This window comes from Rhipicephalus microplus, chromosome 1, assembly GCF_043290135.1.
Source record: "Rhipicephalus microplus isolate Deutch F79 chromosome 1, USDA_Rmic, whole genome shotgun sequence".
Taxonomy (NCBI): Eukaryota; Metazoa; Arthropoda; class Arachnida; order Ixodida; family Ixodidae; genus Rhipicephalus; species Rhipicephalus microplus.
In genome coordinates this window covers 81589869-81734047 of record NC_134700.1, presented here as the reverse complement: position 1 = coordinate 81734047, position 144179 = coordinate 81589869, and the positions used below count along the sequence as shown (strand labels likewise).

At 44.8% G+C, this 144179-nt stretch overlaps 3 protein-coding genes and 1 long non-coding RNA gene across 8 annotated transcripts in view; 1 reads left to right on the top strand and 3 right to left on the bottom strand.

Annotated features, from left to right (window-relative positions):
* Positions 1–1831: 1831 nt before the first annotated feature.
* LOC142768380 (uncharacterized) lies at positions 1832–5435 on the top strand. Its single transcript, XM_075870353.1, has 3 exons — positions 1832–1910; positions 2859–3005; positions 4635–5435. The coding sequence occupies exons 1-3, from the start codon at positions 1899–1901 to the stop codon at positions 5217–5219; spliced, it is 744 nt and encodes a 247-aa protein (XP_075726468.1). The 5' UTR covers positions 1832–1898; the 3' UTR covers positions 5220–5435.
* A 32338-nt stretch (positions 5436–37773) lies between these two features.
* On the bottom strand, positions 37774–136383 carry LOC119178631 (uncharacterized). Of its 2 annotated transcripts, XM_075870342.1 has the most exons (11): positions 136274–136383; positions 134977–135087; positions 106463–106564; positions 103926–104063; positions 92635–92851; positions 90476–90629; positions 87184–87308; positions 59048–59177; positions 55769–55942; positions 52109–52222; positions 37774–38057 (listed from the first exon to the last, which is right to left on the bottom strand). In XM_075870342.1, the coding sequence occupies exons 1-11, from the start codon at positions 136353–136355 to the stop codon at positions 37914–37916; spliced, it is 1491 nt and encodes a 496-aa protein (XP_075726457.1). In that variant the 5' UTR covers positions 136356–136383; the 3' UTR covers positions 37774–37913. The 2 variants fall into 2 exon arrangements, with proteins under 2 accessions (XP_075726457.1, XP_075726461.1); XM_075870346.1 differs by lacking the exon at positions 55769–55942.
* LOC142784172 (uncharacterized) lies at positions 43922–50113 on the bottom strand. Of its 4 annotated transcripts, none has more exons than XM_075882758.1 (7): positions 50021–50113; positions 48664–49098; positions 48149–48208; positions 48018–48077; positions 47850–47954; positions 47681–47794; positions 43922–47384 (listed from the first exon to the last, which is right to left on the bottom strand). In XM_075882758.1, the coding sequence occupies exons 2-7, from the start codon at positions 48824–48826 to the stop codon at positions 46363–46365; spliced, it is 1524 nt and encodes a 507-aa protein (XP_075738873.1). In that variant the 5' UTR covers positions 48827–49098; positions 50021–50113; the 3' UTR covers positions 43922–46362. The 4 variants fall into 4 exon arrangements, 3 of the variants coding, with proteins under 3 accessions (XP_075738873.1, XP_075738877.1, XP_075738889.1); XM_075882762.1 differs by lacking the exon at positions 50021–50113 and having other exon boundaries at positions 48664–48839; positions 48969–49777; XR_012888635.1 differs by lacking the exons at positions 48149–48208; positions 50021–50113 and having other exon boundaries at positions 48664–49949.
* A 7444-nt stretch (positions 136384–143827) lies between the features above and the next one.
* The window catches only part of LOC142768367 (uncharacterized), an 11593-nt gene continuing 11241 nt past the window's right edge, over positions 143828–144179 (bottom strand). The window contains exon 3 of the long non-coding RNA XR_012885264.1: positions 143828–143846. This is a non-coding gene — a long non-coding RNA (uncharacterized LOC142768367). The remainder of the gene's footprint in view (positions 143847–144179) is intronic.

Genomic DNA, 144179 nt, shown 5'->3' with positions numbered 1-144179 from the left:
CTAGTCATGAAAAAAAATGAGCAGTGCCTTAGGTTGGCTATTCTAGGCTATACTTAGTTGGAGGTACAGATGGACGGCCGGAGGAATATGTACGAACGAACCACGAACAGATGAATGAACCATGGACGGAAAGAGAAAGGACACATGGACAAACCATGGACAAATGGACACACAAAGCACAGGCGTACAGATGACCACATACGTAGGGACGGATGAACGAACCACGGATGCACAGGTGGATGGACTAGCGAGTGAGTGCTAAGACACAAGTATATAGCACCAGCCCTCGTGTTGCGCATCACTTCAGGAGCTCCCAGGCCTTTGGCGTGCCACCTTTAAGCTGTTGTAACGTCACTGCTTCTTGCACTTGCACAGAACTGCTAACAGAAGGTCATGCAAAACTGCTCACACAGGGCAATTTTAACTTACGCTACAAAAACATATGCGACTGTTCAACTCGTATCTGTGCGAACAACATATGTAAGTATATATACATTGCGTCCATTTTCCAATGTTACGCTCGATCGAAAACGCTTACGACGCACTCACCTTTCCTCAGCACGCTTTGCATAACGTCGAGCCCAAAAGTGCGTGGGATCTACCAATTTTTTTTATGTTGCACAGGAATTGCCTGTACGGTTTTTTCGTCACGCTCGGTCACCATTTTGTTTTTGAGACATTGCGGCTGGCATCGTAGCCGAATCAATGCTGTGTTGCTGAAATTATCTCTCTTACAGGCTTCGTTAAAAGGGGAGTGATACGCAAGATTTGCGCTTTGACGAGCTTTTTTTTTTGGACAACTGGCGGTAGGTAGTGCAGCTATAGTAAGATTTTTGCGGTAATGGCAACCTAATAATCAGTCGTCTCGTCAGCAAAACGTGCAAAATAAGCCCCATCTATTACGGTGTTACAACTACTCTCCAGAAGGACTGTGCAACCGCGATACAGGGGAACTATTACCACCTATATTGATGCCATCTGCATTCTCCTTCGTTTAAGCAACATAAACGTTCGCATAAGTATTTAAATAGGAAAAAGAGAGCAAACTATGGCTTGCTTCTCAATTTCAGATACTAAATCACCTAAATTTTTAAATTATCAAGGTCAATTCTACAAACCCACACTACCTAAACTAAGGACGCATGCGAGCTAAGGCAAGTTTGACTATTGTTACAATAAAATCGTATAAAAAGCGTGGCCTAGTCACAATTATGATGCTGTTGAGCAAGGAAAATTGTGTGCGTTCAAGGCTGTGTAAGCACCTGAGCAACTGAACGTTCGTATTCAACTTTTATTATATGCTTCGTTTGAGAATTCGTAATAATAACTGTTTACCCTCTCCCTCTACGATGTGTGCAGTTCTCAAGGAACTGAAAACCAATGAATGAAGTGCTCATCGTAACGTTTCTAACTTGTTCGTTAGCATCACAATCATCTGTTATCGTCACAAATTGATTGTTAGCTTCACAAATGAACTTACGTGTTCGCTGCAGTGTACTTGAAAATGATTAGAAAACGCGGAAACATAAAAAAAAAAGAAACGTGCCTGCCAACCTTCTAAGTGGCAGCCGGGTGAAATACCATCACCCTCGACGTGCGTGCCGACATTAGTTCTAGAATGGACGCACTTGTTACGTGAAACGAGTGCCCAAGGTGTCACCCTGTCCGACAGCTATGTGTTGTAAGATGAGAGAGAAAAGAGAGGGTTCTGCAAAAAGCAGCAAAATGAAGTTGCAACTGTATGTCGTGTATACGCAAGATCCAGAAGACAGCCAACCGCTGCAGTATAAAAGAGAGCTGCCAAGGAGATGCTGCCACAAGACATCCTTCATCGCATAAACGTCGATGAACAGCAACTCTTGGTGTATTATTCCTTCAGGGTCTCGGAAAAAGTTGATATGTCAACAACGGTGAGAATTGTATTGATGCTAATGATTTTTTTGGGGAGCTTCTTTAGATAAACTGTACTATTTTGAAGAAATATCTAGTTTAATGCATTCTAACTGCATAATATAGTGTGTAACTGCACTCACAGTAACAATTACAAGCTTTGATACATATGAGGCCATCAATTACGAGAAAAGTAAAACATTTACTGCGAAAGAAAGTGCAAGTGGTGCCGACTGAGCATCCTAATTTCACTGCAGCTATGCTACATCTCTATAGTATGATGACCTCCGATATGCATTGTTCCCGGCTTGCATGGGCTTTGTATCAACGCGTATTAAATTCAGTGCTAAGAATTCCGCGGTAACTCAAGAAGTCATAGTGTAACACGAGATATTCACTTCCACAAAGACATAAAGGCTGCTAACAAGTCGACATAACTTAATGCTGACATATTCGAGAAAAAAAGCCACGAAGAGTGAAGAAACACTGTGAGAAAAAAAATAATGCCGAAAGAACTGATAGATATTCATAATCAATTATCACAAATTCAGAATATAAATACGACGCACGCTGAAGACTTCACGTTCTCAATGGCAAAACGACTTGAATTTTTCATACATAGACCCACACAAACACATGAAACCTGCTGTCAAGGCGATGAGGCAATCCGGAGCTGTAACCAAAACAGTGCAATTCACAGTGTAGGGGGCACTTCGAGAGCGGCTAATATAAGAAGCAGTCTTCAGTGCCTCAGATGCTGCAGCTCATTAGAGACATACCTTGCTTTTTAAATGAACCACTTATTTTAGTTTTAATACTACGTACTATAAGCATGCAACTCACTGTGCAGGGACAATGCAGATGTGTTTTTAAGCTATGTACGCAGCACACGGAGGAAATTCCACACTGAAAGTGTACTTATTGTAGTCGCCCTACCTCAATAACCAAAACTTTTTGCGGCATTTCAGGTGCAACTGCTGCTTGTCTACTTTGTGGTTCAAACCCAAGGACAACTCTACCACCAGCAGCCCGCACAAGCCGAATACCCTGGCGCCGGCTCCGCTGGCTACGCTGCTGCAGGGAGACCTTACCAAGGATACGATTATTTCACCTCTGTAGGTACCGCGTACGCTTTTAATTTCTTTTTAATCTCGCACACTTTTAAGAGCTGCTGCGGCGGCTGCATTTTTGATGGAGTAGAAAATTGTGTAGGCCCATGTGCTCAGATTTCGGCGCACGTTAAAGAACCCCAGGTGGTCGATATTTCTGGAGCCCTTTACTACGGCGTCTCTCATAATCATGGTTTTGGGACGTTAAAACTCACATATCAATCAATCATCAACACTTGCAAGGGCTACAGTTAAGGCTGATCATTGGTCATGACAGCAGTGGCAAGTAATCTCTTGCCAGGGCAGTAGTGACTATCCAAAACTTTTAACAAACTCGCTCACGTATCAATCGAGACAGCTGTTCTTTCTATTCACAAATAACGTTAATATAACGCGCTTCGAAAATATGCTTGAACCAACATTGAGCCCTTTTGGTAAACTCGAGTCCTGGTAAATATGTAGATATATGTGAAAATTGATGGCTCGGATATATCGTATACGTTTGCTATGTGTAGCTCAGAAGAATTTCAGCTCTCAATGAAATTTCTCTTACTTTCCGCTACAAGCTGTGACGAATAAGAAAGAATCCTTTATTGATACGGTGAAGACGAAGATCATAATAGCTTTCACACTGTTGTTGTTCGTTTGCCACCATCTTGTAACAATGCGTTGGTTATTTTATATCTAAGACACTTTCTAACTGAAAACAATGTGTCACATCAGGCGCTTTTATTGTAACTACCAGTACAAATGCGCACATAAACGCACTTTCTTGCCAATTACCATAGAGGAATTTGAAAGCATGCTATGACTGTTGCGCGCCGAACGCGTTCTTTCAAATATCAGCAAAATATTTCATTCAATTTGAGAACGATGCCTTACATTACCAAAAGTAGTGGCTGGCCGCTAAATGCCACCAACGCTAAGTGACGGTGTTGCTGAGCAGAAAAAAAGAACAAACTGCAAAAGATTCCTCTTTCACCTTTCTTTTATTGTTACCGAAAAATATAACTCTCGCAACAATGTCAACAACAGTGTCACGCTTCAGATATTTGAATCAAACGTGACAATCGCGCACAGACTTTCATGAACAAACATGCAGATAATTCCCAAGTTACAAAAATTGGCCGTACTCTGTGGTACAGAATTTATCAAGCAATAATGGGCTTGGCACATTCACTCACGCGCTTGAGAACGACGTACACTAAGTTTGGCAGAGTCCTGTAACGCTCCGATATGTGCTTTTTCATTTTCGCTTTACAGCTGTAGGTATTCGCAGTCTTCCTGTACAGTGCAATGTTCACGTGGCCACACTTCTCCAAAGAGGCCGGAAGAATGAAATTGGTTGCCAGGCTACTTCTCGTTTTCAATACGAAAATGAGATTACGTCCTTTTCTGTATTTGCGCACTATTATTGTGACTATTTTGTTTTGGTCATATGCACTTTGGGAAAAGAATGCAGGTGAACAGCTTCTGTCTTATGTCTTGCAGTCATGGCATCTTTCGCGATTGCTTCTCGCATCGATAAGGCATATTGCGGTGCTGTAAATATTCCTAATTCTATGCCAGAGTGATTTGGTTCTGTATGTAGGTTACGGAACAAACTTCAAAAGACCTTCTACCCATTTTTTTCAGCCACCTCAGCCATACAGTTTCGGCTACGGTAACGTGGACGAGTACGGTAACCGACAGTTCCGCAGTGAGCAAGGCCACTTGAACAATGCCAAGATGGGCTCATATGGCTACCAAGACGTCAATGGCCTCTACCGCCGAGTCAACTACGTGGCAGATGCGAACGGCTTCCGTGCCACCGTGGACACCAACGAGCCGGGCACCACCCCTGGTGCCAGCGCCGACGCTGTCTTCAACGCCGCCTCAGTCGTTCCACCAGTTGCCACACGTGCTGCACTCGGAGGAGCGCGGGTCCCTTATGCCACTGGGGCTTCTGCCCCTTACTATGCTGGTGGCTATCGCAGCTACGGAAGATACGGAAACAACGCTTACGTAGGCGTTGCTAAAGCTTCCGAATATGCTTCTTACGGACGTACCGGATATGGTGCTCATGATCCAGCATTTGGCGGGCAAGCTCACGGTGGTAGCTCTCTTTACGGGTTTGGCACAGCTGGTTTCAATGTAGGCTACGCGCCTGGTGCCTATGGCACACCTACTGGGTACCATAGTTTCCCTTCCGCTCATCACGGCTACCACCGCCGTGCTTAAGAGTGCGTGTGCAAAAGCATGAATGAAACGATGAAGACAGTCTTTTAATAAACGGTAATAAGGAAGAACAAATAGCGTCCCTTACACATGTGAAAAAACAACACAGCAAATACATGTTATGCATCAATCCGAACGACAATTTTCTGTGTAAGAAACTGTGATAATCCCAAGCAACGTGTTATCTAATTTTTAATAAATGCAAGACATGGGCACGACTCTATTGCTGTTTAAAAGATGATATTCCAGTCACTCATTGAGCGACTAAGGCAGAACTTGACCTCAATGGAACCTAAATTCCAACTAATGCCGAGGTTACAGCAGCGCGACCTCCGACTAAGTTCAAGGGAGTAAACAAAGCACTTCCGGCATGCGCGTTGTTGCTCTAGTGAAGAGGGTGGCCGATACGCCCCGTCTAAAACAAAAATGCATTGTTAGTTGTGATTGGTAAAAAAAAAAGACAATGACGGTGTGCTTCCTGGTGCTTGACTTTCCGAACCAGCTGTGCCCGCGAAGTCAGCCTATCAACTTATGACTTGTGGTGACCCGTAGAGGTGTAGCGCCACAATTGGGCCACGTGTGAACAGTACGTGGCGAGAAGCTTGATCACTGGCGACGTGCCGAATCAGCTGCAGATGGAAGACAGCGGGCCGAAGCGTCAGACGCCGGCAATCTAGGTTTGGACCACAGAACACTGCTGTCCACGCTGCTGCCGTCCAACCTTCAGCTCGGTCGGCGTCGTCCGCCCGAGGGCTACATGCCTGGGCGTGGCCTGGCCTACTGTTCTGCACCTTGCCGAGGGCATCGCGGATCTCGGTGAGGCATCTTCGTGGTCAGCTCTTCGGCAACAGGGACAGCGTTACCTGGCTAATGATCGCGGTTGCGCCGAGCATTTCGTCGACAAAAGCTCTCCACTGAGCAGGCTGGCCATTCACTGCATGGAGCGTCGAGTCTCTATGTGGGTTGACAGCTCTGTAGTCCGACCCACACCGTTGAGAATCATCGTCACCACAGCGTCGGACTTTCAGACTTGGGTCATTCCATAGCGTATTTCTATCGCCTCCTGCCCTACTCCTAAGCGTTCAATATATCTTCCGGCGTACCGTGAGGTTCCAGAACTTTATTTATTAAATTCACGTGTATATTTAGATATGAATTATTTCTTGGTCGTATTTATGCTCTGCGGCGTCGGCGTACACACTGAAACTACGCGACTCAATTTTTTTCCTCTCTTACGCTCCCCCTACCTCGCTTCGCGACGCAGAAGCAGGGCGCAGGGAGTGGCGGCTAACTTACGTTCGCTCCCCTCCTCTCGTCGAGGCATTCCTCCCTGTGGCGTTTACACCGCCATAGCGCATGCGCGTTTCCTCTCTCTTCTCTCCTACGCCAACGCAGGAGACGTCTGCTAGCGAGTTTATTAAATGACTAAAAATCGACAGATCCCACGAACTGTGGGAATCGATATGCGAAGCACAAATGAGGAAGGTTGATATGTTTCGAACATATTTGGATGTGCCATTTACCTTCGTCGTCTATTCAGTATTGTGATCCCAAATTTATTATCATGTGAAATGATATATGGAGCTAGCGAAATGGCCGCGAGCACGCCATAAGCGTAGCATGTAGCCATGATATACATAACATGCATGTCATGATTATCATGTTTAGACGTGTGATATACCTTCGTCGTCTATTAAAATCACGTGATACAAATTTTTGTATATGTTGAGCTAGCGAAACGGCTTCGAGTGCGCTATGAGCGTAGCAAGTAGTGATGTTTTACAAGACATGCATGTCATGTCATACTAAACCAGTTTTCAAAACGTCATGTGAATGAAACCACCTCGGCCCCGCCACTGTGGTCTAGTGGCTATCGTACTCGGCGGCTGACCAGCAGTTCGCGGGATCGAACTCCGGCTGCGGAGGCTGCATATCCGATGGAGGCGAAGATGTACGCCCGCGTGCTCAAATTTGGGTGCACGTCAAAGCCTAGTTGGTCTGAATTTCCGGAGCCCTCCACTACGCCATCTCTCATAATCATATGGTGGTTTTGGGCCGTTAAACACAAGAAATCAACCAACGAAACCACCGCAAGAGTAGCAAGACGATGAAATGTAAATCATGACACTCATGATATACAAATCATAATTTTTACGTTATCTCTACTTAATTACACTCGTCATGCAGTCATGTTATGCCATACCAATTTTGATATCGATATCATTATAGAGGCGGTCGGGAGAGCTAAATGTCGTGGGTGGCTAGATAGATAAATACGCTCAAATTCACCGAAGTTCGCTAAAAAATGCTTCATATTTAAAACCGATTGCTTGCGTTGCTGCACAGCCGTTCAGAGGTAACACCAAATATATTGGTGCCGAATGTTGACTTCCAAGGTAGTTCTGGTGCGTTGTTGAACAATAACAGTTCGCACTAAAAATTCACTGCAGGTCCCTGTGTCCAAATTACAGCCTTCGTTTCTCATTGCCATTAGCCGTGTTCGGCATGTTCCATATGGAAACAACAGTCCATCACTGCGTGCTTTGCGCAAAGCACGCAGCCAGCGTCAATGTCACCACCAGTATAAGAGTTAGTGCCCGCTGCTTCGCATCTACTAATGGTTCGTTTTAGCGGCACATGACGTAATTGTTTTTCAATACCTTGGCATAGTATTCATGCTGATGTACTTCTGTGTGTAGCTGCTTCTCCGTGCTGTCGTAAATTTCGTGTGTTTTTACTTCGTGTGTTTTACGTAAACTTCGTGTGTTTTACACGAGTGGTAAGTTGTTTATTGTTTAGAACAATGCAGATACTTCCACTAAGACTAAAAACGTATGTACTGAGCACTTTGTCATTCTAATGTGACTTATGGAATGCAAGTCTGGGAAACTATGTCACAAAGAAATTACCGAAGGCTAATATTTATGCAAAATAATATACTGCATTGTTTTAACAAATACAGAGGAACCATACAAGACCAGCAAACTGCTTCATTACTCATGAAACATTCCAAGCTCAGCGTGGATCAAACATATTACTTTAAATCGCTCCAGGTAATTTAAAAGGACAAGTTATACGAGGAAAGATGTACCAAAACACTACACTACCATTTATCAGAACAAAAGAAGCGAGCACCCAAACAAGAACCAACTATGGACAACAAAGTGTTGCATACCACACACCTTACGGTACAATTGTATTACACATAATTAAAACTTGAAGGCTACCAAAGCAGCCTTTCAAAAACAAACAACTTGTTACTAACCACTAGCCCACATTATCAAAGCTAATAAGTGGAGTTTTGTGCCCCGACCAATTTTGAAATGATTCATCAATTCGTATTAGGTCTGCAGTATTATACAGTTTAATCTAGGTGCATCAGTATGCAGTTAGTGTTCCTCAGTGGTTGAATTCTTAAAGACGATAGTCTTTCTTGGTGACCTTCCACGCGGGAACTTTGGTCGGTCTGTCTGTCTGTCTGTCTGTCTGTCTGTCTGTCTGTCTGTCTGTCTGTCTGTCTGTCTGTCTGTCTGTCTGTCTGTCCACCTTTACCGCGAACCGGGTACTATAAACAGGACCAGCCAATACCCCGAACGACCGACCCCATCCGCAGCGCCCACCAATGTTGCTCAAGGATCAGCGTTCATACGTGTGCGATTGTCAATTTAAAAGCAATTATCGCGCATAGCTGAGGCACCATAACAACCCGTATATATTCTGCATGTTCGTCCTTCACTAGAAAAAGCATACGTAAGTAGTTCTAAGGACCATAGCGCTTATCACGCTGCGCTGACCATGCAGCGATTGCACGAAAATGCGAGTGTTTCCAACGCTTTGCTAAGATCACCTGGTCTTGGCCCCTTCCCGTCGCCTTGCGTTCTACACCTTATCACCTCTGAGATGGGCGCACACACCCGCCTCAGGGCCACGCGCTTTGTTTTAAAAAAAACTGCCAGATTGCGCTCAATTCTCACGTGTGACCTGACTTGATGCGCTCGTTCGCCTGCTCTGCACCCTCGAGGCTCTCTAACGCAGCGCCGAATACTATTCACCGATTTTCTTGCGCAGAACATCAAATAACTGTTTTGTTCACTTTCTCCACAAGCAAGAATATCGTCTTTCGATGACAATTGCAGATTATATACAGATACGGGGCTATTCTTTGAAAGTTTCACTCGCTTAGGTATCTTTACGTGAGTGAAGTCTCATTTTGCAAATGTGCCAGGTAAAATTTCATCTTTATTTCGGTGTATATTTTTGTATGTACACTTACAAGCTATTTGTAGTCAATTTATTTGTAAGCAATATACTTATTTTACCTGTTTTTTCTGCACTCATAGCGATCCTTAGCATAAACTATGGAAGGACAGGCATTTTTCAGGTTGATTGCCTTTAGCCCTTGCCCCTGCATTGAGCTCCGTAATGTGCCCATTGTAAATAAAGTACTCTTACTCTTACACCAATGTCAATCAGGAGCAGGAATATAACTGCATTTTTCTCTCTTCTGCCACAGTAGTATAGCCATACTACTCTTTTACGGGAAAGTTGCGTGTAAAGCATATGTCGCTTTACATTTACATATTGAAGTCGACAATGCATATAAATCAACCAAACTTTTTGCAACAGTAAAAGAGTGCTTTGAAGAGTAGCTCAGTATTTTGACTAACGAAAATTTCCTGCAGCCTTCGACACAGTTTTCAGTTCCGATAATTGGACCAATTGCATCATGAAATTTCGGGTGTGGTTTCTTGCATATTAGGGTTTTTCTAGAGAAAACAGTTTTGGGTGTGGTTTTTTGCGTCTTGAATTTCTACTAGAGAAAATTGCCTCATCCAGAACAAAACATTCGAAACAATACAACAATCAAGTACAAAAAAGATTTATGCAAGCATTTGTTTTTGTTCGGAGCATTTATGATTGGAATCGGTTGCCTGAAAACATAGTCGAAAGTGTCAATCTACAAAGTTATATGTATGCTTGCTCCCGTTTGTCCAGTTTGTCAGAATAACCGTATTGTATTGTATTGTATTTGTGGGCTTTAACGTCCTAAAACCACCATATGACTATGAGAGACGTCGTAGTGGAGGGCTCCGGAAATTTAGACCACCTAGGGTTTTTTAACGTGCGCCCAAATCTGAGCACACAGGCCTACATTTCCTCCTCCATCGGAAATGCAGCCGCCGCCGCCGGGATTCGATCCCGCGACCTGCGGGTCAGCAGCCGAGTACCTTAGCCACTAGACCACCGCAGCGCGGGCAGAATAATCGTGAACGATTTAAATTGTTTAAGCGGTTGTTCACCCTTCAATTGTCTTGTTGGTGGTAGCCCATTGCCTGAACATGTTCAATGTACTATATCACTTCAAATATTCTTTTTTTTACTTTTCTTTGGTTGCGTATACGGATGTACCCAAACTTGCTATATTGCATATATTGGTGAACTGGACGTAATGATTTCTAATACAATTTCGTGTTTTGTTTTCTTATACCTATATGTTGTGCAATTATTGAGTGCTCTGTTTTAAAATTGTTTTAGCATGTACTACGTATATACATGAGAGTTTTGTAACCACAACTTCTGTCTTGGCTCATGTGCTGACAGTATCAATAAAATAAATATATGAAAAACTTTGGGTATGACAACTGTGCGAAAACTTATCACTCTGTGTTTATTTTAAATGTTATGAATAATATCAGTCAAGTCATGTAGTTCCAGCTTTGGTTATTACCTCAACAAGTGCAGTAAACTATGCGGTGTAAACATACACTCAAAGTGGCGGCATAATCATGATAATTGTAATACGTTCGGTGGTGCTAGTACATAAATCTCGTGATTTGTAAATCTTGACGCTACTTCACTTTTTGCTTATTCGGGTCTTTAAAAAGTCATTCTTGCTGTTAAAGCTGTTCGAACAAAGTTGGTCCTATGATATTTTTTTGGCAGAGTATGACCAACAAATTCACTGTACGAACAATTCCTAGGACGTATAGTGCAATATATCAACAGAGTCACACCATTATTTTTATTTCAGAAAAAATTATATTTCACAGGCCCATTGCATGAACATAATTCTGCACAATATATTGCAGGTGAAGTACTTTTTGTTTCATGAACATGAATGTTTTTCCTAAAACATATAGCTGAGCAAGAAAATAATGAGCAGGTATGTCAGTAAAGTTTGTGTACTGCAGAAGCGTACCGTGCAATAGACTGCAATTATACACTCCGTGCGTATTTTTTTTGTTTACTATGCCTACTCATTCATAGGGAAACAAGAGACTCGAGTTCTATTTGCAGGGCTACAGTTTACCTGCACTTTGTCACTTTATAAGAGATAAGTAAATGAGAGTTTTCAATAATGCTTATTTGTACTTTTCATTCTAGAGAAAAAAGTTGATTTAGTATGTGTGCTTGCTTCCGTAATCGTACTTCTCAAAGTTGGTCCGTGTATTGAACTATATTGTACATGAAGTAGCCCACATATTAACCATGCTAACATCCGTGCTACGCCAGAAAGCCTTTTTTGATAATGTCAATGATGGCGTGAATAAAAGCGGCCAGTATAACGCCACTTGATGAGCCTCGCCAACGATGCATGTCACCAGTAGGCACAAAGTAGAAGACAAATACTGCATGGAAGGTTCGTAGAAAACGCTATGTATTTAAAAACAAAACAAGATATTTTTAAAATTAGTACTAGAGGCATATCTTTCCTAATTAACAACAATACTGCGATAACAAAACTATAACACAGATTGTTACAAAGTATGAAGACATAGAAACGTAATGAAAAGACTACACAGATTACTGAAAAAAGGTTGTGTGAATGGCACGATAAGACAAAGTATTTAGGCGGGTATAGGATGAGGTATTCAAGAACAATGATACGATGTAACTTAACACGAGACCATCCCTGCACTTTGGTAGTAAGAAACTAGTTTGTACTTTGGTACCATGGAATGAATGGCGAATCGTAAGTGGGACGATTTCAGAAAGACATGAATAATTTTTCCTCGTTCCTGTTTATAAAAGCATGCAAGCTGTAATCAAATAGTTTTTTACGGGTGCAACATGGTTTTGTTAGAATACATGCTCAGTGGCTGAATCACACCGCTCACGAAAATTGCGTGGAGAATTTTCTCCGGCAGTGGTTGCACTTTTATTAAGTTTGACAAATTATGTTGCCCAAAACGAACAAACAATAGCTAATTTGACAATAAAAGACCACATAATTTGAAGTAAGCTTGGGTTTGATGGCAAAATATATCTGTTAGACGAAGTGATTCTCCTGATTCTAGAGAGTGTTGAAGAAAGATTATTGACATGTGCATTTCATGACATTGGGCTGCTGAACTTCATTCCTAATGATTTCAACGTGTCCACATACTCAAATGCAGTGTCACCTAGATATTAGCAGGGACGTAAAACTACTTGTTTTCTTTTAAAAAGACAAAGCACTACTTTTGTTTTTATTTATTTTTTTACCTAATAGATGACCATGCAGCAAGAAATTAAAGTGCCTTGATCGCGATATCAGGTAAGTGATGTATATTATTCGAAGAAAAGTATAGGGTGGTGTCATTTGTGTTTAAAAAAATTGCGTAAGTGTTAATCTTAAGAATACCATTCATAAATATATTAAACAGTACTTGCGCCCGAGTTCGCAAGATGCAAGCCAGATATTTGGTTGCCAGCAATTATTAAACTTGTTTAAACTTGTTGAATTTCTCTCATGTGTGTTTCTGTTTAAAAGCGTGTTTCATTGCCTCCTTTTTTTGCTTTGGGTTTCTATAATATTATTTTCAAATAAGTTGTTGTGATAGTTAGTTCTCGCTACTATAGTTTTTCTGTTCAAGCGGATACAGAGTGATTTGTATTGTGCCAGCACGTCTGCGCTTCTTGTTTTGATAAGCATAGCAATCATGCCGTGTGTATTGCTGAAAAGAGGCAACAGAGCTTAGACTCTCGTGCTCGGCCAGTGCAAAGCAGAGGAGGAGGAAGTCGGATAAAGAACGGCTGGCCTACAGCGAGGGTGCAGTTTTTTCTGTTACAATGGCGCAGACGTCCAAAACGCTGCTTTAACGTGGACACTACTGGTGCTCGTGCATCGTCGGCGTTCCGGAGCTGCCACACAAGAAAGGGCCTGGGCCATGGAACCCATCTACCAACTACAAGCCAGACCACCAAGTACCATTCTGGGATGACTTCTCTGCCTCCTCGTCACGCCAAAACCAACCGGCACTGCAAGCGCCGTCCGAGGACGACGTACAAGCCTCCTCGGCGCCTCAACGTTCCTTTATCGGCGCCGTTACCCGCCGTGACAACGTCACACTCAATACTCCATCAGCACCTAGGCAGCCCAGGGGTGTTGTCCAAGCACTCTCGGTCAGTCACCGGCGCAGTGGGTACGCTATTCGAGGGTACTCTTCGGACGTCACCACTGGCTCCGCTGGCAGGTCACCCGAAAGTGCCGCCGAGCTTTCGTGCACTACCATGCGACTCCGCCTCGTGATCAGCACCTTAACAGTGTCGAGTTATGTGCTGTTCACTGCGACCTTGCCATTTTGTTTATTTTACACATTCCTGGCTGGGAAAGGAACCCAGGAAGAAGAAGAGCGTGAGAAGAGGGAGACGCGCGGACGCTCAAGCAAAAGCAGAGCGCTTCCGAGCGCAGCTCACTAAACAAGTATCTTTTGCCTTTTGCCTTAACGATGAAGTTCGGTTGGATAGTAGCGTCTGGGACGCCATAGTCCTAATATTTGGTGCCTAAGAATCGAAATAGAAAACCAGGAACCTACGGACGGCTACCAGTCCACTGCAGCGTCACGGACCGACTGAAGTCGAAGCGGACGTCGCGGCGAGCACAGAACACGAGGATAATAAATTAGGCAAATGCTCTCCTCGCTAACAACTCTTACTCTTATGACCACCTCCATCCCGTATATGAGATGCTGCATGCTAATAACGAAGGCCTTAAAAACTTGAAGAACGAGATCGAGCAGCATATACCTGACGAAGAGTTCGATCTCGAGTGTAACGCCATCTTACATTATGAGGACAGTGCTACGCGGATTCTCGCAGAGATTCTCAGCAAGAAAAATCGCATGCTAAGGAGCACGACTGGAACTCAAGAAGTAGTTGCCCAGACAGCCGCAGCACCATCAGAGGGAACTGGAGTTGAATTGCCTAAACTGACAATAGCTTCTTTCACTTGCGACCTATGCTAGTGGACTGAATTCAGGTAACAATTCGACCAATTCGTTCATAGTAGCGCTCCCATCACTGCAACAAAGAAGTTTCGTTACCTACGACTGTATCTGAAAGCAGACGCTGCATCAGTAATTGCGGCCCTTCTGACGACAGAAAGTTGCTACAACGACGCCAGCAGCATGCTACAGAAACGTTTTGGGGACAAGATGCGTCTAAAGTAAAAATATTTGCCAGGGTACGGAAGTTGAGCCCTGTTCATTCATCAACTGACACCAAAGCGCTACGTAGCTTGTATGACCAAGTTATCGTTATTATCCGAGGCCTAGAGACTTTGGGTGTGCGCAAGTTGCCATTTTTGTCTATGCTCTGCGACATCCTACTGCGTGGTCTTCCACGGAATATAGTCGTGCAGATCGTGTGACGTCCAGTTGGCACATAACTCAAGAGGTCAAATTATATCCTTGGGATTGGACCGTCTGCTCAACTTTCTGTGTATTGACCTGGAAAGCGTGGAGAAGAGTGATTTTACGGCTGCCAGAAGACGAGCACATGAAGAATCCCCGTGGCAAGTCAGACGACGTACTCTCGGCGTGATAAACCAACGTCATTTGTGCTTCACAGCAACTCGGTATGGTAAAAAAGGACAACTGCTTCTTCTGCTTGTCCAGTCATCTCGGATCGGAAGCATGCACAGCTGTCTTGTCACAGGCGCAGAAGAACAGAAAAAGAACTGTTTTTCAACGAAAAGAGTTGTTTCTGCTGCACCACCAAAGGGCATCAGGCACGAGACTGCGAAAATATTTCCTGCTCCAAATGCCGATCTCAACACGCTACAAGCATGTGCAATCCTGACAGGCGTTCGCGGAAGTCAGACTATGCTAACAAAGACGACAAAAAAAAACTACGACAGTCTTTCTATCACATTAAACAAGACCCTTGAAAGAAGGCTTTAGAGCTTGCGTTTTTCTTCAGACTTTCAGAGCATGGGCCATGAAGGACGACACCTTCCACTACATAAGAAGCGTTTTTGATGGTGGCAGTCAGAGGGCTTTCATAACTGCAGATTCGCCCAAGTATCTCAAACTGAAAACCATGGCAACAACTCGAATAGGCTTCAATAATTTCGCAAGTTCATAAAACCAAGAGGCGAAGATGCGTCGCTTTGTGGAACTACGACTGCGAATACAGTTTTCCGACACGGAAATAGGATTAACAGCAATAAAAATCTTAAGCATCTGCCAGGACATCGCAGAGACAGCAATGAACCTGTCCTTCGCCACGCCATTCAAGAAGCTGGAAAAGGATGTCGCCGATGAGCTGAAATACCCATCTATCATCACTAAGAGTGGCATCAGCGTACTGATGGAGTCCGATCAGATGTAGAAAGTTCTGAACGGCGAAGTTTTACTGTGCGAAGGCAAGGAATCATTGATCGCACTGAACTCCAAGCTTGAATGGACCTTCCAGGGAAGCACATCGCACTTGATATCTTGACCAACTACTTCACAAATGATGGTGTTTGTGCTAAATTGCCCAAGCTACCGATTTTGATGAGATTTTCTGCTCTTTTGGGGAACTTGAAAACATACGAACTACCGACAGGTCAAGCAAGCCACTTAAAATGTGCAACACCATGATGCATTTTTAGAAAAGCATTAGCTTTGTAAATTAAATATATGAAGCGGCCCTCCCTTGGAAGGATGATTTCGAGCTTGCAAGAAACAGGCAAGTCGCCATTACTCGACTGGACAAGCTTGTCAACCGTCTCTACTCCAGCAAACGACTGCTCGAAATTTATGACCGTAGCATAAGAGAATATTCGTGGCCAGGACACACTGAAGTAGTCAGTGATGTAGCTTCAGATGTGACGAAGGTGTATTACATGCCGCACAAAGACGTCGTCCGTTAACAAGTGCTGACGACGAAAATTAGAGTGGTTTTTGACGCTTTTTTACATGCTAAAGGTTGCAAGTTCCTTAATTACTGCCTTGAAAAAGGTGACAACTTGTACCAAGACTTCTTGGAAATTCTACTACGCTTCAGAACGCACCCAGTGGCATATATTGCCGACATACAAAAAAATTCCTTCAGATCATGATTCGGGAGGACGGAAAAGACGATTTCACTTTTCTTTGATTTGCAGATGGATGATTTATTCAAGGGCACGATTCAAGAGCGCTGGATGACATGAGTGCCTTTCGGAGCTACATGTAGCCCACTCTTGCTAACAGCTACTATTCTATACCACGTGAAAAGAGCATCGGCTGCCATAGCAGAAACAGCGAAAACTCCCGAGTCGTTTTACGTGGATGACTTAGTCACTGGTGCCGACATTAAAGGGGACGCCGCTAAACTTTGTCGAGAAGTGCAAACATTAATGATATCGGCCGGCATTACAATGCAAAAGTGGACAACAAATTCAGAAAACTTGACGCGAATGCTTGAACATCATGAAGAGTCTACTTGTAAAAAGATGGTCGTTCTTCAAGAAACATCAGTCAAGGACCTGGGTATTGTGTGGAATACTACAAAGGATGAATTCAGCTTTTCAAATCTACTCTGGATTTCGACAGCACAGACGGACACAAAAAAATTTGTCTGGCAGTCAGCATCAAGAATGATGGACCCGTTGGGATTTGTAGGACCACATATTATTGCCATACAGATAATATTCCGGAACCTGTGGATACGAGGAATTGCCTGGGACGAAGTACTACCCAATGACCTGCGAAAAGAATGGAATGATTGGTCATCCAGCTGCCACAACTGCAAGACGTTTTTGTTCCTCGCTATCTGGGTAGTGGAGCCAGGAAGCCCAATTAGCTTCAAGTACATGTTTTCTGTGATGCCAGTCTAGCGGCATACGGAGCAGCAATGTACGTAGTGCCATGTTCTGAGAAGCCGAAACTGATGATTGTGAAGTCACGAGTAGCAACCTTTAACGAGACAATGCTGCCACGATTGGAGCTCCTGGCTACCTTATTCGGCTCAAGAATTTCGGCATACGTGAAAAGTGGTTTGAGGAATGTTCAAGTTGACTACACGACGTGGACAGATTCCGCAATTTTGTTATCATAGATAAAAGGTGACGCCAAGAACTGTAAACTGTTCATAGCCATCAGAATCAATAAAGTTTGGTGTACAACAGATTAATCAATGTGAAGATACTGCGCTGGACTGGACAATCCAGCTGACCTACTGCCGCATGGTGTGACGCTTGAAAGACTGCTGTGCAGCTAAAATGGTGGCATGATCCTGAGTTGCTAGTTAGACCAATGTCTGAATGGACCCTACAGTTCAGTGAACTGGACAAAGAGGAAGCCACCCAAAGTGAAATTGCAACAGTCCACATCACCCTAGTGACACGCTTCTCAGTTACAATAATCGATACTCAACATTACAGCAGGCTTCAGCACCTACTAAGTATTCAGATTCACTGACCTATGCCGAACAAGAACGGATCGCACTGGCCCTTCCGTGGCAGAAATCCTGGACGCTGAACAGTATTAGATAAGATGTACACAAGAGCAAGCCTTCTTGCAGAGCTCACCGCTTTCACCAATGGGCAACGAGTCGAGTCTACATCTGGAATTGCTGAACTACGTTCTTACATAGACAAAGATGGAACTCTTCGGGTTAAAAGCCGTTTATCGCTCATGCATTTTATACAAAATTTCAAGCACCCAACCATAATGCCGTCAAACCACCGCTTTTTGACACTTTTGGCAACTAGAGCCCACCTTCAAGTCCTACATTGAGCAGTCAGAGATACGCTTAACCAGCTTCGGCAACACTACTGGATTTGTCGACCCCAAAATTTGGTAAAGAGAGTGCTGCATGGCTGTGGTATATGGAAGCGTTTCAATGTGGGAGCAGGAAGTGTCACCAACGAACCCGTCCAAAGTTGTAGAAGTCGACTTTGGGGGCCCTCTGTATGCGCGTACGGAGAAAGGGGACACCAAGTGCTACGTTGTACATTTCACGTGCGCCGTATCTGGAGCCGTGCATCTCAAGCTTGTCTCAGAAATGACATCCGAGGATTTCCTGCTGTGCCTTCGATGATTTACAGCTCGGAGAGAATTAGCTAGGATAATCTATTCGACAACGCACGAACCGTTCACAAGACATCAGCGGACGTAGGGCGTCTACACCGAATGATCACTAAAGAGGATTGACTGCTTTGGGGGGTTTAACGTCCCAAAACCACCGTATGAATATTAGAAACGCCGTATTGAAAGGCTCCGGAAATTTCGACCACCTGGGGTTCTTTACGTGCACCCAAATCCGAGTGAACGGGCCTAGAACAATTCCGCCTCCATCGAAAATGCAACCGCCGCAGCCAGGATTTCATCCCGTGACCTGTTGGTCAGCAGCTGAGTACCTTAGCCACTAGACCACCGCGGAGGGGGATCTCTAAACAGGACGTCACTGGTCACCTCAGCACCAACGGCATTTCGTAGAAGTTTATTGCACCAAATGCTTCTTGGCTGGGTGGGTGGTGGGAGTGCCTCGTACGATCAGTAAAGCTCCCTCTGCAAAAAATTATCGGCAACGCTCGTCTGAACTACAAATAACTATCGACAGTGCTGGCTGATGTCGAAGTAGTCGGGAACTATTGGCCTCTGACTTTCATCAAGATAGAAGCAGGGGAACCTTGCACTTTAACAGCAGCTGAACTACTCCTTGGACGAAGGTTAGCTTCTATACCACATGCGACCACTGACGAAGTCATCAGTAACCCAAGCGAGCAGACGCCATACGCAGACAAAACTACAGAAAGCTACTGATTGAAAGTTTTTTGAAGCGTCAGCAAAAAGAATACCTGTTGCAACTACGATCCCCACACTCTGCCGACACGAGATGAACTACTGCATTGAAGCAAGAGGACGCGTTCTCGTGCATGCGGACAACACGCCACGCCAGCTATGGAAGCTTGCAAGGGTCACGAAAGTGTACCACATTTCCTATGGTCTCATTTGTTCCTGCAAGCTCAAGTTGCAAGGCGGTTGCCTTGCGGTCAGGCTGATACAAAGACTGTACCCACTTGAGCTGTGTGTTCCACTTTCCGTGGCCGGGAATGTTGTTTATTTCGCACGTTCTGGGCTGGGACAGTGAACCGAAGAAGAAGAAGAGCGCCAGCAGAGGGAGACGCGGGACGCTAAAGTGGAAGCAGGGCGCTTCCGAGCGCTGCTCAATAAGCAAGTTTTTTTTTGCATTGTGCCTTAACGACAGATTTGAGCTGATAGCCGTGTCTGGAACGCCATTGTCAGGTCTGCCCGACATTTATGAGGCGTTGGCCACAGCCTCCTCCCGAGACCATAAACAGAGCTCACCAGAGAGTTGCAGAAAGCACCAGCGTACCCTCGTAGAGGTTTCCCTTCAACTTAACTGACTCGCATCGCTATTTTCTAGAGTTTCGCCTGCCGGGTCACCACCACCTGCCTTTTTCAACTCAATAGAGATACGTGGCTTCCAGGATGACGCCGAGAATTGGGTGGGGACCGTCAGCGCTCTTGTAGATCGTGAAGCCTAGACAGACGAAAAGAATCGCTGCGTGTCATAAACAACCTTCGGAATGCTGCCGCGGCGTGGCACAGGTTTGAAAGCGTGAGGCAGCATTCTTGGGCGGAATGGAGCACCAGGCTCATCAGTGCGTTTGGACGGATTGACTCCGCCCTCACTGCCACTGCCCATTCCAACCTTGCTGCTGCCGAAGATGGAGCTCTGGAGAAGCAAAGCATTAAGGCTGTTACTGCACAGTGCAGCTGATCATCGAAGGCTTCTTCACCGTGCATTCAAACAGACACTAGACTCAAAGAGTGCTGTGAAACGGCGCTGGCGTCCGACGCAAGATAAACAAGACAGGAAGCCGAGGCTTCATTTCTCCCACACAATTTGCTTCCGTGCGCCCCAATTTCATCTTCCCTGGCAGAGCTGGACGCGCCGGTTCTCCTCGTACTCGGCACGCTGTCCGGACGCTAGACGAAGCCGAGATCATGGTTTCGATGGCCATCTTGGGGATAAGGGGACACGCCAATGTGTGATGAAATGGTGGGCCTTTGGGAGGGGAAAAGAGCCACAGTGCTGGACTGCGGACCATCAGTGTCCTTCGGATGAACGGATCGACTGGATGAAGTGCTGCATGTCCAGCAGGCAGAAATTCAGCAAGAGGGCTTCACTAGACGGAGACGAGCACGGTGGGGTTGCGATGACGCTGTTTCCTTTGCCTTGTGACAGAGTTGCGATCGCGAAGAAACCTGCTGTTCCAAAACCATCGGGCATCGATGTAAACAGGGAGAGCGAGCGCCCCGTTCTTGGTTCCTGGTGTGAACACAACTGCAGGGGGGGGGGGGTAGATTTTACGGTTTTTCCACGCCTGCATAACGCTTCTGCTGGGTGTCCTGGTCACCTTTTCAGTGCTGACAATTATGTGGGTTCGGCCAAGAAAGACCACGAGAGCTTGCTTGCCTTGGTGGCTCCTCTAATGCTGTTTAGGCATCTTTCTCTGGGCATGGTCCATCCGCTGTTGCTTATGTGCCGAAGCCGTAGCTGGCCACCAGGAGCAGTTGTTGCGGCTCGTTTGCCGTTGATACATGGCCGAGACAAACCAGTGCGATTTGAGCAGGGCTGCCCACCAAACCTACTTACGGCAGGTCCGCCAGTCGTTGCCGAGTATAACGATAACAATATAAAGTGGCAACAGAGCTTTGGCTCTCGATCCCAGCCAACACGAATTAGTGGAAGACGAAGGTAGATAAATAACAGCCGGCCTGCAGCACAGAGGTTATCTCTTTCTCTCGTACCTCTTACACGCGTTTTTTTTTTGCAGATGCCTTATCAGCTATGCTTTCCCTATACACTGTGCACGAATTCACCAAAGCAATGGGGTTCTTGAATTGTTCGGGTCTTTCGGGAGATAAAGTGTGACGCCTCAGCCTTTGAATTGGCTTTTGAAGGAATTCGCTTTTCGAGAAACAGGAAAACTGACAAGTTATCACAAATATCTATTAATATGCGACCCCAAACGAGCACAGAATCACTGCTAGCAATATAAGGTCTAGCACCGAAGACCTATTAGCAGTGACTCGTGCGGGACTACTGGTCACATGGTGAAAATCAGTAACTTGAATAAGCAATGACACCTGTTGCTGTGATGCACTGAGAGTGCCCTCATATATTTTAAAGTGACAGCTATGCAAGAAGAAAAATGTTATCGATTGAAAAAAAATATTTATCGTTTAAGACATTTAAAAGTGAACATAGCTTTCCCTAAGGCGGGAGGTAAACTACAGAAAATGTTCGGCAGGCTGACGTAACAATGATCACTTCAATATTGGAGCTACAAAGGCAGTGTTCAGGTAATTGTTAACATAAATACTTGTTTTTCACCAGCAGAACAAGGCCTCCACCACACTTCGCAGTTCGGTTAACATAAAAAAATTGTAACAGAGCATGCGCATAACATCACTGTTGTGACAATATCATGTTTCGCTGAAGCTTATGATGTCAAACACGTGCTCAGATTTGGGTGCACGCTAAAGAACCCTAGGTGGTCTAAATTTCCGGAGCCATCGACAACGGCGTCCCTCATAATCAAATGGTGGTTTTGGGACGCTCAACCGCATATATAAATCGAAGGTAAATGACACGTCAAAACATTATAATCTTGACATCCGTGTGACGTAAAACATAGCTACGTGCTAAGCTCATAGCGTGCTCGCGGCCCTTTCCCTAGCTCTGCAGATCACGTCCCACGTTACTAATTTTGGTATACAAAATCTAGATGGGAGCTGACAGATAAAAACAATGTAGTAGGGTAATCAAGTTTCACAGTGGAAGTGCCTTAGACTGACACGACGACGTTTCGATACGAAAACCAATATTTTTCAAAAGCGCCGTGTCACCAGGGACACCGTGTCACCAACAGAGACACGCGCCTCCATCAGGAGATGACGTCACCACTAACCCTTTAAACACTAACACGCCAAAGATGACACGGCGCGTCTGAAAAATATGGGTCCCTCTATCAAAACGTCGGCCAGCCAGTCTGAGGCACTTGCACAGTTAACCCTGATTATCGCACAAATCTGATACTACGTGACGTCAACCGACGACGAAGCTAAATCCAAACATGATAATCACACAATGGAAGCCATGTGCGGCATAACTTAAGCTCGCCTTGTAACGTTATGCTAATATAGAGTGACCTATCCACTTTCGTCATTCGTGCTTCGCATATCATAGATTTCCATCGAACATGGGATCTGCAATTTTTTCAGCTTTTCTAGTAGGTGACGTCACGATGCTGATGGAGGTGATCACTGTCGTAGGCGTGTATGGCACAATCTGCCATTCGCTTGCGCAGGCGTTCTCGTCTGTGGCTTCTTGGCACGGTGTCAGCGACCTATGCGGCACAGATCAACAGAATGAAACAGTCCCTTTTTGAACTTGCCACCACCGACTGAACGGCATATCCAATAAGGATCTCTTTTTAAATGCGAAGCATTGAAGCATTTCTTAGCGAACTTCAGCGACTTTAAGTGTATCTATCTATCTATCTATCTATCTATCTATCTATCTATCTATCTATCTGTCTGTCTGTCTAGCCGCCTACGACTTTTAGTTCTCCTGGCCGTTTCAATAACGGTATCGATACCAAACTTGGTATGGCATAACATGACTATATGACGAGCATATTTGACCAGTCATAACATGAAAATCGTGAAAACTTTGTCATGAAAGTCATGATTTACATTTCATGGTTTTACTACTCTTGTGGTGGTTTATTTCACATGACGTGTTGCAAAACTGGCATGGTATTACATGATTGCATGGCGAACACAAGTGACAAACCCTAACATGAAAATAATGACATGCAAGTCATGTAGCAATATGACTATATGCCCCGCTTATGATGCGCTCTCGACCATTTCGCCAGCGTCACATATATCAAATTTGGTATTACGGTACTTGAATGGATGACGATGGTATCTGACTGGTGCAAAGATGATAAGCATGAGATGCGTGTCGTGTGAGAACATGACTGCATGCTGCAGTCAAGGCGCCAATACATTTCGACGTGATGCGTTGTGCGTGCTCGCCGGCGCCCCGCCGCGGTGGTCTAGTGGCTAAGGTACTCGGCTGCTGACCCGCAGGTCGCGGGTTCGAATCCCGGCTGTGGCGGCTGCATTTCCGATGGAGGCGGAAATGTTGTAGGTCCGTGTGCTCAGATTTGGGTGCACGTTAAAGAACCCCAGGTGGTCGAAATTTCCGGAGCCCTCCACTACGGCGTCTCTCACCATCATATGGTGGTTTGGGACATTAAACCCCACAAATCAATCAATCAATCAATCATCGTGCTCGCCGGCGTTAGTTTCGACGCGTCACGCCAGCGTTGCCACGCCAGGAACCGGTTCTGCCGTATACTCGAGGCAACACCACCTATACTACTGACAAGGCCCCTCCTGAGAGAGCGTGACGTCACGCTAGTTGCCCACCTGCACGCCGGCCGTCGTCGCCACTCGTTCTCGCTATATTTGCTGTGGGCACTTATTGAAAGACGGCGTTTCTTTTTTGTTCTTTTTTTTGTTTCTGCGCGGTCTGCGTTTGTTTACGCCTGCCTTTACACTTTAGTCATCAAACTGTAATAGTCAGAAATGCATTTGTAGAAGTGGTTTTATTTGGAGGAAAGGCTAAAAACATCCTACCTCATTTCTTGTTCAAGGTTTTGATTTTTCTGTCAGCTGCCTTTTTTGTGCGGTGCGTTTGGTGGTGTCAATTCGAAGTCTACAAAAATTTTCAGAGCGACATTTGTTGACACACGCACTACATGCCGCACGATAGTCTCAGAGGTATGGCCATTTTCACAAGTCCCTAGCTCAACATTTCCTAGCAGTGATATGGTAATGGAGCTGACAATGCCACGTTGGTTGTTCGACGCGAGGAACGCCTTTGCATTTTCTTCCTTGGTGAGCTTTTCGACAACAAGCGTTGTCACCAGCACCATGTGCACAGTACATGGCTGCGGAAACTTTAGGCTTCCTCTTGACAAGTAGTCAATCATTGTGTTACCTTCAACATCTATGTTCCTGCTCTCCAGGACGAATACGCTGCTGCAAAATGCGCATCACAGCTTCTTCAGAGCTGAATGAGCACAATATCCAGCGATATAAGCAACGACCTCCATGTCATGCATTGGGTTGGAAATTTCATCATTTGAGATGTGAACAGAGAAGTTATGTTGCGATATTTCTGTGCCACTTTCGCTGCTGATGTCTGGCTGCGGAAGCATCAGCACCATTCGCAGACGAATTTTCTTTATAAACGAGATCGTTTCGAGACAGCAGATTCTCGACGATTGAGATTCGTGCTTAAGTAGGACGGACATTTCGGAAACACCGATGGTATAGCATCTGACACTAGGCGCACCCTCTCGCTGTCGACTGTCGATGTCCGTTTCGACGCTGCGTCGAAATGTGACAGCTTTGTGATGAAGTCAGCCTCGAAGAAGTGGAGTTCACAGACCTGCGCCAAGCATAACAGTGACTTCATTACTTTCATACGAAACGGGCTAATGGGAACTTTGACACGAGCCTGAGTATTCCTGTTCTATTTTACCACACTGCCCTACCTGAAGCGCGACAAAACTACCATCACCACTCACGATACTCGCTCTGTTCAACAGTAACAGAGCCAGAACACCTGTAATGCGATAGAGCCGGTAAGACAACAAACTTCAGCAGTTTCTCACCTTAAAGTGTATGCTTGGTGTGAAATCCTTTTGCTGAATGGCTTTTATCCAAGACTTCTTTCGAGACTCATCCTTGGATAATGCGAAAACACGCGCTTTGGGACGACTGTCATACTTGCCGCGGCACCCGGGAACACAACAACGTCCCATGTCGCACTGATCGATGTGTAATTACATACTCACAAATGCAACACCACTAAAATAGAACACGTGGCAACGGAAGAACACTCAGAGCAGTGGGATGCAGCACCAAGCCTAACGCCGTCTAACCAGCGAAGCAGGTAGCGATAAAAGGAAAAACCTGTCGTGGCTTGTCCGCCGTTCGGGGTAAAAAAGAGCGCGTGGTCACCAAAACCACCACCTGAGCGACGCGTCCTCGGCCACTGGACAGTCGGACAACTAGCGTGACGTATGCCGTCTAGAGAGAGGGGTATGAACGGGCCTTGTGAATCGTCTAGGTGGTATTGCTCGAGGGCGCGTGCTGCGTTGCTTTGACGCATGCGCGTTTCACAGCCTCCAGCGTTCCTCCGTCTCGAAAAGAGGAAGACGCAGTGCTGTCATGGTAACACATTCGTGCCAAACGCAGCATGTCGCATTTAGCGCTGGTTGCAGTCGGGGCGCGCCGACGGACGCTGGTCGCGCCGGTCGCGCTCGGCACCAGACTATACAGTGCTCGCGTTTTGCTAACGTAGCGTCACTGTCAACATTACGTTGGAGTATATTGGACCCCTCGCGATTCCCTCGAGTCCATTTCGATATCTTCACATATAGAAAATTTGGTGTTAAGTGACGTCGATGGACGATGAAGGAATATGACTGGTGCAAACAAGATAATCATTAGACGCGTGCCATGTTGCCATGTAAGAACATGACAACAAACCACGCTCATAGCGTGCTTAAAGTCACTTCACTCGCTCTACATATACTAAATTTGGCATCACGTGACGTGAATAGATGACAAAGGTAAACGACACTTCCAAACATGTTAACTTGGACACTAAAGGCGTGTACGGCAATTCTTTACTTTCAGCTAGTAACGTTGTGGTGATTTGAAAGTGGCATATCAACCTTCTTCATTCGTGCTTCACATATCATCGATTTCCACTGCACGTGGGATCGGCCAATTTTTTTTTGCTTTAGTATTAGGTGACGTCACGATGCTGCTGGCAGTGACCACTGTCGTAGGCGTGTATGGCAAAATCTGTCATGCGCTTTTGCAGGCGTTGATTGATTTATATGTGGGGTTTAACGTCCCAGAACCGTCATATGATTATGAGAGACGCCGTAGTGGAGGGCTCCGGAAATTTCGACCACCTGGGGTTCTTTAACGTGCACCCAAATCTGAGCACACGGGCCTGCTTTTGCAGGCGTTCTCGTCCTGTGCTGCTTGGTACGGTGTCAGCAACCTATGCAAGACAAATTGATAGAATGTCAGAGCTGGTCGCTTGTTGAACGTATTGAACGTACCCCCGCCGACTGGACAGCATATCTCATGAAGGGCCCTTTTCCAGCTTTGGTATTTCACGGCTTACGAATCAGGCGCCGAGTGCCTTAGCCACTAGACTACCACAGTGGGGCGAAAGTAATAAGAAAAGGATAAACATGTATATAAAGCATCAATACCTATTCATTTTCTTTATGAATACACAAACATAATGCTTTTCCGAAATAGGTGGTTCATCAAAGTAACTTGTCTATCTCAATAAAACTTGTTGGGCAAGTTAGTCATTCGTCGTATTGTAAGATAGTTAGCACGAACCTAACTCTCGAAAACACTCACAGAAGCATTCACAAATCCACCCGAGTAATACACACGATCCAAGTTTTGGAATATAGCTGTAGTAAAAGACTGAATATATATATACTGTGGTGTCATTTTGTAAGAAGCAGATTTTCATGTTAGTACAAGCTGACAAGGAGGGTGGTTTTGTTGTTTACCTTAAAGTTTATACAATGAGAAGGCTTTAACACTGTTAAAAAATTTCTTACCTGTTTTAAAGAGCGCTGTGCACGTTAAATCAACATTCACCGTATTTTGTAGAAAAGTAGGTCTCCCTGCGCTAGCGAGGACCCTAGCAAGCAGCCAAAGCCTTAACTTGAACGTATTTATTCTAGGCGAAAACTCACAAGGTGCACATGCTTTTTAGAACCATAGTTAGTGAAAGTGTTTCATGGCAGGTGAACGTTAGTAATTCTATTAAAGCAAACTAAAAACGCTTTGCATTAATGATACTTTGCGCACCAAAAGCTCTTGTGTGATGTCGGTGATATTATTCGGACTAACCAGCAGATTTCCTATCGTTTTTCAGTAGATGTTGAAGAGTTCTTCAATTTTTTTCCTCTCGACAAGCTTTTGGTGTCGGTCTCAAGGTGCGTAAAAGAAAATAGTTACATGTTTTTTCAAGAATCAAGCCTGTTGAGATATTTTTAGCGATTTCAGAAGTTCATCTTTACGTCACTTTTATTAGTTTTGACGACAAGCCCTATCTGCCACGACAAGCAATCAGTATAGGATCCTGTGTCACCCCACTTTGGTGTTAGATAACTTCTTAAGTGGGGGGGGGGGGGGGAGGTGTTACCAATTTTAGATATGTTGATGACTTCTTCACTGGTTCGCACAAACAGGAACCGTTTACAACACCCCCCTCCCTCGATTACGTTTTACATACTCAAAAGGATGGTGCTACTTTGATAAGTATGTGTTAAGGATGCCTTCTATGAAGTTCAGCGTTCTTATTGTAGCCCTGTTCCTTATCTTTAAAAACTATGGGCACAGACTCTGTTTCACTAATGAGGTATGCACAGAGACCTGTCTACAGTTTTTAGACCTCAAGCTACTGTGGACCCGTAAAAACACGTTTGTTCGTATCACCACGCTCGTGTGAAAAAAAGCTAAAGAGAGCGCTGAGTGTCGTGTGTGCTATTCGGGTTGATGAGTGAGCGTTGGTGTGAGTGTTCGCCGGAGTCAAGTTTGCGCTATTTATCTTACAACACTTTTCTCTGCATCTACGCTGGATGTAAAAGTGAATAATTGGCAACTTTATCACAAAGCTTTTTTTATGTACTTTGCATTTTTTGTGAAAGGAGTAAAGTGCTAAAGTGCATTGAAATCGCTAAGCTTTCGTTATTCGAGCCCTGCATGCATTTTTTTGGATTATTATTTAGGAGACCACACGAGAAACACTTTTGGGTAAATAAGAGGCATCTGTGAAAGCAGGACGAAAAAATCACAGCACATCCACAGAGCGAATGGTGATAAGTGGGAGAAGCGTCCCTTATTCCATCCGTCCGTGTGTCTGTCCGTCCGTACATGTTTCCATGCGTCCGATCACGTTTGACAATGCAGACGGCGTGCGGGTAACACCCACGAGACGCTAGCTAAGGAAACCGAGCGTAGGCGGCTTCAATGCACCCGCTGCTCTGCTTCGTCCATGCCCCACCAACGATCCCCCTCGTACGGCGACGATCCAGAGATTGAGAGAAACACTCGTTCCCCGCGCACACAGGCAAAGTGCGCGTAGCAGCTAATTGGAGAGTTGTGGTACATTATAATCTAGTATATATTCCCTCAACTGCATTTTGTATGTACTTTTATTATACAGCACCATATATTATACTGTTGGGGAGATACTTCCTTTGTTTCTTTCTAGTCTCTTCTCCTCTCGGTTATGTGCGACAAGGTTAGATTAAGAGCAGCGTCACCCCTAAAAACCATTGTGACATGCCCATACCGATACCTTGCACTACTTTTTTTTGGCGTGATGAGAAAAGTTTTTTCTAATAAAATTATTGGTACTGTGAACTTTCATACAAGTAAATGAGACAAAATGAAATGTATTGAGCAGACATGCATTCTCAGTTTCTGGTGGTTCTTCTAAAGTGGTTGATTCGGAATGCAATGCTACTGTTGAAGGAAGAGCGCCTACAGTTATGTCTGCAGTTGTTTCTTAGATACCCCGGGGATCGTTGAACTGAAATTCTAGAAAGAAAATAAGCAATTATTTATTTACCTTTCTCTTTTGAACGCACCAGCATATGTAACTAAAAACTCTTGAAAATAAAAAAAAATAAAAAAATGACGGGTGCATTTGCCCAGAGTCGACAAATTCATTAAATAGCAGAATTGATTGAATTAATTAAACGGCAGATTTGGTGACACATAGATTCACATACAGACAAACACGCACACACAACAAATGCGGAATAATATACCACTCGAACAGACTGCACGCGTTGCTAAACTACACTTTGACATTCCGGTATATATAGGCACGACTTTTTGACCGGCCCTGTAGTACCGGTAAGAGAGCTCTTTTTTTTCATTGATTAACAACAAACGTTGAAGGTGCAACCGTAAACTTAAGGTGGCCTGCAGGGCGCTGAATGTCACACCGACCTTTTATTATAAATCTACCCGATCTTACCTTTTCTAGTATCCAGTAATTGCTAGGCACACCAGGCTTACGGCCCCACGCGTGTTAGCACTGCTGATGCACAAGTCCGTAAAATAAACCTAAGTACGCAAAAATTATGGTAGCTCAATGATTTTCATTGAGCGACTGTGCACAAACACAGTAGCAGCACGTATTCATCACAACGGGCGTAGAGGAGCGGTGCACGTCTGCACACAAGCTTCTTACCGACGGCGTATTAGGCCTTTTCGAGGAGCACGGCTATCCGATGAAACACAGCTGGTGATCAACAAAGCACATGGTTGGTCAAAAACATTTTAGGAATGAACCTTACCTTTTTTCGATGCGGCACATCATACACTACAAAGCCCTTATCAGATGACCAGCGTTCACAAGCCACCCTCCCAGAGCGCCCATTCTGCTGCTCATCAAACAACACAGCCTGACACCGAATCTTCCTCGCGGAAGCTCTGTCTCCCACCCGTGTGGTAGCTCTATATCTTTGACAAAATTAGGTTTGCCAAAATTATGTTCGTGCATTTCAACTGTTTTCTACGAAGCCACACTTCATAACTTTTTCACAAAGGAGTCATGCCATTTGCGTGACAAAAAACAATCTGGCCACCAAAATTGCTGCAGAATGCTAGCAAAAAGACAGTGTAGCTTCAAGGTTTTTACTGCGGTTTCTACGCCTTGTTATTGATTCGATTTGAAACTGCATGGCACAAGTAATTCCTTATCACTGCCATGTATTGCTTGCTCGTTTGTGTCCTTGAAAACGGTCGCTGTTTGTAAAATTATAGCAGCCAACGTCATGTTACATAGGTTCATTCTCACGTTGCATGTGACATGTTTTACCTCGTAGTCTTCTTGCCCAAATATCATTCATGAAGCCTATGGTTTTATATCTTGGTCTTTGCCTGTTTCGATCTTCTCTAGATACTTGAACGTTTACTGGAACGAAAAGGGAGTGGAAGGAAACATGTTTAAAAAAATATGCCCCGGTGTTGTTCTCATGTTCATCTCAGCACCAGATAGGGTATATACAAGACTTTGACGTAAGAAAAAAAATAGAGAAAGCAGCTGAAGATTGATCCGTGATTAGACCATTAAGCGTAAAAAGCAACGTGCTTGAGGAAAAGTAGTTCACCGTTCGGCGAGTTGGTGCTTTTACCGAGAAACCATCGGGAGCGCGCAAGTAAACGCAACACTCAGAAAGACGACTAGGGCAGGTTCTAATTTTCTTGGTTCTTGTGGTGGTGAGCTTGCTCAGGATGTTGATGTATAAAGGTGCGGATCTTCCTTGAATTCATTTCTTCCTTGAAGCCACTTGGTAGTTCACTCCTGTCTTCATCTGTTTCTGTGTGTAATGTATACATGCTCACTCACGATGGTTTCTAAGCTGCTTGAGTAATAACAAGAAAAAAAAAACAACCATGCTGAGAGCGCGTACGATCGTGAGCAGCGACTTTCCGAAATATTTTGATAACAAAAATTCAGCAACACATACATGCTGTCGTCGCACGATCACTCGAGGCTTCATGGTGGTGCACCATTTATTGGAAAAGAGGCTAACCTATGTATGAATATATGTTACATTGTTCAGCTGTCGACGCCAAGAAGCATCTCGAGAGTTTTGATGTGGGTTTGTTGGTAGCTCATTTTCAGTAAGTTTTGTTGTAGCGCAAGTAAATGACGGGAACAAATGATGGACCTATAAACCGACAATGTTCGAAAATAAACAGGTTTTCTCGAATAAACTATGTTGGAGGTTAGCTCTGCGTTGATCTATGTGTGCCTTTCTTTCTTCCTGTATTCTACATGTGCTACAACAAATCTCACTGAAGCTAAAAGCGTGTTTGGTAATACCGGATATTCTACCAAGAGACAGCCCCTGTAAATATTCATGTGATTTTTTTGTCCCAAATTATTATATGTACTTAGTAACACCCACTGTTTTAAAAGTATACTCACAGCGATTCCCAGAAGGGCTGCCACGTTGTGCCTTATAGTAGAGCGCCTAATGCCAAACTTACCAGGTTCGCATGGGTGTTATCCTAGTAGCAGACAAGAGCGACGCACCCTATCGAGGGTGACTCCGTAACTATTATCCCCTTGTAGGTGTCCTTTGTGTTGCGAGCTCCAAGCTCTGTTCTGCCTAGGAAACTGCGATGCCACAAGAAGTGCGTTCTATAGCCGAGTATTGCCTCATCAGGCTTCTTAACCTAACTTCCTAACTTCCGAGATTAGCACTACTTGACTGATCCAGTAAAATAACGTTCACGCGTTCAACATTACGGAGTTCACGTTTCCATAGCGCCTGTCTGGACCCAAAGATTCGAGAACTCGTCACTGCACCAAAGGTCTGGCCAATTCAGGGCTAGAACAGATGCTTCGCGGCCCTTGATAGCCGAGGGCCGAGGGTCAACTTGTGAACTGAAGCTTTGGCTGAACGCTGCACCAGGATGGTGAGTCGTTGTCTGTGAAACAAAGGCATTATCAGATATGGTCACCGGAGTGAGGCTACACATCAGTTTTCTTTATGCTGTAGTGGAGCATACGCACCAACGCGTATGCGCCTTCGGAAGACAACGAGAAGCCCGTGCTCTGATTGCGCGAGAACCTGTGCTGCCTTTGCCAGACTTGCTGTTCGCCCATTTTCCGTCGCGACCTCGTTGCGACTCCTCTGTTCTAATAAACATCATCGCATTTGGTGGAGGCTGCTGAGATCCCCAAGCAGACCTGGAGCTCCGCTCTCGCAAGTTGGCCGAAAGACTACCGTACAACATGACTGACGCAGTCGCCAACCAGCCCATCCCAGCACAGCCAGCACCATCGGCTGCTCCGTCGACCTGCCCCGGTGCTACCCGTCAGCGGGACCCACCAATCTTCAGCGGCAGTGGTGAGCAAGACGTCGAAGACTGGCTCTCCTTGTACGAACGCGTGAGTGCCAGCAACAAATGGGACAACGACTCCAAGCTTGCCTATGTCATCTTTTACTTGGCTGACGTCGCCAAGCTATGGTTCACCAACCGCGAAACCGCCATCGCCAGCTGGTCCACCTTCAAGACCCTCGTGACTGAAGCGTTCGGCCGACCAGAGGTCCGCAAGCTCCGCGCTGACCATCGTCTGCGCCACCGAGCCCAGCAACCTGGTGAGACCTTTATTAGCTATATTGAGGATGTGCTCGACCTCTGCAGGCGTGTTAACTCATCCATGCCTGAAGAAGAGAAAATTCGACATATTCTCAAAGGCATCGAGGATGGCGCATTCCAGATGTTGTTGGCGAAGAGCCCGACCACGGTGGCGGTCCTCGTAAGCCTGTGCCAGAGCTTCGATGAATTGCGTCGTCAGCGTTCCATCGCCCGACAGAGTGTTCCATCACCAGATTCGATCACGGCCGTCGCACTCGCCAATGGCAACGTTCACCAAGGAACTCTGTCGAACCAGATTAAAGACTTCATCAGGGAGGAAGTCGCCTGACAGCTTTCCCTGCTGCCGCATAGTGACGCGCCCACGACAAGCCTCCCTTCGAATATGCAGCAGGCCATACGCACTGAAATTTGCAATGCACTCCCTACAGTTCCGGCCTCTTACCCGTGCACTTCGGTGCCATCTGATCTCTCAACTGCTTGCTACGCACCAACTGCGCCGCCTTCACCTCTCAGCTACGCAGCTGTGGTCGCGCGGCCCCCACCGCATCCAGTCGCCTTATCGGCTCCACCTCCTCCGGCCTCGCCTCCAGTCTACAGGCCCCCACCTCGCTTTTTCCGTCCATCTAATGAGTGGCGCACCCGAGACAATCGTCCCATCTGCTTCACGTGTGGCATCGCTGGCCACATTGCACGCTTCTGCCGCCGCCGTCCCACGCCTGCGCACGCATACTTCGGCGCTCCTACCTACGCACCGCAGCAGACCACCACGTCTGCATATGAACAAAGGCACTCCGACTCGGATCGCCACCCATCGACTGCTCGTTTCCCATCACCTCGTCGCCGATCGCCATCGCCTATGCGTCGTCGACCACCTCTCGAGGAGGGAAACTAATCAGTGCAGTTCCGGAGGCAAGAACTGCAACTTGTGCGCAATTCCCAAGGCCTCCATTTTCGCCGCAAAATGTTGTTGATGTCGATGTTGAGGGAGTCGCCACATTAGCGTTAATTGATACCGGGGCCGCCGTTTCTGTGATGAACGCAAACTTTTGTAGGAAACTGAAGAAAGTGACCACATCTCTCAGTGGCTTGGTGCTGTCCACGGCTAGCGCGCAACGCATTCATCCCTCGGTTGTGTGTACGGCGCGCGTCGTCATCCGAGACGTTTTGTACGTCGTACAGTTTTTTGTTCTACCATCTTGCTCTCATGACCTTATCCTGGGTTGGGATTTCTTATCACGTCATGAAGCTATCATCGATTGTTCCCGTGCCGAAGTGTCCCTTGTGCCAACATGTGAATTTCCACCACCCGACCGCTCTCCTCTGCTCTGCAAAGTCATCGCTGATGACGACATCACCTTGCCTCCTGAAGCTTCGGTCCCTATTAGCCTTTCATGTCTGGCGCAACCTGACGGCACGGTGGTGTTTACGCCATCTCCGGTTTTTACTGAACGCAAGGGCATCGTTCTCCCATTTGCTGTTCTTACAAATGCGTCTGGTTTAACCGTAATGCTGGTCACCAACCACTGCAACTACCCTATTGGCTTACTTCGTGGTGAAACGTTAGGATATGTGCAACCTGTCGACCATATCGATGATATTATTCTTCCCGACGAAACGCCATGTAACATTGCTGCAATCACTCATGCGTCTGAGCCATCAAGTTCATCAGCCTTCGACAATGCTATTGACGCAGACCTTCCCCTCTCGCATCGCCGCCAACTTGTTGCTCTCCTTAACAAGTTTCATTCTTTTTTCGACTTTCAAGAACCTGCTTTGGGCCGCACCACGACTATCGCTCATACTATTGATACCGGCTCACATTCGCCTCTGCGACAGCGTCCTTACCGCGTTTCCGCCGAAGAGCGCCGCGTCATTACGGAGCAAGTAGATGACATGCTTAAACGTGGAGTCATACAGCCTTCTCAAAGCGCTTGGTCATCACCTGTGGTTCTGGTCAAGAAAAAAGATGGCACCGTACGATTTTGCGTGGACTATCGCCGCCTAAACAATATTACGAAAAAAGATGTCTACCCGCTACCACGAATAGACGATGCTCTTGACTGTTTACAAGGCGCCGAGTACTTTACATCTTTGGATCTGCGTTGTGGGTATTGGCAGGTGCCAATGGCTGAATGTGATCGCCCTAAAACAGCCTTTGTAACGCCGGATGGCCTATATGAGTTCAAAGTCATGCCATTTGGGCTCTGCAACGCGCCTGCCACATTTGAGCGCATGATCGACACCATCTTGCGTGCCCACAAGTGGAAAACCTGCTTATGTTACCTGGACGACATCGTAGTCTCTTCATCTGATTTCCCAACACATCTTGCTCGCCTCCACGAGATTCTGACGTGTCTAACTTCTGCAGGCCTACAACTTAACTCCAAGAAGTGCCACTTCGCAGCACGAAAACTAACCATCTTGGGACATGTCATCACCAGAGACGGTGTTCTTCCGGATCCCGATAAGCTTCGAGCTGTCGCTGACTTTCCGTTGCCCACATCTCTGAAAGCCCTAAGAAGTTTCATCGGTCTCTGCTCCTACTTTCGTCGCTTCGTGCGCAACTTCGCGTCCATCATCGCACCTCTCACGAGTCTGCTTTCCAACAGCAAAGGCATATCTGCATGGTCACCTGCATGTGACGACGCATTTCGCCAGCTCCGCCGCCTGCTGACCTCACCACCTATTCTTCGTCACTTCGACCCTGCTGCGGCCACAGAAATTCACACCGATGCAAGTGGCATCGGTCGTGGTGCAGTTTTGGCACAACGGAAAGGCACCCAAGCTGAATACGTAGTCGCCTATGCAAGTCGCGCTCTCAAGAAGGCTGAATTGAATTACTCCGTGACAGAGAAGGAGTGTTTGGCCATAATCTGGGCGTTGACGAAGTTTCGCCCGTACCTTTACGGCCGTCCTTTCGACGTGGTCACAGACCACCACGCTCTATGTTGGCTGTCCACCTTGAAAGACCCGTCCGGACGCCTGGGGCGTTGGGCACTTCGATTGCAAGAATACGACATCCGTGTCGTATATCGTTCCGGTCGCAAGCATGCGGATGCCGACGCACTTTCGCGATCGCCATTAACACCAGATGTGGCTTCTCTGTCTCCCCCTTTTACAACCTTGTCACCGCTCGACACGACTAACATGCTTTCGGAGCAGCGTAAAGACCAACACCTTGCCTTGTTAGTCGACTACCTTACCGATCCGTCTGCTGTCCCTTCCACGAGAGCGCTACGCCGGCAAGCAGCCCACTTTTCCTTACGAGACAACATTCTGTACCGCCGTAACTACATGCCTGGTGGTCGGAAGTGGCTCCTTGCTGTCCCAACTCATATGCGCTCTGACATCTGCATGAATTTCCATGCAGATCCCCAAAGTGCTCACGCAGGTGTCCTGAAAACCTACGAAAGGCTGCGCCAGCGCTATTACTGGCGAGGAATGTATCGCTTTGTGCAGAAATACGTTCAGTCTTGCACCACTTGCCAACAGAACAAGACACCTCCGCGGCACCTTACTGGCATGTTACAGCCGCTCCCGTGCCCGGCTCGCCCATTCGACCGCGTGGGTATAGACCTCTATGGCCCCCTCCCATATAGTATCTCTGGAAACCGGTGGATTATTGTCGGAGTCGATCATCTGACACGCTACGCTGAGACTGCAGCTCTACCGGCAGCGACCGCCCACGAAGTTGCACTCTTCATTCTCCGCAGCTTCATTCTACGCCATGGTGCTCCGCGGGAATTACTCAGTGATAGGGGTCGAGTGTTCCTATCAGAGGTAATCCAAGCTATCCTCGCTGAATGCAACATTATCCACCGTAAATCTACCGCATACCATCCACAGACAAATGGTCTTACTGAGCGGTTCAACCGCACACTTGGCGACATGCTGAGGATGTACACCTCCTCCGACCACACTAACTGGGACGCTGTCTTGCCTTTTGTTACCTTCGCTTACAACACCGCGACGCAAACGACTACCGGTTTTTCCCCGTTCTTTCTATTGTACGGCCGCGAACCTTCCCACCCACTCGACACTATACTACCGTATCGCCCTGATGCATCTGAGTGCTCCCCGCTTTCGGAAGTCACCAGATACGCTGAAGACTGCCGTCAGTTGGCTCGGTCTCTGACAAGTGAGGCTCAAGGCCTACAAAAGACTCGACACGACGACGCTCACCGCATAGCTCCTACATTTCGTGCTGGCTCCCTTGTGTGGCTTTGGGTGCCCCCGCACGTTCCTGGCCTGTCTTCTAAACTTCTGGCCCGGTACCATGGTCCCTACCGTGTCATTGACGTGACCTCCCCGGTGAATTACGTCATCGAGCCATTAACACAATCACCAGATTTGCGCCGTCGAGGACGCGAGACCGTACACGTCGACCGTCTCAAGCCCTACTACGACCCCCTCATTGTGCCTACTCCCTGAGTCGCCAGGATGGCTACCCTTCACCCCGGGGGTATTGTAGTGGAGCATACGCACCAACGCGTATGCGCCTTCGGAAGACAACGAGAAGCCCGTGCTCTGATTGCGCGAGAACCTGTGCTGCCTTTGCCAGACTTGCTGTTCGCCCATTTTCCGTCGCGACCTCGTTGCGACTCCTCTGTTCTAATAAACATCATCGCAATGCGATTTCTTCAACACGCCACTTTTTAAAAACTTTGGTGTGGAATCGCACGGCACCGGTGTTAGTACGATAAACATCTTCGTTGTGAAGCTAATTACTTACCTCTTTTTCGTGATGATTATGATTACAGTAAGCAATGCTGGCGTGTATCCAATCACTCTGCAAACATGCGCGCTTCGACTTCGTGTGCTGTAACAATACCATATCCGCTACACATAATTAGGAGTCAGTGTCAATAACAAGTTTTGTTCGTTAGAGAACCATTTCTTTCGTCTATTTCCCATTCACTCACATTGACTCACAAAGAGGTCTTCAAACTCACACCATCTTCTCGCCGTCATAACCCTGTTTATGCTAAGGAAGAAGATAGCCGTCAAAGAGTCATAAAAGCAAACGCAAGTGTGCAAAAACAGAAGTGCTTATTCTCCGACACCGACGCCTTTGAAGGTCCGCATAATAGGGAAGTACCGAAGAGAGCTCTGAACACCTGACCAGCACCACGGAGATGCAGTAACAGCGGCCTCCCTGGGCGTAACGTCGTCATCTTGACAGTGTTTCCTTCAAGGCTCTGAGTCGAGCAAAGCTTCCGTTGCCACAGTTGTCAGCCCAGTCATCCATTTCCACTCGATACGCCATTATGCCGCTGTTGTAGAACGGTAAGCTGGATCTCTTGCGACGGTTCATCTGCAATAAAAATGTGAAACACGTGAATTCCGAACAACATGTATGCTAGTGAGATAGGAGTTGTTCTGACTGAATCAAGTGATTCGCTTTATGTGCTATTTTAAGGTGAAGGCGAAATGAAAGCGACGCTGTAAAAGCAGTTCATTCAGTATACAGCTGGACCGCGTTGTGTGGTTGTACACGCCACGAATCCCTGTAGCGTAAAATATAGATTGCGTACAGCAACATTTGGGGGACGCTTGAGCTTCGCCTTCAAGAGAAGATTGCGACAGCTTAATCGGGGCTTATGTGCGCTTCGCATTGTGAACTTCAAGCCTTCTTCAGTTCTCGGTACTATCAGCATCAAATGAAACCCGAACATCGGCAAGCCTTCGCGACAACGTAGTGCGCGCCGTCCAGTTATCACCATTGATAGACGTCAGACTCGGGAGTTTTGTGGACACGCAGCGCCACCTGTCGATGCAGTTCTCAGTAGTGCAAAGCCTGACTCTACTGCACAGGTCGCTGCGCAACGAGGTGCAAATACAGCGCACTCAACAACGATTGCGCGAAATATCACACGCATTTACGCACTGAACAGTCAGAAACAGAGCTAAGAATTTTTTTTCCGCTAGTCGGACGCGTCACCGAATGGTCATGAAGTGCTTGCTTATTCAATAGCCTAAACGACGGTGAAAAGAAGAGCAAACGCAACAGCTCCGCCCTTTAGAAAAAAAAAGACCCCATTCTGCGTAACTGTTGCGTTGAGACTTGCCATTAACGTAAATGACTTCAGTTTCACCGATTTCTGCAGCTTTCGTGACGCAGAATGGCGAAAGCGCTAAATACAGGGCGTTGCGAACGTGTTGGGTAAGTGAACTACTCACGTTCTCGACAACCGTTCACTTAGGTGTGATAATGTAGGTCTCCTGTTACTATTTTGAGTAGCCCTGATGGACAACTGGTATCTTTTATTATGAAGCTTAACAGACGCTCTGACTGCGGTGCGTAACAAACAACAGCAGACAGGTGACGCCCGGCAGTGCGGGCGTCGCAAACCTCGCGACCACCGTTAATCTGAAGTTGTCGCCGCCACACAGTATTATGCACGTAGGGCTCTGAAGGTTTTAGGAGCCAGCTTTTACTACGGAAAGACGATCACAAGCTTCGTACAGGCAAATCGCAAAATGATCACGACCACAATGAGCGCTTTTTGTTTTTTTTTTCCCTTCGATCTCCGCGATTACCAGAGCTATCACGGAGGCATTGAATCTGCGTTTCGCTTTACACTGAGAAAGTAAAAACGCATGTATCGCAATTTACGTTATATATAAAAAGAAGACAACCTTCAACAAACCATTCGAGCATGCGTAATAAAACAGTTCAACGCACAAGAAGCGAGAAATCGATGAAGAATGCAACTGCAAAGCGATAATCACCAGGGCCATTCATACCAGATAAAGCAAGCTTCGTACCATTGATCGCAAATTAGATTGCTCGTGTATGTACTTTACGGTTTTTGTATCATGTGCATGCCCAAGTTAAACGCACTTAGACATTAAAGAACAGACGTCGAACTGCTTGCTAGAACTCGATGTCATGCGATGCTCGCTTGCGCTTGAATTGCCAGTTCCAGCACGCTGAAATAAATTAAACATCTTTTGCATTTGGCCCACGTTTCATTTTGATGAGCTGCATTTATTTCATGAAGCGAGCTTGTATTGAAAGAAGAATCTTGCCAGGTGCTTTATTTTCAGGATACCGTGCCTCAAGACCAATGAAAGAGGAGGGCCTATGCACGTTCGCTTGCGGACGGCTCTCTGTGCACTACCCATTTATGACTGGTGTGGCGATGGGGGCACTGGTGGCGGCGTTTTTCTCAGCGCCGTCTGGGCAGAGTGACGTTCATATGCGCGCACATACTTTTCAGCAGCTCTTCGCATATATGCATGCCTGTCCGTGGTGCGAGCTCGATGGCCGCACTATGCCATCGCGAATGCTTGCCGCTCTTCGGGTTTTATTTCACGCTGATAGGACATGCCTTAGCTATACTGTAAGGAAACGAGCGGCCGATTTAAATTATCAAATAATACATACTCTAAGCATAGTTAACTGCCAACTACGCCGCAATAATTCCTCCTGCGAATCAGCGAAACGGATGTCACACGTCCATACGAAAACACGTGAACCAACGAGGCTGTTCGCATTGTTGATGGTTCTGCTTCTTAATATATTTGAATATGTCTAAGCGCTTTGCAATGAATGGTCCTTTAAAGTACCCACTCGTTGCTTCTATATTATGTGACAGCTGTCGTGGCTCTACGTATCTGCTTCGCAATATTTGCGCATTACGGTGATTCCTTCTATTTTTCTTCTTCAAGCCAGTTTTAACAGAAAAAAATTCACTGATCAGTGGAAATAAGCGTTCATCCGTCCACCCGTCCTTGTGGCCGTTCGTCCGTGCATGCGTCTACGTGTCTGATCGCGTTCGAGAATGCATATGGTGCGTGGGTAACACCGACGAGACGCGAGCCAAGGATGCCGAGCGCAAGCGTCTTCAACGCGCCCACTGCTCTGCTTCGTTCGTGCCCGACATCTCGTTTTCTGTGTACCTATGCACAGCCCGTGCAGCAGCCCATCGAAGACTAGCGGTACAGCGTGATATAGAACATCCTCACTAAACTGCACTTTGTAAGTACTTCTATGAACTGCAATTTTTAATTACTTCTATGAGACAGCGCCGTCTAATATACTGGTCAGGAGATAATGCGTTCTTTTCTCTCTCGTATCTTCTTCTCTCAGTTCCGCGTGACGTATGACAAGGCAAGAAGAGTAGACTAACAAGAGCTTCGTCCCAAAAAATTGCCCGCAGCTTCCCTCGGGGGAACACTGAGGAGGATGCGGAGCATATAATTGGTTAACGGGGTGTTAAAGTGCGACTTACTTGGGTCGATGGCTAAATTTGTTAACGTGGTTGTGAAATGGGGTGTTAAATTGCGACTTACTTGGGTCGATGGCTAAATTGGTTAACGTGGTTGTAGGAGGGGGTGTTAAATGAGTGAACACGTACACACGTATGCGAAAGGGCGGCGCTGGTCGAAGGGACGTCGATCATTGTGTTTGTGGATTCGTTTGAATTCATTTCACCGCGACCTTGGATGTCGACGCGCCATACAAACCAACCGACGAGCGGCAACTGAGCGAGCGAGCGCCGACCTTGAGTATATATACAGCGCGACGGCGCATGCACTGTCAGCTGTTGAATGTTCTCGAAGCGCGACGGCGCATGCGCGTCCACTGGAGAATCAGGAGAATTGTAGAATGTTCTCGAAGGGGAGAAGCGCGCGCGGCACAGATGGTGGGTGACGGTGCATGCGCGCGTCAGCTGTCGAATGTTCGAGAAGGAGGAGAAGCGCAACGGCGCATGCGCGCGCGTCAGCTGCCGATGTTCTCGAAGCGCGACGGCGCATGCACGTGCGTCAGCTGTCGATGTTCTCGAAGCGTGACGGCGCATGCGCGCTACATTATACAGCTAGCGAATGTTCGTGAAGAGGAGAAGCGCACGCGGTGTGTAAAGGAGGAAGGGTGCACATATGGTGGAGGAGTGAAGCGCGCGCGGTGTGTAGAGGAGGAAGGGATGCACAGATGGTGGAAGAAGGAGGAGGAAGCTTGCGGACGGCGCCGCACTACAAGCCTCGAGTATTAGATGCTCCGCATCTAAAATTGTGTATGTGCGATAAACTGCTGCCACGGAGGCGGCCTGGGTTCAATCCTCATTTTGAAGCGAAATTCTTTCGATGTTTATTTTATTTGCACGCTTTTTGATTCCCCGATCACAGGTGAGACCATTACTTCACAACAAACTACGCCCACGCCCACACTGTGGAAACAAGCTCTACTGTTGTCGCTTTCAAAATTGATGAGCACTTGCGAAATTCTAAAGTCCATTTGGTGAACGCCTCTGCCCATTTGAGTTCGAATGAAATGGGATGTGCGCATCTCCCTTTTTGAATAATTGGACACGCTGGGAACAGCGACGCTACGCAAGCAAAGCGTTAGTGATGTTGAGTCCGACGCAAGGTGTGACCAACGCGACTGGCGTCTGCTGGTGCGTCTCGGTGGCCACTTGGCGCCTTGCGAGAGCACGGACGGACGAACTGGCAGACGTGAGCATGAGACATCAAAGGCTTCCGTCTCAAGAAGGCTGGTAAGTCCTTCTAATAACGCGATAGCGTTAGAGAGCTCGTGTCACAGAAATTCCACCGTCGGCATCGGCACCGTTTGTTATGAGCGAAAAATCATTCGTGAACGAAAAATCGAGAGAGAAGCAAATAAAAAGAAACTTTCGGTGCCATTTGGGATCAAACCTTGGCTTTTCGCGCAGCAAGCAAGTGTCCTACCACAAAGCCACGATGTTACTTGCAACTGCATAGAGAAAAAAATGGCAGCATATCCACGAGGTGAATGATGGAGAGCGGGGAGAAGCATCCTTCCGTCGATTCGTTCTTGCTTCCGTCGGTCTGTGTGACCATCCATGCGTCCATCCGCCCGTCCGTACGTGCGTCTGTTCGTACGTCCACACGTCCATCCATGCGTCCATCCCTGTGTTCGTCCATGCATCCGTGCCTGCGTCCGTCTATGCGTCCTTTCGTCCATGCAGCCATCCATGCGTCCGTCCATGCATCTGTCTGTGTGTCCGTTTGTCCATGTATTCAATACTCCAAGTAACAGCGTCTCGCATCTTTTCATCATATATTCCGCATATGCACCGCCATCCAGCGGACATTCCAAGGACTAAACGAGAGGTGGCACTCGCACCCTTTCTTACGGCTTGCGCTTCTTGTCTACTTCCCATCTTTAACCAGGTTGAGTTTGGTATTTACTACTTCACTGTATTCATGGCACTGTGGTCCGAAGCTCGCTAAACCTTTCTAAAACAAAGGAAGTTACGCCCAGCGAGTATAACGGAGCTACCCTTTCTTGTCAGATAGTGCTCAATGTACATGCCAACGACTGCTAAAGGGGAATGAGAGACAGGAGAATTCGGCTTTTAGATAACGCACACGCTGCAAAATTTTTATTGTTCAACAACGTACAAAAGAAATGTCTCACCGGCACCACCTTGGAGGTCAAAATGTAAGACTGGTTACACACTACGACTACTACTACAGCTACGAAGGACGAACGGGTGCCGCTATAAGGAGCTTCACCCCTAAAAAACACTACAACGCATTTTGTTTGACAGGTGTCACGACGAAAACAAGCCAATGCAGCGAATTGTAGGCGCATTTGTGAGGCCATCAAACTACGTCAAAAAAGGCCGGGATAGTGCAGCCATCATCGCTAAAAGCACACAGAAATTTTCAAACAGGTCCAAAAAACGGGAATGATGTCCATTTAGGGACATCATTCACATATCACTTGTTTCGAGAGGCGTTGATCAAAAAAACAGCAAATGCTAGATAATGTGCTGCCATCTGTGAAGTATCATAGAGAAATAAAGGTTAAGAGTGGACACTCCCGTAGACCCCAGCGGCCCAATCGACCCTAGCACACCTAGTGGTTGGTGAGAACAAGTGGCGTGCGCTTCCGGTTTCGGTTTCACTGGCGCAAATTTTGAATTACTTTGCATAACCGACGTTTGGCTATGAGGAAAGTTCATGATTTCAGACCACTATTCATCGCCCAAATGGATAGTTTTTGTAGGTCGTTTTGATTTAGCGATTCCCTGTTTTGTTTTGTTCAGTGGTTCGTGCGAATCGGTCGTGACGTAATTTTTATTTCGATTAAGTTATAATAAAAACAGATGCAGGTAATCATAATTCACTACGGTTTTATTCATCGCGCTTGTGTTTTTCTTTTGGAACAAGTGATCAATGTATATATCAGTCAAAGAAACAGAGCATCCGCAATGTTTTATTCAAAGGCAAGGTAGAGTATGAGAATATAAAAAGCACAATATGACAAAGGTAGACAACAAAGGCATCTCGCCTTACAAATAAATTGTAACAAATATTGTAACAAATACATAGAAAACACAGACAACGCACACATCGCTAGAGTTGGCAGGAGCCGCGAAGCTGGTGAAGTATGACACACCGGGCCAGTGGGTAAGGATCTATGGCAAAAACACAGCGCACAATGCTGATGAAGAAGTGACATATACACAGCAATGAAGTCGCGAATCAGGCCTGGGCTTGACCAAAATAACGCATAGAAAAAAAGAGCGCACAGAAACCACACGACACAATATAGCAGAAAGGCTAAGGTGTAGTGTGCTGGCTGTGCTTAAGAACAGCTAGTCCAAAATGAAAAAAAGCAGACTTGATGCCCTCTTGTCCTCACAAAGGTAGGGCTTTGCAGCTTGCTCACTACGTGAAAGACAAACTTTATGCTACAACACTGGCAGGTCTTGTGGCTTTTGTTATGCGTCGCCTTCATCAAAAACTTAAGATATCAAGTGATTTGCGTCTGGGTGTTGCTGTGACGCTTGCGAGCTAAAATAGATTGTAGTCATCACTTTATCCAGAATTGTGAACTTTAATTGGTGCTACGAGAGAAGTATTGCAGGGCTAATAAATAGCAGAAGGAAACCACTTTGGCTCATTATTTTTCACAAATGCTCTACATCGTACGTTATCACTCACAAGCTATATAAAAATAAAATGGCAGCGTCCGCAGCCCCATCAAACACTACCAGTTTGGGTATTCTTTTGAAAATTTTGATGGGCGAGATGAGGAGGTTGATGAGAAGCTAAAATACGAAAAGCGTGATAACGTGAACCGTGCCCACTTCATACTGTGTTCCTTACCCGCTCGAAGACATTTCAACAAGCGGTTTTGTTATCGATATATTACTTGAGCTGGAGAGATAAAGCATACACAGTGACAGAGTGAGCCACAGTAAAGTGTTCAGTTTGCCCGCATTTGCTACAAGAATACAGACAGGATACCCAACATTCTTTTTAAGGTTATGCAAATCACTTCGAGCGAATACACAGTGTCCCTACTCCTCATAGCGGGTAACCTAAACAATGTATGCAACGAAGGAGTGGCTAGTCCAGTTGAGCTGAATATAAGCATATAAGACCATGATGAAGTCTGCTATAACGAAGTAATAACATAACAAAGCTGTTGCAGGATTCGGCTCAACTCGAATACTTTAGTGTAAACCCGCCGCTAATTGCTAACCTTTGAACTTGTCAAGCTGTATGCCCGAGATTGAAGACTGGAACCTAACCCTATCTAAGTTTCGGTTCACAAAACGCACATGCCAACATAAACGAACCCGGCAAAACATTTTCAGAAACTTCGCGCGACACCCAGCAGAGCAGAAATGAAAATCGCCAACACTTGACAGATGGTGATACAAAACATCGCACACTTTCAGGTGATGTGCAGTGGCCTCAATTATGGCAAGAAAGTGAGATTTAAGTTGTTGTACGTATGCAAAAGCTGCTTCTCATGGCACAGTGAGATTCCCAAAAAGTTTGCTGGGGACGTGGTATGCTTTGAGCATTGTGAAATACTGGTGGGTACCCTTAAGCGCCTCACTGTCGTCTTTCAGTAACTGTGGGCAACTGCAACCGTCACATGCATTCCGAAGGAAGTGTTTGATGAGAAAACCAGCTACATAATATGCAGCGAAGTCATCGAAAATATGGGAATGAATGTTTGTCGCAAGTTCAGAGAGATCGTCTAGAGCGGGAAAGTCGTCAGGCTGTGGCTGTGCACACTCCTCATTATCCACAAGAGACGCACTGGTGAGGGAGAATGGCAAGAGCTGCTCCTGGAGGAGGTCACATTCATCATCCTCGACATTTCCGTATTCTGACAGCTTGAAGAGTTTTCTTATGCAGACGTGCTTCAGGCCACAAATAAATTGTGCTACATTGGGGTTGGTGTTGCAACCCTGTTTTTGCCTAATGTGGTCAAATATGTTCTCCAGAGGATCCTGTTGAAGCCTGCGTGTTAACAGGTATTCAAAATTGTAATTTTTGGAGAGGTCGTCCCATAGTTGACAAATTGCCTGAATTGTAATTTGCCAACCTACGATGGTTTGTGGTTGACGTCTGCCAGCAAGCTGCCATGATGCAATTCAGGGAAGCTGGCCTCGGAGGAAGTCAATCAGCTCTGAATCATTTTTCATGATTGCATGCCGCAGCTTTTGCGAAGTTCTTTTTTTACTCGAGCTGTTCAAAGCATCGAAAATCCTGTCCATACGATCACAAAAGTGAGCTGTAGTGATGGCCGAGGCAGGCAGCACCTTCGCATACACCATTGCCGTGATAGCAATCGAAACTGATGCACTGAGCACCTGAGTTGCTCAGCTGACCTTCATATTAGAAAAAGGTTTCTGATGAACGTGCCGTTCAGTCAACTTTGGAGCCAATCGCAACCGCAACTCATGTGAGGATTGGTAAAGGCTTACAATGTGCAACCAGTTAACGATGTCATCCCCAATGTATAACTTGTGCGCTTGGACATTATTGCGCGTTGTTTTAATTAAATGCGGAACATCAAAAATGTAATATACCCGCTCACCATTAACTTCAAAAAAAGGCTTTGCTACAGTCACTCTTAGTTGGTTAGCGAGACTTACATTTGAACTGCCCTGGTCACAAATGACTGCTTTCACTGCAATATTAATGCTCCTAAGCTCCAAAATGAGTGACACCAGCAAGTTATGCATAACAGATGATGGTGTTGATGTGTACCCTATAGTAAAAGCAACCGGTTGAACCCACTTTCTCGAAACGCCAACAAGAAGAAAAACCAGTGCTCGATCAGCGATGGTTGAAGTGCGATGAGTGCCATCATCTGTAAAACCCTGGACAACGTCTCTTGCAGCATCATAGTACAAATTCTTTTTGAGTGCTATTTCGTCGAAAACTAAAGCGCACACTCGGTCCCGTTCATTCCAAGCTTGAGTATTTGTTGCAATGGAAGAAAGGATTCCTGGAATTATGCCTGGAGTCATCTTTACATTAGCTAGCCGCCTCCTTAATGAACGCCGGGAGGGCAAAGAAAAATATGGAGCCAGAAATCGGTATGCTCGCGGACCTCGGAAGTTTAAGTGAAGAGCGAATTTCTTGAACCACACGGGAAACCACTTGCCCTTGCGTTTGGGCCTCAAGCGAACATGTGCAGAAAGCAGTTTAAAAACCTCTTCGGTGACGTGCGGTCGGATAACTTCAAGGGCCTTCGAAGTCGATGACGGTGCTTGGTGAGGCTGTCTCTGCAGTCTTTTGATAGTTTTCCGCTGTGCTGGTACTTTGGCTTGCAGATGTTTAATGGTTCGCTTGTACTTCATTGATGGAGACATTGTCGCTGGCACACAGGAACGCACTGCAATAAACAAAAAAATTGATGTAAAAGCGAAGAACAACTAACCCCATACGAGCACTTTCCTCGCTCTTTCAGACCCAAGGTGCACAACTTTCTGTGGTACAAAGTTTTCGATTCCACTACCTAAAAACAAACCATTCACAATGTTGACAATGCACAAAAAAAATGAAAATCAGTGAGAGCCCACCCTTACATTTTGTAAGTGCACACGTAGTGTCCTTTTGAGTATATTTTCCTCAGAATGTCCTAAACATAAAATAGCACATTAAAAACTGCTGCAATAAAAGCATAGTCACCATTTTCTCTAGGGCACTCAGGCGTGGAGCTGTTGGCGGAGACGTCTTCTGGAGGGTCTTGTGAAGCTTGTTCAGTGCCTCGGACAGTGCTGTCGGAACAATCTTGCAAGCGGCCTGCGGAAGTCTCTATATCAATCCACTCTGGTGTTGAAGTGAACATACAACTTACCGGTCACACAAGTTCCTTTTGTGACAGCTGAACGACTGGTTAAGGTTTTCTCGGGCAAGACGAAATCAGCAGAAATTCTTTCAGCAGCTACAACGGAGCTGCCACCTGCAGAGGTTTGGTCAACAGTCAATTTGGGTAAAAAAAAAGAAATCGCGACACTGAACGCACCCTGTTCATCGGGGCACCTCAATGTGTGGGAACCGCTTTTTGAAGCCTCTACCGCAGGTCCTGAAGAAATGAAATTACGACAATGTGTCAGTAAGAGGCTTAAAATAACACAAACTGAAGCTCATCCGCACCTTGCAGTGCAGCTTCTGCAGCCATGTCACAGTCACTACTTGAAGCGACGCTCAGAGCACCTGAGTATATGTGCAGTTGGTACAAGTTACAAAGCTTGTAGCATGGGGAAACTTAAACAGCTCTTTCAAACGCATAAATTGGTCGAACGTGGAAGAAAAGAGAAGGCACCAACTAGGAAACAAGTAATTTGTGATTTTTGGAATTATCAACAGTGGCAGCTTTCACTGATGAAAGGTATACGTACATGTGCACTCAGGCTTGAAGATAACGTAAAATAGCCCTTTAAAGTCTTTCAAAACAAGTTGCGCAGGTCCAGAGCATCAAAAAATGACAAAAGTGTAAAGCTCTGTTAGGAAGGTAATAGCCCACAATTCACAGAATTTAAGACTTTCCAAGTGTTACTTCTGTAGTGAGGTTTCTCCATCGGCTACAAAGATCTTCACAGTTAACTGTCGCCACTGATTCAATACAAGTGGCTGCTATGCACATATTTGAGTTTCAGTCAATCACTTACATGGTGCAGCTGGTTGCACACTGGGAACAGCCATTCTTTTAAGCCTTGTGTGCCCAGGGTCCATGAAACTTTGAGCAGTAAAAGGGTCGCTACAAACCCTGTACGTTGCGTACGATAGGCTGGCCGGCTTACTCAGGAGATCATCGCGTCCAGCATAGTGCATTCATGCTTTCATCCTGCATTGGCAATGAACTATCAGCTGAAAGGAGAAGTGCTTGAATAGTGATTTTTTATTGTTACCCTCACTTAGCAAGTACGAACAGTAAGCCTACAGACATGCAAACCATACAAAAGCTTTAACACACCTGCCGTCCCGTGGTACGCGGAAGAAACTCGTCCCAGGCTTCTTGTGGGTTCTGCCATTGTTGAAGCACCACGATACACAGCAGTAGCTGCCGTAGCTTGGACCGCCGGACGGCATGGCGTCAGCGCGGTCTGAAAATGTTAGTAAGTGGATGCTTCGCTGTCAAATTACGAAAAAGATATGTGCACGTCATAAGTGTACCAGCAAACCCCTTTGAATGATTAGCTAATCGATGCACAATACAAAACCAGTGATACATCTCTGACCCATAGAACTCTGACTTACAAAGATATACGTCAAGACCACGTACAAAGATCTTCAGAAGTTTCCAGGCCGCTATCCCTTGTAATGCAATGGTATCGTGGCCTGGAAACTTTAGAACACCTTCGTGCGTACGCCGTATCAGCACAGTACATTGGGAAGAAAAATCGTAGTTGAAATTTGTGCGGTAAAATTATATTGGAAACGTTAAAAAAATTTGTGGGCCGCTAGCACTAGTGGCACAAGGCTAGCGAAGAAACGAAGATGATGGCCACTTGGCTAGTCCAGATTTGCCTCCGGCACACCAAGAATTATTCGTGTTCCGAGCCTTCGGGAAACGCGTCGTGAAGCATGCGAGGCCCAGCGAACGATTCTCAATATTTTGCACCGAGCCACCGAGCCTATGACCTAGCTGCCCAGCTATGCTCAGCGCACAGACGCTCGCGTCCGTGGCAGATGTAGCACGCGTCGCCTCGGCTTGACGCCGTGCCGCCTTTGCGATACTGCATACGTTGTACAATGTTCCCGTCTAGCCGCCGCATAGAGCCACAAACTTTCTTTTTAGCGAACCTCCCAGTCCTTACATGCTTCAGAAAAAGGTTACAACTGCGTGAATGAGACGCCACGTAACAAACAAACTCGCACACACGAAGCGCAACGTGTGTGTGTGCATCTTTCTATGTTTGTTGCATGGTGTCTTATTCGCACAGGTGTAATCGTTTTCTGAAAAAAATGACCGAACAAGACCAACAACATGTCATTCAACAAGCTTTGCTTGAAAACGTGCCTCACCTGTTATCTCACGCTTGAAAACGTCGACGCAGCCGACGTTGACGAAAGCGACAAAAGCGTCTCGCTGTCAGTCATGCATGGGCTTGTCGCTGGGTAGATGGTGTTTATGACAGTACGGCTGAAGAAAAATAAACGCGTAAGGTGTGTTGAATAAATCGTTTTTATGTATAAAAACATACCAAATTTTGGTGTATAATTATTAATTTGTGAAAACAATTCTGATGAATTGATTATAACTGTGTTTTTTTGCGCTTGCGTCCTCTGACGTTTGGTGGGAGCACTAGTTCGTTACGTAGTCGTGATGCACTTCCTGAGGCCAGGTTTTGCGGAGTGTCCGCTCTTGTCTTCTTCTTTCTCTATGGAAGTATTGTGAGACTCTTTATGGCCATCCATGATGGCGAGCACTCTGCGTTTATCTTGGAGGCCATGCGACTCTTGCTTTAGATCAAAAATCTGTAAGTATTATTTGCGCGCGCGCGAGCGTGTGTGTGTGTCTTTGTACCATCTGTGAGACATTGTGAGAAACGTGTCTCGACTACAGCAGAGCACCGTTCTAGCAGAGGGAAGTGCCCACGCTGCACAGTCACTGCATTACTATAGATAAGTCGCGCCTGCGCTCGCGTGCGTTTGAGTGCTTTTGTGTGTGTGTGTGTGTGTGTGTGTGTGTGTGTGTGTGTGTGTGTGTGTGTGTGTGTGTGTGTGTGTGTGTGTGTGTGTGCGTGTGTGTGTGTGTGTGTGTGTGTGTGTGTGTGTGTGTGTGTGTGCGCGCCTGTGTGTGCTTAACAAAACATATCACTAAGTATGCACTTAGCGTTTGAAGAGCGTATTAGGGGCCGCATTTCGCTGTAACGTTCAACAGTTGAAGGCACAGTTTAAGGGTCCCCTAATTTTTTATTGGCAAAGTCGGAGCACGCGGAGCTCGATGCGGACGTGAATTACTCCGCTCATTTATTCACTTCAACTGGCGCGCTCCTCCCTAACGTGATTGTTCAGTTTTACAAATAGCGGCCATCCAAAAAATGCTGTTTCTTGGGCTGACTCGGCATGTTGTGAGACATGTTCTTACTAGCGTTCGTGCTGTGGTGTCACAAAAGTGGTCTTCTCGCTCTCTCTCAGGTCTACTTAGATTTGCCACTATCCACTCTGTAAGCACCTTGAAGAGAAAAGTATCGAGCATGTCGAAGTCTGTCGAGAGAGTCATCTATACAACGTATTGGATACAAGTTTTTCTTGCTCACCTGATTTAGTTTCCTGCAATCATCACCGAAGCGTTTATCGGTGCGCTGCTATTAAGTAAGGACTTTTCAAATAAAGCTATGGCTCGGCCGAGATATGCTTATCAAGAGCATCTGAGCTAGTGTTTGGGGAAAGAACGTAATAAAAACGAGATTTGCACGTAGGGTTTATTATCTCAAAACCACCCTGTGATTATGAGAGACGCCGTAGAGGAGGGCTCCGGAAATTTCTACCACCTGAGGTTTTTTAACGTGCACCTAAATCTGAGCACACAGGCCTACAGCATTTTCACTTTCATCGCAAATGCAGCCGCCGACCTTGTGACCTGTGGGTCAGCGAAAAAATACTTTAGCTGCGAGACCACCGTGGAGGGGCTGCGTGTAAATCAGATTTGTTTGGGACAGAAACTCGCTTTCTACACTGGCTAAATCCAGCTTCCCTACAACGAACATCAATGATCACCAAACATTCTTTATATGTCACATTATATTCCGCCCGTTTTTCTTTCATATCGGGACCTATACATTAACGGGTTTTATGCAATGTCGAATTATACTTCACACACATGAATACTCCAGCATATGTTATCATAAATAGGATTTTGGATAGTAGTTTCTAGTGCAATTCTATTTTTAGCTTTATAATGATCTGTAATACCACGCTGTGTCTAATAAAAGAAACATTATTTTTAAAACCTGCAAACTATGGTCCATTTTTTCATGGTAAAGGAAAAGTTAAGCGCGGAATTTAGCCAGAATTGTCTTCTCGCGTTGGTGCGTGCGCAGCTGTGCATCTGCTGTTGCTGCGCAGTACGTCGCTCTTAGCCTTTGTTTTCAACATGACGTTTCTCACCTTGTCCCGGATGTTGTCGATGGTGTCAAAGATCGCCAGAAATTTGGTGGTTGTATTGGCGTAGAACGTGGACATTGAGTCTGCGGTGTCACTGCCGCTGGCATCTTTGCATAACTGGAATGGGAGCACAAGAGATGAAAAAGTGCGGTATAAAATCACGCCAGAAGTGATCCGAAGATAAATGTCCCAGTGAATGCTCCTAGGTTTGTTATTGACAAAGAGCGTTTGTTTAAAAGTACACAATCGTAATTATAGAACTTTCTTTAAGTCAGGCTGGGCTGTGGTATCGTGGAAGTCAATGACCAGCAAAGCTGCGAGGGCTAGGTAAAAGATTGCAAAGTCAGGCACAGGAGAAGCGATGCCTTCAACAAAGTTACCCTTATCCTATAGCAACTAACCATTACGGTGTGGCATTTTGCTTTCGGACCATGAAGACCAGGGTGAAATAGCCTCCTCGAAAGGAAAGGTTACTTTTTTTCGATTTCTCTTCCTAATCTCGCTGCTTCACCATCTCCACAGGCATCTATTCTTTCACTCGTTCTTTTTTCCCTGATCTTTTTATTTTTCGGGCCTCCACAGCAACATTCCCAAGGCGCCCATAAACGGGTGATCTGCCAACGTTAATGCCCAGCCTGGTCGTTATGACTCTCCTTTTTCGACTGTCAGCACTGAATTTCGAGTTATGCATCACCGAGAAAGTTTTTTTGTTTATTTATTTTTTGCCTTCTGGTATTCTCTTTTCTTCCCTCCTTTTTCTCCTCACCGCGCAGCACTTTTTATATTCGAAGCTTGGAGCCATTGATGATGATGACAATTTTAATGTAGAAGCAGATTTTTTGGTTACCTTTCTGCACTTCTTAAATTCGAAGCTTGGGGCCATTGATGATGATGTCAATTTTAATGTAGCAGCCTTTCATGATTGTGGATTTTTTCTGTAAACGTACTACACTTTCACAATTCAAGCCTAAACAGCTTCTATTTTAGAAATACGTTCGTCCACACTCTGTACCGTGTCATATATCCCCGTCCAGTGAGCTAGCCTAGTGCACTCGCGGACGCTCTCAATTGATCTGAGAGCACTTTGCCAAACATCATGAACTTGACACATGGAGCTACGTAAGCGCACTTTGGGAGAGTACTTCGCACGCTATTGCTTGGCATCATGAGCGCACTCTCACACGGGAAGGCATAGTGACGCTGCGAAGCACGTGCGCTAACAAGGGCGTTGGTCGAACTCGCTTTGCTGCGACGACGTGTCTAAACTCAGTAGCTTCGGCTTGAAAATAAATGAGTAACTGTCCAAAGCGAAGTTTACAGGATTTTAAAACCATATGCTTTTCGTTAATTGGAGTGTTCTTACGCATTTAAACGTACTATTAAGCAAAACTACTCTGTTATTTTCGTCCTCAGACAGCCCCAACCTCCATGGTCATGCCCAGCACAGGCCATGAATTGAGTTGAATAGAATTGAATTTTATTGGTCACAGTTTTTACAAAAAAATTTGCATACACTGCGTGGACCCATAGCCATGGGCTAGTTTGGGTCCAAAAAAGAAAGATTATATAAAGGTACTTCCGAAAAGGGTAACTAAACAAGTTATACAATATCAATAAAGAATTAACTAAAGTTTTTACAATCCAATGCAATAAAGAATTGGCAAGAAACATTACAGTGCATGAAATAATCACACTAAACTGTTACAATGCACGAGAAAACGAAAACGAAAAAAACACCTACTTACATATTGTAATCAAGACAGTCATCAGAATAATTATGACAGGACTATAATTAATCAGTACATTCTTCTAAATAGTGTTTTTCTAGTGCGTTAGTGAAATTTGAACACATTCTTATTTCAAAAGAAATAACATTCCAGATTTTAATACCAACAAACTGTAAAAGCCGTTCACCATATACGTTGTTAGTTCGTGGAATATTCCATTTACCAAAGGTTAGTTGACTAGTAGAACGAGAAGGGGGCGGAAAACACCGACACATGAAAAGGGTGGTTGTAAATAATTGTGTGTGTGCATCTGGCTAGTTTTAATTTCCATAGCTTGTCGAAGGGCAAAATGAGTAATCTGGAAAACAAAGGTTTGCTGGGGTCATTATACTTGCAATGAGTAATGATTCTTACAGCCCGTTTTTGAAGTCGTCTAACCGGGTCCAGGTAAGTTGTGTACGTGCCGCCCCAAGACTCAAAGCAATACAAGATGCGACAATGAATAAAAGCACAATAAAGCATTCGTAGAGTAGTGGTATTAAAATATTGACGAGCCTGAGTAAGTGCATGACACCCTGAGGCTAATTTTGAACACACATTTTGAATCTGCATCTGTCAATGTAAGTTGTTATCTATGGTGGCACCCAGATATTTCATTGTGGTTACTTGCTCGATCACGGAGTCGTCTGTTTTTATGTATGTCATTAGCATTAATGAATCTTAACCGAGAGCAAAATGTGATGCATTTAGTTTTATTGGTATTTATAGATAGTTTATTATTCGATAACCAATGAGCGACCTCTTCCAGTTCTATGTTGGACTTCGATTCAAGATCAGTTAAATTTTTAACCGTTACTATGACACAAGTATTGTGAGCATACATCAGAATGTTAGAAAGCTGTTATATCTGCGGAAGGTCATTAATATACAAGGAGAAGAGCAATGGTTCCAGCACCGAGCCCTGGGGAACACCAGTACTCAAGTGGCTCATAGAAGACATGAAATCATTAATTACTACAGCCTGTTGACGAACTTTAAGGTAATCTGAAAGAAGTTGAAAGATGGTACCACGGAGACCATAATGAGGTAATTTAATTTGCAGTATTCTGTGGTCTACGGTGTCAAAGGCTTTTTTGAGGTCCAGAAAGATAACTGTTACTAATTTATTTTCATTCAAGGTAGTGTTTATTGCTTGAGTAAGAGTCATAATGGCGGTGGAAGTAGAATAATTTGGTCTGAATCCGTGTTGCTGATGGGAGAGCACGTTATATTTCGCAATGAATTTATAGAAACGATTGGCAAGACTTTTTTCGAAGATATTGGTAATTATGCTCAAAAGTAAGATTGGTTGGTAGTTTGACGGTTGAGAGTGATCGCCACATTTATGTATCGGAATAACTTTTGCAATTTTTAAACAATAAAGGTACAAGACTGCTCTCACAGAATGGTTAAATAGTCGACATAAAACCGGTCCGAGGACGTCTAAATTTTCTTTGAGAAGCCTTGCAGTTATCCCATCTATGCCTGCCGATTTATTCATTGGCTGCGCCGCGGTGTTTCTACGGAAAGTTTAGTGTAACGGCTGCCTATAACCAAAGCACAATATTGATAAAGATTTCCTTAAATATGAAATATATGTTGCATTAAGCAAGTAGCCACTGGCGTTACCATTATACCAAAGCATCCTTTCTCGCGTACCTGTCGGAAAAGACCACACGCTTACCTAAAATACTGGTGTCATCGATGCTTTTGTAAACAGAGCCAGGACACATCTATGAACGGTAGACGGTAGGTGCTCTAGGCAGTTCTTCAAGTTTCCCATTAGTGGAGCTGCCACTCATTGCTTTGTGTTTTTGTTATCCCCGTTGCAACGCGTGAACCTAGCTAGACCCTACCTTTAGTATCAGTAATATAAGTTAACTTATATCCCACTTACGGTTCGGTAATCCATATTAATGCCGTGCATAGCTTGGGGCCTTGAGGCGGGGTCAGTCCACGAATTATCCATGCGGTACCCGCGCCCGAACATGGCGAATGAAAGGAGGACGTATGTTTTGTTATGGTTGGTCATGTTTGTCAACCGCGCCTTCGCGTCGGCACCCAGTGACGCCTGCAGAACGTGAAAAAAAACGAAGCAGAAAGGAAATATGTACGCAAACCATCAACGCTGATTTTCAATGCACGCGCACAGTCGTAAGATTGCATAATGACATCTTCTATACGGAATTACCAAAATTATGCTCAATAGTTGTAGTCAGTGACGTACACGAGTGTTGGGTGCCTTTCATGACAATACAGAGAAGAAAATTGTAGAAATTGAAGTAGACCGCGGAAGAAAACAAGAAAAAAATAGTAAACCTTGGTGACAAACAGAACACGAGAGAAGCAGCAAGGAGCATGGCCCATGTTCCTTGGCGGTCAGGTTCCGGACCCTTGCTTTGCTGACCAGCTGAGCCCTGGGTGACTTGCGACGTAGGAGCAGGTTATGGCGACATGTTTCTGACCTGCTGTTGCTTGGAGGCGTCCTGTGCCCATGGACACGATGAGCTGTCGGGCTTCGGGCACGAGTTCTAGCCTAAGTGTTCAGCCAGGACGCAGCTACGGCGTCTTCTCCATCATTCCGAAGCAGTCTAGGCAGCACCAGCATCGCGCAGTTCATAATCGCTTGCCTTGCTTCATGCAGCACACCGATGAACGCCAGAGTAACCAGGGAACCACCACCTCGTGATACTGCCGGAGACACTTCAACTTCGCTGCTCCCAATGTACACGTGGCGGCACTGTCACGTGTCCCTGTCGATCACCAGGCTCATAGAAAGCTACGCACGTGCATTGCCTCCTGACGTCACCGCACGGCTATAAGACCACTGCCCTCAGCATACGAAGCATCATTCCAGAGCAGTGTAGGCAGCAGCAGGATTACGCATTCCATTATTGATTGATTTGATTGATTTGTGGTGTTAAACGTCCCAAAACCACCATATAACTATGAAAGATGCCGTAGTGAAAGGCTCCGGAAATTTCGACCACCTGGGGTTCTTTAACGTGCACCCAAATCTGAGTACGCGGGCCTACAACATTTCTGCCTCCATCGGAAACGCTACCGCTACAGCCGGGATTTGATCCCACGAACTGCAGGTCAGCAGCCGAGTACCTTAGCCACTTGACCACCGTGGTGGGGTGCGCATTTCATAATCGCTTGCCTTGCTTCATAGTCTTGACCACGTTGAAAGAATCCATTTTTTATCTTTACAAATACGGCTCTTAAACTGCTCTGTGGAAAACTGTGATCCCCTTGGATATACCTCATCAACAACTCTATACTGTAAAGGAACTGCGAAAGGCTCTGGCCTATTTACCTACTAGAATTAGTTGATAGATATATGGAGTTTAACGTCCCAATTTATAAATAATTAGTGACAACCATGTCTATCTGAAAAAAGACCTAAAAAGTAATTCAAGAGAACATGCAACCTTTCAAAGAAAGCACGGAGTTTATAAATAAAAGGTTCGAGGAGTTCAATGCTGAAATGCTTGAAGTAGGAAATCACAAAAGTGACGGCACAAAATATCGATGTAAAAAAAAATGACCACCTCTCAAAGGAGTCAAACGAGATCAGAAAGGATCTTCCAGGGTTAGATCAATACATCAAAGAAAATAACAATGAATTGAAGGCAATCTCGATGATTACATCGGAAAACCATAGTTATAAAATAAAATCTATTTCAAGATGTAAAGAAGAAAAGAATCGGGCATTGATTTCACTCATCATTTACGTTCTATACGTGAGCAGACACAGAATATAGTTGGAAAATCTGCTACCAGGGTGGTAAGAAAAAATGTCTTGAAGGCTGCTATAAAATTGAGAATAAACACTCAAGCCATTGGTTTCCGGGGCGAGAACAGCCCAATGTACATTTATGAGTACCTCAGGCCTCTCAACAAATTACTTCTGGGATACGCTCTGCAGGCTAAGCGAGACAAAAACTGGAAGTACACTTGGGTGTTGCAAAGAAAGATTTTCACAAGAAAAACCAAAAACTCACAAAAATTCATGCCACGTGCACGAGTTATCTAGTTCAAGTTATAAAAATTTTGTTGTCAGTCCTGATTTGTACACTACCTAATAATTTACAATAGCTCTGTGTATTCCCGAAATCGAGAAGGCATGGCTAGAGCAAGATCATTTTTATATTTTGCAATGTAATCTTCGTAGCACTAGAAAGAACTTGGATAACTTATTTGTATACTTGAGCCAACACAAACTCGCGTTTGATGTGATAGCTATGACGAAAACACAGTAAAGAAGGCAAGCTTACTTATTCACTTGGCTACACTATGAAATGTGTGCCTCGCCCAAGATCATCTCGTGGCAGAAGTGTTGCGATGTTTGTCAAAAACAAAATTAATTTTGACATTCCTCATGTAAACTCTATTTCGAGCTCCTTAGCCGTGACTCTATTTATTAAGACTGAGCGTGGTATTACACTTCGAGTCGTCCACCGCCAACCCTCTTTAGATTTCAGTGCATTTATCAGAACAATGAGAATCTTATTGCACCTCTGATAGCCTGGAAAGTTCCATTGGTCGCATGCGGAGCTTTCAATGTTGCTTTGTTGAAAGATAGGTCTATTCATCAATCTTGTATATGCCTTCATGATTTATGAGGTCATGGTGTTAGGTGCCCGAATGTCTACATGGCATATCAACCTGCATTTTCTTTTAGCGCGTTTTCTCGTTTACCAAGCGTCGTGTCGTAGTAAGAATGGCTATTCGTAATGCAGAAATCATACCATTGCACAAAAACTGTTTTGCTCTTTACTGTCCTTTCTATGGCACTTAGTATGGTTACACACGCATGAGATTGCGGCTCCACCCTTATGGGTAACAATGCAAACCGCAAATGAACTTTGCAGCGGGATATTTCGCAGCACAGACATACTCGAAGAACTCTTTCATCCGCAAGTATGCATTAACACTGCCTCATTACGTATGAATATTTGTTAACTGAGCAGCAGGCAGGGGTAATTACCATATTTATTTGTCTCTCTTTCTTTCTTTCATTCTCTCGCCATCCTTTATTTTACTGCCTATCATTTTCACTACTTCTCTTTCTTTATATATCATGCTCCGCTCTCCATCTCTTCGATGCCATTTCTCTCTTCTCCACACTTACATTCGTCTTCCTTGCACAGTGTATTAAAATTGTACTCACTAGTGAAATGAGGCCCTTCGACCTTATGTTCAGCTGATCCGGGTTCGGCGGTAAAGTGTAGACAATCGATTTGTCAGTTGAATACTCCAGGTGTACCTTTAGAACTAACATCGATACAGCTGGAAAGTCCCTGCACGGAAAGAAAACATAGCATATGGCGACACCACTCACAGTGCACTTCTGTGCGCAACAACGAAGAATAAAAAAACGACCCACCACATGGTACAAGAACAAGAATTCACCATTAGTTTCCTGTCACTGCTTTACCCAATCTCGCACTATTATATGCAGTCATCCAGGTGGTGAACGACTGGACACTTTCGATGTATTCGCTCCGTAACGATGTAGACCTATCGATCCCGTTGGGTTGTACCATAGATTAACACTGGCAGTTTGATCACTTATTCTATGATCAGGCTAATACCTTCATAAAAACAAAAAATATATATATTCACTTTCTTACTGTGAATTGCAACGTCTCGTTGCAATTGCCTTTTTTTTACTCTTTATACCACATAACCCATGCGCATGATTCCAAAATTATTATCAGTGGTGGCTACGTTACTTGAATGTCGACGCCCTACCCTTCCTTTTTACCCTCAAACTGCTCGTCAATTCTTTGTAACCATGCACTGTAACTTAAAGTAAATATGAAGCTCCAAGGGCCAGGGGACTAGCTGTTTAAAGCTAGTGACTAGAAATCAAAGTTCTTCTTCTGGCATTCTTGTACGTGTCTCAGGGAAAGAATAAAAGCACAAGTGAGGCGTGTTGAAAATATATCCACCAATAATTAAAAGGCGACAGCGTTAAATATAGTTGATCTTGAAGAAATTGCGGTACACGCAGTTTTGATATCAAAATAAAAACAAAGACAAGTTTGCGTGTGCGCGGGTGTTTGTGTGTGTGTGTGTTTGTGTGCGCGTACGCATGAATGCACAAATCCGTTTTCTGCACGGAGCAAAAATTTGTTGTCAACATTGTAACAAAACCTTCCCACCAGTTATGAACAAAGCAAAGAAATGAAGGAAAAAAAACAAGGATTAGTTCTTCACAAAATCCCGTGATACGTCAATCACAGAATCAATAGACGTTTAGTTGTCGAAGCTGTAAATCAGTACATCCGTATATTGATGCGTCATCGTTGCTCGGTCACCACTCCTCCGTGTGTTTAGAGGGAATTCTCGAGGCGTGGAAGAATGCGGCAAAGATGTGGCTGTACGTAAGAGCGGCGTGAACAGATGGTGTACCAGCATATTCTTCGTTTTGCACAAGAGAACTTGTTGCTAGGTGAGTCGGTGCATATTACCACAAATTGAATAGCTGCACTTCACATGCGTTCATATACCATACGCACATACAGGCACAGACTTGCAACTGACCTTTATTTTACACAGTCAACCTATAAGTACGTTTTCTGTGCGTGATGGTTTCTGCGAAACGTACTTACAGGTGGACTGTGTCTAATAAAACTAAGTGTGTGCCTGCGTGTGTGTCTGGATAATAGTATAGAGCAGTTATCTCCTTTGTGTCTTGCTCATGATGACGACATTGAGTAGGTAGATAGCAAAATGGTTCCTCGCCAGCTGGTGTACTTCCGGTACATAGCACTTCGTTAATTCAAGGTATGTGATCTTCCGAGTAACTGCAGAGGAGACATCTACGTCTGTGTCGAGGTTGTTAACGGTTGTGAAGTGACTGTTTGCCTATATCCACTCGTGTAACAACAGAACGAATTTCGCATTTCATTGAACAAAGCGAAAAGTCGAAATAAGACTGTCGTCATGACTGAAACACCGGAAACTGATTGGGGGGGGGGGGGGATCTCGAGTGCTGCAGCCAGCTTACTTTACAATGAAGTTTTGAAACACGGAAAAATATTTGACCGAATGAGCTTAACAATGTATTTCCGAGCATAATGATTAGGTATCCCCGGAAACTAACTTATTGAGCACTTCTGCTGCCAAATGCCAACAAACATTTCCATATTATTTTAGAGTTTTCACAACAGTGCAGTTGCTCTGCCATCTAGTGCTCCAATTCAGTATACTTGCATCGCATCTACTGTGCCTTGTCTGGCAGCCTTCTTAAGCCTTCATAGTCACTGCAGCTTGCTACTGAATTGAAATTAGTTTACTATTTCATGTGCATATCTACAAGCGCTTCATGTTTCCGGTATCACTGCTTGAACATGTCGATAGTTTCCACGTAGCTGTTGTCTAAATGTTGAAGTTCCTTCAAAGATGGCAGAAGTGATGGCAGAAGGTACGAGAACGTTTGATTCTTGTTTAATTCTTCGTTCAATTCTTCGTTCCATTATTTCTACCAATGGAAGCTTTACTGAATTTGCTTGTGGCGCTTGCCTGTGCTTGGGTTCTCATTGGCTCACGCTGTTCTTGTTGGCGAAGGTACGTATTGATGTTGAGCAGAACGATAGTCACCTACAGTTCATAATCAGTTGTCCTCGCTAACTCGAATTGGTCTATTTCACGTGTTATAAACTGCTCCATCTTTTCGTCAACTTTCTTTACTATGTCGGCGAGATTTCTGATCTGACTGGCTAGCAGTGGCATCTCAGTAGAGTTTCGATTATCCTGAAGCTTGTTTTCCGCTTCGCTCACTATGATGTTTATCTGCGTCCTCGGCGTTTTTTTTGTTCTTTTAGATAATTTCCCTGTTCTCTTTGAATAATTGAGGGAACACACATTTTAGCGGCGAGTCTTGATTCAAGTCTTTGTCGTCCTTCGTGTTTTCGTCGCTTTTTCAGCCGGCGATGTCTCGTCTCGCTGCCCTCGGTTCACACTGACCTCCTCTTCGTCCATCTTCTGTTCACAGTTCTTCGTCCTCGTATTCTGTGGCCAGTGGAAAAAGGAGAAGCCGCTATTCTGGTCATGGCATCTTCGGGGCACAGCTGACGCTGGGTGAGTAGACCTTTAAGCCCCCCCGGCAGATGCAATGCATCCTTTCGGCCCGGCTTCACATAGATGGCACCTCTGGGCGGACCCACCCAGGGGAAATTGGCAATCGCCTTTTTTTATCTCTGTCCCCCTACACCTTCGTCTTTATCTCTCACTATTTATCTGTCTTGTCTACTTCTGTTTTCTGTTTACGTCCAATTCTTCCTGGCGGTAAGGGCTATACTCGTGTGTTCACCCCACCTTGGGATGGGTCACATGAGGTTATAGTGGTGGTGTACAGCTGACGCATGCAATCCATTTTTTGTGTTTTGCAGCGTCCACTAGTTGGGCTCGGTGATGGGTGGCTGCCACCGCTACCGAACACAATCCATATTTTATGGTAAAAAACTTTTAACTCTCTATTGATAGCTACTTGAAGACGGTGCGCACTCATGCAAGCTTTCGACCTTTTCAACTAAACAAGAACAACTTCCCACGCTCCCATGTTATTCATAGTGGCACACTGACAAAGCCAATCTCGAAAACCCTCCCCGGTCCTAGTTTCAAGGTGCGTGATAAACGCACTTGGAACAGGTTACAGAGCGACGAAAATGGCTAGCGGAGCTCTCCTTATTGAAATCGGTGAAAAAAACAATATGAAAGACTATTGAATGTAAATACTTTTGGGGATGTCCCCATCACTGTATAGGCACACTGTTCAATGAACGCTGTCCGAGCCGAGAAGTTGTATTGGAGGACGATCAAGCTTACTTGACAGATGCAGAATATCTTGACGTATGGAAAGTTCAGAATGTAGTCAACGTCAAGAGAATTATTATGGAGCGAGATGGCAAAGATACCGCAACTAAACACATCATCATTACGTTTGACTCCAGCGTTATTCCAGACACGCTTGTAACGGGTTACACAAAGCTTTCAAACCCTCGCCGTTGCTTTCAATGGCAGAAATATGGCCGCGGCTCACAAAGCTGTCGTGGTCGGCAAACCTGTGCCGACCACGACAACAAGTCGGAAACCGGGAAACATACAGCGTATTGTGTGAACTCTGAAAGAAATCATGCTGCCTACTCACAGTCCTGTTTATTCTTGAAAAAAAAAGATTCTCACATTGAAGGGGAGAGTAAATATCTCCTTTTAAGAAGCAAGAATAACAGTGTCGCCATTTTACGGCCTAACCTACGCTGACGCGGCGCGTAAGGGGGTAGCATCGCACCAGTCCTCCTTACTCCTTCGGCCCGCGCATATCGAGACATCGGCTGGGGCACCTGCTCCCAAGGCGGCAGTAGTTCAGCCTACTGCGCCTGCTCACGAACAGAGATCGGAGACCCCAGATCTGCAGGTCTGAAGGCCTCACTTCACAAGGCGAGGCCCGAAATTTGAACTACAAGCTCGCACGTGCGGGCATCCAGTGCCTCCGGGGAGGCAATGAATACGTCGGTACCCTTGGTGCCGAAAGAGCGGCATAGCTCCTTAAACCACGTCAAGAAAACAAACAAAGCAGATAATGGGGCCTGGTGACGGCCCTTTTACTTGAATTCAAACATCCTGCCTAAACAGCCACTCGCTCTTTCTACATACAGCACTACATTACTTTCACCGTGAACACTCAAATTATACAATCGAATGTCAGGGGCCTTCTCGAGAACCTTGATTATGTCCAAGAACAATTACACGAGCACTCATCAAAAGTTCTGTGTGTACATAAAACACCTAGCTTTAAAGCACACCAACTTTCTACGTAAATACGCCATTTTTCGAAAGGGCCGTGATGATGCCGGGACAACATCCGGAGGTGTTGCCATTATAGAGAATCAAGAGATTGCATGCACACACTTTCAACTCCAATCATCTCTTCAGACAGTGGCTGTTTGAGCAGTGCTTTTCAATAAACTGATCACAATTTGTACACTTTACGAACCTCTGAGCTATCACCTACAAAAACATGACTTCAAGTCCTTCATAGACGAACTTCCGGAGCGTTATGTTCTGCTTGGAGAATTGAATGTGCATAGCGGGCTATGGGGTGATTCTCGTTGCGACGCGCGAGGTTGACTGAACAGTTCCTTCTCTCATCCAGCGCGTGTCTTCTGACTCGAAAAGACCAACCTATTATAATATCGCTAATAACACCTACTCCTCCATAGACCTAAGCATAGTATCTCCGTCCATTGTGCCTATACTCCAGTGGAATGTCATCAGTTATCCCTACAGAAGGGACCACTTTCCCGTAGTTTTGAGCACAACAACAGCAACTGAGTGTGCACCACGGGTTTCCAAATGGCTCATAAACATATCTTATTGGGAACAGCTTTATATCATCGCATGTTTTGGTAGGAATGTATATGTACTTTGAGCATTGATGCTGCTGTGAACTACTCCACAGTGTTCTTGATTGATTCTTCAACTAAAAGCATCCCACAAATGAACGGACACCGTGAAAAACGACGTGTGCCATGGTGTATCTCTGATTGCCGATACGCGCGCAAAGAGCAAAACGAAAAATGGAGGTTGCTCCGAAACACACCGACAGCCAAAAATCTTCACAGCTTCAGGAAAATAAAGTGTCAAGGAAGGAGAATGCGTCGGCAGGCCAGAAAAGAAAGTTGACAGAAGTTTGTATCAGGAATCAACTCATATATACAGCAGGCTAAAGTATGGAACATGGTTGGTAGCGTAGCGGGAAGACAAGTACCCCCACTCCCACTCGTAAACACACAGAGTGACAGGCGAACTTCCTCGGTGCACGCTTCGAACGGCTGTCCAGGTCGTCACACTATACTGATGCTTTCTAAAAATACAGAACAAGAATACAAAAGCAGAAACACAAGTGTACAAACTACAAGGCATATAACCAAGCTTTCAGTTTAACTGAGCTTCAAACATCACTAAACTCCTGCAGTAATTCCACCTCAAGTACTGACCGAGTGGTGTATAAAATGTTAAAAACCTACCAATTGAAACACAAAAAAATCAATTTGCTTGTACAATTCTATCTGGTTCTCTGGCGCTATTCCTACTTTCTGGAAAGAGGTTATTGTTATTGACATTTCGAAACACGGCAGGCACCCTTCTTAAATTTCGAGTTATAGGAATAATGCACTTACCAGTTGCCAGTGTAAACTTTTTGAAAAAAAAAACGATAAACAGTCGATTTGTAAATTTCCTCGAAACAAACAATTCGCTCGACCAATACCAGTGAGGGTTTCAAGAAGGCAGGTCTATCCCCGACCACTTTTTTCGTATCAAGGCACAGATCAGAGGCGCTTTCATCCACAAACAGTACTTTCTTTCTGTGTTCCCCAATATCGAAAACGCATATGCTACAACATAACGCTTTGGAATATTTAGCGACCTGTCCTACCTTGGCAAGTGTGGCAGATTAATTACCTTAATCGAAGGTTACTTGTCAGACCGGGCATTCTGTGTTCAAGTGGGCAAAGTTCTTTCTCAAACATATGTCCAAGAAACAGGCATGCCACAAGGAGGTGTACTTACTTGCATACTTTTTATTGTGAAAATAAATTATTTGCGTTTGTCCATTCTTTTCAATATGTTTTATTGTACATATGTCGACGACGTCCAGCTTGGTTTTAGGTCGTGTAATCTGGCCATGCGTGAGTGGCAGATTCAGTTTAACTTGAACGAATTCTCAAATCACGCCTGGGTTTCGATTGAAGGCACAGAAAAAAACGTGTGTGCTGTTCTTCAAGAAGAGAGCCATTAATTCCGAACCCTATAATCAACTGCTCTGGCAACGTCTTTCTGTTAATACCGAACACACAAATTCTTAGGCCTAATCATGAATACCAAGCTAACCTTCATACCACACGTTAGGTGCTTAAAAAACTGGTGCATAAATCCATGAATGTTCTAAAAGTGTTGTCACGCACTACGTGGGGAAGTGACAAGTGGTGTCTAATGAATTCGTATAAAAGCCTCATAGGTACCCGCCTAGACTATGGGGCAACGGCATATCAGTCTGCGACACCCACTGCCCTAAAATGCTTGACCCTGTGCATCATCTAGGCATCCGCCTCTCTACGCGTGCTTTTCGCACTAGCCCCGTTTGAAGCCTGTACATGGACTCGAACCAATGGTTGCTTCACATACAGAGATGTTACGTGTCTTCAAAGTATTATCTTAAAGTGAACGCAGACAAGAAACACCCTTCACATTCCACAATCAATGATGTGCAAAGCCTTGCTGTGTTGGTTAAACGGCTTTCTGTGAGACGGCGCTACTCACTCCATGTGAGGGGCCAGCGAAGGAAACCGGTGTGCCACTTGAACACTGTTTGATGGCTCCCGCAGTATGCCAGCCACCGTGGCAGTGTCAGGTGATAGATTGAGACGTGCTTTTCTTGCAGGGTATACGAAGCGTGCACCAATTGCACATATTCAGACATACTTCCTAGAACAACCATGGAAATACACATGTCCTGAGTTCTTTACGGATGCTTCGAAATCCAACACTTTTGTTTCGTACGCAGTCTTTGCCCATCCTTTTCGGAAGCCGGCGTTCTACACTCCGATACAAGCCTTTTAACCGTCGAAGCTTATGTGGTACTTGTGGTCGTTAAACATATTAAACAAACAAAACTACAAAAGGCAATAATATATATGTATTCTCTACGCGCAGTGAAAGTTCTGAAAAATCCTAAAGAGCACAAAAACCCTTTTCTGATCTCGCTTTATTCGCTTTTATGCACAGTCTACTCATCCAAGCAACATGTTGTAGTCTGCTGGGTCCCAGGACACCGCGAAATACAAATCAAAGTTCTGGTGGACCAGCTAGCTGGATATACCAACAAAACCGCTACCAATACATCGATACTAATTCCTGCACTCGACTTGTAACCTTTTCTAAAACGAAAGCTTAGGAATTATTGGCAGAGCGCATGGGACACACACGGATAATAAATTACATGTCATCAAGCCACAACTTGGTCATTGGCTGTCAGTATCAAAATCACGCCACACAGAAGTAATACTTACAAGGTTACGAACAGGATATACATACACTACACATTCATTTATTTTGTCTGGTGGTGATCTACCGTTGTGTGATAGATGTGAAGAAGCACTCATTGTACTTCACATTTTAGTTCAGTGTAAACAATTAGACACGCTGAGAAGACGACACTTTCCATTACCCAACCGACAACATATTCCACTTCATCCTGCAACGTTCATTGGTAGGGAACCACTTGGCACACATATATCGTTTGGCTTTTCTGAGAGAACTCCGTACCTTTCATGTGATATACCCGGATTCCATAGCACGGCCTCTCCCGAGAGGTGTCCGCTGCGATGGCTACACTGAAGAAAGAACCTGCCTCACGGGCCTTGGACTCAAGGGTGTCAACCATCGAGGCACTCATGATAATGCCGTACAATTCCACCATGGTTTTATTATCACAAACTTTCGTCATTCCCTACCACCACACTTTTCACAGCATGGTCATGATTTTATTACTTATATGTTTTACCCACCTTAGCGCGAGAAATATTAAGGCCCTTATACTGCCGTTAATCACAATCATTCTCCACATATCCTGTCTCTTGAAGTGGTGCTCCTTGACCATCAATTGGCCCTTGCGCCAGGAATCACGAAACATCATCATCATTATTCTGGTCATGCGCCCTGCTGCAGAAACAAGTCGAGACCAAGAAGACTGCGTTCGATGTGAGAGATAAGCAATCATCCACCTTTTTTGTTCGCTTACCACCGTGCGTAATCTTCCGTGCCCACTATCTTCTTCTTTTCTTCGTTTTCTCGGCAAGTATAAATAACATTCTTATTAGGAGACATGACTCTCACAAGATATTTCAACACAGAAGTGTTTATGCTGCAATCCACTAAGGCTTCCCTGACGTACTTCCGTCACAGATATGACGCTGTTAAAATTTATATCAGCATGCATTCTTGAATTGCACCCATGACCTCTACCACAGCGACCATAACAAGAGCGCGATCAGCCGACTGAGCTGTGGGCACTTTTCCGATTCACTATTGGGACGTGCCTTGAAGTTCTCACACTTCTTTGCTGTGTGACAGTACTCCTTATTTTTCGGGTGGTTCCGCCATGCCTAAAGCGGAGAAGAGACGTATACTGTGTTAAGACACCAACAAACATGGGTAGAGAACGCTTCGGTATGGCCTAAGCGCTCTGGCACCTGAATGCCAGCACTAGAACAAGCGCTGTGGAATCAGAATCTACCCACGCCGCTTAGTTGGCATTGGTCTTACTTCAAACAAAGTGTAGCGTTTCCTCCGCAATGAGCTGCGACAAGACTTCTGGGGCTGAACTTAAATGTTATAAACGCAGTCTTTAACTGCGACTCCTTCTACCAATTCCGCCTATATAATTTCAGGCCTGCTCACTGTTTATGCCGCGAGCTCTAACGTCACTTCGTTTAGACCAGCGTACTCAACAGACAGAAATTTCCAAGCCGCATGAACGTTTTCGTGGCGTGCTGGTGTGCTTGTCGGTGACTCGAGCAGACACCCTGTTTTTATCTGTCCATGAATTGCAGCGTGGATACGTGATGCGCTTTTTGCTCTGGGTATTCACAATGTGTACGGCTTCAAATCCGAACATTTCGGAGATGGCATGTGATGAATAGTAGCGGCAAGGCAAATGAACGGAAGATGCGAGTATTCTTGCTTTCTAAGGACAGTTGAAGAACAAAATGGCAGCGTGTCGTCAGTCGAGCTGACCTCTACTTCCGTAGTCTTCGTGACCTGAAGGTACGAGTTCCCCTACTAGATATTTCGAAGTCAGTCTAACAACACTATCAATACCACGTTCCTTCTTTCTCTATAATCAAGTTGTCGTGTGTGCTTCTGACGTGTTCGCGTTACCCCTGGCAATAAGATAAAAAAACGCGCATGGCAGTACATTCTCATAACAGGCGTGTTTTTCTTTAGCGTCAATAAACAATTGGCTATTGGCAATTAGCACCGCGGGCTTCCTGCATTACCTCTGTTTTCTTGGTTGTGAAAAAAAAAGAAATGAATGCTGTTGCATTGCTTAGTGCATCGGTTTCGTGCATAGTATTACCTTGCCGGTGTTTCACCCACTTTATCTCGGTATTATAATTTTCTGCCAGTCTCGGCAGAAGCCTAGCCTAACGTGTTTCCTTGAAATACGATTGCCTGCAGGCCCTTATGTAAAGCATTTTCAAGGCTCTACTTCAAGCTAGATTATCTAAGAATTACTACCAAACATACTGATAAAGTAGCAGTGGTGCGGTACAAGTGCCACAATGGCTACAAAGTGTAATCTAGACCCAGCTTTAACATTTTTCCCAGGCCCTATGTTACATGAGCGACTAAAACCCAGTGCCTGAGAAGTCGGGTCACAAGAGGAAACGCCGCTCCTTGTGTCAGTAACAAGAGATTTTTGTGGAACGAAGACGTTTACTTTCTCTTGAAGTATTCACCACCCTGATATTACGCTGAATAACATAGTCCATCACAGACATTTTTGGGTAATGACAAATTTTAGTTCCTTTTGCAATGGTCATCACCCTGATAATGTTGCCACAGCACAAACTCTTCTCAATAATCACGTGTCTATAATGGGATGCAAATAAAACCGCAGAACCTTTGAAAATTAGTAGAAAGAGGTTTTCTGCACGTTCTATATGGGAGACCAGCACTGGATAGGTGGCGCGGCGAAAAAGATCACCTGGCGGAGAGTCCCGACACAACTCAGCTGCTCACGCACATACGACCAGCCACACTGAACCACGAGGAGAGCAGGCACATGCGCCAGTGCTGTGCTTTGTTTTGGAACGAACGGCTCGAAAAATATTTGCGACAGTAACACTGCACCGTAATCTAGAAAAATAACATTGTCTGAAGGCTACTCTCCCCTAAAGCTTACAAAAAAAACAGAAAAACAGCCATGCAATGCGGACTGCGTCTATGCATATGTCATGAGAGGGACAGTACTGTGCCGTGATGACAACTCCTTTGTCCTCATTTTCTGGTTGCGTTGAAGGTTTTACGTAAACCTAGTCCACGCTCACATGACCGCATTGATAAGTCCGTGTTGTGACAATACCACGCTTCCCACATCTTTAGTGAAACAAAACATCAGAAGCACAAGAAGGAGTAGCAGCGTCGATTTCTTTTTGGGCATCGTATGTACGTTCTGTCGATGGTACGTATGTACGAAGACGTTGCTCAAGGAAACCACGGCGACAGCGTTGCACCTGTGGTATGTCGCTGCTGTGCTGAAGGTGCGGGATGAATACCCGACCGCGGCGGTGGCACTTCGACGGGAGTGAAGTAAAAACAACACCCTGCACCAAGATAAATGTGCGCCTTGGAGCCCGCCAAGCGGCAACAATTATAGCTTGTTTGGTACATGAAATCCTAGCAATAATTGATGTGAAAAAGACACCTTTTTTTAAGCCGACAAAGAAGCGGAGAATCTGAAACTGTGCGACAGGCGAACTCCAGAACGAGTAAAAGTACAAAGCATTTGATAATTGTATAGCAAGACAAACTTCGATGCTACTTAGCCACGTCAGCCAACGAAAAAAAATCATAACGCATCGTCTAACTTCAGAAATGTAACCTTCGAGTAATCCGCTGCTTTGTTCGTAACAAAATTCAGTCTTTAGCAGAAAAGAAGTAAAACAGAAGCATCTAAGCATCGGGTTTTCACCGCGAGAGTACATTTGATAGCAACTCAGAGGCGTAGGCGAACGTGCCATCGCACAAATTTTGCGGACGAGGCAGCTTTCTTTTATATGTATATTTTGACAAACAAAATAGACTACCAGCCTATCATATTGTAAACTGATGCCCCCTGTAGTTAAGTATGACGTGTGGACTTGTAGGGTAAAACACTGGACGACCAACCTCTACCACATTCTCGGCACAGTAAAAGGTTCGGTGGGCTACCGCCGGGAAACATTGCCATGAACCACGCGGACAAATCTGGCGACGGTCGCCAAGTACTTACGCAAGAGACTGCTCGCCCAAAATAGGCAGGCTACACACCTTTTTGGGAGCCGCGCACACTCTGAGAAAGAGGGGATGAGGACGTCGATGACTTTTTCAAGTACTATTAGAGAGTGAGCCGTCGGAATGAATGGATTTCCTCTGCACAACTCACTTACGTTATTCAATACCTCGCCCGAAAGGCACGTTTGTGATTTTACCGCAATGTGGATCTGCTGACATCGTGAAAGAATTTCGTCAGTGAGATCAAAAAGTGCTTTAGTGATTCGCTCTCGAAAAAAAAGGGCAGAGCAGTCAATTTAATGACGTGCACAAAATTATCTGGGGAGACCTTTACAAGATATATCGAAGACATTCTGATGCTCTTAGAATTATCAACCGAAACATGACAGGCGAAGACGAAGTAGGAAATCTGCTCAAAGGAATTTCCGAATACGTTTACAATTTTTTCATCTCTAAGAAAGTTATTACCAAGCCATTCCGCTTGAGACGTCACTGCCATATCATTCACGTTACGAGGGGACTTGAGACGTCACTGACATCGCTGACCATGGTACGGGGATGCTACAGAAAAGCGTAATTCCAAGTCCTGTAGTTCTTGGGAAGCTCCGGCTATACCAGCAAAAAAAAATAGATGTTTCGTGGCGATTTTACGTCTACTACAGATGCCTCAATGCAATAACTAAAAAGGTCTGCTCCCACGAACAGACAATGACTTTCCGTTCGGTGGGAGTGGCGCGGTATGGCGTCTGTTGAATGGGAGCCCTAGTAGTGACTCACTGGTGCACGCACGATTGAGGTGCTGAATGAAAAGCTCCGGTTGCGCGAAGTCGAAGACGAATGCATAGCCCATAGGAAGCTCGTGGATCATGCGATGATCGGACGAGGGGAGCGACTTGTTGATCATGCTGCTGAACTTGGAGGGAGGGTCAGAGACTGGTGAAGTTCGGTCGTTATACTGGCAGCGGGTACACAGATACAGTGATATCCTCTGCTAAGTACGCAAAAATTAACCCAGCAGGTAGAACAACAGCCTCGGGGGACACATTCACCTTCCAGATGTATGTAGAACCGTCCACTAGGTAGACGAGTGAACGATAAACAAGAACGTTCTTTCTTAGCGTGTTCAATTGTTCAATTATGAACACTAAAACTGAACACACTCCAAGAGGTCGCAATAGTTCACCGCCAATTCCACGACATGTAGACTTTCCTTCCCAGGCAAACATCACTTTCTGTCCTAGGTGACTTTTAAAAAGAAGGGACATCACAAACACAGAAGCATTAGTATCTACGAAACCTAGAGTACTTATGCCCTCAATACGAATACACTGTTCTTTCTACGAAACCTAGAGTACTTATGCCCTCAATATGAATACACTGTTCTTTAGCATGATGACAGGCGAAGAAATTTGCCAAGATGAGCGTCTTTCGACCTCGCCTACATCGGTCACACGATCTAGTTGCCAAGCTGGGGTGGTCTATTTGGGAAGCGTGGTGATGGCGATCAACATGTCCGAGTTGGTGGAGGAGTCAGGTAGTGGTCAGACGCTGGAAATGCAGTCTTAGGCATGTACTTTCGACGTGCCGGACGGAAAAAAAGGGCGATTGTACAGTTGGTTGCCAGCATGTGGTGTCCTGTGTGTAATCCTGGTACGCACGATCACGCGCTGTGCGTTGCGCACGACGTCTGCAGTACTTCGTGATGTGTCCTTGAACTCCACGATTTCACAGACATGTGGGTTCAGCTGGTGTTCGTTGCTGTAGTACGCGGATCTCTAGGGCAATACGTAAAGAATACCCTCGCCGAGGTTGAATATCCTGGAGACGCATAAAATACCTAACTTGAGGTGACCGTGTCATGGTGCTCTTCATATGGGCGTCCTCATAAGATGGGTGGTTGGTGTACGCAGATCACCACCAAGCGACCGGGATGTCCACACAGTGCTCATTCAGTGCACACCGGGGACACACGCGATTACAATCTCCACAAAAAAATGGGGCCAGTTCATCTCGCACAACAGGCTTTATCATGAGAACGAGATCATCAACGCAAGAGAGGTCTATGCTTGTTATGCGACGTTGTCTAGTCGACCAAACTCTGAAAGTTTCGGCCGTGTTTTCAGGGCTTCAAATGCATGACAGCAACGTCTCAAGTCGGATGGCGTGGTGATATCTTTTTTAAAGTTCCTTTGAACAGATGTCCTACTTCGTCTTCGTCTGTCATCTGGCGAAATTTTCCCACGTTGTCAGCACAGCCTCATTGTGGTCAAACCGCAAAAGTGCAGTTCCAGCGAGGTACACAACAACGTAAGAGAGCAGTGCAGAGACATTCCATTCATTCAGACGGCTCACTCTCTGATAGTGAGCACTCGGCGCTTTCACTCAGGCGATGCTTTTTTTTAGGGCAGCTAAGACACACTCGGCGGCCCGTGTCTGCTCTTCCCGCTGGCTGCTTCCCGCGGCAGCCGTAAGCCACGGTGGGACCATCGACACTGTTCTTGGACAGGCGTGGGTGCCAGAAGGCGGGAGTAGCGAGGACTACTCACCGAATAGAGGACGTCACTCCGAGGTGATGTGTGGCCGCATCACGATGACCCTCCCCTCGTGGGGCTAAGATTGTTGTCCGCCGGATCACCAAATAAAGTTCTTTTCACTTACTCAATCACCATTTTATAGTACTTCAGCCAGTCATCAACGTACTCATCCTCTCTTTCTTAGAATGTGTGCGGCTACAGAGGAGGTGTGCAGCCCATCTGTCTTCGGAGAAGCAGTCTTTTGTGCGTCTCCTTGGCGACCGTCGTCAGATCTGTCTGCGTCGTTCATCGCAACGTCTATCGGCGATAGCCCAGCCTGCCTTTTACTGCGTCCAGGGCGTGGTAGATCTTGGTCATCCAGCGCAACATATTCAGCATATCGTCGTGTATAAAGACAGAGGGTGGCAGTTTACATTATGATCAGCAGGTAGTCTCTATTATTTGTAAATGCAGATACGTATGAAGAAAAACTGCCTTGTTCGCAAGATTTATGCGGAGGCACGCTCGCCTACGCCTCTGAACTGTTATAAAAGATACTATCGCGGTGAATACCCGATGCTTAGATGCCTCTGTTTTACTTCATTCGTGCTAAAGAGAAAATTTTCGTACGAACAAAGCAGCGAAGTACTCGAAGCTTACATTTCTGGAGTCCGCCGATGCGGTAAGCTTTTTTTTCAGTGGCTGCCGTAAATATGTGGCATCGGAATTATGCCTGGGTAGTATCAAATGTCTTCTACTCGTTGTTGAGTTTGCCTATAGCATAGTTTTAGTTTCTCCGCTTGCCTGTGTTGGTTTATAATAAAGGTGTTTTTCCACATCCGCCGCAATAAAGTTCTTTTTCTGTCTGTCTGTCTGTCTGTCTGTCTGTCTGTCTGTCTGTCTGTCTGTCTGTCTGTATGTGTCTGTCTGTCCACATCCACTTGGGGTTCTCCAATGCACACATATATGTTTGTGCAGGGCCTTCTTTGTACTTCACCCTCATCGAAGAGCGGCTGCCATGGTTGGGAATCCATCCCGTGGCCTCAGCATATCATGGCGATACCACACGTGCAACGCTGCCACGGTGGTTTCCTTCACCAACGTCCCCGTGCGTACATACCGTCTACAGAACGTACATACGATGCCAAAAAAGAAATCGACGCTGCCACCACTTACTGTGTTTTTGATGTTTTGTTTTACTACAGACTTGGGCAGCGTAGTGTTGTCAAGGACTCATCATTGAGGGCATGTCAGCGTGCCCTAGATTAATATAAAACCTTCCACGCAAACAGAAACTGAGGACGAGGGAGTCGCCATCACGGCACAGCAGTGTCCCTCTGATGCCATACGCGTGGACGCAGTCCGCTTTACATAGCTTTTCTCTGTTTTTTTTGTAACTTTTAAATGAAATTGGCCTTCAGACAAAATTAGTTTTCTGGACCACAGTGCAGCATTGCTGTCGTTATGACTTTCCGGGCTGTTCGTTCCAAAATGAAGCACAGCAGCAGCGCACGCACGTGCTCTCACCATTGTTCGGGACTCACCGCCGTTGTGTCGGGACTCACCGCCAAGTGCTGCCTTTCGGCATTCCACCTATTGAGCGCTGGTCGTTCGCATAGAGCAGGCAGAAAACCAGTTCCTGCTCGTTCGCAAGGTTTTTTTTAACGCGCCATGTGGTCCAGTGGCTAAGGTACTCGGCTATTGGCCCGCATGTCGCGGGAGCGAATCGCGGCTGCGGCGCATGCATTTTCGATAGTGGCGTAAATGCCGTAGGCCCGTGTGAGCAGATTTGGGTGCACGTTAAACAACCCCAGGTGGTTGACATTTCTGGAGCCTTCCACTACAGCGTCTCTCAAAATCATATAATAGTTCTGGGCCGCTAAGCCCCACTTATCATTCCTTTGCATAGTTTCTGCAGTTTTATTGGTACTGTTTCAAACATCTGCCTTCATAGACACGCGGTTATTGAGTTTAGTGTGTGCTACATCAACAAGTATGTTATTTAGGTAAATATCAGCGTGATGACTATTTCAAGAGAAAATAAAATTGGTCGTTTCCCAAAAATCTCTTGTGACCGACAAAGAGAGTGGAGTTTTCTGTTTTGCTTTTGATTCTCTACTGGTGCGTAGTCACTCATGTAACATAGGTCCAGAGAAAAATGTTGGTGCTGGGTCTAGATTAAACTTTGTAGCCACCACGGACACTTTTACCGTACCGCCGCTACTTGGATCGTTATATTTAGTAGTGGTACCTTAGACATTCTATATCGAAGTAGAGCTCTGATACTTGATATCCATTCAAGAAAGCACTGTACCATAAATGTGTACAGGCATGTATTTTCCGAAGCAAAATATTAGGCGAAGCTGCCAAAAAATTATAATACTGAGATAAAGTGGTTGAAACGCTGGAAAGAGAATATCATGCACATAAACTAAGCACCTAGCAATGCAAATTGATTCTTTTTTCTTTCTCAACCAAGTAAACAGAGGTAATGAAAGAAGTATGCGGTGCTAACTGCCTATAGGAAGATGTTTACCGACGCTAAAGAAGAAACGCATGCTCTGAGATTGTACTGCCACGCATGTTCATTATTTTAATGTTAAGGCTTTCGTCAAAAAGCCAAAAGCACACATGACACCTATTGTAGAGCGAGAACGGAACGTGGTGTTGATGGTGTCTTTGGAACAACTTCGAAACATCGAATACGGGCACTGGTACATTCGGGCCATGCAGAAAACGGATATCGACGTCAGCTCGACGAATGACACGCTGTCATTTTGTTCTTCAACTGTCCTTACAAAACAAGAACACTCGCAACTTTGGCCTATTCGCCGCGACTATTCGCCACACAGCAGTTCCCAACCGTTCGGATTTAAAGCCGTACACACTGTGAATATCCAGTGCACAAAGTGCACCACATATCCACCTGCAATTCACGGACACAAAAAAACACGGTATCTTTTTTACCCGCCAACATGCACGCCAGCATGCCACGAAAACGTTCATGAGGCTTGACAATCCATCTCTGTTGAGCCACGAGAGCACGTATGTGCCGCTAAACATGGCGATCTAAACGAAGTGACGTTAGAGCCCGCGGTAGAAACAGTGAGCCGGCCTGAAATTGTCCTGGCGGCATTGGTAGAACGAGTCGCAGTTAAAGACTGCGTTTATAACCTTTAGGTTCAGCCCCAGAAACATTGTCGCAGCTCATTGCGGAGGAAACGCTACACCTATTTTCAAGTAAGACCAATACCAACTAGGCGGCGTGGATAGGCTCTGATTCCGCAGCGTTTGTTCTAGTGCGGGCATCGAGATGTCAAAGCGCTTCTTAGGCTATACTGCAGCGTTCTCCACCTCTGTTAGTTGGTGTCCTAGTGCAATACGTTTCTGCTCCGCTCTTAGGCGTGGCAGAACTACCCCGAAAATTGAGGATTGTGGTTACACAGCGATGTTGGGCGAGGCATTCAAGGCGCGTCTGAAGAGTGAATCGGAAATGCGCCAATAGCTCACTCGGCTGAGTGCGCTCTTCTTATGTTCACTGATCTAGAGTTCATGGTAGCGATTTCAGAATCACCCAAAAGTGCGAATTCTTCATCCTGTTGATTTATTTTGCATGCTGCTGATATAAATTTTAACAATTTCATATGCGTTACGGAAGTACATCAGTGAAGCTTTGTCTGACCCCAGCATCAAGCACTTTTGTGTTAAAATATCTCGCCTTAGTCATGTCTTCTAATAAAAAGGGTACTGAAACTGACCGAAGAAAAGAAAAAGAAGAATATAAAAAGAAGAAAAAAAGGAAGAGAAGAAGAGGACAGTGGACACGTAAGAGCGCACGTGTCAATAAGTAAATAAAAAAACAGGATTCTTGCTCTTCGTTTTCATCGAACACAGTCTTGTTGGTCTTGCCTTGTTTGTTTCTGCAACATGCTGCCACGACCAGGATAGAGGCTTCTCCTCTTCTCACGGGCCACAGAATACGAGGATGAAGAACTGACAACAGAAGATGGACGAAGAGGAGGCCCCGGACGAACCAACGGCAGTGAGACGGGATATAGCCGGCTTAAAAAGCGACAGAGACAAGAGGACGACACAGGCGTGGATAAAGACTAGCCATAGAAATCTGTAAGCAACCAGCTGTTCCCTCAATCATTCAAAAAGTACAAGAAAATGCTTTCTAAGAACCAGAATACCCTAAGGACGCAGATAACCAAGCTAGTGCGTGAAGCAGAAAACGAGGGTCAGGAGAATTGAGACTCTACGGCAATATCGCTGCTAGTCAGCCAGATCATAGATATCGCCTAGACGGTTAAGAAAGTTGGCGAACAAGTGAAACAGTTTCTAACGCCTGAAACAGTGGAATGCGAGTTAGCGAGGACAGCTGATTACGAACTGTAGAAGACTAGCATTCTGCTCATCATCAACACGTAATTGCGACGACAAGAACAGCGGGAGCCAATGAGGGAACAAGTCACCTCTAATGACAACGCCAGGCAAGCGCCCCAAGCAAATGCAGTAAATCTACAAAAAGTTCAAATAATGATGTTTGATGGCGACAGGAGTAAGTGGCAAAAATTCCAGCATCAATTTGGATCGGCTGTTAACGTGAGCATATAATTAAACGAGAATCAAAAGTTCACGTACCTTCTGTCATCACTAACCGGGAGAGCGACAGCTGCCGTGAAGGGATTTCAATATTCAGATAGCAACTATGTGAAAGCTATCGACATGTTCAAGCAATGATGCGGGAAAGATTCCGCGCTTGTATAAATGCACATGAAAGAGTTAACTAATCTAAGTTCAGTAGCACGTTGCAGCGACTATGCAGGCTTAGGAAAGCTGCCGGGCAAGGTACAAGCGCGCGCACGTAAGCTGGAATCCTTAGGTATGGATGCTACTGCCAGTTTTGAAAAGATATTTATCTGCGGAAATAAACATGGGCTTCCAGCTGAAACCAGGAGAAACGGCCGGTAGACCTTTATCACAATATAAGAATACAGCTAAACATCATCAAGATATTCTGAATAGTTTTATAAAGTGCATAACAGATCGAATTTAGCGCAGAGAGGAGTTGGATGAGCGTAATAAAGGCCACGGCAACAATCTTGAAAGCAGGCAACAGAAAATACGGTTAATGTTTGGAGTACTTCGGCACAGTTTTGCATATTTTGTGAGGCTAATACACTCTATTCTGATGAATGCGTGAAAAAAGTGCCATATAAACAGAAGAAAAAGAAGTTGAAATTGTTAAATGGGTGCTTGCGTTGCATGAGGCCTCTTCGTACCACCCAAATGAGCAAAGCAAGCATAAAGTGCAAAATATGTGGTAAATGGCACGCAACGTCTGTGTGCCGGGAAAAAGAACACACAACGCAGTGCACAGCAGCTATTCAAGGTGGAGAGGAAACTCGCAGAGAGCAAGAGTCTATCTGCCAATATTTGAACACGTCACCAAGTATTTTTCTGCAGACTGCAGTGGCAATAGCAAAAGAAATAAACAAGTCGCGCTATCAGTATAAATATATATTTATATATTTTCTAAATATATTTTCGGGTTCTGCTGGAAACTAGCAGCGATAGAACACTCATCGTTACGAGCTTTTCAAAGAAGCTTGGTGGCCCGCGGTAAATAGAAAGAAAAGACTGACCATAGGCTCCTTGGAAGGAGGAAAAGAGGAAAAGACTATAAATTCCGTTGAAGTGAAATTTATAATCGCGTACAGTTGCTTTGAGGTTGTGTTAAAAATACTCAAACTTGACGATGCATCAAGAGAAAGAATACCGTTCATGCCCATATAACTGAAGAATAAGTATGACGATGAATAATTAAAGCTAGATGATGGTTTATGCACAACCCCACATTGCGAAAAGTAGGAATCATTTATGAATCAAACCATTACTGACATATAATGACTGGAGGCATCTGAAGACATGAAAGCTGCCAGCAGCTGATATCATGTTCAGTTAATTAGTGCAGGGCAAAGCTATGTTTGCTGCAACATAAACGAGGTGGTCCACCATTATGGTACTTCACGTCGAAGTGGACAAGTTCGACTTAGAGGCGAGATTAAGGCATTTCTGCGGCAACGAAACCATCGGCGTAAAAGGCACCGAGCAATACATAAATGAAGAGAGTGTGATAGAGTATTTCCTCAGAAACTTGAAGTGGAAGAGAAAAGGTACTTCGTACAACTTCCATTGAAAAGTAACTCATGCGACCTAATTAAAACAAGTGTCAGAATGACCAGCAACCCACTCGAGGTTACGGAAGGACGAAAGTATACAGCGACGTTACGACAGAACTATCAGAGAGTACTTCTACAGTGGAGTGGTATAAGTGGCCGTGGAACTACGAGCACCAATGACACACTGTTACTACATGCTGCACCAAACGTTTATTATCAGGGAAGGTCGTCAAACAACAAAGTCAAACAAAAACTTTGGTGGGGTAGAATTCCCAGTGGAAGCAATGAAAAGGTTGTAACATAGAGGCTGTCAAGAGTGACGTTCGGCACTGCTCTCAATACGTTCTTACTCGCAGCAACAGTAAAACACTGCCTCAGAAATTTGGAGAATTAACTTCCGGAGACGATCGAACAGCTAAAGAGCAACATATACGTTAACTATGTGACGATGACAGCCGAATCAAACGAAGAAGCCCAAAAACTTCACTTAGAATCAAATAAAATTTTTGAAGAGGCGTCAATGACTGAAAAAGTTGACATCAAACTATAAGGGGGACGGGAAAATGCAAGTGTCGGGGCTTCCACTGAAACAAAGGTCCTTGACATCATATGGAACTTCAGGAAAGATAGGATGAACATGTCATCGTTTGACATAAAGGACATTGATACCAGTGGTACGCTAACTAAGGTAGCAAGGGAGCAACAAAATGTAGAAGGCACGGAGGTTAATCAGAAAGACATCCTGTCGGCTGCCCTACACTGGGGGTTAGAGAAGAGGAGCATAAATGTGAAAAAGAAAGAAGAGAAGGAAACTGCAGCAAGTAGAACTCTACCACAAGTCAGAGGCGTTCACACGAACCCGTCGTTCTCGAGAAACACGAGAGGGCTTTTACTGTCTTGTAGGCTGTCGAGAGATGTGGGCAGTGCTGCAGTAGCACCTGCACAGAAAGAGGCCAATCATTCAGTCACCGCGATGCGCTGCATGTATGTGACTCTGGGCGGCAAATCGAGCACAGTGGTACAGCAGGCGCTCTATATTTTCATCGGTGCCACGAACATCGCATGCCACACTATCAGTGCCAAATGTTACAGCTCGCCGCAAGAGTATACAATCCTCTGGGTCTATTCACTTGATTCACGGTAACAGCCAAGCAAGAAATACAAAACTTGTGAAAGAAAGGGGATTCATAGGACGACTCGCTGCCAGATGATGGCACGGAGACGTTGAGAGTATGAAATAAAGAGCTGGAACATATAGAAGAGTTCAGTGTGCCATGATGGTTTGATATAAGAAATAAAAAGAAAGCCTTTCGATGAAACTTTACTTGTTTTTCGATGCAAGTCCGTCTGAATGTAGAACAGCAACCTATTTGATAAGTCACCTCGAGAAGAAAAAAAGAAACTGAAATACTCATTGCAAAATGCATTCAAAGAGCCAATGAAGCAAATCTTGTTGCCAAGAGTTCAGTGAATGGCTGAGCTGCTGTCCGCATGCCTCTCTTAAGACACCAGAAGCGTATTTGTAATGTATATAGATGGTAGAAGATACTGGCCGTGCTCGACTGGTGTTCTTTCGTGACTACACAGAAAGAAAAAGAACAAGACCTCTTAGTATAAATTTGGTAAAGGAGATAAAAAAGACAACAAATCTGTCAGTATAAAATACATTGTGAGTGAAGTGAACCCAGCTGATCTTATGACCAAAGGTGTGAGCGCAAAGACTGATAGAGTCGGAACTATGGAGACATGGCCCAAAGTACCTTCTTAGGGAGGACAATACCACAGAGCAGACGGGGACGGAGAAAGACTCTGTCAGTAGTGGATGTTATGTGACTAACACAGACACGTCAATTCTGGCAGTGATCGACGCATAGAGGTGTGGGACCTACAAAAGATTGCTCGGAGTAACTGATTGGGCTCTGAGATCCATCCTGATTGAAAGAAAAAAGCGGATAATGGGGATTCTAGTTATCTGCAACTAAAGAATGCCGAGACGGCAATAATAAATCTGGAGCAATGACAGATACGGGAACGTATTCTAGTCAACAAGAGGCATACAACTAGGACACCGAGGATGTTTCTTTCTGGTAGGGAAGTCTGAAGGTGAGCAAGGGCTTATAATGCACAAAGGTAACGAGTCTGGAATCGCACTGAACTACAACGAAAAGCATCCTAAATTGCTACCAAAGTGACCTACTAAGCTGCTAGTGTGACATGTGCATCAACTCGTGTTAAATTTGGGTGTCAGTGCAACACTTTCGGAGCTTAGAACGAAATAATGGTAAATGCAAGAAAGACAGCTAGTGAGGAAGGTTATTAATGGATTTATGGGCTGATTCAGCACGAAACGGCACCCCTGCCTGCCGACATAGTTCACGAGCGACAACCATTTGAAGTGACTAGTGTAGATTCTGCAGGCCAGATGTTTATAAAAGACGCCTCAAAAGGCATCGCAAAACTATACATAGAAGTATTGGTGTGTGCAAAAAAAAACCGTGCATACAGATGTCGTCGACAACTGTAAAACAGAAGCATTCCTACATGCCTTCACAAGATGAACAGCGAGAAGAGGCTTATGTCGTACTGTAAATAGTGAAAACGCAAGAACATTCAAGAAAGCCAACAGAGGAATCAATGTTGGCCTAAAAAACTTACAAGAAGAAGTCTCTAAGAGAGCTAACCAAAGAGATAAAATCAAGTTGAAGTTTACCGCCGAAGAAGCTTCTTGGTGAGGGGGCATTGAAAATATAACGAAGCATGAAAACATCACCGAGGAAAGTCATCCGAAAGAGACTGCTAATCAATTAAGAGATGGAAGCAATCACCCCTGAAGTTGAAGCAGTGCTTAAAACAGGTCGTCGACCTATGTATACAGCCAACCGGATGAGCCACTATCTATTAGGCTGGCCTAAATTGTAGGTGAAAATTAGACTTCCAGTCAATAACAAAGACCAACATGAATTAACATTGAAGAAATCTGGAGAAAGCGGCAAAACGTCATTAAAGATTCGGTAAAAAGATAGAACAAACGATACCTGAAGGAACTGAGAAAGCAAGCTTATGCAAGTAAACAAGAAACGAGAGTGAACGGAGAAGACATCATACTGATCAGTTCGCGCACTTCTATATGGTTTTCGAAACTGGCTTCAGTTATCAAAGATTATTCGGGAGTCGAAGCGAAGATGCGTCCGTGCTTTTTGAAAATCTATTGAAAACTCATTCGGGGACACATGGAACATATCTACCAACCTGAAGGTTTTTTTTTTCTACAAAGGAGAAAAAACTTCATGCAGGCCGGAAGCTACCGAAACTCAAGAGACAGTAGGATTGAGCTTGTTGGTATAAAAAAATAATAAAGAGTGCTTACCAGCGCAAACGACAAGGTAGGAGGGGACAGGAGAAGAGACGAGACAGAGCGCTGAACTAAACTTCTGGCATTTCAGCGCTCTGTCTCGTCTCTTCTCCTGTCCCCTCCTGCCTTGTTGTTTGCGCTGGTAAGCACTCTTTACAGAAACTAACCGAAGAAAAAAGAAGACAGCGGGGATGGAAGAGCGCACGTGTTAGCAAGCAAATAAAAGAAAAGGGATTCTTTATCAATCGCATCGAACGCAGTCGTGTTGGTATCGTCTCGTTTCTGCGACAAACGTCCTTGCTGAGTTTCACCCATTCGCATCTCACGTTTAGGAGTTTTAGATCAAAGGGTGCCAAGCAAAACACGACTGAATTGAGCGAGATATTGACATTTAGGAACATTCACATCGAGTTCGAAAAGGCCCAGTGTAGGCTAGCAACCACCTGAGTCGGTTCTCCCAGACTTATATAATGCCGCTAGTTTGAGCTTGAATGAGTTGAAGTGAATAATATTTTAACGAGTCTGAGAGAGTTTAGTTGAAAAATATGTTAGTGAACCTGACTCGGAGGTATTCCAGTGCAGGTAACATTTGGTGAATTGTGAGTATGAGGGGGCAAGAAATACAAGTACGCTTCATGACAAAATGCAAATCATCAGCGAGTCCCAATAAACTTCACCTATCTGCCCACCTATGAAGAAGACCTAGATTCAAACCCAGCTTCATCTTGGATGTTGTTTTTCTTATTTAGTGTTTTTTACCTCGATTTGTATCGGTTGCGGACACAGGCGTCAGCAGATGGACCGCAATGGCATCCTTGTTGGGATCTTTTTTTCTGACAAGCTAACAGCTATCAATATGAATGCATGCAGCATTTGTAACAAGTCATCACTTTTTGAAGATGTGCTTTTTGAACATGAACCAGATGTTGTAGTAGTGACAGAAACATGGTTAAGCGAATCAATTCATTGTACTGAAATATTTACCCTGTTGGAATTAGAATGTGTTGCTGCCTTGTGAAAATGGATAGCATGTCTTTTGTAATTATCGCTGTGTATCACCCACCGGGTACTTCTGATGAATATATGATACTGCTTAACAATTTTTTATTTACATGTTTAACCATTACACAAAGAAGATTATTAAGGCTAGACACTTTAATTTATCGCATATTGATTGGGTCACTTTCAAGGAAGGTCAAAATGAACAAGCTGTGTCCCGAGTCTTACTGCATATGGCTTTCTCACTTGATTTAACGAAAATTGTGACCATACCTACGCGAACCCATAAATCCGGAGATTAATTGCTTGATTTGGTCTTTGAAAGCAGGCCTTTAGTGCAATTCAATTATTGGTGTGAAGTATTGGAAGGCATATCTGACCACAAAATGGTGAACACACAAGTAGCTACTACACGCACTTCTCTGGCAAAACAAAACCATATCAGTCCCCCATTTTTATAGAGCAGATTATACTGGATCAATAGACTAATTAGAACAGAGATATGATACTTTCAACCAGTAAATCTCACTAAATACTACATCAGCAAATGATGCATGAAATGTGTTTAAAGGAATTGTTTTGAAATCAATAGAACTGTTTGTTTCGAATTCTATTAAGAAAGTTAAGAGGCAAAACCCATAGATGATTAAAAAATAATTCATAAAAACGACTTTAAAAAAATGTGGGCTAAAAAACCTTTGTCTCTAAACACATGCTATTACATCAAATCTCTTTTCAGGTAACTCAGAATAGAAAGTTTTCAGGCGAAACACTGGTACATGAATGAAACACTTACCTATTTCATTAAAACATCACCGGGAAAATTTTGGGGGTACTTTTCAGAACAGAAACCTACCATTCAATTTTTGAAGAACGCTAACGTAACTATCACAGATAATTATAAAATTGCTTGTCACTTGAATGAATATTTTGAATAAGTTTTCATTTGCGACGATGCCTCAACCCCACAAGTGCGATTTTCTTGTGAACAACGTCTAGCTTAGCTCACTATAACACAAGAGGGCATTCTGAATCTGCTCCTTAAAATAGATGAGAAAAAATTCCCAGAGCCCGATCAAATTCCCAACGCCATCTTGTGGCAATATGCCGAGTAGTGTTTGTTTTTCCTTTCGGACATATTTGCAGAATCACTTCACTCCGTTGACGTTCTGATAGATTGGGTGTGTGCCAAGGTAATACCAATTCACAAAAAAGACGATAGTTAGAGCGCGAGAACGGAACAACGACACAGAGACAAGAAGGACAAGGAGGACACGAATTCTCACAGAGACTGTTCTTCTTGTCTCTGTGTCGTCCTTCTGTTCTCGCGCTGCAACTATTATGTCATATTAACTAGCCCAAGCTGCCACACTTCTAAGTCACAAACGAGGTTCTGAAAAAGACGTCGCTACCTACCGACCAATTTCCTTGACAAGTACTTCTTTTAAAGCTCTGGAGCACATTTTGTCTACTCACCTAATGACGTTTGTGAAAGAAAATGATATATTAGGTAAAAATCACCATGGGCTTTGGCCAGGATGCTCTACTATTACGATTTTTAGAGAGCTTACACACGAAAGTTTTCAGTGTATTGATGAAAAGGGTGAAATGGACATCATATTTATTGATTTTCAAAAAGCCTTTGACGAAATATAACATAGGAAGTTGCTTATGAATTTATCTTGTTTCCTTGATGACACTCAACAACAAAAATGGATAGAGGCGTATTTGTCAAACAAAGAACAATTTGTTGAAACTAATAATGTACGAATTGTTAATAATGCTGCCCTATCAGGTGTGCCACAAGGGTGCGTTATAGGCTCTTTACTTTTTTCTATCTACATTAGTTATATGGGTGAAGGTTTTTTACAGCGAGTAGCTATAAGACATCATGCAGCTGATACACTTGTGTATACAAACATTTGCTCCTCTAATGACCAACTGGTTCTCAATAGCACCTACGAAAAAAATAGTGCTTGGTGCGATGAGCGCCAAATGAAACTTAATGCATCCAAAACATTTTTCATGCACATGACACGTAAAACAAGCTCACTATCTTTTCCGTACAGCACTAAAAGCGCACTGTTATCAGAAGCTAAGGATGTTGAATACCTAGGTATTCGCCCTGCACACAACATGAACTGGCCAGTGCATGTCATTTATGTTTGTCATAGAGCCATTCACAAACGTTGGTCGTTATGACGAAAACTGCACAATGCAACTCCAGAGGCTAAAGCAATTGCATACAAAATGACAGTTCTCCCAGTACAGACTTGCGCTAGCTATATGTGGGAAACTTACATTAAAACAAATACACTAAAATGTGAGCCTATACAAAATAAAGCTTTGCGGTTAATTTCAAACGCGTATTCAAAACTCAGTCTATCAGCGAGCTTAGAGAAAAAACAGGAATAATGACGCTGAAAAGAAAAATTCAACCTAATTGACGGATATCGTTTTTTGACATACTGAACACAGATTTTAGGGTCAACCTAGGTTAACACATCGTACCAGAGAAAACTACCTCATCCAGGGCAAAACAGTCAAAGCACATTACACCAATTAATCATAAAACAGATTTATTCAAATATTGTTTTTTTATTCGAGCATTGTACATTGAAATTGATTACCTCAAAACATAGTCAAATTTTCCAATCTAGAAAGATTTCAAAAGGCTTTGTTGGAATATTCGTGAACGTTTTGTATTGCTCTAGCATTTGTTCGCCCTTCAATTGTCTTGTTGGTTACCCGTTGTCTGAACATGTTCAATGTACTATATAAATTCAAATAATATTTTTCCCTTTCCTTTGGTGAAGTGTACGGGGTTAAATCGAACCTCTTATTTTACGTATATCAATGAGCTCTACGGAATGTTTTCTATTAAGATTTCGTGTTTTGTTTTTTATTCTGGTATGATTTACAAGCCTTGAGTGTTCCGGGGTAAAGTTGTTTTAGCATGTATTATGTTTGTACATGAGAGTTGTGTAACCCCAACTCTTATCTTGGCTTACGTGCTGACAGTATTATTAAAACAAAAAAAATCTGATAACAGCTTTCACTGCGAAATACGCCTCAGCTTAGAAACTTTCCTACTGACAATTTTGGACATCTCATCAGCGAAATCTGACACATTCGTAGAGCCTCTGGGCACACATATGCAAATGCTTCATCGAAAACGCGCTGTACTCACTTGAGTGCTAAATCAGCATTGTCCAGAAGCCTGTCACCATCACCAGAATGTCTCATACCGACCCCCAAGGCGACGTGATGCTGAGGCAAAGTGGGCTTCTTAGAATCGAGGAATTCTCTCGCAACCTTCACCATGTGGAAAAAAAACATAAGGAAATTAACATTTGTGGCAGTAGCAATAGCTAATGCGCCATGGAAATAACTCTAGTATTGTCATTGATGCTCCTAATAGGAATATTTTATTGTTATAATTACTCATTCAAATACTATCATTATTAGTAATATATTATTATTATCATAACATTATAATTATTATTATTATTATTATTATTAGTATTATTATTATTATTATTATTATTGTCGTCGTTGTTGCTGTTGTTGTTGTTGTATTGTTGTTGATGTTGTTGTTGATGGTGTTGATTTTTTGTAGCAGTGTGTAGCTGCTTAATCTTTCAGAGTGAACAGAAAACTGCCGTTGTTGTGTGCCCACACGCGCTCTTTCCGTCCTCCTTGTCAACCTTTGCTTCGCTCCCAGAACATGTGTGCTGGTTTGTCCAAAGTCGGATGCCATACCTCTAGTTGGCAGACAATTACAGAGGAATTGAAGGAAAGACAGAAAGAGAGACATGAAGAGAATGAAATGAACTGTTTTGCGTGGAGGCATATTTTCTGCAGCTAATTTGATACGGCCACCTTTACATGTGTTTCCCGCGCGGACTGCAAAAACGAATAAAAGAAGAGGAAGCAATCACAAAGTTATGTTGTTTTGCTGCTGAGCTCCTTCGGCGAAATACTCCAGCAACGGGACTGCGATACGAGTAAACTTTCTGGTCGCGCTGTGCGCTCAACGCGTGCGCACTCGATGCGCCAGATGTGTCAAAAACTGAAAATATAGAATAACGAATAGATTGACTCTGTATTCGATTTATTACCTGATTTGAATAGCTTGCTACTAGCGAATATATTTCGGATAGTCTCCAAATTAACTATAAAAGAAAACAACCAGGCGGAAGAACCAGGCGTTCCTTTAGTAACTGAACTACTAAGAGAGACGAATCTTGAGATTGTAAAGGTGTATTGACACCGCATCCATCTAGGTCGGCACGTTTCTGCTTCAAATTACAGCTTCGCAGAAACAAAACTATGGTTACTGTAAAATCATCGTCGTGAGATTGACCATCATTACGAGATGGTGAACACTACGGCGGCATTCTGTTTTAACAGCGTGATTGTCACACACGTTTTCTTGATTAGTAAAAAATTCATATGCTGTGTCTGTGTAATTTTTCCGAAGTATTCAGCGTTTTTTCCTAAGCCCAATGTTTTGACAGGTGGCTTATCTGCTTATATTGCAAGTTTGATGTATAACCAGTTGCCCGTATCACTAGCAACTACAGTTGTTCATAATATACGAAAGGTAAAATAGCATTGAGCATAAAAAATGCTACAGCTTTGCCACAAGGGCGAACCAATAAACGCGATAGCAACTAATTGGAAGGTCACGCGCCGAATGGAGAGCAGATCGAAACGTGCCCCGCGTTTCTCACGCACAAATAACGCACGAACCGTACTCACAAGTACAGATTAACACGAATAAGCGTCTCCGTTGTTACTTCGCTGTGACAAAAAAGCGTGCGCTTTTCACAAATGGAGTCTGTGGAACAATTTCACTCATCTTTGTGCGCCCGGTAATTATAACAGAATTGTTCCGCAGAAACCCAAAGGCTAGCCAAGACGTACGATCCTCCTCTGCGCAAGATAAGGGCTGGCAATCGAGCGTACACACCTTATTTTCTACGCCGGCCAAAGTGTGCGTGGTAGATGAGAGCCACCGCGCGTTCACTGTGCCATTTTGCTGATAATGCTGTAAACAATTAGGTACACCCCCCTCCCCCCAAGATGACCGCCAACAGCGGTAAGTGGAAGATATAAATAGCTTGCGTTTGAATGATGAAGTAGGTACCCTTCGGTGGCTCATAATCAAGGAAAGAAAACCCTTCAGTGGCTCAGTGGTTAACGCCTGGCATTCAAAGCGTGGGGGCCCCTCGTTCGATTCCGCGCACTGTAGTCCTTTTACTAAATACTTTTCTTTTGTGAGTTTTCATATATATATATATATATATATATATATACGACGCATGACTGATGCGGACGCCGACCGCGAAATCCAGCCTAGAGTGTCCATATGATCGCTATCGCAAAAAACTTTGTTCTTTGTAACTTATATATATATATATATATTGCAGCGAAAGCTGTTTAGGATGACAATTCGGGTCACGCGCTGTTGTCCGCGGCCGCCTCCGCTGCCACCGGCGCCGCAGTGTGCGCAACCACAGCGCACAAAATAAGACGAAAACCTAGCACCATCAGCACAGTGGGGCTTGAACCCGGGTCAGCAGGGTCACAGTCCAGTATTACTCCACTGCGCCACACCGGTATCACCTTACTTGCCTTAGACATGTTTTATTTCGAGAAAACAATCGCGTTAATACGACTTATAAAGCGTTTAAAAACAGCGTCAGAACAACCAGTTGTTGCACAACGTGAGCAGCATAACGAGTGGGTCGTCCAATGCTCCAACCTATTACAAAAGCTTCAAAAGCTTGTTCCCCTATCAAGGGTGACGCACATCCACTTCAGCCATAATTCCTCATCGTCGTCAGCCAACCCATGAACACTTGGCACGAAATTCCTTGCAAGTGGTTAGCGGATACCACGCTTATCAGAAGAATGACGAAAAATAGCATAGCGAAAGCCATTATATATCACCCAAAAGTTTATTGCTAATGGCCTAATGGGTATCAAGCAAGTGTGTTTGCAGTAGTTACTCAATGAGATTCCTGAAAGGTTTTTAAAGGACGCTCTTCTAGCTTTCGCTGTGACTGTGGTGCGCCTTCCGCGCAGTCCTGGTGTACTTTTTGAGAAATGTATCTACTATGCAATAGATGTTCCCAAGACGAATTTTTATTGACGACTTTTATTGAAGAGTAAGGGGACGACGCTTCTGGCATCGTCATGTATAACTGAAGTTGTTGTGCAAACATAACCGTTAATAATAAATCACCAGAAAGTGCTTTTCTCGCATAGCTCTAATATTGTTACTCAATGATGTTTGCTCGTTACAATACATGTTTTTTCTGAACCATTATTAACGTTTCTTTCACGCTTTCTTGCTTTGAATAAAATGTGGGTCGGCTGTGACCTGTGCAACCCCTTCGCCCGTCCGCATATTTTGATCTACAGAGTAGAATGGAAATATATCGATGTGACTATTTATAAATTTATGCACCTACCTCTAAGTACTTCAGTGGTTCATTTTTCAGTTTGTCGTAGTCAAACATGTTATCCACATTCAGCATACCCAAGTGCACCCATCCATCGGCGTAGAGATATCCCAAGCCAGAACGAATAAAGTATTTATTCTTTTCTATGGACTGGCCAACTGTCCTGCGCCACATTAGGAAAAAGAAAATGTGATGTCGAGGTTTATTTTCCTTCTTTCTCAGAGAGAATGAGCAGCAAGACCTAAAGGTCAAGTTGCACGACAGAGGCTCTTACTGCTGTGCGCACTCGGAATGCTTGTTAGTACGTTTCACACTTGGGGAAAATATCGGAGCGCATGGCATTGCAATCTGGCCCGCACTGCAGTGGAGCTCCGGCAGCAGCTCGCGCATGCGCAGACGCTTCAAGAGAGTGCTATTGAACCACAAAGTCTGCGACGGTGGTGCGCGTAGGCAACATTGTCGGGCAGCCTGCTGATTTCTTCGTTTCTGCGGAAACTTGGCCGATATTATGTATTAACCGTTGTGCGGTGCACAACTTGAAGCCTTCATTGACAATAATAGGGTTCTGGAAACAATTTGACATCAAACGTTGTTTCTTCTATCTGAACACTAAAGTAATGAGTACGTTGACGCATATATTTTTTTGTGTGGGCGAGCCTGCAATGCCCTGTCACGAGGAATACCATAAAGGGCACGTATCGGGCATTGTGTTTATTTCACAAAAAACATAAACAAAGCAATTTACTGCGACTGCTGCGAAGCTACGTGGTTTCAGATCAATTAAACAAACAAGTTCATGAATGCTCCGGCCTAAAATAACTACCTGAAGGCGCTTCTTTTTAATAATATATTTTATTTGCGACAGGACTAACTCCTGGGCGCCAAAATTCACGTGTGATGTTTTCAACTTCACTTAATACCCCGTCAAGTCCCCAACGGCAGCGATGATGGCGCTGATTTTGAACGGCAGTGAGGCGTGCGGTGACATTATCAGAAATATTGGCACCGTTTTCGCCGCAAAAATGAAATTCCCCCGCTGCCTGACAAAACGGCCAGCGTGCGCTGCCGTAGCCGACGACGCGGTTCAACCTTTGTCACGCACAGGGAAGACAATGAACAAAAATAAAGCTCACCGCAGGTGCCTGCCGACGGCAAGCTGACTTTTCGTCTTTTTCCTTTTCTTCGCATCTATCACGGGATAACTGCATCACTTAAACAATACACGTGCGCCGAGTATACTTTCCTTACTTTAGTTTTGTGCTGGTTTTCTTTAGGATATATCTGTTCACCAATGCATGGTATATTCACATGCATAAAAGATTATGCCAATGCGTGCGTCTTATAGGAGTCAACGTGCTTATACAATGTTATCAGTAAACAAAACGCTGCGCAAAAGAAGCACGGCCAAGAAAATAAGAGTGCTGGTTGCAGACTCGGGACTGCTTTCTATTCAGAAAAAATGCATTATTACCTTTACGAAACCACAAATTCATATACGCGCATGCGAGAAACCTGTTTTCATTGACGTACGATCTTACTGATGTATCATTGACACGGTTTACCACCCTGCCAGCCTTTCAGCCTTCACCGGTATCTTTTTCCGTAAGCATCCCCCCCCCTCCCACTAAGTTGGGAGGGGGCTGAGAGGTGCGGCGTGGAGGTATAGTAAATGTGCTGGCATGACCTCTTGGTGAGCCTTTTTCAGAGGTGGGCTTCGAACGTTGGTGATGAATCGCTCATTATCCTAGAATGAAACCTGTTCAGAGATGGCACTCGGCCGTGACTGTTGACGACATATGTCTGAAGGATTTTGCGGTTATTGAGTATGGAGGACCGATTAGCTCAAACGCTTGTCTTCTAAATTATTTAGAAGGTCAGGGAAGGCGGCAAGTTTGAATGGTTATGGCGTTCAGATTTTTATGATGATATCAGCCGACGAGCCCTGATAGAGCATTCCAAGAATCGTTTGGTTCCCACTTTTGCGCACACATATCCAAGGAGACGAGGGCAAATTGTTGAATAAAGCACCACCAGTTCTGCGTTCAATGCAGAGCTCTTTTTCCCGCTCAAACAATGGTGTCGTGGGGAGGATGGGGTGAAACTTTAATCCCTGCATAGAAAAGAACACCTTCAACAATGCAACTGCAGAACGCATGACGGGGACTCACCCTTGAAACATGGAGAGCCCGAAAGATGTCATCCTATACTTCTTCAGTATGGATTTAAGAACGTTGAAGGCGGTATTGCTGTATACCGGCTCTATGTTTCTTTTTTTACTGTTGTAGAACACGTCCATGTAAAATATGATGGCACACAGCCCGTCCTCGGGAACCATCAGAGGCAGCGCGACCATGGCACCGACTGTACAGGTGAGCAGCCGTACTCCTGCCGGAGAATAATGAACATTCAAGTGGAACCCACCGCTGTGTAGAAATGCAAGAATGGAAGAAAAAAAACAACGCACGCTTGAGTTATGACTATTTCAAAGGAACACCACCCAATTGCAACAGCGGAAACTGGAAAAGTACCGTATCCATTATAAACGCAGGAAATCCCACAACGAAAAGAACTTTCTCGTCATCGGCAAATTTACAACGTGTACTGCTTTGTTTCAAAAAGAGTTGATTAACAAAGCTCCTCTTTTTTTGTATATAGGCGAAAATTCACGCTTCGTATTCACACCACAGCTGATCACCTTTACGTTGATGTTCAGTCTATCGAACACTAGCTGCCCAGGTAGCTACACATTTACAAGCTCAGCGCTTACATGTAACACATTTCATTCAAGTGAGTTCTGCTGTCCGTGCGTATTCAGCTGGCAGCAGTAGACTTAAACCCAACTTTCCACTAGACTGACGACCATCTCATGCTGAAATATCATCTGCAACTCTTTTTCTGTGGAGCTTCTACAAGGAGAAAACTCACGAAGAATAAAGGTAGAATAATGAAGTTACTAGTCTGTTTATAATTGAATATCGAAAGCCGAGGTGAAGTTCCGTCGAATATTCACAAGTACCTGTGAATACGATTAGCACCTGTACTGATTTCTACAAAATTTCTATTTCTTCACCAACCGGGGCAGGCAAATCAAAGTTGCTGTAAAGCAAACATTATAGAAGAAAATCATGCACGTTACGACAACTTTCGTGATAACGCCACCTCTGTAGCTCTTTAATGTTATCACGAAGCAGGTTTAGCATCTCGGTATATTCGAGAGGCAGCAACGCCATTGGGCACCTCCCTCATCCTCCAGCAGTCTTTCGGAATGAATGCTTTCATTTCATTCCAGTTCCATTCCAGGGTATTGAAGTTTGTCGCCATTCCGTTCCTTTTAGTTCTTCGGAATGAAAAAATCTTGCCCACTCTCACTCCTGGATTGGTCGGGAATCTCAATTCTATTCCTGTAATACTCGTCGTAGGAAAGGCATATTGGTAGTTTTATCGAGTTAAAAATGAACGCCCGAATAAGCTCATGTTGCCTGATGCATTAAGGCGTGCAAAAGTATGCAAACCACATTACCAAGACTGAGCGTTAGTAGCTTGGTGTCATATTTCGGACAAAGACACCCACTCGTGAAGACAGGGGAGAAAGTATAGCAGAATGGTATTGGTGAGGGAAGAGGCATAGTATAAAATGAGACCACGTGCGATCTGGCATAGGAAAGCTTACAGTGAACGTAAGCATCACACCAACGTCAATACGCATCAAAACTTATTTTAAGCGCTTTTTCTATAGATGTGCGAATATTCAGTTTTGAAACTGAATCGGATGCGAGTAGAATACTGTTCGAGTAGTTTCTGAACACTAATTGGACAATTTTCAGAACAGTCTTGGAATACCGCCACACTCTGCTTGAAGCAAATATTCACAAACCTTCACCAAGAACCAGTACAGTTAGCTTTAATCGACCCAAAATACCACATGCAAGAAAACTATAGTAAGCTTATATACAGCAGAAACTAGAGCCTCCAAATGATTTTGTAACTGTAGATTCAAATACAGCATTGACTAACGTCGTCAAAGGCACACATTGTCGCTTGTTTAAAATAAAATTAGAACACAAAAACAAAACGATTTCTAACCAAACACAACAAATACATCTAAAGATATAACGAATCAGATTAACCTGTGATCACAACATGACCTGCGCACAAAAAGCATGTAATGATGGGCGTTTACATCAACATACGCGAAAACAATTTGCGCAGACGCAAAGATTGCATCTGTTACCCATGAAGCTGAAGCACTCGTAGCTGCCACGTTCTGTTATTACAAGATGAAGATATATACGTTCATCAATGTGGAACAGCTGAGTAAACAGTGAGCAAGAGTGAAGGGTTAAGAAGAAACGCGTTCATCCAGCAATCAATATACATTCGGGAATCTCGTGTAAGATTGGGCTGGGTACAGAAGTTTTTAGGGGTTTATTAAAAAAATATTGCAACATTAGCTGCTTGAAGTTTTGTTGTTTTTCGGTTCTTCCTTTAGTGCAAGTTATTCGGCAGTTATTCTGCGTTATCAATGTCAGAACTGGTCGAAACCAAGAATGCAATACTTAACTTATTGCTACAGATTGAAGTGCCCCGCCGTGGTGGTCTAGCGGCTAAGGTACTCGGCTGCTGACCCGCAGGTCGCGGGCTTGAATCCCGGCTGGGGCGGCTGCATTTCCGATGGAGGCGGAAATGTTGTAGACCTGTGTGCTCAGATTTGGGTGCACGTTAAAGAACCCCAGGTGGTCGAAATTTCCGGAGCCCTCCACTACGGCGTCTCTCATGATCGTATGGTGGTTTTGGGACGTTAAACCCCACGAATCTATCAATCAATGCTACAGATTGAAATGAAAAAATCTCCATGCCCTCAAATCTTCTGAATGCTTTTTTTCGGCCTTGCGCAAAACAGCTTACCCCTTTAATAGATGCGATTTTCGTGGCATCGCTTCAAACAGCCACTTTGCCTATAGACTGGCTACGTGCCGAGATCCTTCCTATTCATTAAAGGGGCAACAGGCTACTTGTGAACAACCACAGGCTGATCTCGCTGACTAGTTCTTATTGTAAAATGACGAAGCATATCATCAACAAGGCGATCAGCACCTGCTCAGAAGACAACCTACTTTACTCCAAGCACCACGTCTTTCGTAAAGACCTTCCTACCATAACTCAACATCTCGAAGTTGCGCATGACTTTCCTGTTGTACATAACCTACGACTTCAATCTGATGCAATATTAGGAGACCTCTCTAAAGCAATTCACAGGGTACCCCATCATAAACTAAGTCAAAACTGAAGAGTATCGGGACATAAACCAGTATAGAACAATGAATAACCCCCTATCTTTCATACCACACCCAGTACGTTTAAATAAGTGATGCTGAATATGGGGAGTAACACGTTCACTCAGGAGTTCCACAGGGGTCTGTGCTAGGCCCCATTTTATTTCTGATTTTCATTAACGGCATTCATTTTAACGTTGAACTTTATGCACCGGTGAGACTCTCTGCGAGCGACTGTGTTCTTTACACCACAGTACGAACAATAGATGACCAAATCCGGCTAAATACCTCTTTCCCTAACATTTCGAGATGGTTTCATGAATGGAAAATAGAAATATATGTAGGAAAAACTTCGTACATGCATATTACCCGGAAGAAGGTATCTTAAAGATTAGTGTATCAGCTAACGCGACTACACGTAGCTGAGGCCGCTTCAGTGAAATACTTGGGGCGTTACCATCACGAACACATAAAAATGGGATGATCACTAGAGCCAGACGTGCACAAAAGCATACTGAGATAGTTGGGTTTTCTTCTCAGAAAATTTGCTCTAGCACCGGCCGAAGTCAGACTAACGAGTTACAAAGCCCTTATACGGGCAATCCTTGAATACAGCAGTATTGTGTGGAACCCACACCAAATTTATCTTTTTAAACAATGGGAAGGAATTCAAATTATAAGCGCTTCGGTTTGTGTATTCCCAGTATTGACGTGGAGATAGCATAAGCACTCTACACAATAGGGCAGACATTCAAACTTTGGCAATCCGGCGTCGCACTGCTGCCTAAAAATTTCTCTATCTACTCTATCACGACGGTATCAATATAAACAAGCACGAGTATTTAGAACCACCACATCAGCGCTCAGCACGAACTAACCACAACAGTATCAGGCCTTTTATTCTCCGTTCAGGTACATTTAGATATTTTAACTTTCTATCAATCATTGAACTACGGATTAACTAACCTCCCACAAGATTTAGTATCCTCAGGATCTGCTCACTTACTCGCTGCCGATCATGAGACATATTTTGGCCAGTAAGTAGCGACGTCGTACATAACGGCGCCACTTCTCGCGCGACGCACTTCTTTGGTTCTATGCCATCCGCAGTTATCAATCGTAGAGTTGTCTAATGTGTGCTGTTCCCTGTTAGTCTCTGCTGTGGCCACGCCGCAGTGGTCTAGTGGTTAAGGTCCCAGCTGCGGCGGATGCATTCTCGATCGAGGCGAAGATGGTGTGAGCCCGTGTGCTCAGATTTGGGTACTCGGAAAAAAACCCCAGGTGGTCGAAATTTCCGGAGCCCTCCACTAAGGCGTCTCTCATAATCACAAAGTGGTTTTATAACGTAATACCCCACATGTTATCATAGTCTCTGTTGTGTTTTTTTTCTCGTTATTTTATTATGTAGTCCCATCCAGTCGTCTTTGTGGCTATCCTTTCTTGTTTTGATTTTTACTACTTTTTGTTACTATTATATTTCTGTTCCTCGCTATATGTGTACGGATGTAGTATCCACTCTGTATTTTCTTGACCGCGCCTGGTAAGGCATACAGTATGAATAAATAAAATAAAAATAAAATTATATATTGATAGATCATTAAAAAGTGTTCGGTATTTCGAACTTCTTCGAATATGTACTGTTTGATTCAAGTGCCGCATCAAATACAGTGTTCTTGGATTCGTAAATAAAATATTCAGAATGTCGCACAACCCTGAAGTTTTAGTATGCTTCCTAGTGATCAATGCCAACAAAAGTGAAAGAATCATCAATGGCAGTTGAAACAAAAATAGAAAAGTAAAAGGTGGGGAGACAGCAGGTGGCCAGCGTGCCACCGAGTGGCCGAAAATCCTAAGGCTTGAGCGGGGCTGCACAGCCCACGTAATTCCGCACGACAGAAAGCGCCGCCAAAGAGCGGCGGTCACGCGAAGAATAAAAACAAACTTCGGAGGCAGACATTCTATGTAACAAAAGTTTAAAACTAACCTCGAATGGCGGTCCGAGGACATCTAAAATGTCAGATAATGCTGCCATATGAAAGAAGACCTTTCCCATATTTCATATAGAGGTCATTTTTGAAGGAAATTCGCAGGCAGGTTTTGTGAATATGCTGATATACATCGCTAAATCAGGGAAATTTCGTCGGTCAGTCTGAGATATGAAAACTTTGTGCCACAGTTACGTTTTAACACAACGTGATCACTTGGAGTGCCGTACAAAAAAGGTGCTTGAGACCAGACACGTATGTGCAGCTCGTGAGCGTCGGCCTAAAAAGAAAAAGAAGTAGCGCTGGCTTAGCTCGGCTATGCCGCATATACGTAGCGTAAGCTATGGACAGACAGATGGTTAGGCGCACGGATCTATGGAAGGACGGGTGGGCTAGAGACCGTGCCCGCTAGTGGCAAGTCACTCTGGGAAGTTTCAGGCCTTCAGCGGTGCACCAACTTAGTGCCGCTTGATATCAATTCTCCTCGAGCACGCCCAGCACGGCTCTCGATAAGCCACACGAAACAGGCCAACCTCTGCCAGTGCAGCTTACGCTACCAAAATGCGGTGAGAGTCAAGTGTGGACCATGGGTTACGACTGAGGCGTAAGCGGGCCACGTGTTCTTGACCTCAGCTATGTAAGAACAGAGTAGTATCAAGCGCGTTGCTACTAAATATAACAAGCTTATCAGCCAAGCCATTTTAAAAATACTACATTACTGTTGAATATAAGACTCTGACTTACTAATGTTTGAAGTTTCAAAAATAGCGCGTATAAACTTTAGCGTGCTCTTTTCCGATAAAAAAACACTTTCATTCCCCTTTCCATTCCTTCAAGCATTGTGCCCATTTAAATTCAGTGTCAAGAAAATGCGAAATGTATCCGAAGTGATTCTGATTCTGAGCTGGTAACTCCGCAACGCTGTCCTCCAGACAATGAAACCAGCCCTCACTAGAAACACACTCTAAAGCGGAAGGGGGGGGAGGTGGAAATGATGATGATGAACAAAATTTCATTACATGGACCCAGAGGTCGGTTAAGTTGCTCATAGGAGATAAGCGGGGATCCCTTGGGACACTGTGGCCTCCATTGTGTGAGAGATTACCCGGCATTGTTGTGGCAAGTCGGTGGTACACAAAAGGGACTCCCACGTATTCACCTGGGAAGAATTGAAGGAAGCACAAGTCATAGTTCGATCAAAAGTGCTTAAAGCAAGTCCACGTATTGTGCGCAAATTATCGGGCATGTGTGCATGAAAGGAATGAGCAATTAAGCCTTTTAGGGGCGAAGCTCCTTAGGGCGTGGGCTGTGCGTCCCCTGTAGCCTGTATGTAGCCACCTCTAGTTTAGTTCTTGCAGTGTTCACTAGATGGCGGTACCGTCCCCTCTATGTAGCCACCTCTAGTTTAGTTCTTGCAGTGTTCACTAGATGGCGGTACCGTCTCCTGTATGTAGCCACCTCTCGTTTAGTTCTTGTAGTGTTTACTAGATGGTGGTACTTGTACTGATGATGAAAAGATGAAAGATGTTATAAACTAGAAAGCGGTACTTGTAGTTGATGAAAGACGCGAGATCTTATAAAATAGGAATGATGTCACATATGGCACGTGTGATTGGTTGAAGGCAATCTTTCGATTTAGTGCGGCGACGTACGCTAGGGGGAGCGATGTAATAAAATCGAGTGGGCAAAATGTACAGAGAATTCATGGTTTACCAGGTTTACCTCCGGAGCTTCGCCCACTCATCATCATTCACTTCGTGGATATGGCTAAATTTTTTACATAGTACGGTGCCTGTGAGGAAAAGGGGAGTGAAGCAGATTGATAGATATCGGTGAGGACGAAAGTTAGAGCCCAGGGTGGGAGAGAATAAAACCAAGCGAAGAAAGGAGGGCTGAAGAAAGTATCCGGGAAGGAGGAAGCCATGCGTTACCAAGAAAATCATAATTAGTTAAATGAAGAATAGGAAGGCAAGGGGACGAAAAAGAGATGGGAAATGGAGAGTGGAAGAAAATAAATAAACAAAACGCAATGAAAAGTCTAGACGGGGTCAGAACAAAAATAACTACGCACTAAAGGCGAGCGTCTCAGCCACCCTGCTATCCAGGCAGAGTCGCTGAACGTGCATTTACCGGAAACATATGAATATGGGCAAGAGAACTGGAAAAAAGACATAAACAAGGCAAACAAATCATAGAAACAAATAAAGATAGAAGGAAAAGAAAAACAATGCTGTGTAGTATATAGTATAGCAAAGGGGGGCTGTGGCTGAGCTATACATTACTAAAAGCTGCTGTAGGGTAAAAGGGGGACTAAACACACCAGCCGGAAAACCGAGACATGCCTCACCAAAATAGGGCGTCTGGTCACTTGTACCACTTGAAGTGTGGGTGGTACACAAGCGCCACATTGCTTTAGGTTGTCTTAGCTTAGTGCTTTAGGTTGTCCTGCTAAGTGGAATGACAACTCGTAAGCGTTGCAGTGTTTTATCACTGCAAGTGTTTGATCATAGGTTAAACCGTTGTAGTACACAACGTTCCATTTTTAGCTGACGTTACTTTCTCATTTCGTAATACATGCCTATTTTTGCGTTTACGTATAGCGGAAATTTCAAGAAATTTGCCCTAAATTCTCAAAAGTCATTGAAATACGAGTTTTTTTAATGCCTTCTTAATACTTTTGTAGCCGCGTGCTTCATGTGATGTATAAGGGACTTTATTTGGCACAGTAGTTAATGTTAAGTTACCTGAGTGTTTGTTTCCGGTGTTAGACTCTTACGTCACCCAAAAAATGGAAGCTCTTCATGCGAAGAATATAGCGCAGCTTTAACATATAGAAGAATCGGCCTCTATTCATTGAAACTCTCCAGAGCCTGTCTTTTCTTCTGCTAAAATAAATATATTCGATTGTAATTGCAGTGGCATTCAAGCAACTTCACTGGTGGAACTGAAACTCATACATCAATGGGAGCAACACGCAGACGACCAGAAAGATGTCGCTGTTCAAGACAACGATCACAGAGGCATACCACAAAAGTGTAGCAATCTAAAATATTATACATTTTTACAGGTAGTATATTCTGGCATTGACGCAGCATACTTAACACACTGCAAACTTAAGGACTGATATGATCGGTATGTGGCTTCCACGCCATATGTTTGCGATGTTGCACACCGTGTGCTGTTATAGTTCAGACAGTTCAGTTTTAACGTTATTAAAGGTAGTGTTATAAGACGAATGGTAAGATTTTATTTTCAGAGTTTGATAGAGAGAAAGAATAAGGCTTTGTGGAAAGCAGGTAATTTCACAAGGAACAGCACTGCATTGCTTATAGAGCAATCCGTATGAATTACCTACTCTACAACGCCGTCCACTGAAACGGTGAGACTAATAAATATATTATATATCAGGTGTTCCTCAATGCTCCATTGAGGTACACCATCCTTAACTCTGATGGAAGATGGGAGCTCTCCGTTCGTCAACAGACACTGTTCCACGTTAGATAAATAGCTTATGAAATTCAAATGCCATGAGTGCTTTAACACTGGGCTGTTTCTAGCACGGTATCATGATTTATTTGATCACATGCCTTAGTTAATTCTATGAATACACGTTGAATAAGTTTTCTCTCAGCCATAATCTTTAGAATTCATTCATTTTCGTATGGCAGTGTACTTTCAGTTGAAAGCCCTCACTGGAAACTGAATTGAGCTTGCCTTTGCGAAATTGTTCGCCGCGTTGGCTCATCAAACATTCTAAAGACACTTCTGCACTCTACCAATATGTTTCAAATATGTCCTAAATTTTTTTGCATGGTAATACAGCCCAGCAGATTGTAAAAATAAAAGGACGTATTGTATAAGAAAAGCAGCGAATGACTTTTCTTCAGCATGAAAAATTGAAACATTATGACTAATCTCAAGCTGCCATTTAGAAAAACTAAGCGAGTATGGTGCCTCATAATTGTTCTCATTATTTGTCATCATTTGTTCTCCATATTGTTCCAACAAACAAAAGTATCCTTTAAATTTACATTTTTTTCCTATCTTCAAGACACCTCCAAAAGTATCAGCTATCTTGTGTATTTAAACGTACACCTATATCTAGGTACATGGGCCTCAAGCATTTTCGCCCTCATAGAAAGTGCCCTACCATATGAAAAGGAATCAATTCTAAAGATCGCGGCAAATAGAAAATGGTTTTACAGCCCAGCAGATTCCATAAATAAAATGACCTATAGTATAAGGAAAGCAGCGAATGACTTTTTAGGCATGAAAAATCGTAACGTAATGGCCAACCTCAAGCTGCCATTTGCGAGAACTAAGAGAGTATGATGCCTCATTATTGTTCTCATTATGAATCATCATTTGATTGCTATAACGTTACAACAAACGAAACTAGCCTTTGAATTTACAATTATTTCCTATCCATAAGAAACCTTCGAAAGTTTCGGTTAGCTCGTGATATGTAACGTGCACCTAAATCTAGACACATGGGCCTCAAGCATTTTCGCCCCCATAGAAAATGCGGCTGCTGTGAGTAGTCCCGTTAAGAGATGCAATCGTTAGGGTACTTCCAAGGGCTGATGTATCGACCCCGAAAACTGCACAATCAAAGCACAAGAAATTGGGATTTCGTCTTTCACGGTGAACCATAGAACGCCTGATGTTGTCTATCTAACAAAGCAGAGCCAATAGCTGATAACAAATCAAAATATACTTTTCAAATACGGCAGAACAAAGACCCACACATGCACACTCAGCATTAATCCAATACAGTTTGTCACCAACCACAAGATACTCAAATAAAGGAGCCACACAACACCACCAGAGACAGGCAAAACAACTGACACAAACAACGTGCACTACAATGCTAGCACGTGCATTAACAAGCCAAGACAGTTATAAAGTAAATTGTTCGTTGAATAAATTCAGCCCAAAGTTCTTGGCGCAAAGCTTTAAATGTTCTCTTCAAGAAAACACTCACCCAAAGTCCGGTGAGATTGTCGTTCTGCTGCTTCTGAAGTTTCTCTCCCAGGTATGCTCACGTCGTTAAATGTCCACACTCTAATAAAAAACGTATTCGCCGGTAAAAAGTGGTTTCGTGCGCTGAAATTTCAAACACGTCTTCACCCACTGGCGGCCAACTAGGACTTTCCTCCTGCTTATAACACAAGCCTTCACCCGCAGGTGATAACCTCTTCATCTCTCGCATTGTCACTGACGACAAAAGCCATCGCCTGACAGCGGCAAAACCCTCAGCTTCTCTGCTTGGTCACTGTACTACAAGCACTTAGCCTGAAGGTGGCAAGCTCATTTTATCTACTACTGCGGCTTTGTCCTCTGCTAGCTTATTTTCACTCGCCTAGTTTCGAGAAGATTTCTAATCGTCTTGTCGGCGCGGCGCACAGTCAAGGCTGAGGAACGGGCGGGACCTCCCTTGTAACAGCGCGCCACTATGTATCACCAAGCCCCTTCCCTTTAAAATTTTTCCAGAGATCGCTCGTTGACAAATGAGGAGGTTGGTCGGAATAGCTCCGCTTTCGAGCGGGAGAGGTAGCACACCCGAGGAGCCTTTTGGTGCTTGTTATCATCTTATACACTGGCTTCTCGGGTGTCCGAACGGCGCCTGGTATCGTCGCCGTCGCTAGAATCTGGAGGCGGGCTCTTTTTCAGTACTCATTTGTGACAGTCACCATGGTCGAGATTCGACACCGACAATTCTGAATCAGCAGTCTAATACCACATTCACTAGACCACCATGATGGATGACAGGTAATAATCTCATATTATTACTGTAGGTCATGTGAAGATACAAAGTGACTTAATATAATAAGAAATTTTTAAATATTGTAATCATTATTTGCGTGCAATTTATTTCTGGAAGACATTTTGCCATCTCTTGCTGCAAAGAGTGAACAACCGGGCCAGCAAATCGACAGAAAGCTGTTCCATGCTTACCGACTATTTATTTCTCAAGCAATAGGTGACATAAAGCTTGAGGCGGTCAACTACGTTGAGGAGAAAACGGATAGTAATGCCCCAAGTATAATTTTCTTCGCCCTTAACTTATCTTGGCTCTTCTAGGCAGACACAAGGCACACTGGATTCAATGTTTCCAACAAAAGCAGATGCGAAATACATCATTACAAGGTTCGAAACCACTCTGAAATAAAATAATGATAGTAATGAATGTACCCATACCTGGCACAGGTGATTCTGTCGTTGTAGATCGTGTAGGTGGTGTAGGTCTTGGAGGTCGTGTAGGTTGCGTAGGTTGCGGATGTCGTGTAGGTGGTGCAGGTGCTGTAGGTGGCGTAGGCGATGGAATGGTTTGAGTTGCTGCATGAGATTGAAGCGGTAGCTTCACGAGGTGTGTTCTCATGCAAAACGTAGAGTTACAAGTATGTCCACTGAGGCACGATGGCATAAAAAAGAAGAACAAAGTGATCGTTTCTTAGTGTGAATATGTCGGTTCGTGGCCAACGTAGGTTGTCCCACCCCTATTAAAACCCATGCCTCTCTCTAAATATGTTAGGTCAAGGAATGTTAGGCAAAAGTGAGGTGCGAAGAAGTGATCTGGCAATGCGTTGTACATGCTAGGAGGGGTATAGTATAGATTTGGCTTAGAACCACACACTCTTGGCAATCTGCGTATTAGGGGCTAAATTATATTCCGTGTAGTGTGAAATCGCTTGCGAGCAGAATGTGTTTTAAAATCGGAGAGCTGCCTACTCCCACGGTGACATGCATCATGCGTTACCGGCTATGTCCTCACCACCATTAAGCATTCTTGAGCCTCGCGTAGCATGCCACATGCTTGCATCTCGTGCTCACTGTTTTCTCCACCCTCACTTTTTCGCCCCACAAGGCTGACGCAAGCCGTTCCTGTTAGTAAAAACAGACTGCTCGTGCTGCACAACCGTTCACAGGCCACCCCGTATATGTAGGCTCTGTATCGCATATTCTCTTTCCACCACTCGTAGAAGGCAATGCTTCTCCTTCACTCGATCAATAGTTGGACGAAATATCAATTAGGCATTCGCGAAGCATACCCAATTACACAGCATTCACGCGATCCCCCCCCTCCACTCTGTGGCGCACTTACACGAGTTCCCCCATTTGAAGATGTGGGCGGCATTTTTTTTTTCTTGTAGACCGGCTTCGGACTTTATTTGAAATATTAGTGAAAGCGCTTTGCAGCTCTCCTTTGATTACGTAAAAAGCGAGGTTTGAAAGGATCCTTTTCTAGGCACAGTGTGAAAAAATGATTTTATTTGTTTCGCCTTGTTCCTATAAGGAAATAATAATTGAGTCTGAACCAGTCCTCACTAGACACACACTCCAAAGCGGAAGGAGGGGGAAGTTGAGATGACGGTGATGACCAAAACTTCGTTACTCCGGCCCAGAGGTCGGTTAAGTTGCTTAGAGGAGGTCAGCGGGTATCCCTTGGGACACTGCAGCCTCCAAGGTGCGTGAGATTACCCGGCGTTGCTGTGCCGAGTCAGTGGTACACAGAAGGGACTCCTACGTATGTGCTGTGGGAAAACTTATGTAGAATGCTTGAAGGAAAAACAAGTCATAGTTCGATCAAAAGCGCCTAAATCAAGCCCACGTATTGTGCTCAAATTATCGGGCATGTGTGCATGAAAGGAATTGGGAAAACTTTTTACACATTACGGTGCCTGTGAGGGAAAAGGGAGTGAAGCTTATTGATACATATTAGTGAGGAAAAAAGTTAAAGCCCAGGGTGGGAGAGAGCAAAGTGAACCAAAGCGAGGAGGGCTGAGGGAAGTATTCGGGAAAGAAAAAGCCACGCGTTAACGAAAAATTCCTTAATAGCTAAACGAATAATAGGAAGGGAAGGGGACGAAAAAGAGATGAGAAACGGAGAGTGGAAGAAAATGAATAAATAAAACGCAATGAAATTTCTAGATGGGGACAGAAGAAAGATAACTACGCATTAAAGGCAAGCGTCTCAGCCACTCTGCTATCCAGGCAAGGTGGCTGAACGTGCATTTACCGGAAACATAAGAATAAGGTCAAGAGAACTAGAAAAAAAGACATCAAAAAGAGGGAAAGCAAATGATATAAATAAATAAATATAGACAGAAAAAAAGAAAAATTATGCTGTTTAGTATACAGTATAGCGAAGAGGTGCTTTGCCCAAACTATACATTAATACGAGCTGCCGTAGGCAAAAATGGGGACTAAACACACCAGCTTGAAAACCGAGACGTGCGCCACTTGAATCGGGGCGTCTGGTCACTTGTACCACTTGAAGAGTGGCTGAACCACCAGGGTGGATGGTGGGTAGTAACTTCATATAATTATTGTAGGTCATGTGAAGATACAAAGTGACTTATTATAGTCAGAAATTTTTAAATATTGTAATCATTATTTGCGTGCAATTTATTTCTGGAAGACATTTTGCCATCTCTTGCAGCAAAGAGTGAACAACCGGGCCAGCAAATCGACAGAAAGCTGTACCATGCTTACCGACTATTTATTTCTCAAGCAATAGGTGACATAAAGCTTGAGGAGGTCAACTACGTTGAGGAGAAAACGGATAGTAATGTCCCAAGTAATATTTTCTTCACCCTTAACTCCTCTTGGCTCTCCAGGCACACACAAGGGGCACTAGATTCAATGTTTTCAACAAAAGCAATTGCGACAGACATCTCTACAAGGTTACAAAGCACTCTGAAATAAAATAATGATAGTAATGAATGCATCCTTACGTGGCACAGGTGGTCCTGTCGGTGTAGGTCGTGGAGGTCGTGTAGGAGGTGTGGATTGTGCAGGTGGTGTAGGTGGTGTAGACGATGGAATCGTCTGAGTTGCTGTAAGAGATTGAAACAACAGCTTCACGAGGTGTGTTTCATACAAAGCGTACAGTTACAAGTATGTTCACTGAATCACAGCGGCATAAAAACAAAAAAAACAAATTTATCATTTCTGAGTGTGATTATATCGGTTCATGGCCAACAGAGCATGTCCCCTCCCTACTAAAACACATGACTCTCTCCAAATATATTCGGTCGAGAAATGTTAGGCAGAAGTGAGGGGCGTTGAAGTGATCTGGCAATGCAGTGCATCGCGCTTCCAAGGGTATGGTATAGAGTAGACTTAGAACCACACACACTTGGCGATCTCTGTATTAGGGGCTAAATTTTATTCCGTGTAGTGTGAAATCGCTTTCGAGCAGATTGTGTTTTTAAATGCGGAGCATTGCTTACTCGCATGGTTTCACGTGTTGTGTGTTACCGACTATGGTCTCACCACCACTAAGCATGCTTGCGCCTCGCGTAGCGTGTTGAATGCTTGCAGCTCGTGCTCACTGTTTTCTCCACCCTCCTTTTTTTCGTTCCGCAAGGCTGACGCAAGCTGCTTCTAGAAGTAGAAGCGAACCGCTCGTGCTGCACAATCATTTACTGGCCACCCTGTATATGTAGGCTCTGTATCGCACATCATCTTCCCATCACTCGTTGAAGGCAACGCTTCTCCTTCAGTCAATAAATAGGAACAATAAAGACGAAATACCGATTCAGCTTTCCCAAAGGATACCCAATTACGCAACATTCACGCGATAACTCCACCAATCTGTGGCGCGTTTACTCGAGTCCCCCCCATTTGAAGATGCGGGCAGTGTTTTATTTTATGTAGACCACCTTTAAGCTTTACTTGGATTGTTAGTGTGTGCGCTTTGCAACTCTCCTTTTATTACGTAAAGAGCGAGGTTCCAAAGGAACCTATTTCTAGGCACATTGTTAGAAAATAATTTTATTTCTTTCGCCTTGTTCCTAAGAAACTAATATTATTTTCTGAAGTTTTACACGCCACAACCACCGAGCTTTTCAATAAGTTTCAAGGTAGTGAAGAACAACGAAAATTTTGAGCCCGTGATGTTGTTTGTCAAGCACATAAATTTAGGCACACGAGAACTTGGCATTTTGCTTTTTATACTATTGCAAAACCTGGTTCGAACATCGCACGAGAGTATACTGTAGCGTACCAGGTGCGGTGACGAAATGACAGAAATGCTTTGAAAGTACCCGACAGAAAAAGAAGGATATCACGGCTACCATAAGGCAATGAGGTTGGAGGAGCTTGCTCGGGAATGATCAGGTAACCCATTATTCCTCCGTACAAATATCTTGCCATCTTGTTTAGGCGTGACAACGCTGTTATATTGCATGCCTACACATTGTTTATTAATTAAAATTTGGATACACCATATATGTTTTGATAAACTATGTACATTTGATATACACGAGAGATGGTGTTTTACAGAGTACAAAAAGGGCGTCGCTCGATAAGCTCAGGTACTCATTTCTCTCTAAATATTATTGCTTAAGCATTCATGCACTATATGCATAGTGTATAACCAAACGTCATGAGTGAATTCGGTGAGCGATGACACTTGTGCCATCACACCCCACTATTCATCATCATAAAGTACAAGGAGGGTGTTCCTTCATGATCCCGGGGACCCATTTCCGTTTAAAGATTATTACTTTATGGCCACTAAAGTAGTAGGGATCATCGATGATGGGACGCGATGAAAAGTTTGAGAAGGCAAGATCGATAAAGGTGCCCCTGATGGTGGCATTATCATAAAAAGACCACCGGTATGTTATTTTAATTCCATTCCAGCGAAGTACAACTTGTCAAAATTTCGTTGTTTTCAATTCCTCAGTATAAAAAAGTGAATGGGCAGGAAGGTCAATTCCATTGTTACACTTTCTCAACGAAGAAAAGGCATATCTTGATAGCTTTGTAGAGCTAAGAATGTTTGTAACAACGGATGCTCAAGAACTGCAAAAATACGCTAAAAACGTTACCATCGCCAAGGGATGGTGTCTTGGTGACTCACTTCGTGCAGTACAATCACGCTACGAGTTCCCATAGGGGCAGTTCTCCCGCTACCTATGGAACTTGCGTGGTCGGCATTATCTTTACAAAAAGTTCATAAACAGTTGAGAATGCGTGCATTTACTTGTTTCGAACGTATTTTACTCTTTCGCAGCTAGTAAAGCTAGAAACGTCTGCCGTTACTAAACAGGCAGGCTTTCTTGGTCTTCTTAACTAAGTAACTACTAAGCCACATACGTTGCCAGATCTCCCGTAAACACTATCATATATCTAGACCTATGCTAATTTCGTCAATTATTTTGGAATAAAAATTTCGTGCTGAATGATGACACCAATATATCAAAGGGCAGGCGACGAAATGTACAAAACGTCAATTTTTTCTCTAAATTTTATACCTGTAAGAATGCACAGCGTGTTATTCTAAAACAGAAGCATAAAAAATCTTCAAGTTACTGTGACAGTATGCGATATGCCAGTTGAGTCTTGATATTATATTCGTGCGTTTGCGTGTATGTGCTCGTCTGTGATTCGTACAGGTCTCTGTAGTGTTGCTGCGATGCATATTCTTGGCATAGTAACGAGAAGAAGTAATTAGTGGCCACCAATATATACGTTAACAATTGACTTCAATAATTGTCCTATATATACTTATTTATTCAGATTAACCTAATGTAGCAATGTACAGTCCTGATCACATGTTCTCAGACCCATGAGATATTTCCCTGAGAACTCTTGAACCTCTCCCTCTGTTCATGCATAAATAAACGCCCGAAAAATAAATATTCAATACTGTATTCATTATTGGAGTCAGCACTATTAACAAACTACTTTGCAAACTAGCAAGTTTCACTAATCAGCACTTTACTAACTTATCTTATTCGGAGGTTAGTGCTTTCTGTGACATGTAAATGGTTAGTATATAGTAAGTTATCATGCAGGTCTTTTTTCTAACCATGCTTGTTAAAACGTATGATGTCTTGAAATTATTCAAGCTTAAATGCGTCATTGCTACAATGACGATATAGCGAACTGTCGCGTACGGATTCTGAGAGGCGCAGCCTCCGTTACCTAGCATCGCATGCTTTGGCTGGCTACCAGTGCCAATGCTTTCAAAAGTCTATGCTATAACTCTCTGTACGGTTCATTTTGCACAATATTTCAGCGCACACACAGTTCACACAGCTTACAGTTCACCGTGTACGAATGTGCGCTGTGCTGACGTACAGGCCTTTGCGCTAGAGTTTCAAGCAAAAGTGCTCATGTGTGTAGGTAGGGGGGACGGTATACAAAAAAGCGGGGAATATGCTGCGAGACTCTGCGCCTGCTATTATATGAAAGCTTGCAATAAACCCAAACATCGCACTAGCGTCAATACGCATCACAACTCAGTAAAAAGAACTCTTTCAGAAATGCGTTGCAGTCGTCGCCGGTGGCAGAAACAGAAACAAGCGGAAGTTTGGGGAGACATCAGACAAATAGGGCGCCACCAAGGGGGAAAAATGACGAAGAGTAAGGTGGGCACGCCACCACCCTATAGTTCTGCTAGAAGAATACCATGGCATTGAGCAGTGGTTACGAGAAGAATAGAGAAAGAAACTTCGGAGCAACACAGTCTATATCAAGACAGAATTATATTTTGCGCGTTGCTTATAAATGTATCATGCTTGTAATCAAAATTTCGAATTACTTCTTTTTTGTTCAATTCAAGGATCTGACTAATGTTTGAAGATTGAAAAATGGGGCATCAGCGAAAATATGTCCTATTTTGAAAAAAAATGCGCAATATGATTTCCATTCGAATCCGTCAAAAATGCGTGAAATTTTATTCCTATTATATTCCGATCAGCTTTGTCGCCATTCCATTCCATGGTCGCGAAAATGTGGAATGAATCCGGAGTGGCAACTCCACCACACTGGATGGCTGAGAGACTTTTTTAGGCGCGCGATGCGCATGGAAGAGCGTTACGTGACGTCATGTGTTCGGCTATCACTTTGCATGAGACCCACGTTAGGATCTCAAACGGGTTCAAAGGTAGCGAGTTTAAACACGGTCATGTACCGATGCATTGCTTTTCGGTATGCACTTCGTGACGTCTCCATCTGACAAGTTCACTGCCGAGTCCATGGCCATGACTGCTATCCCGGGTGAGAGCTTCACAGCGGCGTGCTTCCCGTATTGGTTCTGGCTGGTTATTGGCGACGCAACTTCTCCAGCATCGCTAAGTAGCTTGACGTAGCTCCCGACACCGCCCGCAGCACGCTGTGCTTCTTAGGTGCAGACGAGTGAAACTAACCCTTTGATGTGCATGTTTCAAACGCTTCACGTTCGCGTTGAAGGACCGCACGTTCAGAAGAGCAAGGGTTAGCTCAGTCAAGCAGTCGACTTCTTCTCGCTGGGCACGAATGCACCGTTGCGTTAGCGTGGGCAACCTGTGCGGCTCGAGACGCCGAAGATCGCCGAGCATGTCCTTGTGTTTGTCGGACATCTTGTGGTAAAAATGCCGGTCCCTCTTGGCGCTGGTCAGGTACAAGTTGTCAACTTTGGTACAGTGACTGAGCGTACTAGCACACACGAATTTCTACTGGTGCTCCTTTCTTTACTAATATACTACCAAAGTGTACGTGCCCCTTGGGCCTGGTGTGCCGTTATAGTACTAGTATGCATTAGGTGGAAGTGCTTGCCTCTGCAGGAAACACTCATCTTGCGGTCAAGCGTGAGCGTGGGAATGCATTCTTGAAACCACAGGTATACCGACACATTGAGGAATGGCACGCCATCTAGTGAGAAATGTTGGTTTTTCCGGAGAGCACGCTTTGAACGGCGATCATAGAAGTGTACACTGACAACACTGGTGTACACGCCGGCTGCCACCGCAAGACAAGGTGCGTGCACAAGAAGATTGCCGAGCAAGCCTTTAAAAAATATGATTTTGTATGAGCCAAGGTCATACAGTTCAGTGTATTTTGTCTCATGCCGATTTGTATGAGCCAAGCTATCATAATTAACAAGACGAACCTTTAGCGTGAAGCATACGCAATGTGTCAGCTTGTTTGGTAACAGTAATGAGAATCGAGATTAAACAGCACCGAACACGAGACAGCAACTGTGAGAAACCCAAGACTAAAAACGATTACCGATGCATAATCATGTTCAAACTGAAAATAGATACAGTGAAAACTGCCCGGTCTCCTTACGAAATTCAAGAAAATATTAAAAGGCTGGCATCTACTGATGCCTTGTGAGTCATGCATCAAAATCCAAGGAGTACTTAAACGCTTGTCCCTAATCTTGCAAAAATGGTTTCAGCCTTCTCTCTCACTCGCTGTGCTCTGAACTGATGCTCATGCAGCAGAACACAAGGTGGCAGCCTTACTCGCACCAATGGGGGAAACCATCTGTCAGCCCTCTCTCTCATGTTCGATTCTGCTCAACACAAAACCTGACCAACTGGCCAAATTCACCCTTTTGCTGGGAGTAAATAAATAACACAAGTCAACTTTAGCCCACGTTATGCAACAAAGTCATACACTTGAATTCTAAATTGCTATGCGACTTCATATTACCAAGAAAGTATTTTGTGTCGGGTCGACCACGGCTCTAGCTACGTACCTTATTCACGAATATGATGTTGTGAAGTAAATCCTAACAGATCTTAAAAAACGAGATGAAAGGAAGCTGTCGTGAGTGTCGAACCAATGTCCACTGAATTTGCAGTGCGCGGCACTACCCAATGAGCCATGGAGCGTACGCTATTGGTTGGGCTAACGGCAAGCCATTTATATACATGCCATTGTTTGGCGGTCCTCGGAACTTCGTAACTTCAGCGTGCTTTTGTCATCAGTAGCCAGATGGCACAAAGGTCTCGAGTTGTGCTAGGGAGCCTTTATTTGCACGCATCTCAGTTTTTTTAGTGTGGCGTCAGCCTTTGACCTACCCCTTGCCACCGCCCACTAAAACCCAATGTATCCAGTCCTTGTTCCCATAGCAACAAGTGTCATGTTGGTTCTCGCGGCCAAGCGTTCCTGCTCCACCACATTGCACCAGCTGCATGTTTGTGCGGGTATGCAAGCTGAGGTATGAGCTGCGTTTGACTACACCATAGACCTAGCTTTCGCTATGACGAAATTCTCGCGCTAAGCGATCGCCAAGAGGCGCCACGCTGAGAAAACATACTTACACTGCACGATTGGTGTCTCGTCTCGGCAGGCAAAGGATGACGAACTGGTGTTTCTTGACGTGACTATTGGAAACGAAAGTGGCGACCCAACTTGTTCGGAATGCCGTGGATGGAATGAGGATGCCCGGCATACCATTGTCTCGCACAGGCAAAAGAAAAAAGTAAAGAAGCAGTAATCACAGATGGAGAAGGCTGCGAACACCAACGAGAACTCGGAAAGCGATCCGCCCGCCGAAAAACAAAAACTTGAAGCCACGCAGGGTTTTTGATGGAGAGAGCGACGCGGCCCAGTTCCTCTACCTAAAGAGGACATCAAGAATATTGTAAGGCCGCATAACGGTCTTTATGTTAAAAACATACTGGGACTGGAACTCTCCAGGACTGTGATAGATGCCTGCCAACGAACTTTCAATGGCAATGACTTTCTGTTGTGGGTTAATCCTGCATCGAACATTGTAAACCTATCTACCCCAAGCATGTAGGTAGCGAGTAGGCTGCCAGGCATCAGTCACTTAAAGACCAGGGGACAAATTCACGCCTTCAATTCATACGTGGCCGACTCCGAAGGTGGCTCGCGGGGAATAGTACACTAAATACCGGCCGAGACTTCGCAAGATCAATTAATAGAGAACCTACGTATTCATACTCAAGGGGCCAAGATTGAGAGACAAAGAATGTTGGGCTCGTCTAAAACACCGATTGTCACATACACGGGCGGTGTGCTACAAAGAAGCGTATACATAATGGGTGCCGAGTTAATCTGCTACCCATACAAGCCAACAGTACAGGTGTGCAAGATATGCCTCTTAACCAGACACCGTACGGACGTCTGTTCAACTCCAAAAGCCAATGTATGCCTCAGGTGCGGGGAAAAAGAAGCTATGCAAGGAAATGACTGCATCCCAAAGTTTGTCTGTGACCGTGAACACCACACAGGAGATAATGTGTGCAAAAAACTTAAGACCGTCGCTCCTCCCAAAAAATTGAGGACAGATCAGCCAAAAGACGGGGGAGGCGAACCTGAATGGACTGGCGATGCCAAGTCGTCCGAAGAATTCCCTCCACTAAGGCTGGACATGCCTGGATGGTCCAGCTCGGACCGGCAGGAACAGCGCCAGTCAAGGTCAAGTTCACGATCTCGATCGAGATCCCAGTCAAGGTTGCGATCGGCATCTCGTTCAAGGAGTGACAGACAACACCACACTAACACGCACCTCCGGCCCCTGAGAAATCCAGCTTAGAGAACCAACGAAAGCACTTCGGACCTCCACCCAAGATTGGTTCCTGCCAAGAATCACCAGACGCCCTATCCGCCGGCAGGACAAACATAAATCAGGTGAGTTTTGCGAGGGCAGTGTCTTCCAATGCTCCTATAACAGGAAATCGACAATATAAGCATATATTGGAAGAAATTAAGAGAGTGACTCAAGAGGTCAAACTGCCGAAAAAACAAATGGCCGTAAAGCGAATTGACTTACAGGCATCAATATCTTCATTAGAGAGACGGCTCGAGGCTAAAATACGGCCACAAAACCCAACAGGAATAGCTGAAGGATGTAGTCAAAAAACGACATATCAACAGTCAATGAACCCGCCCTTTCGAGGGGCAGCAGCGCATCAGCTCAAGTTGAGGACGGGATGGTGTACGCAGGTACAACCACCCCTTCCACAAGAATAACAGTAAATAACCACGACCAAATAACGCATCCAATACAGGAACAGAACAGTTAGACAAAAACAGGGAAAGTATAGCTAACGTTAATGAACTGCTAGTCAATTTCATGATTGAGATAAAATCTTTCTTTGGCGAGGAATTAAAAACTCAATGGCAGTACGTGAATGACGCTGCGAGAAGCTTTCAAAGGGCAATAAACAAGCGCTCTCGCTCGAACTCCACTAAAAGTAGAAAACAATCGAAGGGAAATTGCGATGACGCGAAAGCACCCACACATCATGACGAAAAATAAACAGAGAAGTGTGGAACAATTAGAGATTTGGCAGTGGAATTGCTGCGGTTTTTACAAACGCGCCGCAGCACTTCGGAGTTATATCAATGTGGCACCAATTAAACCCGGCGTTATTTGCTTGCAAGAAATTGGTGCCAGACAGTGAAGCTTCAGGATTATTATTTTTTTCAGAACTCAAATTATCCCCGTGTAGCTGTGCAGGTGAGAAAAATAGTTGTGGCAGCAGATGAATACATAAGAACGCTATATATCAATCACTAAGGTACCAGTTTATTCCGCCAAAAGAGAGGCAAAGCGAAGACTATAACAGTGAACTTATACAGTCCTCCAAAAGACAAAGGCGAAGACTTATATGAGCTCCTTGTTGAGACGGTTAAAATCGCACGTTAAAACTGTTACTCACCCAGCACCACCTTGGATTACCCGAAAAACTCACCGAAGAGAACGCGTCTCGAACATACTGCGTCTAGGCGGGCCTGAGTTTAATAAATCTCCGAATCGCGCCCACGAGAATGGGCAACAGCAAAGTGTAGAGGCACGCTCCCGAATCTCATTTTCACCTTCAACCTTGAAGACGCACCCTGGACAAACCTGGAGGCAAATCTAGAAAGCGACCATTACACTATAAGCGCCTCCATATCGACTCCCAAACTGCGCAGATTTAAAGGTGACGCGGCGATCACAGATTAGACTGAGTTCAGGAAACGAGATCCTCCACCCGACTCTGTACCGGACTGAGTAGGGGCTTGGTCGGAGTACATAAAGTCGGTACACGAAATCACTACGAAGAAAATAGCCAGAATAAGAGACGCCAGGAGTAGACAGCCGCATGCTACATCTATGGGAGAGCAGGCGCAGCCTACTAAAGCGTTCGAAACGTCAACGCCTAAACAGGACACTACTGCGTAGAATTGCTACTCTTGTAGAACGACTATGCAAGCAAATTGGCCACCGAGGGATGAGTCAGGTTCTGCAGTTTGCTTCAGAACACAAGGAGTACCGCGAGAACTTTTTCCATCCTAAGAAACATTCTTGATCCAGATAAGTTCAAATCCACAACAAGCAGAACACTGCAGAAAATCGCAGAAGCATTTCCGTGCACTGACGATGATCTCGTAAAAGCCCTCAAGGAGACATATTATTGCGATAGTCTACCAAGTAACTCCGCTAATCACATCAATTGCAGTGGAGCTAGAAATGAGAAACTATACAAGCTGATAACAAAAAGGAGGTCTTTGTGGCAGGCCAGGCAGCAAGAGGAACACAGCCTCCGGTGAAGACCAAATTATGAATGCGATGATAAGGAACCTTAGCGAAAAAGCCATTGAAAGCATGACAAAACAATTCAATTAACACTATTGGCTCAAAGGGTAGGTCCCTGCAGAATGAAAAACCGCCGAAATTTTAACTATTCTGTGATGTAACGGTGAAGGCAACCTTTATTAGGCCCAGAAGACACGATGAAGCGACCACGCCCAAGGCACAGAACTCAGACAAGCCAAATCCCCACAGCAGATGAAGATGATGACCACTCATGATGAAGAATATGTGTAAAGAAAGTAGATGTGCTTAATGAATGCTTACACTAACTTCCCCCCCACGCGAAAGCGGTCATCCTGACCGCAGTTCTTAGTTGCAGTTTAAAGCGAAGATGAACGCCGTATGAAAGGCTTCATGCGGGATACGTGGACTATTTTTGCTGCCCTGTAGCAGCAGTCCGTCGGAAGAAGAACGGGTGCCACGCGATAATTCACAGGAGACGTTTGCTCCAAGACAGTGTAGGGGCCAATAAAACGTTTTTGAAACTCCTCGCACAGCCCGGGAGTGCGAATGGTTGTAAGAAGGAGGACTTCGTCGCCAGGGCTGAAAGACACGGCACGATGAGAGGCATCATATTCAAGCTTGCGATCTTGTTGCTTGGCTTCAGTGTTGACGCGAGCCAGCTGGCGGCAATGAAGTAGACGAGACACGTATTCTTCACTTGAAGATGAACATGGTTTGACAGGCGCAGAGAAGAACGAAACATCGAGGAAAGAAGAAGGGAAGCGACCGTGGACGAGGTAGAACGGCGAGTAACTGGTTGTGCGCTGTACAGAGGTATTATACGCAAAAGTGACTGTCACAGAACGAGCGCTAAAAATGGGCGCGCCGCCAAATTCTTGCGATAACGGGCGGGAGAAACGCCGCGAGGGGTCAAAAGAAAAAAAAAGAAAGCGAACATCCAAGGCTACCCGGGCGCGCGCTCTCCCCTCGGAAGCGTGGCTTCGCCGACGAACCTCCTCACCCCACATCGGCGGCCCAGCAAGCCCGCGATTTTTCTAGATGGAAAGGGGCGTGGTCATACCGAGTTGAGTCATCCGCCGCGGAGGGCATTCCAACCGTCTCGCCTCTCCCCAGCCTTCGCTGCGTATCACGCCGACGAAATGACGAGAACTTTCTGGAAGGTGGCGCGGAAGGTATTTAATCGAGCGGCCGAGACGAGAGATCAGAAGGAGACGGAAGTGAGCGCCAGAGCGCGCGTAGGGATTCCGCCGTGTAGTCGGCGGAGGTTTTGTCCGTTGGAACCAAGCCGGAGATGAAGAGGATTTCCACCTGAGGGGTGAAGGCTCGAGCTACAGGCAAGAGCGTGTGTTTACCGCTATTGAGCGAAGACGCGTGGCAACAGCTGCGTGTGTGAAGCCGACGTGTTTCCGGCGAAGAAGTTTGAAGCTTGGAGAGTGGCCATTTGAAGACGTGAGGTTTCCTGGAAGAGAAACTTCAGGGGGCAGCGGAACGACAACAACGCTGGACTTTGATTGAGTGATTCTCGGAAGAGTATCATTCAGACTTTTGTTCCAAGGACTTTGGACTGAATAGGTTTTCCATCTCTTTACTCTTTAAGTGTCTTGGTTGTTCAATGCATGCGACTGCATTGTAGTGTGTATTGTTGTCTGTGTCCGTTGTTTCGAGTGTGGCTAATTGTACTGTGTAGTGTGTTGATTGATTGGTGACCTATTATACTCAGCTATTGTGGAGTGAGCATATTGGTGTATTGTTTTTCCGATCTGCCATTCTTGAGAATATAATTTTGTTTGTTTATCAACTCTCGGCTCTGACTTGTTCTTTGGGCCACAGCCGGTGTCTGCTGGCGCGCCAATAAGGACCACTCCTAAATTGTCCACGCTTTCGTGGTGCGGTTCGGGGGGCCGAAACTTCGGCTCTTAGAATTAGCCCGGCGATCGCCTCCCTAATTATCGGGACCTGGGTGTGACAGTGACAAATGGCAAAATGGTGTCCCAGTTTCTGTGGTCGTGTTCGATATACATCGCTATCATATCTGACAGTGTACGATGAAAGCGCTCATTCAGGCCGTTCGTCTGAGGATGGTAACTGGAGCTTGTTTTGTGTGTAGTTCGTGATGCCTTGAGCACTTCTTAAACGAGTTCTGAAAGAAAAACTCTTCCACGGTCACTCAGGATTACACGAGGAGCTCCGTGTCGAAGGATTATTGCTCGAAGTATGAAGTCGGCCACTTCCGAAGCTGATGCAGAAGGCACAGGAGCTGTTTCAGCGTAGCGGGTCAGGTGGTCGACCGCTGTAACTATCCATCGATTGCCCGTGATAGTCACAGGAAGCGGACATTACAGGTCAATGCCAACTACCTGGAATGGTTGCAGGGGACACGGGAGTGGTTGTAATTGTCCACTTCGAGTTGATGTAGGTAGCTTACGACGCTGACAAAGGGCGCATGAGGCAACGTACTTCGCAACACAGGTGGACAAGCCCGGCCAGTAGTAGTGACATCTTATGCGGTCATACGTTTTCTGGAAGCCCATGTGTCCAGCAGACATGTCGTCGTGATAAGTCTTGAGGACTTGAGCCCGAAGAGAGCGAGGTAGAACGGGCACCCAGCGTTGACCATCAGGGTGGTAAATATGACGGTACAGGACGTGGTTGTTGAGCTTGAATTGCGTCAGCTGTCGCCGAAGACGGGCGTTAGGGGGCCGGCAAGTCCCGTCAAGACGGTGCATGATGCGGTGACAGTAAGGGTCAGCCCGTTGGTGAGATAAGAACAAACCACACTCCCTTGGCGGAAAGCTTCTCGAGTGCACCAGTGGCGGGTTTGTTAAGTGGCTCCGAAGAGAGCGTGCAACGCGAAAGTGCGTCGGCGTCTGGATGTTTGTTTCCCGACTTGTATGTGATCGTGAAGTCGTATTCTTGTAAGCGAAGAATCCAGCGACCAAGGCGGCCGGAAAAGTTCTTGATTGTCGAGAGCCAGCTCAAGGTGTGATGGTCCGTAACCACAGTAAAGTGGCGGCCGCGGAGATAAGGTCGAAACTTTTGTATCGACCATACGACCGCTAGGCACTCCTGTTCGGTGATGGTATAAATATTTTCGGCAGGGGTCAGTGCACGGCTCGCGTATGCGACGACTTTCTCACGTGAAGGTTTGTCTCGCTGTAGGAGAATTCCACCAATGCCTCGACCACTAGCGTCTGTATGCAGGAGCGTAGGCGCGGTTTCGTCGAAATGGCAAAGGACTGGTTCGGATGTGAGTGCACACTTCAGTTGGACAAATGCCGCTTCACATTCAAGAGACCACACAAAGGTGACGCCTGATCCGAGCAACTTGTGCCATTAATGGTGAAGCTATTGAGGCGAAGTCTCGAATGAATCGGCAAAAATAAGAAGCGAGGCCAAGAAAACTGCGCAAATCTTTGGCTTTTTCAGGACGCGGGAAGTGTTGGACAGCGGAAATCTTGTCAGGATCGGGACGAATACCATCCTTGCTTACGATGTGGCCTAGCACTTTAATCGTCTTGCTCGCAAAACGGCACTTCTTGGTGTTCAGCTGAAGGCCTGCGTTTGCAAGGCACGTAAGAACTTTGTCCAGTCGTTGCAAGTGCTGAGGGAAGGTTGGCGAGAAAATAACGATATCGTCTAAATAGCACAAGCAAGTCTTCCACTTCAAGCCTCGTAAAACTCTGTCGATCATCCGCTCGAATGTTGCTGGAGGATTGCAAAGGCCGAATGGTATGACGTTGAATTCGTACAGACCATAAGGTGTTGAAAACGCTGTATTTTCTTTGTCATCCTCGTGCATGGGTATTTGCCAGTTACCTGAACGCAGGTCTAGGCTTGAGAAGTATTCAGCACCTTGCAGTGAATCCAAAGCATCGTCTATGCGCGGCATGGGGTAAACATCCTTGTGGGTAATCTTATTAGGTGCTCTGTAGTCCACGCAAAATCGCACGGAGCCATCTTTTTTCCTCACTAAAATAACAGGGGATGACCAAGGGCTCCCGGAGCGACGTATAATGTTCTGTTGCAGCATATCGGCTACATTTTGTTCAATGATCTCACGCTCGGACGAAGAGATGCGATATGGTCGACGGCGTACGATGGAAGTGCCATCGGTCTGGATACGATGCCTAATAATGAACGTCTGTCCCAGAGATGAGGAATGGGCATCAAACAATCTCCTATGCTTTTGTAGCAAGGCAAGCAACTCATGTCTGTGAAGAGGTCAGTTCTGGACTAATAGTCGCAGCAAGAACAGAAACGATTGATGAACGTCCAATAGAAGGAAGGTCAGAACACGCTGGCATAAGCGGGACAACAGAGACAGGTTGAGATTCAGAAACGCAAGCCATTGTGGTGCCTTTAGGAATGAGAATTTCCTCAGAAGTCTGGTTTGTAGCCTATAGAAGTCTGGAGCCATTGTGGAACTGCGCTAGACTTGAAGCAAGAGCTATACCTCTTGCGAGACAGCGTGCAGATGGTTAGACAAACACGTCCCCAGAGTCGATCACATTAGAAGTGATGGCAACTATCCGCTGATGACCAGGTGGTAACTCGGTATCTTCAGCAGCGAGCAAGCGAACGGGCTTGTCATCCGCATACAGGGCATAGTCGTTTCCCATCATATGAACAACATTTTCTCGACAGCAGATGGAAGCGTTCACCATAGACATAAAATCCTAGCCTAATATAAGCTGGGGGGCGCACGAACTCAGCACAGCATATTGCACAAAATGAAGAAGACCAGCTATGAAAACACGAGCGGTGCACATAGCGGCAGGTCTAATGGCGTCCCCTTGAGCAGCGTGCAGTGTAGGTCCATCATAGGGGGTGGTGACTTTTCGCAAACGTGAACACAAAGAACGATCAATCACAGATAAATAAGCACCAGTGTCTTTGAAAGCGTCCACGTACACAACTTCTATTAAAACAGATATCGTATTATATGGACGCACTGGAGGAATTTTTGTCTTTTCGATCGATGCAGCTTTTCCTCCAAAAGCTGCAGAGGTTAGTTTTCCGGGCGTTGGTTGGTGAATTGCGAGACAGGTCACAATGGAGACGTGGATCGGTGGAGGGGTGAGGGTGAGCGGCGTCTAGTGGAGCGGTAAGAAGTGATTGGCTCAGCTGTCGCTGTTGGAGATGATGAGCGACGTAGCGGCAGATCGTAAGGGCGACGTTGGAAAGCGTACCAGCTTGTCCCATCATCCCGTCCGTAGGTATCGAATCGACGACGTTGGTCCTGCTGACGCTTCCGACAGACGCGTGCAATGTGGCCCCGGTAGCCGCAGTAATAACAGATTGGACGAGGTGGCCGCCATGGTGGGTGAAAGGATTGCCTAGGCGCACTCGGAGTCAACGAAGCCAGCGGGACAGGCGTCGAGTGTGCGGGCATCAGTTGTACGACGGGTGGTGTTCCAGCGAGGACTTGTGCGTACGTCGGCTGGGGTCGAGGTACTGGAGAGGCTACATACACTGGCCCAGTCATGGACGCCAACTCCTCTCTGATAACGTCGCGCAAAACAATGTTGGAGGGGGGAGGTGGACTCGGTGTCATTGAGAGGCCGAAAGATTGCAGCTCTTCTCGTATGATCGCCCGGATGATGGCGCGCAATGAGGCATCAGTCGTGGTGGTGTTTTCAGCGCTGTCCGGCGATAACCGTTGGGATTCAAGTTCCTCTAGGCGTTGGCACATGGCAACAACGTCAGCGACTGTAGTCGGGTTTTGAATGACCAAGGCATTGAAGGCGACCGTGCCGATCCCTTTCAATAGATGACGAACTCTCTCCTGTTCAGACATGGACGTGTTGAAACGGTGACAGAGAGCAAGCACATCTTCTATGTAGGATGTGTAAGACTCACCGCATTGTTGCTTGCGAGCATCCAGTGTGTTTTTCGCGAGAACTGAACAAACCCGCGGGGTGCCGAAAATTTGGCGAAGCTGTTGCTTGAAACGTGTCCAGGCCGTAATGTCCGTTTCATGATTGAAAAACCATGTTTTCGCTACGCCTGTCAGATAGAAAGAAACACGGCGAAGCTTGGTAGGGTCATCCCAGTTGTTAGTGGAACTCGCTCGATTGAACTGGTCCAACCAATCCTCCACATCTTCACCTCGAAGTCCGGCGAACGTGGGCGGCTCACGCTGGTGCGCGGTGATAATCCACGATGGATAGGCCGCGGTAGCCGGGGCCGTGGAGGTAGACGCAGAAGTGCCGGTTGGCTCGTCCTGAGGCATGTTACTGGAAACCTGGCACCAACGGCGACCTGAGCGGAACTCCAGGAGGCAGATCGGGCTGGGAGAGGACGGAAGATCGTAGAGCGCACTCCATTACTTGTGATGTAACGGTGAAGGCAACCTTTATTAGGCCCAGAAGACACGATGAAGCGACCACGCCCAATGCACAGAACTCAGACAAGCCAAATCCCTACAGCAGATGAAGATGACGACCACTCATGATGATGAATATGTGTAAAGAAAGTAGATGTGCTTAATGAATGCCTACAATTCCAATACCCGGCAAGAAGCCTTCCCTGCAGGCGCTCAGAGCTATATCTCTTACGTCATGTATGGGGATGCTTTTCTAACGCGTAATTCACACCAGAATTCAGAATTTTATAGAGGAGAGGGGGCTGTTTCTGGCCACCACGCTGGGCTTCCGCTGTGGTCTCTCGACACAAAATGCTTTCCTCCTGATACACGAAGAGGTCCTCAGAGGCATTCCAAAGGGTGGAGTGCATTTGCTGCCTGCTCTACACTAAAAGGAGCTTTTGACAATATCTTTCTTGGAGCTAAACTCTCAGAGCTAAATATAATTAGGTGCAAGGAAAAGATATATACATATATAAAGGATTTTCTCATTGAGGAAGGGGCGACAATTGGTATCTCAAGCTTTAGGCCTGAGCCATTCCGAATGCCAAACAAGCGAACGCCTCAAGGAGCCTTCATATTTCCTGTGTTGTTTATTATCGCCATGCGTCGACTAGCTCGGGCCTCGAACTGTGTACCACAGCTAGGTTATACCCTGTACGCGGACGACAGCACCGTGTGGGCCACACGGGGCTCTCTGGCCAGCAAAGAGCAGACCCTGCAAGAAGTGGCACTGGTCCTAGAAAATTTTGCCAGAACCAGTGGTCTCCGCTGTGCACTCGAAATATCGGAAGGGATCTGAATACACAGAAAACGCTACAAAAGTAACCAATGAAGTGAAATCAAAATAAAAAAGCAGCAAATTAAAGAAGTCACCGTCGCCCGGATCCTGGGCTGCTAGGTTCAAAGCAACAGTAGAACAAATCACACTGTCGGTTTTCTCAAATCGGCAACTAAACAAGTGGCTAGGACGACTCAGATGATCACCTTCCACAAAAAAAAGGGAATGATGGAAAGTGATACTGTCTGTTTAGTGCAGGCGCTCGTAATGAGCAAATTGACATACAGGTTGCTTTTCCACACGCTGAACAAGAACGAGGAAGAGCAAGTAGATTCTATCATCAAAGCGGCTTACAAGGCCGCATTAGGCTTACCAAAAACACTACGACACACAGGCTTCTCGAGATTGACCTGCATAACACGTACGCTGAACTGAAAGCAGCAACATTGATCTCTCAGCGCAACCACTTCAGCCAGACAAAATTGGGAATAGAGATATGGATGAGGGTGGGTATACCACCGTAACCCCGAAACTTGAACGAGGAGCTGGTAGACGTACCATACCCAGTCCGACGGCATATTTCGATCGCCCCTATCCCCAGGAACATGACCAAGTAGCGGCATCACGAAAGGTGAGAGGAACGGATAAAATGGATCAGAAAATTAGTCAGAGGCAATGATAACGTACTCTATGTTTACACTTCCAGGTAGAGCTGGAAGCGCTGCCTCGTCACAATAGTAAGCAGCGACACGAAAAGCATGGCGTCCAGCGCATCACTGTACACTACGTCGATCAACAAGGCCGAATGTTTCGCCATCGCATTGGCGATCAAAAGTCGAGAGCGCAATGACAGCCAGACGTACATCACCATACTCTCAGATTCGCAAGAGGCGTGCCGGCTACTCACGAAAGGCCACCTGCCATTGAACATTTGCAACTTTTAGCCAGTGAGTTGAGCAACACTTATGGGTGTGTCTGGTGCCCGGGACATGCAGTCCTAGAGGGTAACGAGAGGGCGGACGCTATAGCTCGAACGCTCACGAGCCGAACGAAACAGTAGCCTTTCTCGCTGCCCTGCACTACGCACGACGGCTTTCGCGAGGAGCAGGAAAACGACGCAACTCAGATAGCTCCGTGAGAGCTTCTTTCTCACCAGCGACGTACGCGGCAGAAATATGGCGCCGCCCCCCCTCAAATCTCTTAAAGGCGAAGATGCCATAGACCTCCGTAAAATTCAAACGGGAGTTTGTTCAAGTTTATTACGACTGCAGAAAATTCATCCACGTATGTGTGGGCGCGCTTATCTGTGGTGTCACGACTCGCCACCGACCCTTTACCGTATCTCATGGAGTTGTGCTAAACGGCCAAATCAACTCGATCGCTTAAAGCATATGTATAGAACGGAAAACTCTTTGGAGCAGGGGGAGGTACTCCTCGCTAGCTCGGGCCTGGAGGTGCAACTAGCACTCCTGGATCACGTCTGGCAGGCGGCGCAAGCCAGTGAAGCCTTAGACATAGGGCCCCAGCCATCTAGCTCCAAAGCCCCTTCCTTTTTCAACAAATAAAGTTATTTCTCTTTCGCGCACTAAGTGCACCTACAAGAAATTTGGAGAGTAAATGGGGTGCTGCGTGCCAGATGTAATAAAAAACGTATGAAGACTGTTTGCTTCCCCACTTGCTCTTGCCGACGGAAACGCTTTCCGTACGGATAGACAGAGAAATGGACGGACAGATGAATGCATACACGAAGGCACGGACGCACGCACAGACGGGCGGATGGACTGACTGACTCAAGGATGCACGGATGGACGGACGAATGGACAGACAGGCAGACAGACAGACAAACGGACGCATGGATGTATGGGCGTATTCTCGGACGGAGGGACGTACGGATAGACTGATGGACAGACACACACACAGACAGAGGCACGGAGGGATGGATGGACGTATGGACGGACACACGGATGTATGGACGCACAGGCGGTCGCACGGAAGTACTCGCGGATGGACGCATGAATGGACGGAAGCAAGAACAAACAGGTGGGTGGAAGCACGGACGGGAGCGCACGGCGAGACTGGAAAACGCTTCGTCCCACTCATCATCATTCACTACGTGGATATGCTGTGATTTTTAAGGGCGAAGATCCTTATAACGACACTCTTTGGTTTCTCGTAGCCATTGTAGGGTGTAACAAGTATAACGTTTTGACCTGCAAGATGGTGCCGGTGAGAGATTTCTTCTGTGCGTTGTTGAACATTAAAAAATAGTGCTCAATGTATATGCCAATGGCTACTAATAGGGATTGAGAGACAGGAGCATTCGGCTTTAGTTAACGCGCATGCTGCGATCCTCATTAGCAGCCATTGGCATGTTCATTGAGTATTATCTGGCAAGAAAGGGTTGCTACGTTATGCTCGCTTGGTGTAACCTCCTTAGTTTTAGAAAGGTTTAGCGAGCGTTGAGCCGCAGTGCCATGAATACACTGAACAAGTATATACCATGAACTCGAGGTGGTTAAGGGTGGGAAGTAGACCTGAAGCGCAAGCCGTAAAAAAGTGGGCGTGTGCCACCTCTCGTTCAGTCCTTGGAATGTCTACTGAATGGCGGTGCTTCTAGATGAAGAATATATGATGAAAAGTTGCGAGATGGTGTTACTTGGAGTGTTGAGTTGATGGACGAACGGACACACAGACAGGTGCATGAATGGACACATGAACAGACGCGGGGGCGGATGCATGGACGAACGCAGGGACGGACGCACAAACAGCACGCACGGAGGGCGGATGGACGCATAGAAAGTCACACAGACGTACGCATGGACGGACGGAAGCAAGAACGAATGAACGGACGAATGCTTCGCCCCACTCTCCATCATTCATTGACTCCGTGGATATGCTGCCAATTTTTTTCTGTTGTCCAAAACAGCGGCTAGCTTCAAGAAACAGCCCTCAGCTTTGAAAGCTTGCTATATAAAAAACGGCAGATGCCACACTCAATGGGAATCCCTGATACGCGAAGCGCGAGTGAGATATGTTGATATTTCTCACTCGCACTTCGCGCATCGGGGATTCCCACTGAGCATTTTTCACTGAGCAAGTTTTCAAAGCTGAAGGGTTTTTTCTTTCAAGTTAGCACATCTAAGCATGATAGTTATAGTACGGAAGTTATGTACGGCATCATTTACCTCCACCACATAATGCTGTGCTCGAAAGTACATTTTAAGATTAGCACAATGTTACGAGGTGGAGGTAAATGATGCCGTACATGACTTCCGTATCATGAATAGCATGTTTGGATGTGTCGTTTACTTTAGTCTACCATTTACGTCCCGTGATACCAAATTTAGTATATGTGGAGCTAGCGAAACGGCCTCGAGCACGCTATGAGCGTAGTATGTTGTCATATTCTTACAGGACACGAGTGTCATCATTATCATGTTTGCACCAGTCATATATTTCGTCATCCATTGACGCCACGTAACACTAAATTTGGTATAAGTGGAGCTAGCAAAAGAGCCACGAGTGCATCATGAAGGGCCCAATATACTCCAATGTAGCGTTGACGCACGCACTCGCCTGGCACAGCGACGCTACGTTAGCGAAACGCGAGCACTCTATAATCTGACGTCAAGCGCGACCAGCGTCCGTCGGCGCGGCCCAACGGCAACCGGCGCGGAATGCGACATGCTGCATTTCGCACCGATGCGTTACCCAGACTACACTGCGCCTCCTTCTATTCGTGACGGAGAGACGCCGGACGCGCTGAAACGCGCATGTGTCAAGTCAAAGCAACGCAGCGCGGCTCGCGCCTGCGAGTATATGGCAGGACCGGCGCCTGGCGTGGTAACACCGTCGTGACCCCAAGAAATGAACACCGGTGAGCACGCGCACCGTGCCACGTCGAAATGTATTGGCGCCTTGGCTGTTGCAAGTAGTCATGTTCTCACATGGTACGCATCTCATGATTATTATGTTTGCACCAATCACATACCTTCGTCATCCATTGGTGTCATGTAATACCAAATTTCGCATATGTGTAGCTAGCGCAACGGCCGCGAGCACATCATGAGCGGTGCATGTAGTCATGTTCTTACATGAAATCCATCTCTTGTTTATCTTGTTTGTACCAGTATCATACCTTCATCATTCGTTCAAGTACCGTATACAATACTAAATTTTGTAAAGGTGACGCTAGTGAAATGTCCCCGAGCGCATCATGAGCGTGGCATGTAGTGATGTTGTTACATGACACGCATGTCATGGTTTCAATGTTAGTGTCTATCGCTTGTGTTCGCCATGCCATCATGTCATACCTTACCAGCTTTGAAACATGCCATCTGAACGAAACCACTGCAAGAGCCGCAGGTTCCTGAAATGTAAATCATGACATTGATGGCATATCATGATTTTCATGATATGACTAGTCAAATATTTTCTTCATACAGTTTTGTTATGCCATACAAAGTTTAGTATCGATACTATTGTTGAAACTACCAGGAGAGCTAAAAGTGATTGATATGTGTGGTTTAACGTCCCAAAACCACTATATGATTATGAGAGACGCCGTAGTGGAGGGCTCCGGAAATTTAGACCACCTGAGGTTCTTTAACGTGCACCCAAATCTGAGCACACGGGCCTACAACATTTCCGCCTCCACCGGAAATGCAGCCGCCGCAGCCGGGATTCGAACCCGCGCCCTGCGGGTCAGCAGCCGAGTACCTTAGCCACTAGACCACCGCGGCGGGGCGGGAGAGCTAAAAGTCGTAGGCGGCTAGATAGACGTTCAAAGTCACCGAAGTTCGCAAAGAAATGCTTTGCAATTAAAAGCAAAGCCCTTCTCGTCGACACCAAAGCTACCTTCCACGTAAATCCACGGCCGCTGAGAAGCAACATGGCGTCCGTCAAGTATGGCGGCCGTTTCAGCCTGTTGTAAGCAACCATTCTATTTCATTTGCCCTCAAGGCCATATGGCATTAAAAAGAGGAGTGGTTACAAGTTTACAAAGAATAAGATACAGCATGAAAATAAATTAGTCACTAAACAAAAACTTTTCATTATATAGTAATAGCTGCGTGAGGACAGCTCAATACAATATAAACATAATACATGATTATACGTAACATATAGCATCGTACACTTCCTAATTATATTAAATTAGGTGATTGTTCGCGGAAAAGATTTCGGGTGTTGTTACATATTAGACAGCTGGACGACCGACGGGTGCCGAGGAAAGACGACGCAAGCAGTGCCAGGAAGACAATCCCATTTTAATAAACTCAGCGACGTGCGTTTTATGCGCTGTCGAACCAATCAGAGGGTGGCAAAAACAAAGCATGCGGAGCCGATATCGCGGCAAGAAGGCAAGCTTATCCGAAAGCTAAACGAAAGAGCGTGGCAAGCTGGGCCAATGTTACAGTATACGGTTCAAATCTACTTATATACAAGGTACGAATGATCGATAAGAACACTGGGAGTTGCATAATGCAATGTCAACCTTATGACGGTGGTTGATACGATGGGATATGTATATGGGATATGATCGAAGTTGTCACCGCTCGAAAAACTGTAGAGGCATGCACATGAAGGTTCCGGAGCGTTGGGCGAGCTCTCAAGGTCGTCGTCTCTAGCATGTCATGTGTACCACGACTTCGAAGACAGGTCTCCTCTGTGTGCCCGTTTATTAGACTCAAAATTCGGAGAGAACAAGGTCACATCGTCTGCTGCTGCAGCCACGTTTATGAATGGCGCACGCTGCTCACACTCGAAGTGAGAATTGCAGTCACTAGTGCCTGATTCTTGTATTCGCAATCTTCATAGACTGTCGTGCCACCTGGCGGAAGTCAAGAGCGTCCGCTCGAGGATGATCAGTAGGCAGACTCTTCCTTGTTTGTCTGTGCTAGCCAGTGTTAACGCTCTAGCAAGAAACGAACACAAACAACTTAGTATGTTTCGCATATAAAAGATTGTACAGAACCGTCCGTGACGGAATAACTATGATTAATTCTTGCAAAACGCGAAGTTTTGGGGAAAGCACGTGGCAACTCACGGGTTTGATTACTGCTCGCAGATTATTATTTCAGCTTTGCAAGATTTTCGCAGCCACGTTAGATAGTTATATGTTATCGTCTGACCTTTGCAGTTGAAACTCACCTTTCTTTACGTTCCTATACAATTCGTCAGTGATATTGTAGTGCCTGAATCCAATCTAATTTGCTGTGCGTGGAAAGTTACACAGGCTTGCGATTTTCTCTTCGAAACATTTGTCAACGCTGGCCGCTTGATTTTTGCGTTCGTTTATAGACGGCAGCACACTGCTAGCGGTTCATTTTTTGCCAGGCATAACAGCACGTTGTTCTCCACGCCCAGATAAACGGGGCGAGAGACGCTGTGTTGGTGTTGTGCGTGGTGAGTGACGCGTTTTATTGGTGCTATCGAAGTTTTTCGGTGAATAGAATTCCTCAAATTACTTTCAGCAGTGGTGTTCAAATAAACCGTCTTGACGTCGAAAATTTGTCACTGGACGTAGAACGCACCGAGAGTAACAACAACGATGAACAATGAGCTGCTAGATAACGTGCAGCTGCAAGTCAAGTCCTCGTCTTCCTTTAAAGAAGCAACTCACTGGTTCTCACAGTGCAAGTAATGACGACGACGTAATATATTTGGAAACCATCGGTGCGCTAAATATTCGGTCCCGTGCAACCTCGACGGTGCGCTACTTGCTTTCAAAACTTGATGTTTCAAAAGAAAGCACAAGAAAGTTCCACAAGAAAGTTTACGACAATTACTCTAGCCAAAAAGTCAAGCTCATTACCCCTCATGTCCGAAGGCTTTTGTTTCTAAATGCATTTATGCTGATAGCCAATACTTTTCGTTTCACTGTCCTCCCTGTCAATTAATTGGCAATAACTATGATGACAGGAAGGACAGCGAAACGAAGAATATTGGCTATCAGCATAACTGTACTCAGGAAGAAAAGCCTTCAGACTTGAAGGGTTAATGAGCTTGCATTTCTGGCTAGAGTAATCGTCGTAAGCTTTCTTACGGTTAGTTTCAAAACTTGATGTTTTGAAAGTAAGCACAAGAATGTTTACGACGATTACTCTAGCTAGAAACTGAGTTTTGAAAGCAGCCACAAGAAAGTTTATGACGATTACTCTAGCCAGAAGTGCAAGCTCATTACCCTTTCATATCCGAAGACTTTTCTTCCTAAATACAGTTATGCTGATAGCCAATACTTTTCGTTTCACTGTCCTCCCTGTCATCATAATTATTGCCAAATAATGGAAATGTATGTTGGTGTCAAACACCAACATACGTTGTATAAGCTCTCATATAACTTTTCGGTAAACAATAAACGACGTCTGCAAGGAAAAGTTTTACTTTCGCGTTATACTCTTTCGTATGACGGAGCGATAAATCATATATTTTTTTTCTGCGCTTGTTTTAAATGCGAAGCATTTCTTAGCGAACTTCGGCGACTTCGAGCGTATCTATCTATCTATCTATCTAGCCTCCTACGACTTTTAGCTCTCCTGGCCGTTTCGATAATGGTATTGATACCAAACTTGGTATAGTAAAACATGGCTCTATGAAGAACATATTTGATTTGTCATAACATGAAAATCATAACATGTATGTCATGAATGGCATGATTTACATTTCATGGTCTTGCTGCTCTTGCGGTGGTTTCGCTCACAGGACGTGTTCCAAAACTATTATGGTATGACATAATTGCATGGCGAACACAAGCGACTGACCCTAACATGAAAATCATGACATGCGTGTCATGTAACATGAATAAATGCCACGCTCATGATGCGCTCACCACCGTTTCGCTAGGGTCACATATACCAAAGTTGGTATTACGGTACGCGAATGAATGACGAAAGTATCCGACAGGTGAAAACATGATAATCATGAAATACGTGTCATGAAACAACATGACTACATGCTACGCTTGTGATGCGCTAGCAGCCGCTTCGCTAGCTTGGCATGTACCAAATTTGGTATTACGGGACACGAATTGACGACTTAAGTAAATAACATATCCAAACGTGATAATCACGACATGCGTGTTATGTAACAACATGACCACATGTCACACTCATGATGCGCTCACGTCCGTTTCACTAGATTCACATATGCCGAATTTGGTATTACGTGGCCCCAATGGAGGACGAAGGTATGTGACTGGTGTAAACATGATAATCATGAGATGCGTGTCATGTGAGAACATGAGTATGTGACACAGTCAATGGGACAATACATTTCGACGAGACGCGGTGCGCGTGCTCGTCGGTGTTTGTTACGTCGCGTCGCGTGGGTGTTGCATGCCAGGCGCCAGTCCTGCCATACACTCGCATGCGTGCGCCACGCTGCGTTGCTTGAACGCTTGGCGTATCAGCGCGTCCGGCATTCCTCCGCCACGAACAGAGGCAGACGCAGTGCTGTCTGGGTAATGCATGGGCTTGAAATGCAGCCCGCGCCGACGGACGCTGGTCGCACCTGGCGTCAGATTAGAGAGTGCTCGCGTTTTGCTAACGTAGCGTAGCTGTGCCCAGTGTTCGCGCGTGTCAACGTTACGTTGTAGTATATTGCGCTCTTTATGATGCGCTTGCGGCCATTTCACTACCTCCACATATACCAAATTCGCTGTTACGTGACGTCAATGAACGATGAAGTAGCTCCACATATACTACAATTGGTAATACGTGATGTGAATAGAAGACGAAGTCAAACGACACATCCAAACATGATAATCATGACAGGGAGGTCATGTACAGCCTAATTTACCTCCATGTCGTAAAGTTGTGCTAATTTTAAAGTGACACATCAAACTTTCTCACTTGTGCTTCGCATATCATCGAGTCCAACTGTACGAGGGATCTGCAAATTTTTTTCAAGAACACCACCTCGTGTCTTTTGCTGCGACGTCAGGCGCGCCTGTGTTCATGCCAGGCTCACACCATTGTAAATATGAGTCGCTTCCCATATCGTTCTGGGTGCTCCCAGAGGGGTTCTGTGTCTCTGAGGCAAAAAAGCGCACTTTGATCAGACTGCCAAGGCTGCTGCGGCCGCACGCGTCTTTCATTTATAGGGATAGATCAATGCTGGGAAGAAGGATGACCGAGAGGAGGACATCACTACTATAAGTGGCTAGCTTCGCAGCCCGCCAGACATCCTCGCACAAAAAAAGAGGCCAATCTAGGGTTCTATTGTGGGCACTGTATAATTCCACTATATTGTCAAATTTCGTAATGGCGGCATTTTAAGCCAATCAGGAGAGATCGTAGCAGCTTACTTGGCCAAGCAGCATTGATTAATGGTGGAATGTGACAACATGATGTAAATGTCCAGAATAGCACCCTTGGTCCCGAAACGTCAGGCCAGTGTCAGATTAGACTAAAAGTGTCTGGAGAGTTCATTTATTTTGTTTATATTTTTGCCCACCCACATGTCCGTAAATTATGTCCACATTTATATAATCAGATTTTTATAAAGGGTTGCGAAGAGTGCTCGTGTTTTGTCATTTAGGAACACTTTACAATCTAAACTCATTGTGCGTATTGGCCTTTACCAAAACAAACACGTCGACGTATCTTCCATAGTTCGGCATGCACAGCGCTATGCCAGGGGGTCCCGACTGAGAAATTCCTCAGTTGATGCAAACAGCGAAAAATTCTAACAGCTTGGGTGCTCGTCTCCTGACAGCCTTGCTGTGAATGAATCGCCTTTTAATCGCTGCGTTCAGCGGGTTTAGTGTCATGTGAAACGGCGTTTAGCCACCAGCTTTGATGTTTCATCTACCGTGTTTCGTCAATCTACGGAAAATGGGGCGGGCTTACTATTAATAAATGCGAGGGTTTTCTTATCTAACTTCGGTGACTTTCACCGTATCTATCTGTCTATCTATCTATCTATCTATCTATCTCTCTATCTATCTATCTATCTCTCTATCTATCTATCTATCTATCTATCTATCTATCTATCTATCTATCTATCTATCTATCTATCTATCTGTCTGTCTGTCTGTCTGTCTGTCTGTCTGTCTCTCTGTCTATCTATCTATCTATCTATCTATCTATCTATCTATCTATCTATCTATCTATCTATCTATCTATCTATCTATCTATCTAGCCGCCTACGAGTTTTAGCTCTCCTGGCCATTTTGACTATGGTACCTCTACCCAAATTGATATGACATAATAAGACTGCATCACGAGCATAACTGACTAGTCATAACATTAAATTCATGATGCTTTTTATAAATGCCATGATTTATATTTCATGGTCTCGCTGCTCTTGTAAGGGTTTCGTTCACACGACATATTGCAAAACTGGTATTGCATGACATCACTGCATGGCGAACATAGGTGACAGAATCTAATGTGGAAATCTTGACATGGCGTCATGTAACTCATGGCTGCGTGACGTGCTCAAGGTGCGCTCACGGCCGTTTTGCTAGTTTCATATATACAAATTTTAGTACTACGAGACGCTGCAAGACGGCGAAGGTAAATGACACGTTCAAACATGATAATCATGGCATGCGTGTCATGGAAAACATGAATAAATGATACGCTCATAGTGCGCTCGCGACCGTTTCGCTAGCTTTACATTTACGAAATTTGCTGTTTCGTGACTTGAATGCACGATTAATGTATATGACACGTTCAAACATAATAATCATGACATGCGTGTCATATAAAACATGATTAAAGGCTACGCTCAGAGTTCGCTCGTGCCGTTTCGCTAGCTCCACATTTACCAAATTTGGGATCACGTGTCCTAAATAGACCGTGAAGGTATGGGACACGTCGAAACATGATAACCATGACACGCGTGCCATGTAAAACACGACTATGTGCTATGCTCATAGCGTGCTCGTGGCCGTTTTGTTACTCCAGATGTACTGAATTTGTATCAAGTGACACAATTAAATGATGAAGGTAAATGACACGTCCAGACATGATAATCTTTACTTGCGTGTCATGTAGAAGATGACTACAAGCTACGCTCCTAGCGTGCTCACTGCCGTTTCGCTACCTTTTTATATACCGAATGTGACATTACGCGACGTGAATGGACGACGGATACAAATACCTGGCGCAAACATAATAATCATGAGATGGAATGGATATACGGCATCGTGGACGTACCCATTTTAACGTTGTGTTCATTTTAAAGGGACATATTATGTTTCCTGATTCGTGCTTCGCATGAATTCCCACTGTACGTGGGATCTGCCATTTTTCGTAGTTCCACTTGTGCTCCCATTTTACATTAGGACGAATAGGTTATGTACATAAGGGTAAATAAATTAACTATTTGCAACTGGTCTGCTTTTTGAAGGCCACGCAAGATGGAAGAATTTGGACTCTTATTTTGATATTTCTGCCTTTTCAAGAAGACATTTGTTTAAGACCTAATATTTTATTACAATTTACCAAGCGAATTAACTGCAGATGAATTACTACCTACCAATGCGCTAATTAGCACTAATTACCAAAACTCACACAAAACACTACATTCTTTCCTTGTCTCTCTATAAATGTAATACTGAGTGCCTTGGAATATCATAGCATGTCTATTTGATGCATTTGTAAAAAACGCATCATAGTTCACGTCAAAATGATTTCATGAATATCAAAGCTGTGGAAGTGAAGACAATTGTATTTGATGTGGCTACAAATTTGGTGACAAGCTTAACTGGCATGGCTACTTTAGTCTTAGTTTTGGCTTCTGATTGTATGAATAAATAATGGTCATTGGAGAGAGATGAATAACATCAGGGGATTCTTACGCAGTGTCTTCGATGTCGTAGGCGGGGGACCACTATTGCTTCCACTGCTGCCATCCCCTCCGCCACCACCTCCACTACCCTGTCCGGCATCTGCAGCTTCAGTTACGTCCCCTGAAATAAACACAAGCAAACAATGAGAAAAAATTTACGTTCCTGGTGAATAGCTTCGCGTCCTAAAGGGAGGGGAATTCACTAACCCGCACTCCCTAGTAGAGTTAAAATCGCTGATACGAAATCAGGTTAACGTAATATTAATTGTTTGCTTTGACAATAAAAAGAAACAGTCACAGTTTCTCCGCAAGTGCAAAGTAATCAAAGCCATCACAAATTTATTATTGTATGAAGAGCGGCTACCAGTTCACTCGTTCTGAAAACGAAAATAATGCCATGAGTGAAATGATCACGGCATCGACGCAAACGTTGTAAAGAAAAAATTACGCGCATAAAGCTGATGGCCAACTTCTGAATAATTCTATAGATACGCATCTAATCATGCACTGCAAGCAAAAATAGGTTTTTCACCCCGAAAAAACGCAGCCCAACTTTTTACTGCTACATCCTCGCACGTTTCGCGTAATGACGGGCCGAGCACCTCCCCTCTGCTTGTAAAGCGATCGACGACGGCCATCACACCTTTCAACTCACACACAAAATATAAGACATGCGAGCAGATGTTATCTATTTGCACCTCATAGAAAACATTGTGGTGGAGCTGACAGCAACGGCTTTGCAAGCGTATAGGCACTATTTTCGTCGCAATAAACTGAAACTTTAAAAATAACCAGACGTCTCACATGCACATAACTCTAGACCACGCCAATGGCTGTTTAGCACTAGAGCATGTCTCAATCGATTGTCGTTGCGCTCCCGCATTGTGTGAGCTGTGTTGTTTTATGCTTTCATTACACTACCTGGAGGGAAAGTCACTGCCTTTATGTACAAATTTTATTTTATTTCTTTCAATTTCACGCTTTGATATGATTGGTACCAATACCGTATATGCACACGGACCATGTCATTCAAAGATGAAAATCAATTACGACGCTATTATCTTACAATATTCGAAATTCCTAAAATATCTTCAATGAAAATATTTCCTAACACACATGTGCCTCATATCCGATCATTTTGTATGAACATATATGTGTTGTCTTATGAATATGCGAAATTATTGGATATGACTAATACGTGTCAAAAGAAGTTTTCTAATAGAGACTCGTCGCACTGCCCCTCCTACCAACCTGAGCCTGACAAATGTATGGCTTCAACGGGAAAATACGCAAACGAAAGGACTTACCCGATTCAGGGGAGGAAGAAAGAGCAAAATAGATCATTCCAAGAAGAAGAACCAAACACAAAACACCTGCTATACATGGCATCTTCGAATGGCTTTCATCCCCGGCATGTCCAGCTCTATGAAAAAAGGCAGAAAAAGCTTAATTACGTTAACCTTCATCTGCTGGGAGTTACAGAACTACAAGGTTACTAAAGCCATAATGACTAGCGGCCAAATTTGCGGCGCCCCTTGTGGACCTTCTTAAACGTGTGTACAATTTTTCATTCATTAGGAATAAGGTTCTTTGACGAAGGTACTTTTGAAATTAAACAAACTTTGTGGAGTGATCAATGTCACAAAAAATATCAATGAGAGAGCTATAGTCAACAGTGTTCTCCGTTCATCCGCGTAGGTTGCGCAAGGTGCCTCGAGGGATTCTCAATGTCAAACGCAATCTCGCAAGGTCCTGCAAAGTCCTGTTTCGAAAACCCTCTGACCTTGCCCGAGCGAACGACCACGTGACAAATCGCCGAGACCTGTTCCTTCCGTCCTCACAAAATTATCATGTCATCACACAATGATGCGATCATTTGCTGACATCGTGAATTGGTCACTGAAGGAAGTGTACGAGAGAGAAGGGCGTACAACTTCACGCGAAGTCTAGAATTAAAGCTACAGATGAGTGCCGCAGACCATTGGGATCAAGCGAGAACGTTTTATTGTGTGTCTCTCACCATGGTGCTCATTATTAGTCGCAGAAAGCCTGCTCCCCGATAGCATAACCTCGTGTGTTACCATAATCGCAGCAAGGTTTTACCTTCAAGCGTTAAATAGTATAACATACTGCCACTCTTTTCAACACGAAGGTGTTTTATGCCGGGGTTCACCGAGACTTCACTGACGTCGTTTCTGTCACGGAGCTGAAATTGGTCAAGTTTACATGATTGAATGACAAAGAAGAAACAGATGTTTCATTAATTCTGACCACTGGGAGTCAAACCGACAATCTTGCATGCCGCAAAAGCACCTTATACCTTTCACACCGCCTTTCGTCGGCGAGGGCTGTGTCGCTGTGGGAGAATGGTCTTCTCAAGGACTGCATCATGAAGGCTAAGCGCACCGACAGCTCATGAGTGCTTTGATTCGTACAATGCAACAAAGGCTCCGGAGCACCATTGTAGTTAACGGTAAGTGCAATGCAGTGTACGCCATGATTCCGTTCGGTGACGACGCAGTTCAGTGTAGTGCCTTTGTAGTCGCTTTCGCGCGTGATTCCTCGTAGCAAGAGTAGTGCCGCTTCCACAGGAATTGACAGTGTTTCATCAGCCACCGACTGCTCCGAGTGTGATACAATCGACTAGCAAAATTGCAGGAAAAAGCATCCGAGAAAAGTGACAGCGGACGCATGTCACAGCGTAAGTGTTTTGGCTTGCAGAGGGACATGTCAGTAGTGTGACGTGTCTCTGTGAGTAAATGAAAGTGAATACAGTGACAGTGAAACAAATTTTCAAGTGAATGAAATAGAACCTATTCTTATTAACACTGCCAACAGAGACAGTTTACAAAGTTACCCACGAGGAGGCACGTGACTGTACTAAGGACACTTGTTAGTCAGGAGACAGACTATATTAATCTATGCTTGTTAGCGCAAAGAATGAAAAATTAAGTACGTTTGTGGCTAAATAAGTCGTCCTGGAAAGCCTTTGAGTAGGACGAGGGCGTCGCGATGAAAGTACAGATAACTATGGCACTGGGCGCCGCCCAAGCTTTCGAGAACACAAAAAATACAAAAACTTTAAATGCAGATTTTTTCGCCGAGGCTGCATTAAAGAAGCTGTTGAGATTCCATAAATGACGTTCACTTCTTTATTATTAAATCTTATATAAGCTTGTGAAAAATTTACCACTCTGATAAGTTGCTTGGCTGACAATGTATCTTCTTTATAATCCACTTTTTTGTACGCCCTCCCCCACTGTAAAGCCTATTGGTGCTGTAGGTAATGAAACCGATAAATAAGCGGAAAACGAGGAGGGGAGCACGTATAGAAAAAAAAATCGCACAGCCTTTCGCTCATTGTTTTCAAACACGTTATTGCTGACGTCGGTGTACGGGAAACATGTTATAGAAGCATATTCATGTTTAGGCAAAAACAGGCGTTCATAAGATAGGCATTTACGATGTGCCAATTTAACAGGCTTGTGTCGTATAAAGAAAAGTATGCGAGGAGCAGCGGAATATGTGTTAGCAATAAGGGTGTTCCAACTTAGGTTGGAATGCCCATATTGCTACTACGTGTCCTTATTTTGACAAACACATGTTTTTATATTAGCTAACGCAGGTTCTCAAATTGGCAGACGTCAACTAAAAGCTTAAAACCAATGGATTAGTAAAAGTTATGCGGTGAAGTTTTTTTGTAATGTGAAGAAGCGCGGCTTTATCAGGGCGAAAAACTCGATGTCCCGTTCATCGTACGAATTTTGCTGAAGCTACGTTAAGCATGAGTTGATCATTAGCCTAATTCAAGGCACTCTAAAGTTGAATAATGACTTCGCTTAGGTTGACAAACTGCCCTCAGAGAACTGTAACGTCACGTGTTTTACTGTATTAAGGCCAACATTAGGGGAAAAAATCAAGCTTCACGTTTCGTTTTGGTATTTCGAGCCAAAAGCTCCCCGCGGGATGTCAGAACGTTCGAAATGTATTTCTAGTATTCTTGGCACATTGGCTCGATGAAATTTTCCTGAACCTTGTTTGCTAAATTTAAGGTGTCCACAGATGACAGTGCTTTTCATTTTTATCGATTGGATGGTACGTAGCACCCAGTAGGCACCTTCGAAGTTTCTCACTTCATGGTGTTTGGTGCCGGAATATTAGAGTGCCGTTGCCATCCGCATTTTCTGTTTGTGCGTTTTCTCGCTTACTAAGCATCGTGTCACTGCTGTCGCAGTAAGAATTGTGTCTTCGGAATTGTGAAATTGTACAGTCGTCAACAAGCTTAGCACGAACGCTCTGCAGCATGACCTGAAACTGTTTGATCGATGCTAGCGCCGCATAGCTTCTGTTTTTGCTGTCGAGATGTTACCCATGCATGCCCACATTCTATCTATGCAAGCCACATAATATATAGGCCATGCGTCGAAGTGTTCGTGTTAAGTTTGCTGACGACTGTACTTCACTAATACGCAAGAAAATCGTTTTCTCCTTAGTGACCCTTTATTATCGTATAATACGCAACCATCTGCGAATAAGACTATCTTTACTGGTTCAGCAATATTTGAAACTAAGCGATTTTTGCAAATTAAGAACAAAAGTGGCCCCTGCCTATGGCCTTGGGGCATTCCTGCAGATACCGGACGATTGCGGAATGTTTTCACGAGTATTTCAACATATTATGTGTGGTTGCTCGAATAGGTGAAAACCCTGGAACAAAGAAATCGCGAAGGTCAATAATGTATAGTTACTGAATTACCATATCAAGATGAACGTGGTCAAATACTTTGTACTAGTCTACAATGCCCATGTAAACAAAACAAGCCTTATGAAGGTCGCTCACGTGTAGTCTTTCTTGAAGAACGCATGTAGCGTTTCAGTCATTGCACGATGTTGCACAGCGACCTTGTAACCACCGGAAACATACTCACTTACTCGGGTAATGAGGCTCCATGCCGGTCAAATGGTTTGCGCACAAGATAGTTAGACTTCCCGCACGTGCTACTATCATCTACTTAAAGTCCTGGACAGATAGATTCCTATGTTGTGCTAGTTTACAAATTACATGGGGTTGTGAATGCCACGCCAACAAGGATCAGAACAAAAGGTAAAATAATGAAGATGGCAAAGACTGCCAGCCTTTCCGCAACACTTCGTAAAAGTGTAGGGAAAAATATGGCAGGCAGAGTGGGTACCCAAAGGAATCTGTTATCTAAAATTGAAGGTACAATCTCTGCCGCGAAAACCTGGCACCGACGCCAAATGGTATACGAGGTCACGTGGCCACCTGTGTGCTTCTTGGTTCGAGGGCCTCGAGCTGTGCATTCACTTCGTCTTCGCGACTACCCTTGTGCTGAGCAGACGTCGCAGTTTATATAGAGCAGAAACTGTGACTTACAGCGAATAAATGAATGAACAAATTGATTTATGCATGGTTGTAGGGAAGGGGACAATAGAACATAGGGTGGTTGGCCGGAGCTACTTGAAGTAGTCCTCGTATACTCTTTCATCCCACTCCAGGATCAAAGGTGGCTGCAAAACATTGCCACGCTACACAAACCAAGGCTAGCTGGCTACTAACCACATCTAAGACCCAACCTGGCGTCAATCGACAAAAAAAAACGGTGCAAGGAAACACAAGTGGGCGATATGACATCTATGCTTTCTGTCACATATTTGCAAACAGAGCAGCAAGACCAGCTCATAGGAAGGCGGCCTCCCAAAACGAAAATGCGTGCGATCGTGCCCGGCTGAGCAAATAACAGGACCATGCACCCCCTCCCCCCACCCCCCATGAGCTTATCGAACGGCGAAAAATGAATAGAGCATTTTCTCTTCCCAAGCTGAGCTCTTGTCGGGTGTACTCGCACACTTTTACATTATGGTATATACATGGCGTTCATGCAGGACCTCACGGTGTTCGCGTCACACTAAGTGCTCTGTAGAGAAGCCACACCAGATGGAGTTCAACTTCTAGCCGTCTAGACGAATGCACGCCGAACCATCCGAATCCTTTGCATTCTTTACCAAGTTTTCAAAGCTGGGCTAGTTGCTAATGATTCATTTTTTAGCCAAGTGCGCAGGAGACAGGACCCTAACGAAGATCGAGAAAATTTGACGAGCAAACACTCTGCATTCGTCTGTCTCTTTTTGTACCTCCTTTTTGTCTCCCCTGCTGCGTGGTGTCCTAAAAGAAATTGCTGATTTAGCTCAATATATATTTGAAATTGAATACTTGCAGCATATAGCCATGTAGGTTGCTACACATTTATTTAAATTTTTGAGCGGCACTAGGGCATAATGCAGCTTGGTGGTGGCGTCGGGAGTAGTTCGCAAATATCAATACACCGCGGTGGTGCAGTATATGCTAACCAAGACACCAGTGAGTTTCTACGTAGGTAATAATAGATATTAACTACCAACAGCCATAGGTTAGCATGTCATGTGAGAAGCAATTTGTAACACCATGCTATTACCCTTTAAAGCGGGTTTTGCGTGTTTGCACAGAGCGTGAGCTATGCATTGTTTTAGAAAGCCTTGGTATCAGTTAATACAAAAAAATAAGTGATTGATAGGTATAGGACTTACTCGGATATGCCTTGAACGAGAAAAAAAACAAGACAGTTAAAGTTTAGCCGAAATAATGCAACAGTATTGTTATTCTAATAGAATATTCATAATCAAATATTCCAATAGAATTCATGTTAGTATAATGATACAACTGTAATATTGGCCACAAGATACACAGTATCACCCAACAATATACCGGCATCTAAGAATAAATAAATCCGAATTGTTTCTTGTCTTGGTATACTTAAAAACAGGGCAAATTAGTTTGCACTGATTTGGTTCATAACGCCGTATTTACAAAAACAAAAGGCTGCCAAAAATAGTAAATGCAATTACTTGCGTATTTTGAATCCTAGCTGCGGCGGCTGCATTTCCGATGGAGGCGGAAATGGTGTGGGCCCGTGTGCTCAGATTTAGGCACACGTTGAAGAAACCCAGGTGGTAAAAATTTCCGGAGCCCTCCACTACGGCGTCTCTCAAAATCATGTAGTGGTTTGGGACGTTAAATCCCACATATTCGCATCATCGTCAATAAATCTTACGGGTTGAAAGTAGAGAAACACCCACCTCCCATGTTTTCGCGTTTAAAAAAACGCTAATATATAGATATATCTATAAGTATTTATTTATTTATTTATTTATTTATTTATTTATTTATTTATTTATTTATTTATTTATTTATTTATTTACTGGTGTGTGTGCGTGTGTATTGTACCGAAGCCTTGGAGAAAAACGGCGTCCTTTCCAGCCCCTCCAAGTGAGTTACCCTCTTCGTAAATAAAAGGGCAGCTCGTTCATATTCGGTCGCCCCGCCGCGGTGGTCTAGTGGCTAAGGTACTCGGCTGCTGACCCGCAGGTCACGGGTTCGAATCCCGGCTACGGTGGCTGCATTTCCGATGGAGGCGGAAATGTTGTAGGCCCGTGTGTTCAGATTTGGGTGCACGTTAAAGAACCCCAGGTGGTCTAAATTTCCGGAGCCCTCCACTACGGCGTCTCTCATAATCATATGGTGGTTTTGGGACGTTAAACCCCACATATCAATCAATCAATCGTTCATATTCGGTCCTCGCCTTCAATGTTGCTGCCCATCGGCAGCTGCTCGCCAATAAACGTCCTAACAATTTGTTGAAAAGTGATGTGCCACTGAAACAGCTTCAGTCTGCATTTGATACAACTGGAGCTTCAACCCAGTACCGTGTCATCTACCATGCCCAAAGACGCCGCTCAGAAAAAGCACACAGAAGTGAACGCACGCACACACACACACACACACACACACACACACACACACACACACACACACAAACGCGCGCTCACACACACACACACACACACACACACAGAGTAAGAGAGAGAGCGAGAAAAACCTCAAGAGTATGTATGCTACTGAAGAGTATAAATGCTACGAAGAGTATACACTCTTCAAAACTACCTGAAGAGTATATATGCTACGAATTTACGAGAAAGCTTTGCACTCCACAATGTTCCTGTCCTTCAGGCAGATGTCTGTCTAAGAGTGATATGTCCGTCCTCTCGACTCACCGACATTTTTTCGAACTATCCCACCTTGCACAATGTTGATGGTGATGCATAAAAGTGATAGTTTTGAAGAGTGGGCCCTAACGAGCACGTGCCAGTCAACAACTCCGACTAGTTGTCTCTCAGCGCAATGTCAAAGATCTCGAGAAAGAGTAATTGCTAGTAGGTTATTTCGTCACCGAGTTCACCACAGGGAGCTAGCATGATTGGATACTCTAGAATCGTTCCTTTTTTCTTCGATTCTATGTTTTTAAGGCTTTTTTTTCTTTTCACCTTCGTTATTTGCTTCCTTCCTTCCTTTTTTCTTTCCTTCCTTCCTACCTTTCTTCCTTCCTTCATATTTTTCTTGAAACTGCCCGCTACACTCAATACGTCTGACTGGTTATTTACAGCATATGCCAAATCTAACCGTCACGCCTCTTCTGGATTTGGGTATCTCTCCATTAATCAATAAAGCATGAAGTGAAACTTGAAAGATAATGCATGCCATACATATACCGAGTATGGTATGGCAATGAGGCGATAGAGAAGTGAGGATGCGCAAGAAGACAGAACGGTAAAGCATAGCACAGCAGTAATACTCACATTATAAATCATTTCTGTATACCAGCGTGCATCAAAATCTATACCGTGAACGCTTTTCGTGAAAGCCTTCGTAGTTCTGGCGCATGGTCTTTATTCACACCAATGACCTTATTGCCTCCGAACAAGTGATCCACAAAGCATGCAATGGCAGTGTTATATGTATGGACTCACCACTCACACTTGAAACATCTGAAACAAGATGAAGATAACTGAGTAATATGCAATCAAAGTCATACGTACTGAACCAGCCGTAAGCTTCGCTTTCATAGTGTTCAGTACTGTGCCTACTTACACAATGCTGGCTAATGTGTTCGCGAAATACGATGGTTTTAGATGAGAAGCAGCTCTTTGAATAGCTTGTGTAATGCTGTCCGTCCACGTCTCCGTGCCGACGCGCCGCACAGCACTCTCCCAACCGCACGTGTTGGAACGATGTCAAGTAGGCCAAGTCCCAGTTACAAATTACCGTCACACTCCCTCATCCGCAGATGCTGCCTGCTACTCCCAACACACCAAGGTGGT

Excerpts from the sequence above, each read along its gene's own strand:
- LOC142768380 (XM_075870353.1), top strand. Across the intron at positions 3,006-4,634 it reads GATACGATTATTTCACCTCT|CCACCTCAGCCATACAGTTT; the intron begins GTAGGTACCGCG and ends CATTTTTTTCAG.
- LOC142784172 (XM_075882758.1), bottom strand. The coding sequence starts at position 48,826 with ATGCACTATGCTGGACGCGATGATCTCCTGAGTAAGCCGGCCAGCCTA. Across the intron at positions 48,209-48,663 it reads TGTGCAACCAGCTGCACCAT|GTGCTCTGAGCGTCGCTTCA; the intron begins GTAAGTGATTGA and ends ACATATACTCAG. Across the intron at positions 47,385-47,680 it reads TGAGTGCCCTAGAGAAAATG|TGCGTTCCTGTGTGCCAGCG; the intron begins GTGACTATGCTT and ends TGTTTATTGCAG.
- LOC119178631 (XM_075870342.1), bottom strand. The coding sequence starts at position 136,355 with ATGCCATGTATAGCAGGTGTTTTGTGTTTGGTTCTTCTTCTTGGAATG. Across the intron at positions 59,178-87,183 it reads AATGCTGATTTAGCACTCAA|GGACTTTCCAGCTGTATCGA; the intron begins GTGAGTACAGCG and ends CTTTCCGTGCAG. Across the intron at positions 55,943-59,047 it reads CGAAGGGCCTCATTTCACTA|GCGTCACTGGGTGCCGACGC; the intron begins GTGAGTACAATT and ends CACGTTCTGCAG.